This window comes from Schistocerca gregaria, chromosome 7, assembly GCF_023897955.1.
Source record: "Schistocerca gregaria isolate iqSchGreg1 chromosome 7, iqSchGreg1.2, whole genome shotgun sequence".
Taxonomy (NCBI): domain Eukaryota; kingdom Metazoa; phylum Arthropoda; class Insecta; order Orthoptera; family Acrididae; genus Schistocerca; species Schistocerca gregaria.
In genome coordinates, this window is record NC_064926.1 from 208,104,022 (window position 1) to 208,248,200 (window position 144,179).

The following is a 144,179-nucleotide window of genomic DNA, read 5'->3' on the forward strand; positions in this document are numbered from 1 at the left end:
TTGAAATATCCATCTGGCCATACAGGTTTAAGTTTTCCATGATTTCCGTAAGCCACTAATGGCAAGTGCTGGGATGGTTCCTCTGAAACATCACAGCCAATTACCTTCCTTAATCTGTCTCCAGTGACCTTGTTGATAGGATGTTAAACTCTAATTTTTGTCACTTTTACCATCCTTTAAAACCTTGTGCAGAACATATTGGTCTATAGCATATTGATAAATGATTTTGAATTTACCTTTTTATATTCCTCACTTCATCCTCAGAGCTAAATATTTTATGTACATTCCTCACATACTCTGTAATTTGTATCCTATCACTCTTTCTAAGCAAAAATATTTTCTTGCCTTTCTTATTATTCCTTGTAACATCCATAGTCATGGTCACTGATGCCCTGCTCTTTGTTAATCAGTTTGGAAAGTTCAGGCCTGTTTGTTGCTGTGAGGTATAAGAGAAAGCCCTCAAGAGTCACTTTTCCTAAGTGGTTGGGCAGAAATAAGGAAACAATGCAAGAAGTGCACGTTGGAACGTAAACAGAGATCCAGTCAATTCTGCAGGTGGAGCTGTTGTATTTGACCTGTGCAGTGTCATCAGTACATTCGAGTCATTAGTCATCATCAGAACAGTGTTCCATATAGCTGTGAGTGCATTATGTCAGAGTTAAGTGGGTTAATTGTTGACGGTTGCATGGTGGGTGCTTCTGTAACCAAGGGAGTCAAATTGTGTGGTGTTTCAAGAGGCACTGTTTTGAAGATTTGTACCTCATACAGGAAAGCAGAATAACACCATCCACTGAGTACAGCACAGATGAAGGTGTGTTTGTTGAGTGATTGTAATGAAAAGTAAGAGGGCGACAGCTGCAAAAGTCGTTTCACACAGTTTCTAACCTTGGCTGAATTTCTTCCCCATAAGCAAACCTGGCAGATGTTTGGGCAGCCATATTGTGGTATTCCATGGACCTCATGGTTACTCCACAAGGTCACATTACTACCAAGGGTTGTGATTATTTTAGCTGATCAGGTCCATCCCACAGTGGTGATGCTGTGTTCTAAGAGAGCAAGGCCCCTTTTAACACAGCTCAGATTGTCCAGGAACGGTTTTGTGAGCATGAGAATGAATTTTTTGCATCTCTCCTGGCCACTGCAGTCATCAGATTCAGTGTTATTGACCAAAAGGATGTGTGATTACTATCCACCTTCATAATTGTTACCTGCAGTTGCCACTATTTTGCTGGAAGAATAGTGTAAGATTCCATAGAAAACCATACAGGAGCTGTATTTATCCATTCTGAGATGACCTGGAAGCTGTTTTGAATGCCTGTAGGTTTCCTGCATCATATTAGGCATGATAATGTGTTGTGTAACAGTATCCTACAGTACAAATCCATACATCTTGCACCACCAGTTTCGACAACATGATTCTCCCATTCTCAGCCTAGCTACCAAATCGAAGACTCCCCTATTATGAAAGTATGATCATGAAACTTACTTGCGTGATTCTTTCTCTGCATTCTGAAGCACGCTGCCACTACAGCTCCTGATGCAGGAGGTCTATAAAGCATTCAATTACCAAATTTGATCCAACTTTGATACTTAACCTCACCACATTATTTTACATTCAGGATCACTAATAGACCCACTAGATATTATCAAATTCTTAGTGTCAACCAACTTTCTGTTACTGATGCTATCTGTGCATTATTACCTTTAATATGCAACATTAATTTTGGTACATTACCATGAAGGGTGTTCACACAATTTACTAATAATACATTAATATTTTCTCTACTCTCTCTGTGAAGGCAAATGTATTCAAAGAGTATTGTAGCTGCTCTATCTGTGGATTTGAAAAGGCAATTCGTCACTGATCACAAGGAGAGATTTCTCAAACCTTAAAATACCAATGGGATGTCACATGTACTCTACTTTTCAGGTAACTGCTTCCCTTGTGTAGTACACTCCCACCTACTGAGGGAGGCCATACAAAAATGAAATGTGTGTATGTCACTTGTAGCCAAGAGTCCCTTCCTGGGGAGTTTGGGTGCCTGGTGCAAGTCTTTTTATTTTGGTGACTTCCCTGTCAGTGATGACATGGTGAGCACCACAAACACAAATACACAAAAATCCCAAGTCTTACAGAAAATCCCTGAGCTGGGCAGAAATTGAACCCAGGACCCTGTGATTGAGAGTCAGCAGAAATAACTGTAAGACCACAAGCTGCCATAGGGGGGGGGGGGGGGGGGGCATACGATTTTCTGCCCAATAGTGGAAATCATGAACTTTGCATCAGAGGTCATTGCAGAATCTTCTACACCTCTGGCCTAGACCCTCCACTCGGCTCCAATCAACTGTGGGTATGTGAGCTGCACTTGACTCCATGTGCAATGCCAACTATCTTCACCAACCCAGCCCGCTGTCTAAAGGAGGTGGGGATGGCCTCAGAAAAGCAGTTGCCACAGTTTGCAGCTTTTGGCATACAATCGTTTCAGTAGCTACCTGCAGATCCATTCCACATCTCAAATGAGACCTCTCAGCAAGTGGACTGAGTGCAAACTGCCATTCTTTAATGACCTACATGCTATTCCTCTGAGGAGTTCCATTTTCTGCCTATGTTGGAGCTCCCAATAACCCTCTGAGAGAAAAATTGGCAACTGGTGCAAGAGATGAAGCATCCCATTCTGTCTCAGATGAGACAGATGGGGCAGCACTTTGAACCTGTTGCTAAAGCAAAGGGGGCAGATGTGTGGCCAGTTTCTACTTTTACCCTCTGCCCAGACATACACCAATCCACTGTGTCCACCAACTGCTCTAGTGTGAGGATGAACTGATCAGATAATGTGCTTTTGAGGAGAGACAGTGACAGCAGTGTTTGCAACAGGTTTCAGCAGCATCAAAGCAGCTGTGCCCCAAAATCACTGCAGCTGAGAGAAGCAGCCTGGAGTCTGTCAACCATGGCCAATGAAGCTTCTAGATGTTTCCACATTTTGACCAGTTCTTTTTGTGACCACACACAACAAATACAGTTCCTACGCATTTCATACTGTATAAAAAATTTATAAAATCATTAAAAAAGTATATTAACCAAAACAGTCAGGACTAATTGAGAAAGAACAGACGGAGCACAGAAGGAGGTAAAAGTACAGAACTGTGGCACTACTAAAGTTATGATGCACACGCAATGTGGACCAGGAAAACAGGAAATAGCACTAAAATCTGCTTGACAGAGAGCTCACTCTCCACTATAGGTGACTAAATATGCAACCTCTTAGGGCAAAATAAATAATAATACTGAAAACAGACATACAAACAGCTACAGTTCGCTAGACAGTCAGGTCATAGAAACACTAATGTTCGATAGAGAAAATTACACAAGCACTTAGAAAATCTTAAACACTACTGAACATGGATAAACATACAGATGTTAGTCACTTCTTCAAAGAAGCACATGACAAAAACACTAAACTAAATGCTGTTTGCAAACAGGAACTGGTGCTATTGATGATTGCTCTTGCCTCTTTCACTGAAGCTCTGCACATGTGCTACAAAGCATACCTGAGTTATAGTCCAGAAATTAATCCTGAATGCAAGTTTTTCATTTAGAACCCAATCTTATTCTGTCATATATAATTATTTTAACATGAAATTTTTCTTAGAAGTAATCCTGCATAATTAATAAAGAAATTATATTGTTTACAGGCATTGGAAATGTTGAGTATCGAGACAGTGGTAAGAAAGCCAGATACCCTGGTATGGGTTCCAGTCTTAGCTGCAATGTGGTGTTATGATTGGAAATGGAGCTTTTATTTCAATTTTTGAAACTTTTGTGTTCTACATTCCACCACCACTTGAGATCTATTATGTGAATATGTAGTTTTGATAATGTATTTTATTAATTTTCGAGAGTAGCATTGTTATGTATTTTATTTTGTATTCTCCGAGATCTTTTAAGAATACAAACATTCTTATTTTTGGCTAATCATCCATTTTCTTGCAATCAGCTAAGTGCACAAAACAAATCTGCAGTGGAGAACTATATTTTCTTGTACTCATGTACGTCTATGTCACTTGGTTTAGCAAGAATCAGACAACAAATCCAAAGGGTCAGCATTTGATCTCCACTTGTTACTAGGATGTTTTCCATTCTTTATTGTTGCCTTCTGTTCATGCTGTCTAATGTGTACGAGAAAAGTTCTATTTTGCAATGTTCGGATTACATATTAAACAGTAAGCCTCCCTATAGAAGGCTGAGTAAGTAAGTTAATAGATCTGAGGAAGACATGAGCACACAATTACAAGACCATGTCTAGTACAGACTTGTGGTATTCAAACCAATCTTCACACTTTATTTCTCAACATTCAGAAAAAGGGGAAAGATATATTTTAAGTTTGTCTTACAACAATCAGTATTAATTAAAAGTGTATTATTTTACGTAATTGTGGTAAAGGTATAAAAATAAAGTTTAGCTGAAATTTAGCAATGACTTTATTGTTATTAACAGAAATGAGCATCACATTTTGGCATAATCTTTCCTATAGTCACAAACATCAATAACAATATGCAAAACTTAACAGTATATTATATAAGTAACAAGCCATCAGAATATTCTGAACAAAAGGAACTCTTCATTGACAAGAAGTCCTTCACCTGCAGTGTTATAAAACAAAACCTAATTCACAGCAAGTATTAAAATTGATCTCCTGACTCGTTAGGATTTGTGTTACTGAAGCCTCATCTTGTTACAATAACAAATACAGTAGATAAATCAGAATGGATGGATGATTTCTATGTAAAATGAGAAATGTAAATGACAATCAATATTACAAGATAACAGTGTATATAACATTAAATTTAACACAGTGTAAATAACAGTGGCAACAGAACAGTTATTAATATGTCCTGATTTTTACCCAAGTACACACATTTTACAAATATTTTCCTTCATTAATAGTTAGTAGACAAAAAGTTCATGTATAAAAATATACTTTCAAAGACTTATTTATGAAGTCCATACATTTTTTCCTAATGATGTGCTTAGCCCACTTACAAATATTTTAGCAATAGAGTCATTCATAGCAGCTCTTGTGTGCAAGCTTTGTCAGTATCTATTGAACGTCAAAAGTGCTTGTTTGCATTTTAGCAAGAAACCAAAGGACTTCCCTGCAAATAATCTCATTAGTGCCATGCCTTACTACTGTTCTGTAGTGGAGTTCTACTGCAGTAAAAGACATTTAGGAATGGATTTCACCCTTCTAACTATGTATGACAAAGTATATAGAATAACAAATTGGAAAGATGAATATATTTCTTTAATATTGAATGATACTACTTATAGCAGGTTAGCTAAACTAAGCAAACTGCAATTGATATTTAATGTATACTGTTTGCTGTTATAAGCTATCTTGCTAAACATAAGCTCACTCTCAGTCACATTATAGAATGAAATTTGTCGTATTGCTGAAAATATCATTCCACATGTTAAATTAATAGTTCTCCAAAAAACAACAGCTAAAATATTTGCAGTACAGTAGCTTCCTTGAAGTGTCATACATATAAATAGATGAAAGGCCTCTTATTTTGAAATCACACATGGTTGGATTTTCTACACCATCTGCCCCTTCAGGTACCCAAGGTAAGGAGAATGCTTGATGCCAAAGCTGTAGTTTGGCAGTGTGTCCAGCTTCACCTATAAGAATAATAATTGGATATTTCACTTTAAAAACTGCAGCATATTATGGAGACAAAAATGGAAATAAATAAGCAATTTTATTTTGGTAATTGGGTAAATATGACATACTGGTAACTCACATTAGTATTCTGTTAAAAAGGAAGGAAAACTTACACAGTTAAATATATTTTTCCTTCCTTTCCTTTTTTTAAAATAAAAGCCATAGTGATGTACAACACACTTTTTAATCCTTTCAGTGCCAGACATTTTCTCAAAATAATCATGTTAAAAGTGTCATTCCTTTTTAGAGTAAAATGCAGACCTCTTCCATACTTGCAATAAAAACTAAACTGTTGCATAATGGAATGTATTTTTTTAAATTTTTAGAGAATGCTACTGGCTACAGTAATATGTGCAATACACATTGTTAAAGAACATATTTTCAGAGAAAAAAATTTTCATGATTGGGTTTACCGAAAAAGATTAAAACATTGATTTCAGTTTACTCTGAGACCCATCAAATTATGATATACTCAAAAAATTCTGGTATGTATGGAATATCTGCAGTTTCCTCAACAAAAACATCATAAAGGAATACAAAAATTTTTATTACACTAAGGAAAAAATCAAAAAGAACATAACATTACAAAAACATTGTTTTGCTCTGAATGTGTTCTCAGTCATAAATCACTGACAATTGTTGCAGTTATGACAACTACTTGCACACCTGCTGACCAACACATGAAGAATGCTGTCCTTTCTTGCAACAAACACTGCAGCAGTGTTCCTTTCTCCCTGGAAGAGACTACACCATATACTGTTGGAGTAGGTGCATCAATTGCACTTGTGGTTGCAGCCCTTGCCTGAAACCACTGTTGAGAAAGTTTGCAAATGACTATGCTGTTCAAGTTCAGCCATGTCAATGGTTTGTCACTGGAGTGTAGGCTTTCCTTACACAAATTCATATGCATTCAGGACCATCCTAGCTATCATATCTTCCACATCTTGACATCCTCTTCTTGTCTAAATAGCAGTATGCCATCATATCAAATGAGACAATGCCATCCATATACTTATTATATTAAAAAATTACATCTGGTTTCTTGACCAACTCTCTATTGCGAATTGTTTTTTTGTGATGCAGCAGAGGATGATGTACTCACAAGGAGGACTGGGTTTCTCTGTGACTTCCTGTCTGAAGCCATAGAGAAGTATAAGGGATATCCTGAAAAACTTTAGCTGACCTACAGCATAATTCTACATAAGACAACATGGCAGGAATTTTCTGTTTCTTCTAACTGTTCCTGTTACATAAGTGCCAATTGAATACAGCTTTTCTGCCAGTAGAACAGATGTAAAAACATTATCACCAAACACATGGTAAGCTTTTTTTCATGTAGAGCTAGTACTTTCATGACTACTACAATCCCCGGCCATTCTTTTATTTCATTTTTGTGATCATCACTTTTTGAACCACGGTATACATAAAACGTTAGGCAGTAATTTACTACCGAATCACATAGCATCCAAAATTTGACTCCCTACCTGTGGTGATGTTTAATGGGGAGGTACTGCATTAGCTGTGAGTGCGCCTTTGTCCCAACAAGACTTTCATTGACACTCGGTTCCTGGTGTGTAGTGGCAACAGAAAACACTGTTGGCAATATCCACCGACACTTGAAATTTGGCTGTTGGATTATATAACGGGTGAACAGGAGGTTGAAGTTTTGAATTGTCTACAAATGGTAAGAACTGCAGCAAAAACTGAAACCTGTTGTGTGAAAACATTTGCGAAAACCACAGTGTCAGCAGGTTTGCATCAGTTCACCAATAACTAAAAACCGTCATTTTTATGGGTCCCATATTCAAAATCACTGCTATAAAAGACCTAATTTCTGCTACTGTTGTTGATTGCCACTGTTTGAGTCTCAAGTTTGGCGGTAAATGCATTGACTGAATCACCTGGCGAGCGTATCTGTTCACCTGGTGAGCGTATCTGTTAGTCACGATAATCGTAAGAAGCTGCTGCGACAAGAACGAATTTAAAAAATCAATTGGTGTGACGTTTGCTGGTATATGTTTAGGGCCTGGTAGTTCTGCATAAACGAAGCTACAACCTTCAAGTTTGTGTCTAGTGAAGCAGGGGATACAACCCGTCTGCTGGGACCAATGACGTCAAATTGGCCACAGAGCCAGATGAAAGAGATGACAAGATTGTTCAGAAACAAAGGAATATGACAGATGAAAAATATAAGGAATATGACAGATGAAAAATATAGTTGACATGTATAAAGGCAAGTAGTATTTTCTCGTCAAGGAGCTGTATTGCTTAAGTGCAGTACTGGATACCAGTTTGACGTACGTCAATTTCTTGATTTTCACTAGCATTAGTGTCCTGTTCAGTGGAACTAAGTGTCCTCTGCTTCGCTAAACCCTAAATGAAGCACAGGATACAAATTTTTATGTGCTGTTTATTTCGCCTCCGCTATCACTAACAGTCTGTTCTTACGTAGATATCAATACTACCGATGCCAGAACAAGCTACGTACATAATATTTGTATAACATACTTCCGTTGAGCTCTATATATGTACACTGCAAACGAAAACGTGGAAATGGACGTACGTTACATTTGCAACCTGTACCTCAGTTGAACTACGCGAAGCGGCAATACGACACACATACAATTTGTATCCTGTACTTCACTACGGGGTACAGGTTTTTTTCGCCTTCGATTCTAATAGTATCCCTTTCGTTACTTGAGCAATATAACTATACACAACATTTGTATCCTGCACTCCAGTTGACATATATTCGCAAATCTCAACAATGTTACATATGTCGTTCTTTTCGAATATGCAGTGTGAAGCTCAACTGAAGGACGGGATAGAAATTTCAGTTGTGTCGGTCGTTTCGCCTTCAATATTGCTAGTACAGTTTCGAAAAAATCTGTACTGATACTTGTGCTGGGAAACGAAAGAACAACGACAGCTGCGAAATTTCTATTACATACTAGACTACATGAAAACTCACGTATTGGTGTAATACAATAATGAAATACGTCAAAATGGTCAAATGCAGTAAAAGAAGAAAATGGAAAAGACGGGTACTTCCTACAATAACCGAAGCTCGCCTAGAAAGGCATCAACAAAAACCACATACCAACACACACACACACACACACACACACACACACACACACACACATTCACCCCCCCCCCCCAACCCCCATCCTAATGTGAACTTCGCTACCATATTTCGGACGGTACATTTGCCCAACATGTTTAATAAAGCATTTAAACAGACAATATGTTCGGGGAATACTATGTCTCCACGAATACTCGTCTAGGTGACTTAAGTGTGGAAATCTGGCGTTTCCCTTTCCCTACAAGAGATTTCGCAAATGACCACCAACCCTCTATACTATTTGTGCAAGCCCCTGTGGATAATGATCTAAACTTAATATTGTGATTTACAACGAGATGTTCATAACCCCTTTACCCTAAATCCCTATATGAAGAAAACTCATCTGAAATTACAATGGAACCCTCTGTAACGTGATCTTCAATTAAGCTGACCAAAACTTTCTTCCCTCAAGTGGGTACTACTTTGAACACTACATCGTCACATTGCTGACCTGAAACTATTGCCCCCCAAACTCATAATCCCACTGGAGGTTTCCCCCTGTCGTACTTCCTTTTGCCAAAATGTGATTCGTCAATTTCCACCATAACACCAGGTCCCCTGTACTTCATGTACACCCCACACACTTCCCTACAAAAAGAATACCAATCCACAACAGTACGCTTACTCACACGACAATCATGCACACACAGCCACACAGGATATCTCAAACACCAACAGTTCGTGATTTTCATAATGCCCTACAAGGCGACCTTAGATTATTCGAACCACGTCCCTCTTCTAATGGATCGTCACAACCTATCTCTGCTGCAGCGCCATACGAATAAGTCGTGAGTACGGCGACGAGATTCACTTGTAAGGCGCATATGTTCCCCGCACTCGGGACATCGAACATATTCGGCAATGAGACGACACATTTGCAAAAAACAAATCGTGGCTAACATGTCTTCGCCCATAGCCTCTCGTAAACCACCAAGGTTCATTGCAACTGATAAATCCATACCTACAAACGAAAATGAGATACTAAAAATTGTTCTAAAATAAGAAACTAATAGTCCAAATTATATCAATATCACCACGAAAGAAATTAAGTACCGAATGAATTATAAACAACCAATTAATTTAATAAAACCACACGAGGAATGATTTCAGCAATATGAAAGATCTGTTTTAGATCACATTCAATTTTTTAAAAGTATACTGATATCGCTTATCGGAAACACAGAGTTGTTTCATTATCTATGGCTCGAAGTGAAGACATTACTATCTATGAGTAATATATGACATCATTGTTCAAAGTCGACAAGTTGCTGCTTCAGTAAGCCATAAAGCATGGAGGGGGCGGATTGTCTGATGACTCATCCATTATTTCAACGAAAGTATTTGCACTGGAATTCAGCTGTTTGGTCGTCGTCATTTGCTGACGCACAAGCGTCACTTGAAGAAGAAAACGACAAGTCCTCTTCTCCACCAGACATCTCATAATCCGACACACTTTCTGCAAATTAATCTTAACTTTCACTGCTTGCCATATTATTGCCTAAATCACTCGTATCGAACCTCAACTTGTTACTTGACGATGCGATGCTGCCGCGAAATTGTCTGTAAATAAACAACAACCAGAGAAGTTTACTTTAATCGACATATCGCACTGACAATCGAACAGAAGATCGATATGCAGTATCTTCGACCTTCCTTCTGCGTCTTGGCTAGGTAATACTAACAATTTTGCCTTCAAGCGCGGAAAAAATGAACTAGGAAGGCCATCACGATCAGATCGTTATTGGCATTTTTCGCCGAAAATCTGGTTCACGATGAGATCGTATTTGGCACTAAAAGGGTTAATACCTGGCCAGCTGGCCCTTAGGTGAGTTTCTCTTACTCTTATTAGACACACTAGTGGGAAACAGTTATTTTGTCCAGCTGAGTAAATCATTAGATACATTACATAAGTTTCAATGGTTGTAGTGCTTGAAAGTCCCTGATCTTCAGATAGAGATCACACCACTATAGTCACTTTTGACCATTATTATTGTGATTAGCACAACTGTTAATTACACAACTATTTCATTGGCCACAAATTACTGAAGTTTTGCAGTTGTAATTAGTTAACTGGCTTTTACTTTTGTCATTAGGTGTTTCAGATTCAATGACCAGTCACTTAACACTCTTGGTTTTATTGAAAAAACCCAACCTTTTTTTAAGTTAAAATTCTAGGATGTAAGGTAGAACTGACTTCAAGACATAATTAAATTATATTGAGTGATTTACCAGTACTTGCTGGTTCATAAACCGATAATTTTACAATTGATTGGAGCCTCATAAAGCAAACTTAGTAGTGAGAATACTGATATACACTTCTCACAGTTAATCTTTCATTTGCAGTGGAGTGCGAAATGTTTTGAAACTTCCTGGCGGATTAAAATGTGTGCTGGAATAGGACTCTAATCGGAATCCTTACCATTAATGGGGAATGTCCTTATTGACTGAACTCAACTAAGAATCTGAGACCCATCATCAAAACTTTTGTTTCTGCTAGTTCCTCTTATACTTTCCAAACTTCACAGAAGCTCTCCTGTATACATATCTGGATTAGGACAGTTTTAATCTGCAAGGAAGTTTCAGTAGACACTTTAGTTATTTGTCAATTTTTAATCCTCGATGGCAACACAGTAGATGATGCTGCTCTCCCATGTTAATGGTAACGCATCTTATTATGAATCCCATGTAATTTTGTGAAGAATACAGTGTAAGTTTTATGAAATTGGTCAATATAAGATTTGAGGGCAGACGTAGGATGCACCAGATAATTAGTTTTAGGACTGCGTATATGGCTTTGTATTATATGATTTTGTGTCAAACGTGGTAAACAGTTGAAATAGTTTTTGTGCCTTTTGCTCACGTCAAAAAATTAATCAATATACAGGGTGCTTATAATTTAAGTTTCAAAACGCTGTAGAAATAATACGGTGATTTCCAAGAATGATTGCCTATTGAAGTCGGAGGGGTCCAAACGATACATATCGAGCGTGCGATAGTAAATCGATTATCGAAGTCTCATGGCGGGCGTTATGATCAATTATTTGTGATCGTCATTTCTATCAGTTTTTCGTTGTTCCTTTAGTTCGTGTACGTTACATTCGCGCCGTAATTATTTATGATTTGATTGGAAAACCCACACAGTTTCTGTTGCTAGCGAGTATAATGTTTGCTGATTCTCACGTTTCTTCTGCGGATTGTCTGACATGGACAACACTAATTCCATGCATATCCAGCATAGACAAATGTTTGAATTTTTGCTGCAAATATGGACTTCTGCCAGACGAGGAAAGGAGGGACTGTGTTGACCGTGGTGCTGCGAAGTCTGTAAAACTTCGTAAGAGTAGTGTCGACACTGAGATACCGTTGAAATTTCATTGCAGACTTTGCGGAGAGCAAACCAGCACCAGGAAAAATATGTTGTTCCAGTCCTCCAAATTATCCATTCAAACTAGCGTAATTATGGTGTCGTGCTGGATTCGAGATTAGTTGTTGGAAGCCATAGCGTCAAAAATGGAGTTATCTGCAAATACTGTGTGTGATTGTTTCGGGTTTCGCCGAGAAGTCTGTTACGTGCTAGTGACAAATGATAGTGTGCCAATTGGTGTAGCGAATAAAACTGTAGTAGATGAATCTCATATTCCTAGACGAAGGAACAAGAGAGGACAACCTCCTAAAAGTGAAATAGATTATATCTGGGAATTGGTGGGATAGAAAGAGAGTCGCACAAGTTGTGAGGGTATTGTCCCGAGACAAGGTGACTTTAGTGGGTCACATAAAACACTTCATACTGCCTGGAACAAAAGTCATCACACACGGGTTTCAGTCGTACAATACTCTAAAAGCTGAAGGGCTCGACCACGAATTTATGAACCATTCTGTAGAGTTCGTCTCTTCGGATGATGCCAGTGTCCACACCCAGAATATTGAGCGGCTATGGAAGTCTGTCAGGACTACCATAAAAAGAGAAGGGCGTCCAGGACAAAGAGACGAACTGTACTTGTTCCAGTACCTATACTTCCGCAACTTGTGTTTGCAGGGGAAAGTCGACGCATACAACACTTTACCGATATATCTGCGCAATATTGGCAGAGTTTACCCTGGCTACAGGAAAAAAGGAACTGCCCCTGTAGCTTATACATCACACGGAATGTCACAAGAGGATAACACCAATGACGAATAAGATAAATCGTCTCCTTTGAATTTACAAGTGCTTCTCTAATGCTTTTCTTTTGTCGTTGCTGTAGTGACAAATTCAAATATACTCATAACCCCCGCAACGAGACTTCCATAATTGATTTACTATCGCACGTTCGATATGTATCATTTGGACGCCTCTGACTTCGATAGGCAATCATTCTTGGAAAATAACCATTAATACCACTGGTCATAATGATGTCAAATTGCAATGGAATATTATCGGAGAAAGGGGAAAATGTATGGCAGAAGAAGAAAAATAGTGTGAAAATTGATCAATAGGTGGCGCTATATGTGTCAGAAAAGACCTTTCATGTGCATGACCCATTAAAGTTGGTATAAATACTCCGGGTACACAGCTTTTCCTTCTTTCATGTCTGAGATATTTGCCATGACTGTCTCAATGCAGGATCATGCCCTGCTTGTAAAGCTGTGTTACAAGAATTATCACTGTGCACATGTTTCTCTGCAAAAGTTCGGGTACTGAAGAGTTTGAAAAAAGGTGTTAGCCCAATGACTGCCATGAGTCTGGAGAAAATGATTTGGAAATTCAAGAAGACTGGTTCTTTTGGTGTGCAGCTTGGTAGAGGGAGGAAACAAACTGATTTGACGTCAGTGGAAGCAGTGAGTACGGCAATGCAGGAGGAGACGAGTGGTGGTGTGCAACCTGTAGTGCGTGAACAATTGTCTGAGCATTGGACATACCCATGAGCATGGTGTGTAAAATGCTACGAAATATCCCTTTTTGCTTTCCATTCAAAATTACCCATGTGCACGAGTTGCTTCCTGTTGACCTGCCAGCAAGAGAGACCTTTGCTTTAGAATTTCTTGCTTACATGGAAGTGGACAACAATTGGCCATGAAAGATTTTGTGGACAGACGAAGCCCACTTCCATCTGATGGGATATGTCAATACACAGAATTGTCGAATAAGGGCAACGGAAAATCCACACTCAAATTAACCAGCACCACTTCATCCTGAAAAGGTCACTGTGTGGTGTGGGTTTAAGGCATCATTTATCATATGGCCATATGAGACAGGTGCTTCTGGTTCTTTATCTGTACCGTCACTGGTAAACACTATGAGTATCTTTTGCACAACCACATCATTCCAGCTCTCCAACAGTGTGGATGTGTGGACGGGATCATTTTATGCAAGATGGTGTACCTCCACACACTGCAAATCCAGTTAAGCAGCTGCTGAAGCACCATTTCGGAAGTGCTAGAATTACCAGCCGCCATCCCGATCACCTGATCTTAATCCGTGTGATTTCTGCCTTTGGTGCTATCTGAAAGATGTTGTGTTCAGTGTTCTGATTGCAAACTTAGCTGCATTGAAGGCACACATTGTGCAGCACATTCTGAATGTGACCCCGGAAATACTTCGATCAGATGTGGTACATGCTATTTCTCGATTTCAACTTGTTGCAGAAAATGGTGGACAGCATTTGAACATGTTTTGTGCCTGTCACACGGAAATTAATAATCCAATCTGATTTGGAATGATGCTTTTTATGCGGATTTTGGCCTCAGGGGAATGAAAAACCGATGTGATTTATGCTTTTTATGCAGTGTTTGGCTCAAGGACAATTAAAAACCAATGTAATTGATGCTTTTTATGCGGTTTTTGGCCTCAGGACAATTAAAAGCTTATTTTTCCCATCCAGTGTGAAATGACCTTGCAGTGGTAAATGGACTTTAACACTATCACGTCTCTACACCCATGTACACTGAGTAGTACAGTTCGTTTGGAGTCAAATGTACACCTTAAGCATTGTTGTACGATTCATTTTTCATTTGTAGTCGACCACTATTAAATTATGATGCTTACAGCGCCATCTATTGCTTCATTTTGTAACTATTTTTCTTCTGCCATACATTTTCCCCTTTCTCCAATAATATTTCATTTCAATTTTAGTCATTCTGACCAGTGGTGCTATAGGCCTATCTATAGCAGTTTGAAAGTTTAATTATAATCATTCTGTATATTTGTTGGGAAAGATTTTCTCTGTAGCTACCTTAAATTGTAATAGGTAATGGGATCTAATTTTAAATTGTGTTCTGCATTCTAGCTTTTCATAAATACACACGTATAGTTTGGACACTCCCTCCCATCTGCCTGTCCACGTCCCTCCCCCCTCTTCGCACACAGTGTGTTGATTACACAACGAAGAAGTGCTTTATAGGTTCTGGAACATTACAGATATCAGATCAGATTCATGCAATAGTGTTAGTACATGGCAAATTTCGTTGCTGAGACCTCTAAGGAACCTCATCATTATATTCTCATGTTCTCACAGCTCTTTATCTTTTCCTTTCTCTTTTGCTCTCCCTTCTATCAGTTTGTGTTTCCCTTATACTGCTTACTTTGGGCTCTTCACCCTACCTTTTCTTTTGTGACCTCCATCTTTTATTTCTCTTTTGATTTTCTGTTGGCCTCATCTCTCACTTGATGATTTTTTTATACACTGCTCATATTTATAATACAGTATGTAGGCTTCTTTTATCTCATTTTTGAAATGGCTCTCCATGTGGCTGCTTAAATTTTAAATCCTCCCTTTCTTCTCTTATATGGATTGCTCTGAGCATACTTAATTATTTTGTAGCTGCAGAGGTTTCACTCTTTATTAATGCTAGTAATCAGCCTTTTTATAGCTCACTGGCTGATTTGTTATTGCCTCCAAAGGATGTAGGATAGTCAACATCATTGTTCCAAGTATACTTTGACGGAGACAAAGTGAAACTCATTTGCTATTTTTACTTCTCATCCCATCTGGTTAGTCTCTCCTGACTTCATTTCTGGGTGACTTTTTCTAATTCTGTCCCTTTCACTAAACATCACCAGTCCTTTTCCTTCACCCCTTTTCCTTCCCCTTCAACCCTTCTGCCAGAAGGAGGAGCCACTGGCTTGCATAATTTAATACCTTTAAATGTGTTTTCTCTTGCCACTGCTGGGTGAGTAGATTTTTTATCTGTCCTTTCACATCATTTATTATTTTGTCATATGTTCAGCACATGTCACCAGAAAGCCAGTATAATGTATATCAATAATGGCTCTGAAATAGACACAGGTCATTGTCAGAGATGAAAATTGGAGTGGTGTTGTCACAGATGTATTTTCTGTACTAACACATTGGATACTGCTGCTTTTGTTGCTTTGGGTATTATGTTGGTACCACACTTATCTTTATTTCTGCTGCCATCCTTGCAGTGTCCACTATAATCATTTGCTTTATTCCCCAATGGTTCTCTCAATATACCACTTGGCATCTGATAATTTTGGCAACTGTTTCTGGAATTTGTTCTTTAATTTAAATAACTAGAAATGTAATACTTACATTATCAAATTATCCTCTGAGTCTTCATAATTCATGTAGACATGTTCCTTTCCTGATCCCACAAATATTTTGGAGTCAAATTAAAAGAAAAGCAAATAATCTACTCACCACCTTCTCTTTCATCTTTTAATTAGAGCATCACAAACACATAAGGATGAATTCATTGTATCAAACACATGGTGATAATTTTAACATATTTCATTGCCACAAACCATTGTTCCAGATTGCAGTTATCATCGAGTATGGTCTAGATTACTCTTGGTGTACTTCATTTCTAAGAAGTAAGCATTTCTTAAGGTGATTATGGATGTTTTGAAACTACATTTAAGAGTGTGCCGTAGGACAACAACCTTCCTAATAGATCTGTGGCGTCGACACACGGATCGATACGCCAAAACATGATACGTGTATAGTATCTTCGATTGATGTTCTTTGTAGGTTGACTTCCGGGAATCAGTTCCCATCTGTACCCCATGCTGTATAGTTGATTATGAATAAAGTATTGAGATAGGAAGCGAGAGACGTGGTTATTACCTTCCCACCCTTGCGCCTTCCTCAGATCATAACATTCTCTTACATTGGTGGCAATAACTGTGCATTATAAGCACACTTTTTTGTGCCAGAACTGGATTTACTCTGTCAAACATTGTCTTCATTAGGATAGCAGCTGACAGTCAAAGAGATGATGGAAATCCTAATATATAAAATAGTGATTTGGTTGTATCCATGTGACTGTAAGGATAGCCATCTTTGAACTTTGTTCAGCTCTCAAGTGTTACCTTTAATTTAAAAAAGTGCCTTAATAGACAGACTGAAGTTGGTGGTTAAGTACTACTCTCCTGAAACAATCATATTAATCCAATACGTGGTGACCACCTCTTACAAGTTATATAGCAGTAAATAATATGAAGTGACTGATAGGATGGCAGTGGCTCACCACTATCACTGGCTTTGACTACTTTTTCATAGAGAATTTTAAGACTATGCCATAAACTATTTTTCTCTGAAAGTCATAGGTTTTTACTACTCTCTCTTGGCCTCATGGCAGGATATATCATTGCAACATCATTAATCACATGGACGGCTTGAAATACCGTGGCTGCTCACATTTTACTGTCTAGCACTGGACTTAAATAGTGGCTCATTTATCCATTGTTACAACCTGCAACAGTCAGTAATAGGTACTGTCATAAAACATATTTGATGTGGCCAGTAGTGACTTCATCTGAATTTAAATACTTGTTGCACAGTCTTGCCATGGAGATCCATCAAAAACCAACTTTAGAGATATTAGAAGTAGAAGGTAACTGCTCTCTGGGTTTGGCTCCCATGATTTGGATTATACTAGATGTGCTGAAACCTCTTGGTTTTTTTCAGCTTGTATTGTAAGTGCTTGACAAACAGATAGCAAGTACAAGTCCTGAAGACATCAGTGTCACATGCCTTGGCGAACAATTCTAATCAATGGGATGACAAGATTTCTGTTTCTTTGATGTTTCAACTAACTCTTACCTCAGTTGTTTAGCAGTGTGTATTACACACTGGATTTAGGATGGGGAATAATAAGCCACTAGTCATAAAATTTTCAACAGAGATATTATACCCATTTAAGTTGTACTTTTTTATGCTTGAAGTTCTTTGCAATGATACTTTCTTGACATAAAAAACACCAATTCCCTCACCAACATACACTGATGAGCCAAAACATTAGGACTGCTGTCCATCACAAGACTCATTTTCACCTGGTGGCTTTGCGAGCATATGATGTGGTAATTAACACAAATGAATGGACCAAAGATAACTGAGGAATCATTCTAGTGGCCATAATGGCAGAAAACAGGGAAATCCACTGAATGAGTGACTTTGACAAAAGGCTGATTGCTATGGCCCTGCACTTGGGAATGAGAATTTTGGAAATGGTGAAGCTGGTTGGCTGTTTGTGAGCGTTTGTGGAAACAGATTGAGTGATGGTGAAATTGCGATTAGATGATGAGATGGTCAACATCAACACTAGTCATGGAATGTGAAGGTTTGAGACTTGCCCACTCTGTAAAGCACCTTATGCAGTGATCTGTGACAAATGTGATACCAAAGCACAATCTGATCCAGACACAGTTGTTATGTAGGTGAGCCCTATGTGTTCCCCTGTTAACCAAATGATGTCATCAGTTACGACTGCAGTGGGCACAGGATTGTTGCATTCAGATCATGGATCAATGGAAACATATCACTTGGTTAGATGAATTACATGCTCATTACACCAGGTCATTGGTCATGTCCAGGTACACCATTGTCCAAGTGAATGGCTACACAAAATATATACCACATCAGACAAGCAGGATGGTGGGAACAGTGTTATTACATAGAGGTCATTTGTCTGGGCTCCCATGTGACCTGTGGTAGTAATTGAAGGCTCCACGACAGCTAGGATAACATGAATGTTATTGCAGACTACATGCACCCCTCCATGTTTGATGTTTTCCCCATCAGCAGTGGCATATTCCAGTAAGATAATGCCCCACTTACAATTCCAGGATCATGCTACAGCAGTTTTGGGAGAATGATAGTGAACTCTTGTTGGTGTCTAGGCCACCAAATGTGCCTGATCTGAATCTGATGGAACACATCTGTAAAGCTGTTGGTCACCAGCCCTGCACCCACACCACTGACCAGTAATTTACAGGAGTTATGCAACTTGTGTGTAGACATCTGGTGTGTCATACCTTCAGAAACATGCTGAATACTTGTCAGATTCGTGCCACACAGAATTGCTGCTGCAATGTGTTCAAAAGAAGGGTCAACATGTTGTGCAGGTGATCATAATGTTTTGGCTCATCAGTGTAACATTCAATTATAAAATAAGAAAGGGTAGAAACAAATGTGTAAACATAGAAGCATTTTGCATTCAGCACTCAAGCACAGCAGCAAACCTGTCCCATTTATGTGTCAAAGCAAAGCCAGAAAATTGCACCCTAACCCACAGCAAGCACCCACTAAGAGTGCTACGTTACCTAGCAGGAGCCCCTCCTGTGGCCACAGAGTTGCAGCTTCTGCTCAGCCAGCAAATCAGCCCTCGATGTCCCCACATATGGGGAGTGCTTGATTCCAAACGAATGAGCAGGGGCCCATGGCCTGTTGAGGGTTACCTGGTGCAACCCGTTGCAGTTACATAGTTAGTCTTTAATATAACTGTCAGTGCTGATGGAACACATTTCCATACCTCATTCATCTCTGGAAATTTTCTTTTAATATTCCTTGTTCAAAAGCATTATTGCAAAAATTAGTACAAATTTATTCAAGGCAAAATTAGTGCACTAAAATTTATCAGGGTCTACTGGCTATATACTGTGCTCTTTGATATCAACATATTTTGTACTTGTGGTTAAATCAATAAATGGGTTATTCAATAATACAATTACAAAAAAAGCAATATACATTTGCACAGGGAATCAAATTAATTAGTTGCCTCTTAGATTGGTGTATTGTTATACTGTGCTGATACTTAGTACTTGGTAGTTAACTAACTGCTATAATAATAGTACAAAATTAATGTGATATGTTAACTAGTTCTGTATTTATTAAAAACAAAGATTCCAAGACTTACCAAGCGGGAAAGCGCCGGTAGACAGGCACAATAAAATAACACAAACACACACACAAAATTTCTAGCTTTCACAACCATCGGTTGCTTCTTCAGGAAAGAGGGAAGGAGAGGGAAAGACGAAAGGATGTGGGTTTTAAAGGAGAGGGGAAGGAGTCATTCTAATCTGCTCCCGGGATTGGAATGACTCCTTACCCTCTCCCTTAAAACCCACATCCTTTCCTCTTTCCCTCTCCTTCCCTCTTTCCTGAAGAAGCAATCGTTGGTTGCAAAAGCTAGAAATTTTGTGTGTGTGTTATTTTATTGTGCCTGTCTACCGGCGCTTTCCCGCTTGGTAAGTCTTGGAATCTTTGTTTTTAATATATTTTTCCCATGTGGAAGTTTCTTTCTATTTTATTTACATCACTAGTTCTGTATTTATTATACTTGAAAATCACACTTCTAAATGAATATTGAATGTTATTTTAGCAATACAGCTTCACTCATGACAAAAACTATGAAATGATGACAACAGAATTTATAACCTGAAAAGCAGGCACATGTGTGGAAGGTAGAACAATAAATTGATGATTGAGTTTTGAACAGTTCACACCTTTCACTCTGTAAAATTTATTTGTAGGAATGAGTAGCCTATCTAGAACTTAATTATTATTGTGAGTGAGATATAGTACCTCAGACACACTGTTTTTTTCTGTATGTGAAGGCGAGAGGATGTTAACACCTCACTGAAGAGAAAAGGAAGGCAGATAAGATTAATATCCTATCACCATCTAGATCATTGAGAGGTGTAGTACTAGCTAAAAGAAGATGAGGAATGAAATTAGACATGGCCTTCCTGAGGAAATGACCACAGTATTCACCTGAAGTGATTTAATAGAACCAAATAAAACTGATGATACTTAAATGATTCTGCTCTCAAATACTAGTCTATTGCCTTCATTGTAGTGTCACACCACTTGCTAATATATATTTGACAGTAATATTGTTAAAAACATACTACAAAATCAGCACTGAAAAGAATGAGTAGAAATTAAATTATGACATTCACCGCAGACCTTTACCTAAGCTTATTTGGCATGTAGCAGAACATTAAAGTAATGAAGTATCAGTAGAACAACTTTCAAATGCAAATCTGTTTCTCTAATACTGTGCCAATCATTTTGTCTCTTCACAAGGAAGTTGTGTCTTTGGGGAATCTGGTGGTTTTACTTATTTATTTTTTAAATTAAATGTTTAAAACATATGCTAAAATAGTGATACATGATGATTATATTAATTGTTCAAAGTCGTTAGCAGGGACTGGCAATTAATTGCCTTCTTTATAAATATTAATAGAGTTCTTTAATTTTCCAACCAAGTAAGGTGGAACAGTTGTTAAGAAATTGAACTTGCATTTGGGAGGACAGCAGTTCAAATCCACATCCAACCATCCAAATTTAAATCTTCTGTGGTTTCTTTAATTCACTTCAGGTTAATACCAGGCTAGTTTCTTTGAAAAGGTCCATAGTCAGTTTCCTTTCCTGCACTTCTCCAACCCCGCCTAGAGCTCCACTTCTATTGACCTAATTTCCAATGGACATTAAATTCTTATCTTCCATCTGTAATTCTACACATTGTAAAAGGAGATCTCTTTGATTTAATACATACTATATTTGTATATTGGACAATTATTCTCTGATAACATTTATTATGAACTACTGGCAGCTCCAGTTAGACAGTGATATTTACCTTCTCTGGTATACTGAAAAGTAAATGCTGAAACATAAGTTATAGGTCCCAACTAGTTTTCAGGAATGAACATTTTTCACATAATTAGATCTTTAAAACAATTACTGTACAGTGTTTTTTGAAGATTTCTATGTGTTTGTGTGTGTGTCACAAAGGTTAATTCTTTCTTCATTGTGTTAAGTAAATGTTGGTTATGAATTAAGCTGCTGATTATTATGTTTCTGTACAAAATCTGTGCTAGCTTTATGTATGCTTGAAGCACATCTCCATTTTTAGAAAATAAGCACATTTCATGAACTTTGTTACATTTGTTAGGTGACTCGAACCCCCAGTAGTGTTACTGAAATCAAAGATGACTCTTAATTACAGCATAACATACATCGAATGCTTGTGTTACTGATGGGTTTCCCTGTTTGTTAGAAGCAAGTAGTAACAGACAACAACAGCCAGTCACTTATCAAACAGTGAGTTTTTACTTACCAAAACCATGACTATTTTGAATGAACTTAATCATTTAGATAACTTGTTGTCTTTATAAAATGTTCTCAGAAAGACACCTTGTATGAAGAATGCATACTGTTATAGATGAATGACTTCAGTCAGTAGTAGTCATGGTTTTAATTAGTAAACAAAGCACTGCCCTTCAATTGTGCCGCTGATGTTGTTTATTTACAGTTAAAACATGTTTTCCCAAGGTGTTAGTGGTGTGCTGTTTACCTTCTCTGGAGAATGTGCCCCTGGCCCTGGCTTTTGTGTTGAGTCTGACGGTAGCTGGTAACGTGAGCTGATGGAGTATGCTGGAGAGCGTGCTTTGTAGTTTTCTGCCCGTGCATCGTTGTAGGTACCTGGGCCTGGCACAAGAATACGGTCATCAGTAAGTTCCTTCTGCCTCCCAGAAATGGTGAATGCTGGAGCCTGCTTTTTGTTACCCTCCTTTGTGGCACCCAACACTGTTGGAATGTTGTACACATTAGGAGCTGTAACAACAGAAAATAAAACTCCTTTATATTAATCTTCAGATAACGTTCCCATGTGCTGCATCCGTAGAAATGATAGAAATGTACTGGAGCTAAGCAGGATCCCTTTAGAAAAAAATAGACAAACAGCATGCTCTAGATTACAAACAATAATAAAAATCAGATAAATAATTTACCAACTGTTGCAGTCACTGGGAATACTACTTGGAATTTTACTTACTGTGCAGCTTAGTCATGGAGTTTACTACAGGGTATGAAAGGAAATTATTAAAAAAATGGAACTGTCAGTTGTTCTTGAACTGCCAAATGGAAGATGAGCAATAATAGAAATATAACAAGTGATAGAATTTATTTTTGGTGACAATATAAATATTACAATTAATGTAAAGAAACAGCAGCATATTTAAGCCAGATATATAAAAACTACTTGCCTGGAGTAGTGCTAGGCTTCTCAACCTGAGTTTTCAGACCAAAAGTGTACTTCGGGGAGTTGTCAAGAACTACTTTTTCTGATTTTTCTGGATTGTAATCACCAGGAGCTGGTGTGTTGTCATGGCGTGGGTCCTTGGGGCGCCCATGAAGAGTGGCAGCTGGAGGGCTGTCCTTTCCTAACAAACAAAGATACATGAAAATATTAGTATTTTTACTGAAAATCCTGACTGTTTTAAACTGCCAGACAGTTTTTGTTGGCATCTTATAAACAACAGCTATTATAGGGTGTCTTTAGGGTAATTGTTGGTGTAAGAGTTACCATTTTTTATTCCTTATCAGAAAGGTGGAAGGAGTACATAGAGGGTCTATACAAGGGCGATGTACTTAAGGGCAATGTTATAGAAATGGAAGAGGATGTAGATGGAGATGAAATGGGAGATATGATACTGCGTGAAGAGTTTGATAGAGCACCGAAAGACCTAAGTCGAAACAAGGCCCCAGGTGTAGACAACATTCCATTAGAACTACTGACAGCCTTGGGAGAGCCAGTCCTGACAAAAATCTACCATCTGGTGAGCAAAATGTATGAAACAGGTGAAATACCCTCAGACTTCAAGAAGTATATAATAATTCCCATCCCAAAGAAAGCAGGCATTGACAGATGTGAAAATTACTGAAATATCAGTTTAATAAGTCACGGCTGCAAAATACTAATGAAAATTCTTTACAGACGAATGGAAAAACTGGTAGAAGCCTACCTCGGAGAAGATCAGTTTGGATACTGCAGAAATATGGGAACATGTGAGGCAATACTGACCCTACGACTTATTTTAGAAGCGAGATTAAGAAAAGGCAAATCTACGTTTCTAGTATTTGTATACTTAGAGAAAGCTTTTGACAATGTTGACTGGAATACTCTCTTTTAAATTCTAAAGGTGGCAGGGGTAAAATACAGGGAGCGAAAGGCTATTTACAATTTGTACAGAAACCAGATGGCAGTTATAAGAGTCGAGGGGCATGAAAGGGAAGCAATGGTTGGGTAGGGAATGAGACAGGATTGTAGCCTCTCCCCGATGCTATTCAAAAAGCAGTAAAGGAAACAAAAGAAAAGTTTGGAGTAGGTATTAAAATCCATGGAGGTGTGTGGTGCATGGTACTTCCAGTATCACTTTCTCAACATCCCCCCCTCCTCTCCCCCCACCCCCCGACTCACCATGGGAAGAACGACTGCCGATAAATCTCTGTATTAGCTGTAATTTCTTGAATTCTCTTGATATGGTCACTTTGCGAGACATAAGTGGGGGAATAATTTGATTTAAATCAGGTGAGAAATGAGACAGTTAAAATAGTAAAGGTGTTTTGCTATTTGGGGAACAAAATAACTGACGATGGTCGAAGTAGAGAGCATATAAAATGTAGACTGGTAATAGCAAGGAAAGTGTTTCTGAAGAAGAGAAATTTGTTAACATCGAGTATAGATTTAAGTGTCAGGAAGTCATTTCTGAAAGTATTTGTATGGAGTGTAGCCATGTATGGAAGTGAAACATGGATGATAAATAGTTTGGACAAGAAGAGAATAGAAGCTTTAGAAATGTGGTGCTACAGAAGGATGATAAAGGTTAGATGGATAGATCACATAACAAATGAGGAGGTACTGAATAGAATTGGGGAGAAGAGAAGTTTGTGGCACAACTTGATTAGAAGAAGGCATCGATTGGTAGGACATGTTCTGAGGCTTGAAGGGATCACCAATTTCATATTGGAGGGCAGTGTGGAGGATAAAAATCGTAGAGGGAGACCAAGAGATGAATACACTAAGCGGATTCAGAAGGATGCAGGTTGCAGTAGGTACTGGGAGATGATGAAGCTTGCACAGAATACAGTAGCATGGAGAGCTGCATCAAACCAGACTCAGGACTGAAGACCACAACAACAACAACTATGATTCTTTAGAATAGAGTTACTGTAAGGTGTTTACTCTTTCCGTATCACTGATTATGTCTGCAGTATACTTCCATTGATAGTCACATGTACTCATATATATGGTAAACTACCAAATTTTCACTGGATCTCACAATGCAGTACACATGACTGGAATGTTATGTGACTACAAGAAAATTGCATAAATGGGATGTGGGATCAACAAAGCCATTCTGAATTCACATTTTGAGTGGAATAGTGTCCAAAATTAAGGTATTTTAAATAGTGGTAATCATTCAAATGATAAGGGACACAGTACTGTCTGGACCTATCAAAAATAATTGCTTATCTTTGTGGAATTTAGTAGTATCTGAGAGAAATTGGTGTATTTGATAGTAAATGTGGGAGTGATGTGATTTTGTATGTGAGTGATTGTAGTTCTGTGTGATACAATTCCAGTCACTGGTTTTAGTATTGTGTACATTTCATTTCATTCCATTCCACAACAGCAATTTGTTGAACAGAAAAGCAAACCACTACAACAAGAAGAGGTATTCTGGTAATGGCCCGTTAGCTGTTTGTCAGCATAGGGCTTGGTATATGACTAACCCCTAGGCCATCCACTTTCAAATGGAAAATGTCTGTCTCTGGAGAACAACTGAAGCAGGTTAAAACAAACAGAGCAAAGGTGCCAGTGTAAAATAGCATCTCAAAGGGAACATAATCATTCTCGGAGAAACTTTCCCATGCCAAAATGCACATGATGGCTAAACAAAAACATTCTTGTTGCCATATGTTTTTGGGAGAACTTGTTTGTTTGATGAACAAAGTGTCACCAAAAAGACCTAGTGCAAGCCTTGATACTAAGTGTGGAGAATGTACCACAGATGATTCAATGAGAGGATAGCATGAGTAAAGGAGAACACTTCATGACAGGATACACTTGTACATAGAGTTCTGTTCTGTGGCAGTCTTTGAAAGGTCAAGATGGCTCACTTCTTTGAGATGGGCACTTATGTCTGTTACTGCCACTTGCTCCACACTTTGCTGCTACAGTTTTGTGGATTTCCTGTAGATTCTCCAAAATTTGTTGTGCATAGCCAATTATGCAAGGCACATGAGAAGAAGCTATGGCTTCAGCTCTTGTTACTACCTACTTCTATGTGATGTACTATCAATATGTCCTGGAAGGAGGTAATCTATTGTCTTTCATAAGTCTTGTTCCTGGATAATGTGTGTTTCTAGAGTTGTCCAGGCAAACACCTTCACAGAATCTCACTCTCTGAGCAGCCAATAAATATTTGTTATTCTCCGTCATTCGCTTGGTGCAAAGCTTTTGTTGTACAGTTGTGGTTATTCACACTGGTTCAATACAGGTGCTTGACAACACTAATATTTTATTGCCTGGTATCCCACATGTCCATATTATGTTCCTTCATGTCTTCTTCAGGATGTCTGCACACTGTTGCAAAATTTAATTGGCATGTAGTAAGCAGCATCCTGCTCAGATCAATTTAACTAACTGAACCTCATTGCCTAATTTAACCCTATTATTTTTCCTAAAAAAAATCAAGACCCATATTGCATTTTTCCTACAGAAATTCATGTGTGTACAAGGAAGAGGCTGCAGCAGATGCGAGACTATAGTATTACAACTGCATACCTAACATTTTGTGGCAAATGTGTGGGTTGAGACTGTCTCAATCCACGGTCTGTGGTGGTATAGATGCTGTCTCAGTATGCAATGATAAGTGACATAAAATATGATTGTGATTGTTTCAGATGGCTCAGCTATCTTTGGTCTGGAAACACTGTTTGATACAGCTCTGCAGCCTTGGGCCTCTTACAATTTGTGTGGCTATACATAACAATCATGTCTTCCTGCTCATGAAACGAATATCCTGTCATGTTTGAACAGGGCACTTGCAGTTAACTTATAACCTGTAGCATATGTACATAATGGACACATTGAAGACAAGTCTCCCTGCTGATACAATACCTTCTAGAATACAATGAGTCAAATGTGTGTGTAAGCAAATGGAGTTGTTGGGTTGTACCTGAAAAGCTATTGAATGTCAAATTTCATTAATGACTCAAAAACGAAGGATTTTTTTTGACATATGTGTAAATGAACTTTCTTATCTTAGTAATAGATATTATTTTTGGCAATTGTAGTATATACTTCAGAATAGAATTCAGACATTAGTTTCAAATATATTGTTACTTTGCTGTACTGGTAATGACAAATTAATCTGTATCTTCAGAAGTGTACAATTTAAGGGATATTATACATCTTTAGGCCTTGGCTATACAGTTATGTAAAGCATAAAAAGTGTTTTACAGAAAATTAGTTAGTATTGATTTAGCAGAAGTGAGTATTTTCTTCACAGCAGCATAATGCCATGATATGTCCAGAAATGAACATTTTTTTTTAAAAAAAAGTGTGTTGTATGCAAACTTCCTTATATACCTCAATTACACATTTATCTGTTTTTATATGGATAATGATGATGAAAAGAATAATTTTATTGTCATTTAGGCATTACAGAAATTGACAATGCCACACATATAACACAATATAAAAAAACAGTGGGCTTGTTGTTAGTGTCACACTATTATATTACAGTTGAAATATTCATTTATTTCATAGAATAGGTGGGTCACTAACTAGTATTCTGTGCTGCTGGCACAACAGCTTGATACATTCATGGATTTGATTAACATGCTATAAATTATTAATCTGTGTTTACAGTAATCACATTCAATATTTACATTTTTGAACACAGCATGGCAGTATGCATCTTGATTTCAATGATTAGATAATTCTTAGTACATTGTAATCAGTGTAAAGAATTTGTTGTGATTTATTGTATCACTATAGGCATCATAAGAAGTAATTGGAATAGGGAAGCACATCAAATCGTTATTTTCCTTTTTTTATTTCATCTGAGGATGGTGTGCTAAATGAACAAAGAAAGTGTGTGATCAGAAACTTACCTTTTGCACTAAGACCAGTCACATTGTACTGGCCTGGTCCAGGACCTGCACTGTCATTCTTGCTGTTGTGCCTGAAAAAATTACCATGAAACAAATAATCTGGGTGCTAATATGCAGAAAAGTAAACAACAAATCATATCATGAGGTGTGAATTGAAACATGTCAATTCTTCTGTAACATGTCCCAGTTCTCACAACAGTAATGAGGTGGAGTAATAGTTATAAGACTCGACTAATACTGGAGAGGAGAAGCTCATGTCAGTGAATCTTTGTTTAAATTTTCAGTAGCTTCTGTAAATCACTTTTGATGTAGGCAGGGATTATTGGGACTTAAACATCTAACTGTCCTTTCTGTTTCTTGTTTTAGATTCTGAAGAAAGTTTATTATTATTTATTTAATCTCTCATTTTTACATGATGTTGATATAATGCTAATGGCATAAATAACAAGTTAACATATAGTTAACTATGTGCACTGAAAACCCAGTGACCTGTTCTGCAGGTGTTCATGACAGCTGTCATCTGCAGTTACCAGCATAGTGAAGGATGCTGTTTTAGCTCCTGTAGGACATAGACTACTAGCTCTGATCTCGTTGTTTCTATATTTTGTTGGTACTGACCGAAGCACAAAGGATACTAGTTAGATTTACCTTTTATATGTGATGTGCAGTTGATCTTAATACTCATTTTATTTCAACTGTTTCTTACTGTTAGCTACTTTATTGCTGTTGGTTTTGACATTAGGAACTCATTAATTAGAAATATGTTTTCTGTGACATGTTAAGGATGTTAATGTCAAGTTAATCATTGTCAGCTATATTTCAGTTTGAGTACCATATACTGCTAATCATTCAAGTTTCATTTTATGGACAAGTTAGTGAATTATTTGCTGATGACATAGTGCATTCCAAATTTTAGATGTATGCAAAAAAGGTATTAGTGGACATGGTGAATTCTGAAAAGAAAAAACTGGCACATATCTCAATAGCATTATTTTTAAGATAACTTCATCATAACTTCAAAATTCTTTCTACCCCATCACTGGCATATATTTTATGCGTTAATTCTTCTTCTCCAGAATCTATTTTCTCATCTCTGTAAATAAGAAAATCAAATCTACTTCTTTCATGAATGAATTTTCATTCTGGGGTGGGTTGTGAACTGATTTGGAACTTACTGGTAGATTCAAACTGTGTGGCAGACTGGGACACAAATCTGGGACCTCTGCCTTTCACAGGCAAGTGCTCAACCAACTGAACTATCCAAGCACAACTCGCCCTGAGCCAAGCACAACTCGCCCTAAGCCAAGCACAACTCACTTTTAACCATGCTTGGATATGACAGTCTGTGGAGTACTTGCGTGCTGTAGACAATTCTTCATCTTACACACAGTTTTAATCTGCTAGGAAATTTAAAGAATACTTATTGTTCTTGCAAAATCAAAGATGTCATGAAGTCAGTGTTGGTTTGGCACAGTAATGTATGAGTCATTTTCCTGTCAGAGATGGTCTGCCCATGTTTCTCCATGTAGGGAACTAGCTCACTCAGTCAGTAATTGTAAACCTATGTTTTTTACAGGAAGTGATCAATGACAAAATTTGGTGTTTCTCATATACTCAAAACATTTTAGCTATACTATGTATGATAAATCAACTTATCAGTTTTATCCACAAAAATTAGCTTTCATAAAACCAGAAAATTGCACAAAATGTGCTGTCAAAGTTATTACCTGCTGCCAAAGCTGAATGCTGGAGCACGTCCCCGTTTAGAATCAGGAACAGCAGAACCTCCTGCAGAAATAAAATAGCAATCATCAGTTTTAGGAAGGCTATCCTTCATTGCCTTGTCACCAAAATTTTGCTTCTTTAGTGCAGTACCTTTAGCTACTATGTTAATGAAGTATCTTTGCCTAATATTGTTATCAAAAACAGTTTATTCTCTGGTCACACTACAAACAATTGCAAATTTAAGATGGAAGGACTGATGTCAAGAATAACATACAATAATAACAAATATCATTAAAAAAAGACTAACAACTGCATGTGTTGCATAATTTATTCTTACTCTTTGTTCCTTATTGACTAATGATGATCTTTTTTTGTTATGTTGCCAACATCAATATTAGGATATTTTCCTAAACTCAGATTATCACCTGCAGTTGTCGATCTAAAATTTCACCATAACTTTTATATCTTCAGTTTTTGACTGATTTCTCATGTGCCTTTTCATAGTTAATCATCTTACCCAGAAATGAATATGAATGAGCTAACGTCTTGGTGAAAGTCAAGCACATCTAATGTACTTTATGTTCCCCCTTCTGTCATTTCCAACAACTTACCCAGAAATGAATGTGAATGAGCAAACGTCTTGGTGAAAGTCAAGCACATCTAATGTACTTTATTATTCCCCCTTCTGTCATTTCCAACATAAATGCTAATTTTGAGACCTGTTATAGTAAACCTATTTGGTTACTGAAGCTGCTTGTGTAAGATATTCTAGTGAAAAGATCTCCAAGTTTATTTGCTAAATTAGTGATCTAAAAATGACTAAGAAATTTATGCACTGTGTACCTCATAGCTACATTACATGAGAATAGTGTTAGTATCTACTTTGTAGCAGTTCTCTCAAAAACAGCTTTGTGTTGATATGAAAGGCAAAGCTGTTCTTGTTCAGTGTTATGGATCTTATCTGGCACTACCGTATTTTAGAGTTCACTTGTGGTTGGACTGTACAACTTAAATAATTTGTCCATTCCAGAAAGCCTGTGAGCAGTTCTCCAATGTTGTATATTTTTGTATCATGGGGCTTTAGCCTTTTAGATAAAATCTCTGATTGCAAAGAGAAAGGATTGAAGGAACAAGTAATTCTTGAAAAGCTATGCAAATGGTCAGCAGTATTCTACAAGGCACTTTGTACATCTAGCTGTTTGATTATTGTCTTGTTTGATATCAAAGTGATATTCTACAACATTAAACAGTGAATGAGTTGCAAATCATATGCATAACACAATACATGCGGGAGAGATTAAAAACAACAAAGATAAAATAGTGAAACTGTCATTTTACAACAATACAGTGCTGCACATAGCATGGGGCAATTACACTATTTTTGCAAAAAATGGAAATGATACCTGTCTTAGTTATGGAGTCCTATCTATGAGTAAAGAAGCACTCCGAATGACAAACCATAGAACTTGCCCCAATGATATATGCACTTTAGTATTAATGTTACCAGGAATTCCCATTCATTATTTAATATTTCACTGTGATTTGTCATTTTTTTCTACTTAGGCTCTTGGGGTTCTAACTGACTTTTCCCATCATTAAGCTGTCGTAATATGAGCAAGTGACATCCATTTTTTGCAATAATTTCAATATAAATATCTGATTTTTTTCAGAAAGCACCGTGTTGTGTCTCTGTATGAGACACAAGTGAAAGCCTGCACTCTGTGCGCAAATTCAGTTTTGATGAATTTGAAAAGTTTTGTTTTGGTCTTTGACTTCACACCTCTTATTTTTATGATATTGGGTTCTTTGGATCGTTTATTCACTTGCTCTGTGTTTCGTGAATGTTAAGTTTACGAAGAATCACATCTCATTGTTAACATAGATGTACATAAGGAAATTATTGTTAACTTCTGAAATAAAATTTACATGCAGTTGCAACCACAGTTCATTCTGTGGCTAGCTGAAGCACCTCAGTCAAGGTTTCATGCACATTTTTTCCCCTCCACAATGTCACGTGAAATGGTTTTAACAGTAAATTTGATTAGCTGTGCAATCTTGTGAATGCTTGTCCTTGTCACTTATGGAAGGAGGAACACAATTTTAATTACTATAAAAATATCAGAAGTCACTCTTTACAGACAGTCTACACCTATATCTAGATTTTGTAAGCTGCTGAATGGTGTGCGGTGGAGAGCACCTAATGAACTACTATTACTTCCCCCCTTTGCTGTTCCAGCAGTGACTGGTGCTTGAGAAAAAAGACTGTTTATAACCTTCTGTATGAGTTCAGATCTCTTTAATTTTGAAACTTCCTGGCAGATTAAAACTGTGTGCCTGACCGAAACTCGAACTCGGGACCTTTGCCTTTCGCGGGCAAGTGCTCTACCATCTGAGCTACCAAAGCACGACTCACGCCTGGTACTCACAGCTTTACTTCTCCCAGTACCTCGTCTCCTACCTTCCAAACTTTACAGAAGCTCTCCTGCAAACCATGCAGAACTAGCACTCCTGAAAGAAAGAATATTGCGGAGACATGGCTTAGCCACAGCCTGGGGGATGTTTCCATAATGAGATTTTCACTCTGCAGCGGAGTGTGCGCTGATATGAAACTTTAATTTTACCTTCACAATCTTTTTTATGAGATGTGTGTAGGATGAAGAAAGATGCTGATCGACTCTATTACTGAAGTAAGCTCTCAGTATTTTAATATGATGCTGATGGGAGACCTTGTTTGTATATACATAGGCAAAACTGCTTGCTTTATTGTCTATTTTTATTTGTGCTGAACTGGTATCAGGTTATAGGCCTACTTCAGCTGGTGTGTAATTTATTATTGTGCTCTCAAAGAATTCTATAATTTTTTTTAAAAAAAATTTACTTTAATTCCTAATTGGTTTCGACCAAGTCCTTCTTGTGTTACAGATGAGGAAGTGATGAGGCTCATCTGTAACACAACAAAGACATGCTAGAAACCAACTAAAAATCCATGTAGAAATTTAGGAAGAATCTACAGATATTCTATGAGGGTACGAGAATAAATTATACAATCACTGAAGATTGGCATGTAGCCCAGTACTGGCCTGCTCAAAATAAAAATGGACAATAAAACGAGCAGTCTTCTCTATATGCATACAATGTAACATCACAAAGGCTACAGTATTCTGTGAAAACAAAACACTGTGATGTAGAATACAACTATTACAGTGTCTGCCACTGGTGTTGGATGAGCGTCTCTGTGGCACCTTTGCATGCACAAATGAACCAGTGATGAAACACTCTGTTTTCTGTGTATCTTTACTTTGTCAACTGTACCTCGTGAGAGTTTTAGCCTGAGGACTAGTATTTAAGTATCAGTCAAAAGATGGTTTTGTAAGGTATATTCTTCGTGTGGCAACTACACTTTCCAAGGATTTTTCAAAAGAATGTGTCTAGGATCTGCCATCAGTCAACGTATTTTATGCAGTTTATCCTTTTGCAGTCACTCTGTACTCATTCTCCTAGACATTTAATGAATGTGTTTCTGGAGATTTTTTGGCAGTTATGGAACCAAAAATAATTGTTATTTTTGCCTATTTACACACAATGTCTTCCATTTTTTATTTTGCTGGCCAGTTGTCAATCCCTGCACCAAGCATATGTCCTTTTCAGATCTCCCTGCATTTAAGTAAGATTTTCTGGCATAGCAACTTTTGTATATTTATGAACAACATCCACAGTCAGTCTCGTGTAGTTTCTATGGGGTCAATTATGTTTATGGTGGAAAGTAATTTTCTTGACTGTAATGCTCCCTTGGGGTACACCCGATGATACTTTGTCAGAAGATTTCTCTCCATCAAGAACGACATGCTGTGTTCTGTATGCTAGGAACTCATCAGTCCAAAAGTCAAGGAATATGGCATCAAGCTAGCAGCAAGTATCTGCTGTCTTATAGGTCTCATGGATTAATAGAAACTAGTTTCCTGTAGGTCATTGTTTGCAAATTCTCCAGAGAAATATAGTGCACGAGCATCATTTGTCTGTGATAATGAATCATTGCTGTACACACACTTTGTTTCATCAAGCTGGATGGTCCAGTGGTAAGACTGGACAACCATTCGGGAGGGCAATGGTTCAAATCACCATTTGGCAATATTCAGAGGTGGCTTCTTTGAAAAGGACATGGTCGGTATCCTTTCTAAATCCACATCTAATTGTGTATAGTGGAGGGTACTTCTATTGGCCCTATCTGATCCTCTCCCTCTTTTCCTGTTCCATTCGCAAATAGCATGAGGGAGGAATGCCTGTCAGTATACCTCTGTAAGAGATCTAATTTCTCTGATTTACTGGTCATGATCATTTTATGAGGCAAGAAGTAACATGTTGCCCAACTCTAAACCCAAACATACTCTTCCAGAATTTCGGTATTATACACTGGGTGATGCACAACACCCCTCTCACAATATTCCACTGGAGTTTGTTAGCAGCTCTGTAAAGCTCTCGCACCAGCTAAATGAGCCCATGACAAAACACTTTGCTCTTTTTTGAAAACTCTGTCTCGTCTATTAATCCAATTTAATAAGTGTCCCAGACTGATGGCCAGTACTCAATCGGTCGAACAAGCATAAGCAATTTTTTTCGTGGATGAACTGTGTTTCCTAAAGGTTTTTTCCAATTATTCTCAATATCTGCTCTTTCTTCAATTTTTTTGTGTGGTCATTTGCTTTTAGATCGCTCCAAATGATAACTTGTAGCTTTTTTTTACAGTGGTTACTGTTTCAAGTGATTTATCACCAATGCGTTTCATTTACTTAGAGTACTTTCTAGATCAAATGCCGATCCTGCACCAATTATCGGAACTCTGCAGGTCTTCCCCGCAGTTCGCTAGTCTTCTGGCGTGCTTTCCTTCAGATACACATCTCCATCTTACGCGAAAGATCATTTATATATAGGGTGGTGCAGAGCAAGTTGTGCTGAGAAATAAACTGTTAAGAAAAAAAAATCGATGTGTTGTACCGCTACCATTGAAATTAGTCAATCAGGCAGTTGTGCGCAAAAATTCAAGCGACTCGGGAGACGAGCTATGATTAGTGTCAGCTGTCCCCATACCGTAGATGATAGTACTCATGACTGCTCAGCCTTTGGCTCACGTTCGATCCTTGCTACAGTCCCATGTCTAAGATTTGTATCGCTCTCTTATCGGCTTTTGTAAACCAAATGAAGAACACGTTTAGCAACACCGTCTCTGGCGGGCCACTTGAATTTGTGCACAACGACCTTCAGTGCTAATAACTCGGAAACGGAGCAACGTATCGAATGTTTTTCTCGACAGTTATTTCTCAGAATTGCCTACTCTGCAACACTGTCGGCTGACAGTGTGGTCGCAGTGCGTCCGATCTCCTTCGATAGTTTTTTGCGGTGTCAAGAAGTTTAGGTTAGGTTAGAATCTGTTATGTGTATGAAGTACGTTAGATTTTAACATCCAAGGGTGGAATGCCTACCACAACGCCTCTGTGCTACAGTGCGGCTTTTGCTATTAAAAAAATGCCTAATACATGTCAATGAGCAGTGTCTATCTCTGACACAACGTGTTCTCAGTTCTGGGAATTACCAGACGAGTTTTAGGAATGTATGAGAATCATTATGTTATATACTCGAGATGATTCTTAGTGACCTTGAAAAGCAACATTACAAATCCTCTGTTTTGCTGCATTTATATCAGGTTGTGAGAGATACTTCAGTTAGCTTTCAATGACTGTCATTCAGCATACGTGTGAAAGAAAGAGTTTAGAAGGTAAGCTGACACCTAAAGCACTGAAAAGCAGAAGCCACTTCATGTAACAGAATCACCGTCCTACTGGTAAAGTAGCGTCAGTAAACAGTAATAATAATTTTTGGACTGCTAACGTCCACCTACTACAACCGGAAAAAGACCCTCTACAGTAACTTTAAGCATAGTATACACCATTCTTCTTACTTAAAGAAATTATTTTTTGAGATTATAACTCACGCCTAAAATTTTCTATAGTGATATTGTCTACTTGTGGTTTCCAATAAACCTGTGACTTCAGTCCATAGATTCCGAACTATGTCCCAATCATGATATTTTTCGTTCTCAGGATGCCACAAACTACTCCTTTGACTAAGCTTATCAGTTTCTCACAGTCCACGTTTCGTGTTGTGTGGGCAATATGACCGAAGAAAACAAGTTGATTTGAATTTCACCGATTGTCGTCCGAAGACTATGTTCGGGCGATCAGATTGGTTACATTGCGACCACGCGCGTAGTGACGTATTGATTTGAAAAGGTCGGCCGTCGCCTGCCGATGTCGGTCGTCGTCAGAATCTACCGATATCGTTGCCACTGTTACCGCAGCCTTATATGTTTTTCAGACCATGTCTGGCTACCCTGTATGTTGTAAACAGTAACGTCCTTTCATATTTTCTTGGGTTTCTCCTGAAAATACCTCCACATCTGTCGATTTTTTTTCGTTAAGAGCGACGAGTTGACTTACATCTGCAAGGAAGTCTTGAAGCCAGTCGCAAACCTGGTCCGGTACTCAGTAAGCTCTTTTTCTTTTCCTTTTTTTTTTCTTCACTGAACGGCATTTTAGGACGGTGTCAAATGCCTTCCAGTAGTCAAGGAACACGGCACCATCCTGAGTGCCGTTTTCTACAGCTCTATAGATCTCGTGGGAGAACAGAGCGAGCTGTTTTTCCAAAGATCTCTGTCTGCGGAACCCATGTTGATTTTTATAGAGGAGATTTTCGTTCCTCAAACAGGGCCTAACGCGGGGGATTGTACTTAGTGTATGATAACTTCGTCGTAGAGGGGATGTTAAATTCTTGTCTTCTTTCGCCCCCTTTATTATTTTATCTGCTTCCTGTGCTGTTTTCTCACATTTGAAACGAACATTACTGCACGGTGTTTCAGTGAGCAGCAGTGACTGACGCGACGCGCAGCCACAAGAAACGTCCTTCGCCACTCAGAGCAGGCTCCAAACGCTGGAGAAAATAACGGTCATTTGGCAAGACTCCCGTGATGTAGCGCCTCTGAGCGTTCAGAGGTAACACTGGCGGTTCTTCACTGGAGAACTTTACATTCGGAGTGTATATGAGTAATTCTTCTCGCACTTCTCCCGTTGACGCGTTTGAAATGTCAACACATGGTGTAAAAGAAAAACAAGCTTTTGCCACGCACTTTAAACTGATATCCGAAGTACATCTACATCTACGTGATTACTCTGCTATACTTTCATGCCCCTCGACTCTTATAACTGCCATCTGGTTTCTGTACAAATTGTAAATAGCCTTTCGCTCCCGCTCGTGAGGATAAGATTAGAATAATTACTGCACGCACAAACAGTCATTCTTCCAACGTTCCATACGTGAGTGGAACAGGAAGAAACCGCAATAACTGCTAGAATGGGACGTATCCTCTGTCACGCTCCTCACGGTGGTTTGCAGAGTATAGACAGCAATGAAAAAAGACGTAGAAATCCTGCTTACTGTCGTGAACGGAGATTCTGCGCGTTGGTAACATTTCTTTTTATGTTTTAAATGTACGTTAGTTGTTGCCTGTTGACGGACGAAAAACAGAAAATCGGTTGGTGGTGAATGGATATTGTGGAACAAAATGCATTTTATTTGTTTTTCATTTTTAAATATTAAAATGTTCTACTGATGGGTGACGAAACAGTCCAGTTGCAGATGCCAAAGGTGAAAATTGCGATAGAATTCTTTTGTAGACAAAGGAAGGAAGCCTCAGACGGGCCACTCGCGACCGACCGATCGCCGTGTCACCTGCAGCCAATGGCGGCATTTGGATACGGTTCGAGTCCTGCCTCGGGCATGGATCTGCATGTTGTCCTTAGGTTAGTTAGGTTTAAATAGTTGTAAGTTCTAGGGGGCTGATGACCTCAGATGTTAAGTCCCATAGCGCTCAGAGCCATTTTTGAAAGGCTTTAAAGCTGTCGATCACTGACCTATACTTGGGCCGGACTGGGGTGACTCCACGATTTAATTCAGCTCGCCTGAAGTCATTTCTCACCTCCATAGACCACTCCTTGGAAACTTTATCTCTGCTGCCAAGTGTATTAAAAATCTTGTTTTTTTCAACCTCTTCCCGCCCATCGTAAGCGGATATTCGTAAATTTTTAGTCTTCCTTTTTTAACTGACTCGATTGATCTTTCTGACATAGTTCTCCTCTTCCTCACTATCTATACTGTCCATCCATGATCTTTAGACCCATCTTCTTGCAGAAGATCTTTGGAATTTCTGGGTTGGTTGGTTGGTTGGTTTTGCGGAAGGAGACCAGACAGCGAGGTCATCGGTCTCATCGGACTAGGGAAGGACGGGGAAGGAAGTCGAACGTGCCCTTCGAAAGGAACCATCCCGGCATTTGCCTGGAGCGATTTAGGGAAATCACGAAATACCTAAATCAGGATGGCCGGACGTGGGGTTGAACCGTCGTCCTCCCGAATGCGAGTCCAGTGTCTAACCACTGCGCCACCTCGCTCGGTGAATTTCTGGGTTCTCTTACTCCTGGTATTTTTGTCATTCGGAAGTATTCTCTTGCATAAAATCATTCTATTTTAATATCAGTGTTTTGGTGTCGTAGTTTAATTCCTCTTGAGATAGCTCCCTTTGTGAGTAAAGCGTGTGTCATGCGAAAAGCAATGACCATCTTTCTTCACCTGGTGCTGTTGGTGTTTCTTCCTCCAGTTTTCATTTGTACTATTTTCCTGTTATATGTAAAGCTGCCAACTCTGTCTTACTGTGCCGCGTCTTAGGATAACGAGAAACGGCTTTGTGTTTATCATGTTGTTGTTGTTGTCTTCAGTCCTGAGACTGGTTTGATGCAGCTCTCCATGTTACTCTATCCTGTGCAAGCTTCTCTATCTCCCAGTACCTACTGCAACCTACATCCTTCTGTATCTGCTTAGTGTATTCATCTCTTGGTCTCCCTCTACGAGTTTTACCCACCACGCTGCCCTCCAATGCTAAATTTGCGATATCTTGATGCCTCAGAACATGTCCTACCAACCGGTTCCTTCTTCTAATCAAGTTGTGCCACAAACTCCTCTTCTCCCCAATTCTATTCAATACCTCCTCATTAGTTACGTGATCTACCCATCTAATCTTCAGCATTCTTCTGTAGCACCACATTTCTAAAGCTTCTATTCTCTTCTTGTCCAAACTATTTATCGTCCATGTTTCACTTCCATACATGGCTACACTCCATACAAATACTTTGTCATACATTTTGTTTTTTCGAAGGAAATTTGTAGTCGAGTTTTTACTGCTTACATCCCAGTATCCATATTAAGTGATTTAAGTAAATCACAGAAAACGTAAATCTAGATGGAATGATGGGGATCTGAAATGCCAACTTCTCGAATACTGGTAGACTACAGTGCCTTACAACTGCAGCACCTCACTCTTTTCCCTTGAGGGATATCGTTTTGTTTCTGGACCCACGTTGCCCAAGCAAGTACGGCTCGTCAAGGCCGAACAGCTTTACGGAGTCTGCATTCGCTCATCGTTATTTGGTCACGTTGCCAGCCGTAATGCTATAGGATTCCTTCACAGTCAGTTCCTAGTCGTGACTTCGTCATACTGTAAACGTTCTTTATTCAGAACAGGCCTCTAACGCAGGTCATTCCGTAGCACTCAATACGTTCCTTGCCGTGACTGACATCAGAAACGAAGCCGCCGGGCTGCAGACTGTGAACAAGCAAAGGCTGACTTGTCCGTCTGCTGGCTGAGGTCACGGTCCTCCAGACGGCGCATCTCTGGAACCGGTTTCTCCAGCGCGTCCGAATGCGGCCCTCTGGAGCGCACCCCGCGAGCGTAATTTCTGACTTTATTCGCGGTGCACAGTCTGTAGAATAACACAGTAACTCGAATGTAGATCTGCAGAGTAGAATCACAAAGACATCCATAAACCGTTTGCACAGCTAGATGAGAAGCGCTCACTGGATTCGAGAACATGCCGTGTTGAGGATAAAAGGGAAAAAGAGGTCACTCATAAAATCAGCTACCGGACAAAATGCTCCTGCCCAGATGGTTGTTTATCGTGATCACAGCGAAACCGAGAGTGATAATATGAAAGCTGATATACTGAATTCTGTTTTTTGAAGTTTCTTCACTAAAGAAGATCATAATATTGTTCATACTTTCAGCCGTCGCGCAGTTGCAAGAATGACAGGTATTCTATAAGCGAGTGCGGAAAAGGAAAACCACTCACGTCGCCAGAGACTCGAAAGGTCACTAGATCAGATAGTGTATCGACTGAGATTTTCTGTCTAATATCAAAATAAATAGCTCATCTTCTGGGCGCAGATTATCGTAGATCACCGGAATGGCTCAGGTATTGAGGCTTGTGAACTTTGGTGTAAGACACAGAATAAGATATCTTTGGTGTGAGCATAGAGTACTGCTCATCTTGCCAACGTCGAACGGTAACCGTCACGTGACCTCGGGGGCCATATGGCATTTGACCCTCTACATAAACGAATGTAATTTATTGCGTGTACGTAGACAGAACACCCATTACTGTGTGATTACACGATTTCAGAACAGAACTGAAAGCAGCTACTTCCATAAAATATCTAGGAATATGCCTACGAAGGGATTTGTAGCGGAAAGACCACATATTTTTAATCGCGGGTGAGGTAGACGGCGGACCGGGATTCGTTGCAAGAATCCTCGCCATCAACAAAGAAAGTAACTTACAAGACACTCGTTCGACAAATACCTGAATACTGCTTGTCAGACTGGGATTCGTTCCAGATAATTTTGAAGGAGAAGATCCAAACACGAGCAGCACGTTTCCTTGCATGTTCAATCAGTAAGCGCGAAAACGTCACGGACATGCTCAGCCAACTCTAGTGCAGACGCTGCAAGAGAGACGTTCTGTATCACAGTGTCCTTTAGTGTGAAAATTTCGAGAGAGTACTTTCCTTAAGAGTCAGACAATATATTGCTTCCTCTTACGTACATATCGCGAAAAGACCATGAAGATAAGATGAGATCGATCTACACAGAGGCTTACCAACAATCGTCCTTCGGTCTATGGATGTATGTTGGTAACAAAACTAGATTATATATATATAATTACTCTACGGTTTTCGCATATGAACGCAGACTTCTTAGATATTCCTACTATGTAGTACCGACACCATGGAGGTAAAAAAAGAGGGGAGGTGGTATTGTGTCACAAATCTGAAGCCGATGTCCGCCAGCTTAACTAGCCCAAAACATTAGGTACACTGCATTCATACCCACATATTCGCCACTGTCGCACTTCCCCGTAAAGTCACTCTTGACTGTGAAGTATTGCGAGAGTAAATACGCATTCAAGAACAGAAAAACGTTCGAAATTGCCTTCCTGACACTACGTTCATGTTAGCTCTATAATTTTTAGTATTTAAAACGGCTATTGAGCGCACTCGACAGAAATAATTAACCAGAACCACTCGTAAACAGTAGTCGCAAATGTTTTGGGCTACTTAAAACGGCGTCCACTCTTGCTTCAAAACAACATAGACGGCAAGTCTGTAGTGCCACCTCCATTCACTTTTTACCTCCATGAATGACACAGTCTAACTGCAGTCGCGACACTCTAAGCTGCGAAAGTTGGTACCATCTGAGCGATTTGGACGATGTCTGAAGATTTGCCCTTCGTTACTCTTCACTCGACTTTTTAGTCCACGAATATTTGATGGAGATAATTATTTCTTCTTCGAAACACGACGTTTCCGGCTCTGATGTAACAAGACCTCCTGAGCTGGCTTCTTTTGAGTTGGGAAGCAGTTTTATTGTTTTTGTCGCTTCGTTCTCAAGCATTGTATGTGATAGTTTTCAATACAGCTACGGTTACAGTGACTTATCTGGCACGTTAAATAATTTAGATACTGCATTACGTAGGAGTTTCCTATTTTATGCATTCATAAACTGGTTCGTTTCGAAGTGCAATGAACAAAACTTCACGTTACTGTGTAAATATGTCTTTTTGCAATTCATCATGTCTCTTGCTGTTTACTATCTAATACTTGTTTCTGAAAGTAAACGATATTCTTCAGCAAGTGTCCCTAGGTTACAAAAAATTGGCAACTTAATAGTCATATAATATGATGTTTCATACCGCTTTGTGGCCGCTAGGAAACATAAAGACTGATAAATTTGATGTCTTCCTTTTGTTATCGCTACAGTTTTCTGTGCTACGTACGCTCTCTTCCGTACAAATCGAGTTACAAAAATGTGAACGATACCATCCGTATTAATCGGATACCGTATTCAACAGTGTTCATTACTTACAATGAGAGGGTGTATCGCGACTGTATGTGAAAAACTGTGGTATCAGATCATGAATGTTACGTCTTTCACTATGTGATATTTTTGGAAATACAGAACTAAGAACATGCTAGTTTTGTTATTTTGCACGATAAAAGCTACGCAAAACTAATGCTGAAACGTGTAGGACGCAGTACAAGACCGCAGACTGGTTGAACACGCTTACCGCACGCCGCATAATAATATTACGAAACCGTAACGCATGGTCGAGCGTCACTCTTTCGACAATGCCGGATGAACACTCTATCGTATCTCCACCATTGGGTTGTCAATAGGACGTTTGTGAATTAGTAAGCATGACAGAACAGACTGTGACAGAATTCTCCGAACTTAAAATATTCCTGTGGCGTACATATGCACGCTATATTCACTAACAGCACAGAGATTCATATCCCTCCCGTTTAATTCATTCGCGCTGTCAGCTGTTTTGTTCGCAGCTCGCATTATACGCAACAATCCGAATTACATGCGGAAATAAATCCTGTAATAGTATATCTAAGCAACGTCCCAGAGAGAGAGAGCCAATATTACGCGCTTCGTCAAGAAGATGCATCAGTTTGTCGATTCGACGGCGCTTGGGGATGTGAAATACTGTAAGGACAGATTTCACGAGACTGTAGATAGCTTTATAGGCCTTGACGATAAGAATCACAGCTATCAACACATAATCGATTCTCTTCAAGCGCAGCATTCCACGCAATGTCCACATTCACACATCCTGAATTTAGCTGTGTCTTTCCACCTGGAGGCCTGCGCTACAGAAATACGGTACTACTCTTTGTATAGCTGTCATCCAGGAGTCGGCAGCGGCATAATTTCCCTGATCTTCCTCCGACCTACTTCTCAGTCGATATCGTGGCACTGCAGTTAAACACACACTCCAGATTACGGTGTGGTTTGACATACTCTACATACGTGAAGCTTACTAGAGGGGAAAGCTACGCTGTGATTCGTTCTCACATCTCCAGCTACGAGGCAGCTTTCCGATCCCGATTCAAACACTGCAGAAGTCTATGTTACACCACTGGCCATTAAAATTGCTACACCAAGAAGAAATGCAGATGATAAACGGGTATTCATTGGACAAATATATTATACTAAAACTGACATGTGATTATATTTTCACGCAATTTGGGTGCATAGATCCTGAGAAATCAGTACCCAGAACAACCACCTCTGGCCGCAATAACGGCCTTGATACGCCTGGGCATTGAGTCAGAGCTTGGATGGCGTGTACAGCTACAGCTGCCCATGCAGCTTCAACACGATACCACAGTTAATCAAGAGTAGTGACTGGCGTATTGTGACGAGTCAGTTGCTCGGCCACCATTGACCAGACGTCTTCAATTGGTGAGAGATCTGGAGAATGTGCTGGCCAGGACAGTACTCGAACATTTTCTGTATCCAGAAAGGCCCGTACAGGACCTGCAACATGCGGTCGTACATTATCCTGCTGAAATGTAAGGTTTCGTAGCGATCAAATTAAGGGTAGAGCCATGGGTTGTAGCACACCTGAAATGTAACATCCTCTGTTCAAAGTGCCGTCAATGCAAACAAGAGGTGGCCAAGACGTGTAACCAATGGCACCCTATACCATCACGCCGGGTCATACGCCAGAATGGCGATGACGAATACTCGCTTCCAATGTGAGTTCACCGTGATGTCGCCAAACACGGATGCGACCATCATGATGCTGTAAACAGAACCTGAATTCATCCGAAAAAATGACGTTTTGCCATTCGTGCACCCAGGTTCGTCGTTGAGTACATCACAGGCGTTCCTGTCTGTGATGCAGCGTCAAGGGTAGCCGCAGCCACGGTCTCCGAGATGATAGTCCATGCTGCTGCAAACGCCGTCGAACTGTTCGTGCAGATGGTTGTTGGCTTGCAAACGTCCCTATCTGTTGACTCAGGGATCGAGACGTGGCTGCACGATCCGTTACAGCCATGCGGATAAGATGCCTGCCATCTCGACTGCTAGTGATACGAGGTCGTTGGGATCCAGCACGGCGTTCCGTATGACACCTCCTGAACACACCGATTCCATATTCTGCTAACAGTCATCGGATCTCGACCAACGCGAGCAGCTATGTCGCGATACGATAAACACCAATCGTGATAGGCTACAATCCGACCTTTATCAAAGTCGGAAACGTGATGGTATGCATTTCTCCTCCTTACACGAGGCATCACAACGTTTCGCCGGGCAACGCCGGTCAACTGCTGTCTGTGTATGAGAAATCGGTTGGAAACTTTCCTCATCTCAGCACGTTGTAGGTGTCGCCACCGGCGCCAACCTTGTGTGAATGCTCTGAAAAGCTAGTCATTTGCATCTCACAGCATCTTCTTCCTGTCGGTTAAATTTCGCGTCTGTAGCACGTCATCTTCATGGTGTAGGAATTTTAATGGCCAGTAGTGTACAAAGGAACTGTGCTGAGCATAGTTTTTATCGTTTTGCTATAGACTCGACCACATGTCACCAAGCAAGAAGCAAAAGACTGTTCACACTAATACATTACAGAACTAAAAAAAAAAAAAAAACCTCACCAACTGCCGTTTCGTCTTTCACTCGACGCTTACTGTCATGCTATTCTACAGGGGATTGACAAATATATGGAAAGAGCAAAAACACAACACATTACCAGACCTAATATGGCGTAGGAAAACCGTTGCCATTTGGAGCAGCTGCCAGTCTTAAAATGGATAAATACAGGTCCGGTATGGTTTTCAAAGGAAATTTATACAATTCGTCCTGGAAAATCGTGGCAGGTTCGGTAACAATGATGGAGGTGGATAGTGATTACGCAACTATCTTTCCAATGTAGACCACAGAGACTCAATAATATTGAGACATGGTGACAGTGATGACCATGGGAGATGCGACAATTCATCCCCATCTTCATAAAACAAGTTCCCTGTGTGGACAGGGGCCATGTCGTCTTCGATCGCAGCGTCACCATTCAGGAACGATCATCGTACCACGTCAGCCGAAATGGTAATGCGAGCTTGCAGAGTAACCATGGGCCTCATGGAATACCACAAATATGGCTGCCCAAATCATCACGGAACCCCTGCCAGGTTCCGCTCTTGTGACGTAAGCTCGGTCAGAAGTTGGAAACAGTGTGAAACAAAAGACATCCGACCAAACGATTTTCTTCCATTGCTCCATAGTCCACGTTTTATAGCTCCGGCACCACATCTCCCTGTTAATGGAATTTTCATTGTTGTTGCTTGATTTCAGAATTTCAGCTCACCCTGAAATTCGCAGCTTCTGGAGCTCTCTTCGTATTGGTTTTGTGCTGACAGGGTTCGTGAATGCGACATCCTGTTCGGCAATAACTTTTTTCAGCTGTCGCCCTCTGATTTTTTTTGGTCACAATCCTCTTCTGCGACTATCTGTCAAGATCTCTCGATACACACTTTCATCAGCGTTGTGACTAGCGGTTGATGTTTTTCCACTTTCCCCGTGTGAGTTAGATATCTTGGATAAGGTGCCTCTTGAAAAATCAAATACTTCGGATTCCTTGGTTACGGAGGCACCCACATAAGAAGCACCAATCATTTGGCCACCTTCGAAGTCACTTAGTTCCGACTACACACTATACTGTTCTTAGTACTACTGACATTTGCAACGCATTGAGAACATTTCGCAGGCACCGTTCGTGGTGAAATACATCAGAGCAACCTGCAGGGGTGACTAGCATGTGCATTTATGTTCAAACATGCATTTCTGGCGACGTTTCCACACTTTCGTCCTCCCTCTGTATTTGTGGGAGAGACGGCTTCACATTCGCCACAGACTGCGTGAATATCCGATTCCCTCCAAAATGAGCTTATACAGGGTGTTTCAGACTTTAATTGCTAAAATTATACAGTTTGTAGAGAACCCTAAATCAAGTACTACTCGACAAGGAACCAGTGGTCGGAAATGAATACTTAGTCTTTTCGTGAGATAAATAACTTACATCTTGTAGCAAGTACTTCAGCTCATAAACCCATTCAGTATGACGACCGTCGTTCTGACTGTGTGCACTTCGACCTCAGTCACTGACAGAACTAAACTTGTTGTCCAAAATCATAGCTTTGTGTGACTGTAACTACCCAGATTATGTAAGAAGCTGTTCACAACAATTTCTTCCAACTACACTGACGCTTATGTATTTGTCCAGCCTCGTGGGAATTACATCCTTTTGCACCGTACATTGTATTCTTGCCTTTTAGTTGCCGGCCGCGGTGGCCGTGCGGTTCTGGCGCTGCAGTCCGGAACCGTGCGACTGCTACGGTCGCAGGTTCGAATCCTGCCTCGGGCATGGGTGTGTGTGTTATCCTTAGGTTAGTTAGGTTTAAGTAGTTCTAAGTTCTAGGGGACTTATGACCTAAGATGTTGAGTCCCATAGGGCTCAGAGCCTTTTAGTTCTTCGACAAGGAACGTTCGCTACGGACGCATCACAGACAATTGCCTGTACTTTTTTTTTACGCACTTGCTTTCCCAATCGGAGCTTGTGTGACGTCTCTAATTACCCGGTCATCCACGGAGCGTTAAATCCAGATAATTGTTGTTCCAGTCAACTCTAAAGCACCTTGACAGTACTCAAGTGTAATTGGTGATAGTCTTATCTTCGAGATCTTATACATGTATTGTGAAATTGTCGTTATAGAGAGTTGTCATGAATGCAGCGAAGCTACCGAATATCACGGACACTAACAAGGGACGTCGCGCGCAGTGGCTAGGACACATTTTGTGGACTACTCCCGTCTTTCGCGACGAACTTGCCAAGAGACGGTCTGGAAGACCTGTGCTTTAAAGACAGATATGAACGCGAGTGCAACAAATGGGAGGAGCTCGCCTTAGCGTGCAGTAGATGGAGGAATCTCGTCAAGGACGACAGCAAGTTTCAAGACGGCGCCTGGCTCAACAACTTAACTGTGAAATGAGAACCACTCTATCGGGATGATATACAGTTGCCATACCTATGGGCGCTAAGTAGACTCTCGCATCGACCTCCTGAGTCACCAACGAAAATGCCTGTGTGGTGCTACTCCAATCTTACTTTAGAAAGAGAGTAATCTTTAATGGTATTGTGGAATGAGTCCGCCTTTTTGTCCTTTTTGGGTTTGGAAGTGAAATGGGAGACCGAAGTGGCAACACAAGAGCGTACCAACATTCGAGCTAGGGAAAGGGTCGTGTTGGTTTCATGAGAGATGAGGGGAGGGATGGCGTTTCTGCTCCTCGCTTGGCATGAGTGTGGCTGCTTATGTTTGAAAATACAGTGAAAGAAGGAAATAGAAGCACGTTTTGGCACACATGATACCCCTCATTCGCTGGGATGGACGGGTCACTGATAGATGTGTGTTGTCACTCTGTCGGGGAATTTTAATACAGGATACTAGAATAAAAACTGCAGGACAGAACTTACACGTCGTCATCTCTTCTGCTCTTACCATGATAGTTCTGGCTCTGAATTCAAACCGTCATCAAGAACCTTGTCTGTGCTTACCTCACGTTACTTGGCATTTACGACGTCGCTAGATGAGCCTGCCATATATAAGCGAAGACATATAGTGTGGAGATAGGTGTTCGACTAAGATGTGGGGAAAAGTGCCTTCGTAATTATCGGAAAGGCGAGCGCAGTCCACCGGCGGTAACGGCCGCAGCCTGCGACTCGAGCACGAGCAGTTCCGCCCACGTAACGTTCCGCGTGGGCGCGCCACCTTGTCTCGGAAATCGTCCGCCGGAGGTCGCGCCTTATTAGGACGGCGTCGCGGAGCAAGCCCGCTCCCTGCTCTGCACAGATCTGCCAGTCTGATTAAAACTACTCGTTACGCGACGTCCGTCGCGCGACTCTGCGGGGTTGTCACACAGGCTAGCAGCTGCGCGCCTATGAACTCTGCCACCTAAACAGCCAGGTGGTGCCGCTATGGGCGTCACAGGTGCACGGTGTGACCCATCTTACTAAACCGCTATCCCAGAATCCAGTTCCAAATGTAGGTTGCTGCCTAACGACTTTCATCGCAACAAAAAATTGTTTCTCAGTATTTCGCGACATTTAAATTAATTGAATTAATTTAAAATGCTGCCATAATCTACACATTAACACTGTGGAAATAAAGACCGAGCTCAGCTCGGGTCACACCACTGTGTTCAAAAGATTGCACTCGAATGTAGCTCGAACTGCGATTTTCTCGACGCGCGAGCCACCTCTCTCTCTCTCTCTCTCTCTCTCTCTCTCTCTCTCTCTCGAAAACTGGACTCATTTTCTATGAGAACAATAACCGGACGTCTCACTACGTGTTCCCTGACAGGTGCTGCCTTCTGTTTTAAATTTCAGATTATTTCGAAAGAAACATAAGCGAATGTAACAGCTGCCGCAGCGAATGGCTGAGTTAGGATGACATCGTACATGTCCACCCCAATAGCTGAGTGGTTAGCTGGCACGGTAGCTCAGCGTGTTCGGTCATAGGGTTAGCTACCCTCTGTAATGAAAAACTGAGTTAATGGATCAACGACGAACTGAAACGTGTGTCTTGCGACGTCCCCTCCGAGCACATACGACGAACAAAAACGAACAAAATGAGATTAATTAAAAAAAAGGTGGTCAGCGTGAGAGAATGTCAATCCTAACGGACCGGGTTCGATTGCCGGCTGCGTCGGAGATTTTCTCCGCTGAGGGACTGGGTGTTGTGTTGTCCTAATCATCATCATTTCATCCCCATCGATACGCAAGTCGCCGAAGTCGAGTCAAATCGAAAGACTTGCACCCAGCGAACGGTCTACCCGACGGGAGGCCCTAGTCACACGACATTTACATTTGCTGATATAATTTCGTGCATGTACTCGTTAGGTTTTGCAGTTAGCTGTAGTTCTGCTACAGATACGTCTCGTTTGCTAAGTAAGCAAGAAATTTTGGAAGTTCAAGAGAAAGAAATTGCTCAATAATTTACCTTGAACTTTTTTTTTAAGGATAATTATACTTACTGTCATTATTGTTCTAAAACTTGTAATCTACCATAGAACTAAGGTGAATATGAAAAATAAATCTTGAGACTTGGTCCTTTTTTAGTATTTATTACTCTTAAAGATAAAAAAGTTGTACATGTGCTAATAACTCTTTAAATAATGGCTTATATGGCTGGCCTTCTTGGCCCGCAATTCCTCTAAGTGGCCGGTCTTCAGAGTATTAAAGAGGTACATTCTTCCGTTAAAAGTGTAACTCGATAAGACAAGTTAGAAAAATTTATCACAAGAAGACGAGTTAGAAACTGTGTTTGTCTTGAAGCAGTGTAACTGACAGCGCGCAAATATCCGGACTTTATTCATCCAGTGTTTGACAATGAGAGCACTAATTTTACACGTAGTTTCAAACCTTTACGAAACTTTCTATAGCTGGCACCCCCCACAAAATGACAATTAAAAAGTTTATCACTAACTACACTTTCGCTGTTCATGCAGTTTAACTTCAGCACAGACATGATTTTTTAACACGTAGAACCTATTCGCAGCACACTTTCCAGATAGTATCTACACCGTCCAGCCACAATGTGACGGCCTGTCAACAGCCTAAAAAACTACCTTTTGGAATGTTGGAAGTGCAGGAAGAGAGTCAGTTCAGTTCTGGAAGGTTCTAATAGGGATGTGGAGCCGCACCGATTCCATTGCCGTGGCCAGCAGCGCTAGGACTCTGTTCAGTATCCACAGTGCGAAAAGTCCATCGAGGTGGGTTTACACTCGAGGAGTTTGGTAGCCAGGAGAGTACGTTCACCTATCCCAGTACTCTTCGAACCACGCACGTAGAGTGGGAGCTGTGTGACACGTTGCATTGTCCTGTTGGTAGATGCCATCCTGCTGAGGAGAAACAAACTGCACTTAAGGGTGAACATGGTCCACAAGGTAGATGCATATTTGCGTTGATCCATTGTGTTAGACCACCCAGAGAGAACCACGAATACATTCCCCAGAGTATAATGCTGCGACGATTGTGGCAGGGTGTTTGCTTTCAGAGGTTTCGCGCCAACGGCCATCACTACTGCTCGTGTCTTTAGGATCCCCTTCATGTCGGCCTACAGGAACACATCGAAGTAATTCGGATGCGTGCTGCTAGATTTGTTACCAGTACATTCGAACAGCACGGGAAGATTAATGAAATGCTCTGTGAATTTAAATGGCAGTTCCTGGAAGGAAGACGAAGTTCTTTTCGCGAAACAATGTTGAAGTTTAGAGAACTGGCATTTGAGACTGACTACAGAATGACTGCCACCAAGGTACATCTCGCGTAAGAACTACGAAGACAAGATAAAGAGGAATTGGGGCTCATGCGAAGGCACATAAACATGCATTTGCCCCTCGCTCGATTTGCGAGTGAAACGGAAAAAGAAATTATCAGCAGTGGTACAAGGTACCCTCCGCCATGCCCCTTATGATGACTTGCGCAATATGTATGTAGAGGAAGTCCCCATTGTCTCAGGGCGAGTCCCGTAAGTTTATAAACAACCTGTACACAAATAAAGACAACGAAATTAGGATTATTTATTAATACTTTCAGCTGCTGACGGTCGTTGATATACATCAACGTGGACAGGTGAAAATGTGTGTCCCGATCGGGACGCGAACCCGGGATCTCCTGCTCACAAGGCAGACGAGACGCTCTGTCCATCATTTTTTTTAAATCTCATTTTGTTCTACATGTTCGTTGAATTTGTTCGGGGCGGACGTTCGATGACAGCCGTTCAGGTAGTACGTTGATCCGTTCACTCAGTTTTTTTATTACAGAGGGTAGGAAACCCTCTGGCCGATCACGCTGAGCTACCGTGCCGGCATCTGAACCACCGAGGGCACAGAGGAAAGCGCGCCTGCAGGGACTATCTCGTGTACACCTACCGCGAGACCCACACCTTATATGTCCCCACACTACATCCCTAGTGTCCCTACTCAACACACTCGTTACTCGTGGAAGACATTCTTACCAAGTCCCGTAAGACATGTCCGAAAGAACAGACATCATATCCATATAAGAATAAAGACAACGTTCTGGGACAACTACAATAATGAGTTACCTGAGCACTGTACAAAGGCCGCAGGTAACATTTGCAAATTTCGAAACCACCGACAAAAGTAAGGAAACTTAATGGCAATGAGTAGCACAGCAGTGGTGTAAGCTAATAAGCGACTTTCACGTTATTGAAGTTCATTTCTTATTATTCCACAAGTTTTAGAGAGTGCGGGCGAATGAAATCGACATCTTGCCACGATAATTCGGCTGGACATCAGGCAGCCATCTTATTGCAAATTCTACATTGTAAAACACGTTCATCTGAATATGGCTGCCTGGTTTTCAGCCGCAATATCATGGAAAGAAAATAGTTAAACCCCATGGAATACTAAATACGCCGGGAAAACTTTAAGACCCACACATTCACTTGTTTAGACAGCATCTGTATCTGAGACAGGTTGTACGACTTCTCCTTAGCCGCTGTCCTTATAAGATGTTTACCGTATACAGTTGTATGCGAAGAAGTATCCTGCAGTAAAATGCCGAGTGGCTGTGTTTGAGTGGTAAGAAGACGCCAGTGTCTCGTTTGCATAGCGCTGCAGACTGGTATCGCCACGGAAGGCTGTTGTGCTGCCAGTTTATAAATGATTTGCCGGAATGCCGTAGTAGGCAGCAGACGTACACGCGACGGAGTTCGCCACCGTAACGAGCAGCTAGACAGACAAGGACTGACCGCAGCTATCGTGTGTGACATCACGCCATCCCGTGTATAATACACGAGCGGACTATTGCCACCCACAGCGAAGTGACAGTCTTACGATCCAGTACACACAAGTCATTTCTCGATTACACTGAAAATTAGCAGTTCCTTACTCTCTTCGAAACTATTGCGAGATTTGACAGAGGCTGTGAGAAATTGTTCCAGTTATGCTAATGTATTCGTGACTTCCTATCAGAGAGGCCACAGTACATTTTAACCGACGGGAACTCATTACTGTAGCTAACGTTATATGCGGCGTTCTCCAAGGACTTATTTCCTAAAAATATGATGTCGTTGACTACTTGTATAGTCCCCTTAGATTGTATGCAGATGATTTCCTCGTAATGAAGTCGACAGCAGATGATAAAAATAACTATTATTTAGACACGTTAACTGAACGGGTATAATAAGCGGTTTTCGACCTTGAATAACAAAGTGTGTGTAAGCGAATTCCCTTGAATTTGTTACATTATAAAATACACAAATTTAGAGTTTGTCGATTCGTTTACATATCTACGGGTTACATATAGGAGCAACGAGACGATCATATAGACTTGGTTTCCGACAGTACGAGCCGAAGGTTGCTTTTTACTGATAAACTCGGAATGAGTTTCACATCCACTGACGAACTTGCTTATACTACGCATGAAAACCCTCTAGTATGTTCTGTGCAGTATGGGATACTAACAGACAGGAATGGTAGAAGACGTCGTAAATGTTCAAAGAAGGGCATCTCGTTTTGAGTTATCAGGAAATAGGAAATAGGGAATAGATTATCACGGATGTGATAAACGAGTTGAAATGCCATGAAAATATAGGTGTTCGCGTGATTTCAATCAACAAATGTCGCCTCCAAATACCAAAATATTTTTTTGAGCTAGCAAATAAGTAAAATCAGGATTCGGACTGAAATATTTAGGTGTTCATTTGACCGATGCCGTATTAGAGAAGGGAACGATAGATATAACGTTCCGAAGTTACGTCTTGCACCGTCTGCCAAGCACTTAAGAGTGAAATGCAGAGTAATCATGTAGATGGAACTGGAAACGAGGTGATAGTTTAGCTGAGTTGGAGGTACGGCACGAACGTAAATGTCGTAGTACTTGAAACTTGTAAAGCAAGTCGCAACTAACTTTTATGTATCATAGATTTACGCAGTAAATTATAGATATTGCCTTGTGCAGGAATGTATGTTTAAAGGAACAGTGAAAACTTCGACGAGAAAATAAAAAACATATCACTGAATGAAAAGAACCTGCACTATAAAGGAACCATTAGAAACGAATGAAAGGATGACATAGGATTAATGTTGTTTTAAATACAAATTAAGGTTTCAGAGTAACACAACTTCCAAATCGCAAAAAAATCCTCCTAGTATTCCGTATCACAATTCCGGGCCGCAATAAAATTTTATACTTCCGATCAATAAGGCACTTGATTTCAGTGTTCATTTGGCACTGGTGGTGTGGAGCTACGCACTGCGACACAACTAAAAGACAGAAGCTTATGAACTTTTTTTAAAATTTCTTTATTGCCATTTCATTCCCCTATGCTGGGCCGGGCTGGCAGCAGCGTTGTAGCAGCTCTCCAGCCTACAGTTAATTTAAGAGTGGCATTAAAAACATCGAAAGGTGATAAAAATGTTACATTATTTTAAAAAAGGCGAATTGACTTTGTGTGTTGAGCTGCTCGGAGGTGATAAATTGCTGAAAATGATTCTGGTATGGGATCTTGCTTGATGACTAGCTCCAGGTAATGAATAGGTGCGAAGAGATCATGATGGAGAATGTATAGAAGATGAGGATAAGGAGCTGGCGTTGGAGGTATATGTATAAAAACAAAATTTTGTGTGTGATTTGTGAAGATTGCACTGACAGGAGAGATATGGCTATGATGTGGCATGGGGATGGATGCTGTGGGGTTGGAGTTGCTGCATGAGTTAGAGTTGTAAAGGATTAGGCGAGACCGTCTAGTCAGGAAGATCAAAAGTGGGGGTGGTTTCGGGAGCACTTGGCAGTGACATTTAAAGGAAAACTGAGCTGGCACCTAGGGTGACTTGATGGAGGACATGTGGACGCTCAAATTGGTGTATACTTTGAAAGACAGTGGTAATGAAGCCGATGATATCTTTAGCTGTGGGAACAGGACGTAGAAAAACTTCCTGGTAGATTAAAACTGTGTGCCCGACTGAGACTCGAACTCGGGACCTTTGCCTTTCGCGGGCAAGTGCTCTACCATCTGAGCTACCGAAACACGACTCACGCTTGGTCATCACAGCTTTACTTCTGCCAGTATCTCGTCTCTGTAAAGTTTGGAAGGTAGGAGACGAGATACTGGCCGAAGTAAAGCTGTGAGGACCAGGCGTGAGTCGTGCTTCGGTAGCTCAGATGGTAGAGCACTTGCCCGCGAAAGGCAAAGGTCCCGAGTTCGAGTCTCGGTCGGGCACACAGTTTTAATCTGTCAGGAAGTTTCATATCAGCGCACACTTCGCTGCACTGTGAAATTCTCATTCAGGACGTAGAGAGTTGTCCGGGTGAAGTGGTGTGTCGATAGGGCGGACTGATACGGTCAATTAAGGTTTACTTGGTGGGATGTTAGCTGTAAACTTATAGGAGTGGGTGAGATCGGATTGACTGCAACTGTTACAGTGCGGTAAGGATTGAAGGTTAGGGCAGTATTGATACAGGTAATTGACTTTGCAGTGGGGGTGTGTGAATGAGATGACGTCACGGCCGAGCTGGGTAACTGAAACAAACTTGACGTAACGAAATCCGTTTCACTTGGACTGGAGTGTTGCAACAACATTTCTCGTATATTTCTGTTTCGTTACGTTTTCACTTGCTCCCGGCAGTACTTTTCGTCAGCGCTGCACATTAAATAGCCAGTCGGACTGTCTTCCTCTTCCAGAGCTTTTTAAATTCAGGATTGTATCATAACTTGTCATTTTCTGTACAGTAATAATCTCTTTTTCGAAAGCAAGCGTTCCGTGTGGAACTGTTATGGAAGTGTAAGCCGGTGATATAAAATCTGTGCATAGAGTAAATAGTCATAGTTTAATAAATTATTTTCTGTGTAAGCATAATGCCGTGCAGGTACACTTCTTTTGTTCCAGTTTGGTGCTCGAATAAACATGTTACGGTGTTGTCTCAACAAACATTGAGGCAATCCATGGTTAAATAAAACAATTGCTTTTGACTTTCAATCAATCTAGTAAATGTCTGCTTTTCATTTGTAGTACAAGATACGCAAACGATAATATTGCTGCAGCCGTTTAGAATGAGAATGTTGTCATTCATGGGTGTTTTACTTGCTTGTGACTCACAGTTTTAGTACTTCGCTCCTCAGTTAAGTATCACATCAGGTCTGGCAGCAGACGAACTCAAGACTGTTCTTAACGTGTCGTATGAATATAATTCATTAACATGTGACTATTTACCGTGCACTGTTTGTTACTGTAAAACTACTTCAAGAAGTTATGCAGAAGAGAAACACACAGTATAGCCATTACTTCTGCTTATATTTATTTTAAAAGCAACACACTCAAGTGCAGTACTATGATGGTGTTGACTTTGCTATGAACAGGAACAGAGGAGTCGTTATACATGGTGGAAATTCAAGCATCAGAGTGCATGCATACTGAGCGTGCAGCTAAGGACTCAAGGCACTAGTGACAACGGTGCACCTACAGGTCTCAGTGATCCAATGCTCTGTCACCAGTACTTACCATAGTGGTCACAGTCATACAGGACAACGACGCAGCAGCAGAGGACAGAGAGAAATACACGGTATTAATAAACGCCTGACACACAGCACACGCTAAGGCAAACGTCTGCAAGGGTAAACATACACTCCGTCATCACATACTGACATGACAATGATAACTTGGGATAAATACATTTATCTCCTTCTGAATATCACATATTCGGAATGATCAGGGATTGCCTGACCAGTCTTGCACGCGAGGACTCTCGATTATTGCGAACTACGTCTCACAAAGCAATGTTGTAGAGATATCATTGATTGCTTACAGCGTTAGGATTTATAATTAACTGCCTAAGTGGGTCGAAGGGATCCTGCTGTATATTTCGGACATTGTATATACACTGGGCTGTCGTGACAGAGACATTGCAATGTTCAGATTTTGTATGTCCGGGCTAGCCTAAGGAACTACTTTAGAGATTTTGATACGTTGGACAATTTTTTTTTACCTTGTGTGTGCCCCGTGGCTAACATCCGAAATCAGCCATAGGTATAAATCAATATACACGCCATCACGGCTGTATTCGATTTCTCCTGAGCTGTAGCTGGTTTTTAGTTGTCCGCCAAACGTTTTGAATGAAGTTGTCTCTTGCTCGTTGGTGAAATTCTGGGTCTTATTATTTTGCTGTGACTTGGACTCAAGTTTCACTGAACAATTTATTACAGCTATATCTGTCAAAACGAAGCTGATACGTCACAAATCGTTTGGGTGAAAACGATTGCGATATCTTAAGCGGTTCAGGAAACATCTGAAATGAACAGCTTCGCTGAATGAAACTGTATATTAACACTTGCAGCACTTACAAAGTCACCATTTCCAAAATAGATGTTGCTGGATTGTATTATATTTTTCCATTATTCATCAAAGTGAAAATTTGTAGTTTCCCTGGTGTTATTACAACAAAATAAAATGAAACAGTATGCGCACTCAACAAACGGAACATATGAACATGCTACATTATTTTCGGCATGTCCGCAATGCAGTACTTCAGTATCAATGTTCAAAGTGATCACGTTTCCAGATCTTTGCCACGATCTATTTCATTCCATTATGTTTTAATCAGTGCGGTGAAAATCCACGTTTGTACTCTGATGATGGGTAAGAGATGAACGTTTAACAAAGTAACACCTATTTTCAGCGAACATGAGTCTGTATATAATGCCATCATTTCTTGAGAATGCATCCAGCATATTACTTTTCAGCTGACAACCTCTATGCGATTCTCAAGATAAGTCGCTTTCGGGATTTCTAACGCTCTTTACATTGTGGAGTAAACACGCGTGCGTCAACTACAGTACTGTTGGTAACAATTGCTTCACCCGTAGACAAAACTTTACGCCTCTAAGAGTATGGCAAACCAAGCGCAATCAGTGGATCCACAATGCTTATGGAGTATTTGGTTGATTATTATGGATGGAATAGGTTGGAATGCCAGGCAGTCAAGACCTGGAACAATATTTCCTTCGAGAGCACAGAGCGAAATGAAGACTTCCCATGATTTGTCTAGCTGGAAACACTCGTCCCGGCTTAGCAGGTTGTCTGTTAATGTTTTTCCACAACTTACTTGACCACTGAATCCCAGTAGGATGAGGCTGTGGTCAGTATCTTAACTTCCCCGTAATACATGATGTAGACAGTGGAAATAAAATGTTCGGCCACTGTAGATTTGCTAGGCTGTAGTAGGCGAGTGTACCGCGGGTGTTCAATGCAACGTTCTTTTACAGTGCGTACTGTTTGTCCTATGTACCTTTACCACTCTCACAAGGAATTTAGCATATACCTGCCGTTCGTAAAAGCAACTCATCCTTCATAGATCCCAGAAGAGTTGTCGTCTTGGTACGCGGTAGGAAGTTAACCCCTACTGTATTCTTCTTCATTATTCTTGCACTTTTTGAATAAATATTTTCCACGTAAGTCTCTTCTTGCTCATATTTTGGTTGGTTGGGCGTTTTCGTTAGCAGAGCTCCCTTAATCGGATATTTTGTTTATCGGTTCTTACGGAATATTTCTTCTAGCTGTACCAGTTTACTCTGTAGGCTATCAGTATCGGTTACTACTTGAGCCCTGTGCACTGAATTTGTAAGTACACATAGTATGTGATGGATGGTGGCCTTTGAAGACCTGCAAGCACACATCTGTGTGGGTGGGCTTATCATAAACTGAAAGTCCTAAAACCCCTTCTTACTTTTATCGAACTAATACGACCCCTGTTTTATTTTTACACGAAAGGTTGTACTTTAACCTGCTTCTCTACATGAAACTTCCTGGCAGATTAAAACTGTGTGCCCGACCGAGACTCGAACTCGGGACCTTTGCCTTTCGCGGGCAAGTGCTCTACCATCTGAGCTACCGAAGCACGACTCACGCCCGGTACTCACAGCTTTACTTCTGCCAGTATCCGTCTCCTACCTTCCAAACTTTACAGAAGCTCTCCTGCGAACCTTGCAGAACTAGCACTCCTGAAAGACAGGATATTGCGGAGACATGGCTTAGCCACAGCCTGGGGGATGTTTCCAGAATGAGATTTTCACTCTGCAGCGGAGTGTGCGCTGATATGAAACTTCCTGCCAGATTAAAACTGTGTGCCCGACCGAGACTCGAACTCGGGACCTTTGCCTTTCGCGGGCAAGTGCTCTACCATCTGACCTACCGAAGCACAACTCACGCCCGGTACTCACAGCTTTACTTCTGCCAGTATCCGTCTCCTACCTTCCAAACTTTACAGAAGCTCTCCTGCGAACCTTGCAGAACTAGCACTCCTGAAAGAAAGGATATTGCGGAGACATGGCTTAGCCACAGCCTGGGGGATGTTTCCAGAATAATTCCCACCAATATTAACGCACTCGTATTGTACAACCAGCTTTGGAATACTATTCTATCAGAAACCAGTCGCCTGATTTACACGACCATTGTAACACGATCGTTTTGACATCTTCATCGTTGTCGTGGTGTTGACCACCCAGGTGCTTCTTCAAATGCAGGAACACTTATTAGTCATATCGAAGTCGTAAAGCATCTGTTCTCTCTAACTTTTTCCATCAACTTTCTACACCAAACCGTCAGTAATTACTAAGGGTGGCTCACATTTTTTTCTCATGATGCACATTCGTACGGCCATATTTGAAAGCTCTCACCTGTTTCCGTACCATTCCATCGCCCACTAAGTTTTCTCTATACACTCACTGATCTGAAGCCTTTAGCACTAAGAAACCGGATCACAGCGTCTATTTCACAGTCGTCTGGATTCTCAATAGGAGGAGGCATTTCAAGTACTCACAAACAAACGTAAACACGCCGAATGACTTTGTAATGACGTCCGTGTCTTGCCAGCAGAGTGCACTACACAGCGTGCATACGCCAAATGCCGACTGCGGCGCTGCAACGGCAGAATTTCAAAACGGTACTTACTTTAAAAACACGCCTCGTACATCCAGAAACGGTAGACTGCCATTCTTTTCCAGTTCCATTAGCAAATTTGATAGTTTTGTGAATGGAGTTTCGATGTTCACGAAGCTGGATCAATTTGTCCACGCCGTGAGGCCAAACTATAACTGTGTCATCGACATAGCCGGCCTCTGTGGCCGAGCGGTTATAGGCGCTTTAGTCCAAAAGCGCGCTGCTGCTACGGTCCCGCCAGCCGTGGTGGCCATGCGGTTCTAGGCGCTTCAGTCCGGAACCGTGCGACTGCTACGGTCGCAGGTTCGAATCATGCCTCGGGCATGGATGTGTGTGATGTCCTTAGGTTAGTGAGGTCTAGGTCTAGGGGACTGATGACCTCAGATGTTAAGTCCCATAGTGGATGGAGCCACTTGATTTGTCATCGACATATTTGCAAAGAATTATCGGTTTTAAAACTGCAGAGTTCATTGCTCTTTCTTAAAAATCCTCCATAAATAAATTAGCTATCATGGGTGAGAGAGGACTGCCCATGGCAACAGCATTAACTTGTTCAAAATACTGGTTATGAAATAAACAGTAAATAGAGTTTAGCATATACTTAAATAATGCCATTATGTCTTCTTCAGACTTGCTTCCAATCTGTGATAGTCAACAATAGGTACTTTTGTGAACAAGGAAACAACGTCAGAGCTGTCATAGTTGTTAAGTTCCAAAATTTTTAACCCACTAATACTTTCTTCTGAATTACGGATATGATGTTCACTATTATCTAGAGTAGGCCTCAACAACGAGGCTAAATATTTGGCCAACTAACAAGTAGGTGCATTTATATTACTCACTATTGATGCAAGCGGCAATATCTGCCCGAAACGTGATTTATAACTTCCATCATCTTCTGAATCACACTTTTTTACTTCTGTTTAAGAGAGACCTTCAATAAGTAATGCAACACATCTTTTTCCTCGGCCAATTTTGGTTGAAAAAAAAATTCGGAATTTGTTGTGGGACATCGTCGAATATTCCCGCTTCAGCCCCTGTCGTTTCATTGAGTTACGATAGGTGGCGACGCTATACGTGACCTTCAGAATGGCGTCTGCGACGAATGGGCGTTCCAAGCAGAGAACTGTCAATGACTTTATTTTGCCGGAAAACCAGAGCATCACAGATATTCATAGGCGCTTTCAGAATGTCTACAGAGACCTGGCCGTGAACAAAAGCGCGGTGAGTCGTTGGCAAGGTGTCTGTCATCATGGCAACAAAGTCGTGCAAACCTGTCCGAACTCTCGCGTGCCAGTCGGCCACATACTGCCTCAGGAAACTGAAGAAACAACTTCAGCGCGTTCGTCATCACTAGAAAATGTAAACAGACTTCTCCTCCACGACAATGCAAGGCCTGACACAAGCCTGCGTGCCCGATAGGAGCTCACAAAACTTCATTGGGCTGTTCTTCCTTATCCCACCCTACAGCCCGGAACTCGCACCATTCGACTTCCATCTGTTTGGGCCAATGAAGGATGCATTCCCCGGGAAACAGTACTTGGATGGTAAAGAGGTTATAGATGAAGCGAGACGTTGGCTCCGATGTCGACCAGTAGAGTGGTACCATCGAACATACAGGCCCTTCCAGTAAGGTGTAAGACCGTCGCGTTGAACGGGTTTTCTAACCAAAAGAGTTTAAAATACGATGTATTGGAATCCTGAATAAATCCAACCAGTTTTCCGAAAAATGTCTTGCATTACTTCTTGAAAGCCCCTCTTACGCTGTGGAGCTTGGAGAGGCCACATAATCGTGGAGAAACAGAGCTGTGTTCTTCCAGCCTGTTGGTGGTTTCCTTCGGTACGAAGCAGTCTTACGGTATGTTGTATCATAAAGTAAGTTGTAAGTTTTTTCTTTGTAGACGTCTCTCGGCAGCAAAACAGTGGCACTGCCTTTGTCTGCAGGAAGAACCAACGTCTGGGAATCGTGTCATAGTTTACGACGTGCAGCTCTCACAGACGAGAATATGTTCCTTGTTGTGACGGGGTCTTGTTAGTGCTCGGCTTCACGTCGTCCACCTCCGTAGCGTAGCAGTAGCGTTACCGCCTACCACGCAGGGGGGCCCGCATTTGATTCCCGGCAGGGGGCTGGGTGTTGTGTGTCTTTCAACATCATTTTCATCATCATTGACTCGCAAGTCGCCGATGCTGCTAAAAAGGACTTGCAATACGGCGGCCGAACTCCCCCGAATGGGCCCCCCCGGCCAACAATGTCATACGATCATTTCATTTCATGCTTCACGTCCTATTTCTTCAGCAGCGTCATCTGGCACTTTCCTAATTTCTTCTTCAATTCCTCTGATGAACATGAGTCTGTAAGTTCTCTCTACCTCTCTCTGCATTGGGGTTGGGTTGTTTGGCGGAAGAGACCAAACAGCGAGGTCATCGGTCTCACCCAATTAGGGAAGGACAGGGAAGGAAATCGGCCGTGCCCTTTCAAAGGAACCACCCCGGCATTTTCCTGGAGGGATTTAGCGAAATCACGAAAAACCTGAATCAGGATAGCCGGACGCGGGACTGAACCGTCGTCCTCCCGAATGCGAGACCAGTGTGCTAACCACTGCGCCACCTCTCTCGGTTGTAAGTTCTACAAATATTAACATATTCAGTATAACCCCCAACGCCACCGACAACACTTCAAAGGCTAATCAGGTATATTTTCTGAGAATTTTGGCACAAAATATCCACGGTGTCTGAAGTATCTTTACAGAATAATATGCAACCACCAAAACGTACAACACAGAACACAGAGGAATCGACCAACCCTCTGACCGAAGCAAGTGTACTGGGATGTGATAAACATCGCTGCGGAAACATCTCAGCGCAGAGCCGTGCCGCATTGCCATTGCATTCGGTGAACCGGTACACGAGGTATGCACATCAGCCGACTCGTGGTCAGTAAACCGGTCCGTACTGCTGCGCATCACTGCTGACGTTCAAATAACATTACCGTAAAAACAAACACGAGACAGAAGCGAGCAGAACTGAATGAAAACTTGAGGGCGAAGAGTAAAGTAGGTTTTTGTCAGCAGCAAGTACCGTAAGTTTATTTCCAAATACGCAGGTCGCGGTGGCCCAGCGGTTCTAGGCGCTTCAGTCCGGAACCGCGCTACTGCTACGGTCGCAGGTTCGAATCCTGCCTCGGGCATGGATGTGTGCGATGTCCTTAGTTTAGTTAGGTTTAAGTAGTTCTAAGTTCTAGGGGACTGCTGACCTCAGATGTTAAGTCCCATAGTGCTCAGAGCCATTTATTTCCAAATACGGCTTACAGTAGGCATTTGTGCTGATTTCTCGATGCATTAGTGACCAAAAGTCAAACACAATCACGAAAACACGAAAATGAAGACAGAAAAGGTGAGCAAACACCCAACATCACTGTAAATATTTACATGAGAACCCTACTTGTTCGTTCGGTGTAGGAAAGGAGTACTTCGTGGTGTGAACAGCGGCGTAACCGAAAGGTAAACACAAACAGTGCATGAGACCTTTCATGTCTTAGTCTTGTTGCTCATAATGAGCAGAGTGTAGTCTCTTGGTGAAGTTGGCAACGTAATGCCACGAACACTCCGTATGGACCCCGTTTTGCAGGGTGCAATACTCGACCGCCTGCAAGCCGGCCAGTCACTGACCAAAGACTCAGCATCCTTGGACGTGGAAAGAAGTATCATTTCGAGGCTTGGGACACGGTTTCGAGACGCCCACAGGGCAAATATGTCGTAGGCCAGTACAAGGTCAACCAAGAATAACCACCCCACAGTTGACCGTTATCTGGCCGTAACTGCCCGACGAAGTCGGTGAAGGATGTGATTAGTGTTTAACGTCCCGTCGACAGCGTGGTCGTTAGAGACGTAGCACAAGCTCGGATTAGAGAAGAATGGAGGAGGATGGCCAGACGCGAGTCTGAACCGCCATACTCCCAAATGTGAGTTCAGTGTGCGAACTACTGCACTACCCAGCTTGGTACGAAATCGGAGTACACCTGACGACAACTATGTAACTGGCGCTCAGAACAGCAGAGCTGTTTGCTAGATTGCCGGCCGTGTGCATCCCATTCACTCTGGCATAGAAACTCGGCTGTGTATTGAAGATTCGACAACATCAAAATTGGGCCATGCGTGAATGGAGGAATGTGCTGTTCACAAATGAATCTCGCTTCAGTCTGAAAAATGATTCTCCTCGCATATTACGCTGGAGAGCACCTGGTAGCCGATACAGCCCGAGAAACATAGTGAAAAGAGGCCGGTTTTGTAGTGATCGCGTCACTTTGTGGGGAGCCATGTTGAATGACCGCACGGAGCTGCAAGTCATCGTTGATGGTCGGAGGAATAACTTGAACGTTCAGCGGTATAGAGGTGAGTTACTGCTACCACATATTCGCCTTTTCAGAGGTAGAGTTGGTCCACACTTCGTCTTTATGGACGATAACGCCCGTCCGTATCGAGCTGTTCTGATGGATGAATTTCTTGAAGTAAGTCTCTGAAAACAGCCGCAAGTCGCGCTTTGTATTTTGATATGTTTTTGTACCTATATTTTTAAATACTTTTAATAAAAAATACTAAATGCGACTTGTGGCTGTTTTCAAAAACTTAATTTTAACAATCGCTTCCCCTGCAAGCAACGCCTGCTCTAGCTAAATTTTTTGAGAGTCAAGGCATGGACTGGCCATAGGGATCACCGGGCCTGAATCCTATAGAATATGCCTGGGTTGCATCAGGGAGGTGAATTGCATCCCGGCACTTCTATAGCTCCGTACCGCTCTTGCTGAGCAATGGTACTGACTGCCATGACAGCTCCTGAACCATACTTTCTGGCAACGACCCCACACCAATCAGCAATACTGCAGGATGAACGAGGAGCGTGGTGTAGACAGTCTCTTTAGTAGTTACATCTTCTAACAGTTTTGCCAATAAAACGCAGTATGGTTCGCGTTGCCCACAACATTTTCTGTATTACGCTTCCAATTTAAGTTGCTCGTAATTGATGGCCATTAAATGTTTCTCATTATTCTTTAACCGAAATTTGACGGATTCCTTTTAGTATAAATGTGCTTGACCTCACACTTTTTATTGTTTACAATCAATCGACACTTTTCTTGTATAAATCATTTTGCAGTTGTTTTGTTCTTCTGAGCACTTTAGTAGACGGCAAACGACAGCATCATACGCAAACATCGATTGTCCACAAATGCAGAGTTCTGCTGTTAAATGGACGTGATGGGTGACAAAAAAGACACGTTTGTTTATTTTGCATAGTTTTTATTCGGCTGCAGCCGTTCGACCTCTGTTACTCCCTTAGGGACATTCGCAGTCCAAGGGATACCCATTTTATATTACCGGACTAGAAGAAAGTTCTCCAAGCGGACGACAGTAAAACTGCAAAGCAGTGTAAGCGTGATACACGAGAAGGCACGAAATGAGCTCCACTCTGAGAAAGGCTCTCTCTCCATAAGTAGCATGGACAGCTGTGGAAGGCGGCTCCCCCTGTATGGAAAGACGAGTGGAAAGCCCGAAGCAGCAGAAACGCAGCGGTCGGTGGAACAGGAAAACAGACCAGTTCCTTGGCTACCGCGTCCCCGGGCTTTTCGGAGAACTCGCGACAGGGCGGCAGACTGACGTGCGTCTCACGGGACAGCCAAGGAGTTTTACTTGCGCTCGCGCCTTACAAGGCGTGTGCAACTCTCCTAAGAAATCTCCGTGATTTCGCTCGAACGTCGACCAGGATGGCTCTGCTACTTCCCATCTCAGTGCATTCACAAATAATGGCGTGATAGCAGAATGAAATTTTCACTCTACAGCTGAGTACGCGCTGATATGAAACTTCCTGAGAGATTAAAACTGTGTGCCGGACCGAGACTCGAACTCGGGACCTTTGCCTTTCGCGGGCAAGTGCTCTACCCAATTAGCTACGCAAGCACGACCCACAACCCTTCCTCACAGCTCTACTTCCACCAGTACCTCGTCTCCTATCTTCCAAACTTCACAGAAGCTCTCCCGCTCGCAGGAAGTTTGGAAGGTAGGAGACGAGGTACTGGCGGAAGTAAAGTTGTGAGTCGTGTTTGGATAGCTCACTCGGTAGAGCACTTGCCCGCGAATTGCAAAGGTCCCGAGTTCGAATCTCTGTCCGGCACACAGTTTAAATCTTCCAGGAAGTTTCAATTCTGTGATAATTTGCCCGAAATTAGTAACAAATTAGTTCATGACGTAACAGATCCTGCCATGCCACAAATTTTTCATTTATTTAGTAGTTTGCTGTCCGTTTAGATTTGTGACTTGGCCTTTTTTAGAGTTCTTAAAGAGCAGAATGGAGCTTAAGAGTCATCTACAGACAGACATTTTGGAGATATAGGGATTTTACAGCTTAAAATTCCGTCGACGTCGAGTTTATAGAGTCTGGGCGGGAACTCAGCTGGACGCAAAATCAGCTGTGGTCCTATTGGAGTAGATATATGTCGTGTGACTAGGGCCTCCCGTCGGGTAGACCGTTCGCCGGGTGCAAGTCTTTCGATTTGACGCCACTTCGGCGACTTGCGCGCAGATGGGGATGAAATGATGATGATTAGGACAACACAACACCCAGTCCCTGAGCGGAGAAAATCTCCGACCCAGCCGGGAATCGAACCTAGGCACTTAGAATTGACATCTGTCGCGCTGACCACTCAGCTACCGGGGGCGGACATTCGAGTAGATTACAGAAGTGCATTGGCTGACAGTAAAGAAATGAAACCAATTACTGTTCTGATAACTTAGATTCGTCGTAGATGGGTAGCATTTTTACCTTCAATTCGTCGATATGTAGGGTGACCATAAAGTCGCTTTACAACTTCAAAATTTTATTACAACGGCAGTTGTTGAAATATTTTAATAAAATTTCTTTTATTGTAATCCTGTTTACGAAAGTTTTTATATACACTAAAATTTTGTGTTTCAAATGCTATGCTGATGGAAGGAACTGAGCCTCTATGAAATGGCAACTCCTCAAGAGAAGGCACAATGTGTGTCCTGGTTGATTGAGACAATATCGGATGTTCAGACTCAACGAATCTTCAGAACGAAGTATAGAAGAGATCCACCATCACGCCCTTCAATCCGTGCAAGGCACAAAAAATTTATGAACACAGGGACAGTGTCGGATAGAGGGAGAAGCGGGCGATCAAGAACATCCGAGGAAAACATCGATCGCATTTTAAACGTCTTCACTCGTTTACCTGCGAAGTCCATCAGCACTGCTGCCAGACAGTTGCAATTACCACGTTCAACTGTGCATAAGGTCCTCCACAAGAACTTGCCGTTGTACTCTTACAAAGTGCAACTGCTACAGACACTTGAGCCAAATGACAAGCCAAAACGGTCAGAGTTTGCACTTACCATGCAGGAACGCCTTTCGGAGGACGAAGCATTGCTCAAACGAGTTTGTTTCAGTGACGAGGCAACTTCTGGGACATTAAACAGACACGATGTGAGAATCGGGGGTGTGAACACCCCATGTGACTAGGGAGCTTCACCGGGTTAGTCCAAAAGTGAATGTGTGATGTGGAATCATGTGCAACCGAATAAATGGTCCATTTTTATTCAACGAGTCAACAATTACTGCAGACGTTTACCTCGATCTTCTGACCGAATATGTAGCACCACAACTGATTCCCTTACAACCAACTATCATTTTCCAGCAAGATGGTGCCCCACCATATTGGGGACTGCATGTTCGTCCGTTCCTCAATGAAATATTTCCAGGCAGATGGAATGGGAGGAATGGGCCAATTCCTTGGCCACCGCGTTCGCCAGATATCACTCCCTTGTCTTTTTTATGGGGGTATGTAAAAGATATCGTGCATCAAACACAGATATGGGACATTGCTGACTTGAAGCAAAGGAATCGTAATGCCATTGCCACCACTGATGACGCTATGCTACAGCGAACACGGCAAGAAATCTAGTACCGTCTTGATGTCCTTCGTGCAACTAAAGGCGCCCATGTAGAGGTCTATTAAACACTGACAAAACTTTTATAAACACTGATTACAGTAAAAGAAATGTTGTTAAAATATTTCGACAACTGCCATTGTAATAAAATTTGGAATTTGTAAACGGACTTTATGGACACAATGTATATTGAAACTTCCTGACAGATTAAAACTGTGTGCCCGACCGAGACTCGAACTCGGAACCTTTGCCTTTCGCGGGCAAGTGCTCTACCATCTGATCTACCGAAGCACGACTCACGCCCGGTACTCACAGCTTTACTTCTGCCAGTATCCGTCTCCTACAATGTATATTGTGCTCAAACAAATCTTCAGCTAAAGATGGTTGACTGAATTACCGTGGTGCCTTTTGTTTGTACCTGTACAAGATTCATTCCAACTGTGATTGGCTATTTAACTTATAGATTAACTTATTTACAGGTTTTTCCCTATCGCCACGCTCAGAATCCTGTCAAAATTGGGAGTACTTAATAATTTCCGTGGTTTTCCGTTACATTTATCTCCTACGAAGTAACTATATCATCAGTGAACAATTTGTTGTCAGCTGCTATCAAGACATTATTATACAGTGTTAACAGTATTGTCTTTATCACTCTGTTTTGCACACCCTATGTTACCTCTACATCTCTTCAAGGTGGTACTTGTCTGACTCCCAGTTCTTAAGCCAATCGGAAATCTTGGTAAATGTCTCTTATTAACTGTTTTTACTAAATGACCGTAACGTACGGTACCCAAAGGTCCAGGTATATCAGACCATAGGGGATAGTTTGTAGAGTTTCCGTTCGACTGTGTCCTGGGAAAAATAACGAGATTTATGCTCACTAAGTGACTAAGCGAGCTGGAGCTACGGTAGACGCTGAATTTAGTAAATTACTTCAAGAGACACTAGGACTATTTCTCATTTAACATTCACGTCGATTCATTTCCAAAACTGATCGATTATTTCGTCTCTGAAGACAATACCGTACACTCTAAAAACAGGCAATTATCGGCCAAACTACATAATCATACCAGGACTCAATAATTGGTTGTTTAATGTATGTAAGTGGCCAAAACAACTGCGGCTTTTTTTGACATTGCCCTAATATAAGGAACTTTCAGCAGTGTCTAAATTAACCGTTGCGTTCTTCTGTCCCAGTTAGCACATTTAGAGTTAAGAGTTTCCAGTTACGGTATGTGTAATTGCTAAAACGCAGACAAACATATGAAGCTAAAACTTGTGGGCATGAAGCTACAGGAGAATTTTTGAAAACTGTAGATCCAGACCAATCGCAATAAGTTTGATATTATTTATTGCGGCAGCTGTTTCGGCTTCATTGAAGTTCCCAAATAACCTGCAAATAACAATGGTGAAATTTCCTACTCATATTATGGTTGTCCATATGAATAATTATACATTGGAATAGTACATTAGCACTTACTTCTAATTTGATTTGTCGTCCATATTTCATCTATAGTAAACTGCCGTTGCCTAATTCGTGGAGATTACGCGACATGTAGTAATTATAAACGTATGGAATACATTTTGTCACTTATTTGGTTCAAATGGCTCTGAGCACTACAGTACTTAACATCTGAGGTCATCAGTCCCCTAGAACTTAGAATTACTTAAACCTAACTAATCTAAGGACATCACACACATCCATGCCCGAGGCAGGATTCGAACCTGCGACCGTAGCGGTCGCGCGGTTCCAGACTGTAGCGCCTAGAACCGCTCGGCCACTCCGGTCGGCTGTCACTTATTTGATAGCTCTTTCCTATAAAGTACGATTTAACATTTATTTGACAAATAGGTGACAAAATGTATTTATAATTACTGCATGGCACGTATCTACGAACTGGAAAACAACAGTTTGCTATAGGTACAATACGGACGTCAACTCAAATTAGACGTAAGTGCCAATGTACTATTCCAATGTATAATTATTCATATAGATAACCACCATATGTATAAATAATTTCACCAATGTTATTCACATGTTATTTGAGAATGGCACTACAGCCGAAACAGCTACCGTAATAAAGAATATTAAACTTATAGCACGTAGTCTGGACCTAACCTTTTCAAAATATCGTATTATAACGTATACTGCTCTGCGGGCCCAATCAAAATGAGAATTCTTTCAATCCTAAAAACCAGAGTACAAAATACAAAAAGTCTTTCTTCTCTTAGTCACATTGGGACACTTTGTAAGAAGATACGGTGTATGTAATGAGGAGGAAAACTGAGAGTGAGAAGCAGGTGTCGGCTAACAGCTGCCCGGCGTTTTCTCGTGATCGGGTCGCGCGGGCATCGAACCCAGGCCTCGGTGCCGGTGACCCGCCTGCTCCAGGCGGTCGGACAACAAAGCGAACCACCTTGCCCGCGAAGGTCGGCCGGGTGTTTTACCGATGAAACCGCACCTGGAAAGCGTAGTCCTCGAGACACAGCCGCAGGTTTACTCGTGTCATTACTAGCAATAGTTGGTGGCGCCAGAGTAACGATGACACAAACGAGAGCAGCGGCTGTTATTCCGCTCATCTAACATGGGTGTTAACACGACAGGAATGGTTGGCACTAGCCACAACAAAATGTCAGTAGAACATCTTGTCTCAAGAAACTGATGAGTGTGCCGGCCGCTGTGCCCAAGCGGTTCTAGGCGCTTCAGTCCGGAGCCGCGCTGCTGCTATGGTCGCAGGTTCGAATCCTGCCTCGGGCATGGATGTGTGTGATGTCCTTAGGTTAGTTAGGTTTGAGTAGTTCTAAGTCTATGGGACTTATGACCTCTGATGTTAAGTCCCATAGTGCTCAGAGCCATTTGAACCCATTAGTTTGTGTCATGTGTACTCGGACATTTCGAAGAAATGCATGAACTACACCTCAAGCCGTTTGATAGGTACGATACCTTGTACCAGTCAACCTGTTTGGTAGCATGTAAGGCCCTGTAAGTATGGATTTTTTTCAGCATACAGGACATAGGCTAAGCGGTTTCTTCCATTTGTCAGACCATAACAGATGAGTACGTCTGCCATTTCCCATGTGGAATAATAGGTTTTCATGACGCTGGTAAATACAAAGATAAAACTACAATGTAACAGTACTTCACAAACTTGTCATAACACAAGCTAGTTCCGTTAGATTAACGTATACGCTGCACTTACACAGAACTGTGAATGCCGTTTATTATTATAACAACACTAACAGATGTTAGCTGCACGCTGTATCCATGGACAATAACAGAGGAATTTGCCCTCATTTGTTTACTGCATTCTGTAGGTCGTTCGTAATAGCAAATAGCGTACAGGAGAGAAGATGTTTTCCGCACTCCACAGTAACAAAAACGAGCAAGAGCTCATAGCTCTTAAGTGGGCATTTGAATGCGCATGTCTACTGCACATTTTTTACTTGTTTTGGTCCATACTATTACCTTTCAAAATGTGGTATACCTTTTTTAGCGCCCCGTATACGCCAAGAGCAGCTCGTACATTCAGCCTTAAATAAAAAAGGAAATGCCGAGACAAGTGGAAATCATCGCTGCCCCAACTGATTTGAGATCGCACTGCAAAACATATTAAGCTACTGTGTTCACTCGTATTGCCAAGCAGAATATGCAATATAAATATTAATTCCTGTAAATGCATAGGCCTAAATGGCGCGTCGTTACGTGGGCCATCATTACATTTGGATAAACTTCGCCCTTTTATTTTTTATTTTTGACTGTATGTAAGACCTACAACTAGCGTATGTATGTATATGATCGCACTTGATAATGACGATGTAGTAGAAATTGGTCATCACATTCCAAATTTGTGCTAGGTGTCTCATAGAGTATGTGCGTGTGTGACACTGACCATGTAATTCTTCTGCCAGATGTGTCGTTAAGCTTGGTGTCACATTGGTGATATTCCAAACGAACAAGCTGTACCCTAAAATTGGGTTTCATTCTCTCCATTTCTTTCATATCCATAATGACGTCTAACAAACACACTACACCACGCCGGGCATAATCACTAGCAGTAATCCATACTATAAACTGATACTCGGTTTCCACTTCTCTAAAGTGTCGGAGGATGGCATCGGTTAACCACCGCACCTGGGCTCTTTCAAAAAAGCAGCGAGGAACTGTTGCCCTGCCTTCAAAACTTTGTTACTCCCCAGAATCCTCTGGAGGTATAGGTTTTAGTCCTCTTTAACTATTTGGCATGCAGCATGGAGTTCATCTCGTTGTTTGATTTTAAAAGTTCATTTGAGATACTTTTTCTAAGTCTGCTTCAGATAATGATACTATAGTCGCTCGGAGCTGTTCGCAACGCACATATAGTAATCAGAGCATTAGATTCTACGTCAGTACTAACATTCTGTATGTGTCTTAATCGGAAGCAAACCATTCTATACAGGACACCACTTCTATGACTTGCTTGTACCACCGGTCAGTTGTTGTTTGTACTGTGTCGGTAACTATGGTGCGTGCTTCTGTGGTGCACTGACGGTGATGGGAATGGGAGAAGAGGAAGGGTGGAATCCTGTATTTACACGTAGCCTACATCTCTCGAGAAGCTCCAAAAATACAATGTCTTATGACCTGTTATTTCCTTGCCCTGTCAGTATTCGAGTCATCTAGCTCTATGTCAATCGTTATCACGTTTCTGTTGATCGGCTAATAACTCGAGAATATTTTAACGAAGACTTCCATTCACATCCACGAATGGAGATGGTGCAGCGGTAAAACACTAGAATCTTATGCGGAAGGACAGCGTTACAAATTCCGATTTACGTTTTTCTTGACTTTCCTAATGCGCTTGAAGCAAATGCCGGTCTGCTTCCTATGAAAAGACCAAGGTCGATTTCCTTCCCCAATCAAAATGTTTGCTCCATCTCTAATGATCTCCTCGTTGACTGGACGATAAACTGATATTTCTGTCTTCCTTTCCCTCCACATCAAAGACTCATAGAAGGACGGTTTAAGACCCACGCGATGCAGTCGGCACTTGGGATGACAAGCTGAGAGGTGTGTTAGAAGCGCTTAATGCAAAATATGTTTATAGGGTGTATCATAATTACTAGCAAAACCTGCCCCCGCGAATGTCATTCGGAAAGAGTCTTCGTAGAGAAAGAGATTCCAGCATTTTGGACTAACTGTCTGTGATCATCAAGGACACTACCTTCTCCAGTCCTCCATTTGAATCAGTGCACCGTGAGTACTGGACTCCTTGTCGACGGGAGGCTGAACTCTTCAATTCTTTTCCAACGGCTTGCCGTATTCGTCAGAAGAACTGTTAAGCAAATGACAAAACAACGAATGTGATACTTGAGAGCCTTGCTGACGACTAGCTGGGGGAGTGTGGGGGGGGGGGGGGGAGGGGGGGAGCTGACATAATTCAAACGACTTTAGTCGCAGTCACAAGAGCTGCTCCTTGTATGTCGTGGCTGCTGATGGCAGAACAAGCACTGCTCTGTTCCGACATCTGCATAAAACAGACGCAGGAGACACACACACACACACACACACACACACACACACACACACACACAAGACTCCACTTGTGTTGGAGAATTCTTCCGCGAATGACGAGGCGCTCCACTTGGCGGAGAGTTCGTGCCCGATGGTCAGTCAATTGCGAAGTATACCGTTTCAAAATTTATACACCGCTCTCATAGGCGAGGTAGTTAGGGCACGCATATGTGGTGGTTGTTGACGTGGTTGGTTCCAAAGCTGGTTGAGGTAGAAACGTTCATAACTAGCTTGAAGTTGATCAATATTTCAGTAACAAACACTTGTTACATAATTTTTTTTTACTTTTGTAATAGTGGAGTATGCTGCTGAATGTTTTCTCCCAGTAGGGAAACAAGTGTCCACTGTGTAGTTATCGTACAAGCAGTGTGACACATATTCAGGCGGAGTATATCATTTATTTTCTGCAGATGAGATAATACGGGCTCCTGGGTGCTGCAGGCTAAATTTAGACTTTGCGTTCATTCTGGCGACAGTGTCAGTGGAGTAAGGAGCGATGACGGCGAGTTGATTTTCGATAGTCTGGGCAAGGTGAAACACTGAAAGGCTGACAACCCACCCTATTCGACGGGATCATTAGCAACATACGATACTGAAAGTCAAAAAGAAACCGTGGACGATGATTTCAAACAAAAACTGCAAGTTTTATCGAACTTAACGCCACAAAAAGCATTACGCTACAAACTTTGAGTGTATCTATTTCGAAGCGGAATAATTTGATCGATGAGCGCTTTCGGCGCTCTGGATTATGAACGGTGAAATGAGTTTCTAAGAATCTCGAGAAATCATTCATGAAAATGATACAAAGGCTGCTCATTGTAGACGTTTCGAAACTGAAAATGTGTTGATAAGCTCTTTTTCTACTACATCCGTTGTGCATAAACTATCCAAAATGATGAAGGTTTTAATTCGCGTTACAGGTGTTCAACACGGGCAACGTTTGTGATGTGAGAAACGTCAATACCATAGCCAATTTATTACCACATACGCTATAACACGTCTTGGTCACATTAATTATATTTCCTTCAGTTTGAGTGTCAGTGGAGGCAGGAACACACGATCTTTGACTTACCCCATAAGAAGAGATCACACAGACTTAGTCAGATGACCGTGGTGGCCACTGAAGAAGAGGTGAGTCATAATGGTAAGTAAATCCACCTTCATGGTGTTACAGTTATAGTATAAGGGGCATTCAAATGAAACCCGGTCACTAGTGTAAAGCAACCGCAACGACTTTATTAACTCAAAAATGTGGTTACACACAGTACACATACTTGCCGGCTGCTATGACCGAACGGTTCTATGCGCTTCAGCCCGAAACCGTGCTGCTCCTACGGTCGCAGGTTCGAATCCTGCCTCGGACATGTCCTTAGGTTAGTTAGGTTTAAGTAGTTCTAAGTCTAGGGGACTGATGACCTCAGATGTCAAGTGCCATAGTGCTTAGAGCCATTTGAACCATTTGAACACATACTCAAGAATAGTCGCCAAAACTGTCGGCACATTTATCCCATTGCGACACCTGGCGGTCGATTGCATCCTTGAAGAAGCTAGTAGGCTTCTGTCGGATCCAGGCCTGGTCCCAGTCACACAATGCGTCGTTCGTTGCTAATCGATGTCAGCGAATAGCTTGTTTGAGAGGTCCAAACACATGAACGTCACACGCTGAAAGGTCGGGACTACGGTGGATGTTCCAGCGTTTCCCACCGAAACTGCTGCAATTTCATGTTCGCCGCATTGGCCGTGTGTGGACGGGCATTATCATGCTGGAGGATAACGCCATTGGACAACATGTCTCGGCGTTTCGACTTAATGGCTCGTCTAACGTTCTGTAAAGCATTCATTTCCGCAACCATTTTCGGAGTGATGACAACTATGAGCCTGCCCAGGACGAGCATCGTCTTCCCGTGACTCGCGCCCCTCATCGAATTGTTTGCACCATTGCACAACACTTGAACGACAGACTGTACTCACCATACACAGCCTTCATCCGTCAGTACATTTCACGGTCTCCAAAAATCGCATCACTTGTGCTTACCCGACTGCATGTTCGATAGTGGACGATAACTTGTGTGACCATCTTCTCTTTGGCTTGAAACCACACTGGCGCTAAGCAATATCAATCAGTGAGCACGCGTCAGTATCTCTACCAATAGATGACGTCACCGTACCCGCAGTTGCGTGGTGCCACCTTACGTGCAAGGCGGAGGTTGTTGTTGTTGTTGTTGTTGTTGTGGTCTTCAGTCCTGAGACTGGTTTGATGCAGCTCTCCATGCTACTCAATCCTGTGCAAGATTCTTCATCTCCCAGTACCTACTGCAACCTACATCCTTCTGAATCTGCTTGGTGTATTCATCTCTCGGTCTCCCTCTACGATTTTTACCCTCCACGCTGCCCTCCAATACTAAATTGCTGATCCCTCGATGTCTCAGAACATGTCCTACCAACCGATCCCTTCTTCTAGTCAAGTTGTGCCACAAGCTCCTCTTCTCCCCGATTCTATTCAATACCTCCTCATTAGTTATGTGATGTACCCATCTAATCTTCAGCATTCTTCTGTAGCACCACATTTCGAAAGCTTCTATTCTCTTCTTGTCTAAACTATTTATCGTCCACGTTTCACTTCCATACATGGCTACACTCCATACAAACGACTTCCTGACATTTAAATCTATACCCGATGTTAACAAATTTTTCTTTTTCAGAAACGGTTTCCTTGTTATTGCCTGTCTACATTTTATATCCTCTCTACTTCGACCATCATCAGTTATTTTGCTCCCCAAATTGCAAAACTCCTTTACTACTTTAAGAGTCTCATTTCCTAATGTAATTCCCTCAGCATCACCCGACTTAATTCGACTACATTCCGTTATCCTCGATTTGCTTTTGTTGATGTTCATCTTATACCCTCCTTTCAAGACACTGTCCATTCCGTTCAGCTGCTCTTCCAAGTCCTTTGCTGTCTCTGACAGAATTACAACGTCATCGGCGAATCTCAAAGTTTTTATTTCTTCTCCATCGACTTAAATACCTACTCCGAATTTTTCTTTTGTTTCCTTCACTGCTTGCTCAATATACACATTGAATAACATCGGGGATAGGCTACAACCCTGTCTCACTCCCTTCCCAACCACTGCTTCCCTTTCATGCCCTTCGACTCTTATAACTGCCATCTGCTTTCTGTACAAATTGTAAATAGCCTTTCGCTCCCTGTATTTTACCCTTCCACCTTCAGAATTTGAAAGAGAGGAAAGAAAGGCGGAGGTAGACGCACTGAAAATGAAATGATCGTACGGCATTGTTGGCCGCGGAGTGTTCGGCCGCCGAAATAGTAAGTCCTTTTTAGCTTACGCCACTTCGGCGACTTGCGAGTCAATGATGATGAAAGACACATCTCGAGGCAGAGAAAATCCCTGACCCTACCGGGAATCGAACCTGGGACCCCGTGCGCGGGAAGCCAGAACGCTTACCGCAAAACCACGAGCTGCGGACAGGTAGACGCACTGACCAGGCTTCATTTGAATGAACCTCACACAATGGCCAGCACCAATGTTGATCCTCCTCATATTTTTCTCTTTTTGTTAAACGAATATGGACCTAAATTAGTGAATGCCAAACACTCCATACGTAAAAAGAATGTTATTGTTTTAGACTAACTTGAAATAAATTATCATGTTAACGCGTCTTGCACCATGGTGGATGGATGTGGTACTCACCGATGAGGTTGGGTAAGGTGACGCAGGCCGGTCCCGGACCGGAGAACTCCGCGGCGATCGGTCCTCGCCTCTTGGTGGGTGTCCATGGCCTCTGAGTGATGCCTCCCATTCTGCAACACAAGTTATCGGCGAGGAGTCAGCTACATCCCACAAGCACCACGCCAGGTGGCCTGTCCTAGAGAGAAGCGCTCATACTGCTACAAAGAGGTCAAAAGCACACAGCAATGTGTAACGCTGAAAATTACACAAAATGCACTAAGTTAGGGTGATTTCTCTAATGTTTGTATTACTAAGCCACTGTTCCGGAACCCGGGACCAGTCGCAAGTTGCATATCAAACGGCTTCCAGGAGCAACAAAAATTTGATTTTCGTTATTTCACGTAATTATAAATGCTGTCGTAATATGCTCAATAAGAGCTGTGATCTTACGTTAAAGATTTAACGCAATAAGACGAGTATTACAGTTTGGGAACTGTGTGTTTGTCTTAAGGCAGGGTAACTGACGGTGCGCAGATGCTTGGACTTAATTCATCCAGTATTTTCCAGTGAGAGGACTTAGCAACTTTCAGCTAATTTAACACGTAATTTCAAACCTTTAGCACACTCTTCCTCGCTGATATACCCCAAAAAAGTGACGAAAGGAAAGAAGTTTATCGCTTAATACGTTTTCGCTTTTCGTGCAGTAAAACGGCAGCATCAGACACGACAGTGCAATTTAGTACTGCTTTAGTACCGATTCTGTTCGCAACACAGTTTACAGACAGTATTGATATATGCCATTGAATATACCTGCAAAATTATATCATTGTACGCCACAATGTATAGGACGAGGCCCACGAGAAAGAGAGGCCGTGGCGCTATGTGAGGCAGCATGTGACGCAACAAGTCTTACGAGTGGCAGCAACCGTGCCTGGCGGGGAGCGAATAACTACAGGGAGGCGCACGAAATGTGTTACCATTTTGTTTTTGAATATAAACTTTATTGTCGATACAATCTGAAATGAACATGTACTACAATGTAGAGACGTCCATGGAGATTTGTTCTAACTCAGCACATGCTCAATATGTCCACCATTTCGTTTCCTAACTTCCTTCAAACGAACACTGAAGTTAGTGATTACCCTACGGCACATGTCTTCCGTAATTTCAGTGCAAGCTTGTAGAATAAGTCTTCTGACCTCCATTAAATCACGTGGACTTTTGGGGAAAATTTTTTACTTTATGTATCGCCAAAGAAAAAAGTCACATGGATTGAGGTCTGGACTATTGGGAGGCCAATTTTGTCCGTCATTGAAGCGACCTGTAAACCTGAGTGAAATGATACGCATGTCGAAATGCTCGTGTAAAAACTCCAACACAGTGTTTTCAGTATGTGGCCTTGTTCCATCTTGCATGAACCACTGCGTGTTGAAGGGCAAGGCAGTAGCAAGAAGCTGTGGAATGAAGCTATTGCGAAGCATGCTTAAATAACGCTCGCTGTTCACAGTTTCTTTAAGGAAAAAGGGTCCAATAAGTCCGTGACTGGAAATTGCTGCCCACGCTGTAATCGTCGGAGCATAATGTTGTCATTCATGAAGCACTTGTGGGTTTTCAGTGGCCCAAAAGCGTACATTTTGTTTGTTAACCACACCGTGTAAATGAAAATGCGCCTCGTTTGAAAACCAAATGTTGTTGAAAGTTTCTTCCCTATCCTCCACCCACTGAGCAAACAGTTGTCCCTGCTGCTTGTGTTCTTCAGTAAACTTTTGTGCACAGGTCATCTTTTATGGTTACATATGTAGGTCACTTAAGAATGCGTTGAACGGAGCGTCTGAATATTCCCAATTGCACTGCTGCCTTTCTACACGATTTCCCGGGACTTCTCTGTACAGCAACTCGTACCGCTTCAATTTTCTCCGGAGAACAAACAGGCTTAGGCCGAGGTCGCTTCGCTTCCAATACTGTTCCTTCCTGTACAAATTTATCGGACAACCTATAGATGGTCTTCTTGCAAGAGACCCACCGTGTGTTAAACTGTTGTTGAAAACACCTCTAAGTCACAACAAGGCTTTCCGTTTCATGAAAAAGTAACACAACTGCCGATCGTTGCTGTGTCGTCAGTCTTCCATTGTCAACCATTCATTGCTGCTTAATAGTCTCCTACCGGCAGTATCGTGAATTACACGTCATTACGTAACTCATTTGTTTTTCCAGGCTCTGCTGGTACTGCTGTAGAGATCCCAGCGGTATATCTAATGTGCGTCGTAAATTGTGAAAGAAACAATTGGTAACACATTTCGTGCGCCACTCTGTACTTCAGACGAGTTTAGTAATTCTTCATTGCGCGTTTAAAAACATACAATCTCTCGACAGCACACGACAAAGTTAAGATCTTCAATGGGTACCTATTCCATTACTTACTGATCTCTCGCGAGCTTTGCACAGCACCGAGAGTTCTCGAAGTGTGTCGGACAAGCCGACTAGTGTGACGTCACAAGTTCGTTGCATGGATCGCATATGTCGTTGGCCCCGGTATAGGAGGTATGACGTTAAAGACACTTAATTTTAATTTACTGCTTCTTTACAACTAGCTATATTCGGAGCACAGTACTACATATGTCACTGAATGTGCCTGCGAAATTATATAATTGTACGAAATGAGTGAAGTGCGCAGTGGTTAGCACTCTGGACTCGCACTCGGGAGGCCGACTGTTGAAACCCGCGTCCGGCCATCCAGATTTTGGTTTTCCGTGAGTCATTCCCCTAAATAACTCCAGGCAAATACCAGGATGCTTCCTTTGAAAGGGCACGGCCGATTTCCTTCCATGTTCTTGACACAATCAGAGCTTGTGCTCAGTCTCTAATGACATCGATGTCAACGGGACGTTAAACCCAGTCTTCCTTCCTTTTTTCATTGCATGACATTGCTTTTGCTTAAAACTGAGCGCAAGCACCCGGCCTTTGGCTGTTCGAATGTGAAATATTTTAGGCGCATTTCGTTTTCATCGTCCGTATTAAATGTTAGAAGCGTGTCAAGATACCAAAAAATATTTTATGATGCACTTAATGTTCAAGGACATCATTATAAAGCTACGTCCGGATATTCGCATTTCTCCAGTTCAGTTCTCGACCCGCTATGGATAAATAAGCCAGAAACTATGACAAAGTATTAAACGATGTCAAATAGTATACTAACAATAGTATCTACCTTTCATGATGGAGGCTAAGCGGGGTAGAGCCCATTTAGAAAACTAAGTTAGCAGTGTAACTGGCTGAGAGACATGCAATATTGTTAATTCGAATGTTAAATGGCGCGGAATCCTACGTTTGTGTCCGTGTGGAGTAGACTCGTCGAAAATCACACTGCCCTAGAAGAGCCCACATGAAACATTGACCTTCGAGATGCGAAACAATTACTTTATTGTTGTTCACAATTCTGTACTATTCTTACAGAAGCAACTGAGAATATTTGCTACGATCACTTGTGAATTAATTATGTCAACAGTATCTTTGCCAGGTAGAGCTTATGAACCACAACACTATTAACAATAAACACTTAACTATAATTCCCCACTCCGATTTTGCACTAGTCTTTCAGTTACGTAACCTTAAACGCAATTTCTGTGCCATAGGAGTCAGAAATGACTGTTAATGATGCAACGAACTCATTTCACGCATATTCCAACATAAACAAACTTAAAACGTAGTGTGGCCGTGAAGGTGTCACGTAATCTTACGGCGATCTCCCTCCACCTCCCCTCCGCTGTGAACAATCGGCAGCTTTTTATCAGTTTCCGCGCTGTTCGGGGAAAAAGAAAAAGGCTCAAATGGCTCTAAGCACTGTGGGATTTAACATCTCAGGTCATCAGTCCCCTAGAACTTAGAACTACTTAAACCTAACTAACCTAAGGACGTCACACACATCCATGCCCGAGGCAGGATTCGAACCTGCGACCGTAGCAGCAGCGCGGTTCCGGGCTGAAGCGCCTAGAACCAATCGGCCACAAAGGCCAGCATGTTCGTGAAAACCCTCGTTTCTTGTCATAACACATGTGCAGTGGCTGTCTTAGCAGTCTTAGTGCATTATCATTAGCTGGCGTTTACTACAATTTAGTCAGCATGTAATCCACTCTGTCAGTGTATCTTTTGTTATTTATCTACCGTTTGTCATATCCAACTTATACTCTACAAGCCTTCCTTACTTAATGATAGTTACATCCTCGTATCATTTCTAATGACCAGCCTCGGTGGCCGTGCGGTTCTAGGCTCTTCAGTCCGGAACGGCGTGACTGCTACGACCGCAGGTTCGAATCCTGCCTCGGGCATGGATGTGTGTGATGTCCTTAGGTTAGTTAGGATTAAGTAGTTCTAAGTTCTAGGGGACTGATGATCTAAGATGTTAAGTCCCATAGTGCTCAGAGCCATTTGAACCATTTGTAATGATCAAAATAACCAATAAGGCAGAAATAAATTTTGTTTCACGCGACTGGAGGTGAACCAAATCACACCCGGATAACCGAGAGCGTTAACACGTCGCCTCCACGATTGTGGGATCCAAGCTTGCTCCGGATTGAATTAGCTTCGCGGTTAACGACGAGGGCAGTTTAGCCGGCTAGCCTAGATGTGGTGTTCAGGCGGTTTCCCACATACAAAGTGCTGAGATGCTGCGGAGTGATTTTAAAAGAATCGTGTTTCTCCCACAGACACTAGATGTAGTGAGTTAGTGTGTTGAATAAGTACACCTGTGCGGCTGGTCCCGGCGGAGGTTCGACTCCTCCCTTGGGCATGGGTGTTTGTTTTGTCCTTAGGATAATTTGGGTTAAGTAATGTGTAAGCTTAGGGACTGATGACCTTCGCAGTTAAGTCCCATAAGATTTCACACACATTTGAACAATAAGTACAAAACGTTTTCCCTTTGCAACTGAAAGCAAGATACCAAATGATATGTAAATTTGATTATTTGTTGCAAATTTATTTCCATTTTAGGAAAAAATGGTAAAATGATCAATAACAAGCGAAGCGGGTCATTCTCGGCTCGTGCTTGGATAACAGACAACGGTTTCTGCTCTGCCATACCGGTTTACCAGTTAAAGAGGTCCCATGCTCAAGGAACGAATATAGGGGATCAGAGGCAAGAATCATGCATCGCCACTCGTGGAGGTTGTTTGCCATTGCCATCATCCGACCTGTTCCGAAATGTCAATCGTGTAGCTGCGCCGAATGCTTGTACAGTGTAGTGTTGGGTTTTGTGCTGTAATGGATGAAGGGACTGGAAGGGATGAAACCGGCGCTGCCACATAGCCTGTCTCTCGCGTCCAATAGAGGCCCATTCTGCTACAGAGGGTCCCCTCACCACTACGAGAGGTGCCTCAGAAATAGCACATTGGTACTTAACCTGCCCCATTGTCAAGCCGGGTTGGCTTGTCTTGGTAGTGGCCTACTCCTCGCGAATAGCACAAAGGGGCCGCCGAGCTTAAAATGCGTATTCTCACTTCATGAGAGAAGGAAGGAAGGATCTGGCGTCCCGTCGACGTCGAGGTCATTAGAGATGGAGAAGAAGCTCGGGTTGTGTCAAGGATGGGGAAGGAAATCAGCCATGCCTTTCCAAAGGAACCATCCCGGCATTTGCTTGGAGCGGTTTAAGGAAACCACGGAAAACTTAAATCTGGATGGCCGAATGCGGGTTTGAACGGTCGTCCTCTCGAATGCGAGTCCAGTGTGGTAACCACCGCGCCATCCTGCTCGGTTCAGCAGAGACTGTGTAGAATTTTGGAATTTAACTCAGGAAATTGGAGCAAATTCTGGTGATCAGGAACTTTATGGGCCATCTCTCCTCTCCTTGCGGGCCAAATATTAGGAGTGGAAAAATACCACCACGTGGATTCGAACCGACTTACATCCAAGCACACAAGCATCGGCACACAAGCGTGCGTTAGTGACCTCAGTTATGGAGAGAGGTACCAGTTCACGACGGAGGTAAAATCACGTGAAGTTATGTGAAAACGTCTTTCTTATAATAACACTTTAATGCATAAGTAAAATGACGTAAAGCTAAGCGAAAGTATTTTTGCAATGCACATAAACTCAGACCGACAATGGAGCTTAGCAACCAAACTGAAAGTTTTAGTTAGTACACTCCACTGCCAGAATGAGTTTTGTGTGCACTGGAAAAAAGTTTTCGCATAACTTTACGTGATTTTACTTACGTAGTAATGTGGTATAGCAAGATACCAGTGGTTGTCGGCTACTTCTTCCGTACATGGACGCATTTCATCAAATCGGTATAGATGCGATTGGTTTCCCACATACATCTGATGATGGAAAGTGTATGTTGATATCCATGATGTGCGTTGTAACAAAATGGTTCAAATGGCTCCGAGCACTATGGGACTGAACTGCTGTGGTCATCAGTCCACTAGAACTTAGAACTACTTAAACCTAACTAACCTAAGGACATCACACACATCCATGCCCGAGGCAGGATTCGAACCTGCGACCGTAGCAGTCGCACGGTTTTGGACTGCGCGCCTAGAACCGCGAGACCACCGCGGCCGGCTGCGTTGTAACAGAGTGCAGTCTGAGGAAGTCTGTAATCTTTCACACAATAAAACCGTGACGTTTTCGTTTAAAAGTAACCCACAGTGAATACGTGAATACACATTGGAAATTTATAAGTGGATTTAGCTAGCGTGCAGACTTCCACAGTGATCTTCCTCGTTGCGCTAGCTTGTGGGACACAAAGGTGAGCCAGGCTAGGATCAACTCCGCACCGGCCAGAGTGTGGCTTTTAGGCGGTTTCCCACACTCGTTTAGGCAAATGCTGAACTGGCCCCCAAACAAAATACAATCACACACAGCAATTTATAGACAGGTGATAAACACGACTTCCCTCCCTTAGGTAACCGGCAGCTGCGGCGATAGGAAGGGTATGCGACTGCAAAGTTAAATAAATTTGCCAAAACTTGAGAACAGCGGAGTCCGTTCTAGACGGTGTAAACGTTCACGAAAAGAAGAAGTGAAAGATGAAGCAAGATTCCCTCTCTGTTACGCAAATTTGAACTGGGAACACAGAAACCCGAGTATAGGTGATGTGCCGAACAACGATTCGGTCCGAGGAGGGACGCCGCTGTGTGACAGTCTCCGAACAAAGAGGTTACCAGACCAGTCACCTCGCTGCGCTTCGAGGAGTCTGCAAACAATTACGCGACAAGGTGAGGCAGGGCGCTAATTCGTGCAGCGGCCGTCGTTATTTATGCAATCTCAAGGCCAGCAGCCGGCCCTGTGCTCCATTTACGGCGCCCAGCGGAGCGTGGGAGTCAGGCTGCTGGCTGCGCGGATGGCCAAACACGGGTGCGCTGCGGCCGGGTCGTCGCCCACACGCTGGTGGTTCCGCAGCCGGCGGGCACGTGGGACGGGGTTGCCTGGCCGGCCACGCCTGTCGCCGCGCACACGTAACACCCAGCGCAGGGGGCCAGCGGAGCGGCACCTCCACCAGAGACTGAAACGTGGCGCCGTACGAAGCCATACTCGTGACCGCGGTCCGAATCCATTCACTCTAGCCGGCCGCTGTGGCCGAGCAGTTCTACGAGCTTCAGTCTGGAACTGCGCGACCGCTACGGTCGCAGGTTCGAATCCTGCATCGGGCATGGGTGTGTGTGATGTCCTTACTTTAGTTAGGTTTAAGTAGTTCTAAGTTCTAGGGGACTGATGACCTCAGATCTTAAGTCCCATAGTGCTCAGAGCCATTCACTCTTTATCTACATCTAAATGGATACTCCGCAAATCTCACGTAAGTACCTGGCAGAGGGTTAATTAACCACCTTAACAAAAATTCTCTATTATTCCAATCCCGTACAGCGCGCGAAAAAAAAGAACACCTATATTTTTCCTTGCGACCTCTGATTTCCCTTATTTTATTATGATAGCCGTTTCTCCCTATGTAGGTCGGCCCCAACAAGTTACAGGATGTATCAAAAAGAATCGTCCGATTAAAAAAAAAAACCATAACTATTACGTTATTTGAGATACACTACTGGCCATTAAAATTGCTACACCTCGAAGATGACGTGCTACAGACGCGAAATTTAACTGACAGGAAGAAGATGCTGTGATATGTAAATGTCTAGCTTTTCAGAGCATTCACACAAGGTTGCCGCCGGTGGCGACACCTACAACGTGCTGAAATGAGGAAAGTTTCCAACCGATTTCTCATACACAGACAGCAGTTGACCGGTGTTGCCTGGCGAAACGTTGTTGTGATGCCTCGTGTAAGGAGGAGAAATGCGTACCATCACGTTTCCGACTTAGATAAAGATCGGATTGTAGCCTATCGCGATTGGTGTTTATCGTATCGCGACATAGCTGCTCGCGCTGGTCGAGATCCAATGACTGTTAGCAGAATATGGAATCGGTGGGTTTAAGTGGGTAATACGGAACGCCGTGCTGGATCCCAACAGACTCGTATCACTAGCAGTCGAGATGACAGGCATCTTATCTTCATGGCTGTAACGGATCGTGCAGCCACGTCTCGATCCCAGAGTCACCAGATGGGGACGTTTATAAGACAATAACCATCTGCATGAACAGTTCGACGACGTTTCCAGCAGCATGGGCTATCAGCTCGGAGACCGTGGCTGCGGTTACCCTTGACGCTGCATCACAGACAGGAGCGCCTGCGATGGTGTACTCAACGACGAACCTGGGTGCACTAATGGCAAAACGTCATTTTTTCGGATGAATCCACGTTCTGTTTACAACATCATGATGGTCGCATCCGTGTTTGACGACATTGCGGTGAACGCACATTGGAAGCATTTAATCGTCATCGCCATACTGGCGTATCACCCGGCTTGATGGTATGGGGTGCCATTGGTTTTACGTCTCGGTCACATCTTGTTCGCATTGACGGCAATTTGAATAGTGGACGTTACATTTCAGATGTGTTACGACCCGTGGCTCCACCCATCATTCGATCCTTGCGAAACCCTGCATTTCAGCGGGATAATGCACGACTGCATGTTGCAGGTCCTGTACGGGCCTTTCTGGATACAGAAAATGTTCGACTGCTGCCCTGACCAACACATTCTTCAGATCTCTCACCAACTGAAAACGCCTGGTCAATGGTGGCCGAGCAACTGGCTCTTCACAATACGCCAGTCACTACTCTTGATTAACTGTGGTATCGTGTTGAAGCTGCATGGGCAGCTGTACCTGTATAAGCCATTCAAGCTCAGTTGACTCAATGCCCAGGCGTATCAAGGCCGTTATTATCGCCAGAGATGGTTGTTCTGGGCACTGATTGCTCAGTATCTATGCACCCAAATTTCGTGAAAATGTAATCACATGTCAGTTCTAGTATAGTATATTTGTCATACGCGCAAGAGCTTTACGGAGGTGTTTGTAAACTACAGTGGCAAACGGTACAAGAAAGGAATTCTGCATCACGGAGAGTTTTACTATTGAAATTCCGAAAAAAATACGTTCAGGGTAGCGTCGATCACCATATTACTTCCCCCCACATATTTTTGTTGTTGTTGTTGTTGTCTTCAGTCCTGAGACTGGTTTGATGCAGCTCTCCATGCTACTCTATCCTTTGCTGGCTTCCTCATCTCCCGGTACCCACTGCAACCTACATCCTTCTGAATCTGCGTAGTGTATTGATCTCTTGGTCTCCCTTTACGATTTTAACCCTCCACGCTGCCTTCCAATACTAAATTGGTGATCCCTTGATGCCTCAGAACATGTCCTACCAACCGATCCCTTCTTCTTGTCAAGTAGTGCCACAAACTCCTCTTCTTCGCAATTCTAGTTATGAGATCTACCCATCTAATCTTCAGCATTCTTCTGTAACACCACATTTCGAAAGCTTCTATTCTCTTCTTGTCCAAATTATTCATCGTCCATGTTTCGCTTCCATACATGGGTACACTCCATACAAATACTTTCAGAAACGACTTCCTTATACGTAAATCTATACTCGATGTTAACAAATTTCTCTTCTTCATAAACCCTTTCCTTATCATTGCCAATCTACATTTTATATCCTCTTTACTTCGATCATCATCAGTTATTTTGCTCCCCAAATAGCAAAACACCTTTACTATTTTAAGTGTCCCATTTCCTAATCTAATTCCGTCAGCATCACCCGATTTAAATCGAATTATTCCCCCACATATGTCTCGCGAAGTGACCATATCGAGAGAATTCGAGAAATTACAGCTAATACAACATAGAAGACAAGCGTGAGGGCTCCGACACAGCACTTTCACCAAGTATGAAATTTTGGAGGAAATTAGTAGCGCAGTATCTCTCTGAAACTTAAAATCTATTGTAAGTATCTTATTGCCTGTTTCAGTTGACGCAGAATCGGAAGTCACGAAGAATGTGCTTACGCTCGGGAAATCGCACCAATATCACTCTTAGAGGACTCTAAGGATTGTGCCGCGCGGGATTAGCCGAGCGGTCTAGGCGCTGCAGTCACGGACTGTGCGGCTGGTCCCGGCGGAGGTTCGAGTCCTCCCTCGGGCATGGATGTGTGTGCTTGTCCTTAGGATAATTTAGGTTAAGGAGTGTGTAAGCTTAGGGACTGATGACCTTAGCAGTTGAGTCCCATAATATTTCACACACATTTCTGAACTCCAAGGATTACTCGGTGTAATTCAAACAACTAGTTCGCGTGCCACTTCACGGCATGTTTTTAACTTTTCGCTATATGAGGAACAGCAGGAGGAGAGCATCGCACGTGCAATGGACGTGTTACCAGCTACCGGTGGTTGGTTCACGGTCCGTGGCCGCGGCGGATGTGCGCTTGTTGCCCGTCGGCAGCAGCACAAAGGCCGCTTCCTGGTGACCTAGAGCGTGCAGCGGCACACAACACTTCAGTCATGTCCCAAAGCTGTAGTAGCCTTGGCTCAGTCTGCACAATGCAGGAAATAAACCTCTCATCACACTCCGAAATGTCACTGCAGCAAGGTTTCTTTTAAATGTAACATTCCTACATTTAGAGAAAATTTATAAAATTCGTTAAGCTTACTCGGTTGACATGAAGCGTGTACACACGAAAATAAGAATTTTGTCACTTTGGTATATTTGATGTTGAACAGGAAACTGTGAAACGATTAAATGAAACAAGTGATTGCAGGGAAGAAATGAAATAAAATTCAAAGACATACACTACTGTGTAAAAGTATATGAGGAAGGGCAGACTTGAACCATACTTCCGTTTATAAAGGCCCCTATCGTTCAATGACCCTTTAAAGCATAATCAGTCCCACACTTCTCAACAGCCATTGGGGACAACTCAGAAACTCTGCATTGCCGTCCTGTTGAAAATCCTATTGGGAAATGTTTGGTATAACCTTCTCGGTCCTGTTGTATAGAGCTAAGGTCGTATATCCTGCTTAGATAATCAAAGTGTGGTGTTCCAGTCTACTTAAGATATCAATAAACCTGTTAATAAATTTTAGGAATTAAGTACTACGGATCAGAAATTATATGTAGATGGCTGATGGAAAGAGACCTAAAGGTGGGCTAAAAAACAAGAAATTACTCGTATATCGGTACCGGGTGGAAGACTATGATATATGTTTCCGCAGCCTAATATTGTGTTGCACTATTGAAGATTTATTTGGAATGTCCATGCAGGAATTTATCTGCACTCAGTAATATCTGTAATTACAGTTTTCTCGAAAGTAATTAATCGCAGATCATACGCTTGTACATTCGCGTAACTTAAATCCCATTGATTTTCGAAATTATGCCCACGTAGGCAGGTGTAACGTCCGAACGGACTTAGTCACTTACTCCTTTGTTTACCGCTTTAGACAATGTGTGCGAATCATGCCAGTTGTCCGTGGACCCTGATTCTCGCCAAAAATTTTCGATTTTTCTCTCACAAAATTCACATCAACCTTCAGAAGTGCACAATGCACTTATGGTGTCTTAAAACAAGCTTACTTGTCTTGACAACATGACATAGGCCGCCTCCTCGGAAGACCTCTAATATCAAGGTTCCTTTGATACTTCATAGGACTATTAGCTAAAATAATTTCTGCATTGATGTATTCATTAACTATTAGTTAATTCTGAATATTACTTACGAATAGTGTCACTCCAGCGAACCGAACAGTTCAGAGATTCATTGTTAGCGTGCTTCCTAGATCCTCTCTCCCTCCCTCCCTCCCTCCCTCTCTCTCTCTCTCTCTCTCTCTCTCTCTCTCTCTCTCTCTCTCTCTGTGTGTGTGTGTGTGTGTGTGTGTGTGTGTGTGTGCGTGTGTGTGTGCGCGCGCGCGCGCGCGCGCGTGTGTGTTTCTCATGAGGCAGTGATCTCAGTACATTTGGTTGTTCAAAAGATGTATTGTTTCTTTTTTGTATAGTCCCACCACGTAACGTATAGAAATTGTTCGTTTCGCAAAACAAGTTTACTAATTATGTATTCAGCAAATGTATTAACTAGAGAAGCACATTATCATAGCCCACCAAAATAATATTGCATCTTTCGCAGAAGATGTGGACACACATACACACACACACACACACACACACACACACACACACACACAGTTTCTCTCTCCTCAACTGAATTTCCATCACTTGAGTATCTCTTTAGTGACTAGCTGTGTTTATGTAACGTATGTATTCCACTGCAGACTCTCAAATCCAAGAAGCTGTATCAGTTCCCTAGTTTATAGACTACTATGTAAGTCAAAAATCTCATAACAAGAATAATGTGAGATTTTTATGCAGAGGCACCTTTGTGGCCACTTCCGTACTGCTACGTCACACTGGCCAACCGCATAAACAAAGAACAATGAGCGAATAGCTATATTTACACCTGTATAGCGTACACGAACCGTAGCCGTATCAGATCACTGTTTCAAGCTCCTGCTCTCTCTGCCCCCTTGCACAATTTCTTTTGTGTGATGTGTAACAGTGTGTGAAGCCGCGTTGACCTAAAACAAGCAGTGGAATTAGATACTTACGTCAACACTCGTGCTATATTCACTGTGCTTTACATCCGTTTCAATTAATTTTGTGGGGATAAGAATTTGCTAGTAGAAAAAGGCTCACTTCACTGCGATACCCTGCAAACAAACAGCTTTGTAAAATCCATTGTGCATACATGCTGTTTTTCAGGACAGAATGTTACTTTCTGATACAAGGAAGGAAGAACAGGACTTAAAAACATTCCATTGATGACGCGGTCATTATAGACAGAGCACAATCGTTTTCCTGCAAATTATATGTAAAAGGGGCGATCAAAAAGTATCCATTTGAGGGCGTTGCTGCAGAGCATATGAACCGCGAGTCTGGCATATAAGCATCGACATGTTGGCAAGGGATTAGTGTAGCATTCATTGTCTCTCCGACGTGCGTGTGGTAAACGCTGAAGTTTAAACTGTGGCGACGTTGTTACCAAATGCCTCCACACAGGACCAACTAGGTGTTATCCTTTTCTTTGCTGCCAAAGGACTAACGCTCGTAGATGTCTGTCGGAGAATGAAGAATGTGTAAGGGGAAGCATGTCTGTCGAAAATCACCATTATGGAATGGTGTGTCAAGGAGTGCTGCTTCATGATAACGTAGACGTTACCCCAGCTTAAGTGGGAGATGTGCAGTTTTACTATATACAGGATATCTTAGGAGGAATGGTCACTATTTAGAGGTATGACAGGAACGATCATTCGAAGCGTCAGACCCTATTAAACATGGGCTCCAAACTACATACCTTAAGAGCTAGGAGCACTTAACACTTGTTCATCTTCGCTACTGTGAAACATATCTGTTCTAATGAAGAAATGCTCCTATCTGTTAAGATATGCACTTTTGAGCACATGTATACTAGATTTTTTTGGTTCGAATGATAGTTCCTGCTATATCCTTGCATGTCGACTATTCCCCCGGGGTATCCTGCATAAAGAAAGCCTTTCTAATCTACGGAGACGCGGCGAGAAATACTGCCTCCGAACTTTTATGTGAAAACTCTTCAAATTTCTCCATGTCTACATACAGTATATGCAGCTCACTGCCGCTGGAGGACTCCGAATTGTAGAGTGAAACATGGCGGTGTGTAACATAACTGCCGGCCGTTGTGGCCGAGCGGTTCTAGGCTCTTTAGTCTGGAACCGCGCGACCGCTACGGTCGCAGGTTCGAATACTGCCTCGGGCATGGATGTGTGTGATGTCCTTAGGTTAGGTAGGTTTAAGTAGTTCTAAGTTCTAGGGGACTGATGCCCTCAGATGTTAAGTCCCATAGTGCTCAGAGCCATTTGAACCATTTTTTTGTAACATAACTATGCGTGAGAAACAGCGACCTGTAATCGGCTTTCGAATTCGAAGAGTTTGTCCATACATGGATCATCCTCCCCTTCAGCATGAAAATGCGAGACCACACACGAGAGCTGCAACATCTGCAGCGATCCCAGGCCTTGGGTTCACTGTCATCGATCACCATTCTTGCAGTTCCAACTTGGCCCCAACCGATTTTCATCTAGCTGCAAAACTAAAAGAACACTTTCGAGGACTTCGCTTTCACAGTGATGAAGCGGTTCAAGCAGATGTGAAATTGTGGTTCCGTCATCAAAGTTAACCATTCTACGGTGGCGGTATCAACAAACTGGTCTCTGGTTGGAAGAAATGTGTTGATGGCCAAAAATAATTATGTAGACATATAACATAAATATGTAGAATTTTAACAACGTTTGTTGTGTTTATAAATCTTCGGAAATTTTCGCACGAAAAATACAGAGGCATTACTTTTCAGTACCCCCTCGTACTATTCCCCCTTCTGAAGTAAGAAGCCGGCCGCGGTGGCCGAACGTTTCTAGTCCGGAACAGCACTGCTGCTTAGATCGCAGGTTCGAATCCTGCCTCGGGCAAGGGTGTGCTTAGAGCCATTTGAACCATTTTTTTGAAGTCAAGTAAGCTGCTATTCTTTCTGCTGTTATTTTTCCACATTAGTTTAAAAAAAATGGTTCAAATGGCTCTGAGCACTATGGGACTTAACAGCTATGGTCATCAGTCCCCTAGAACTTAGAACTACTTAAACATAACTAACCTAAGGACATCACACAACACCCAGCCATCACGAGGCAGAGAAAATTCCTGACCCCGCCGGGAATCGAATCCGGGAACCCGGGCGTGGGAAGCGAGAACGCTACCGCACGACCACGAGATGCGGGCCACACATCCGTTATAGCTTTGTTGCTCTTGCGTAAGACACTGTGATAAGCAAGCTGACCATTCCATTCAGCAGTTTTATGTCTGGCATACTGTAAGCTACGCCGCCTGCGAAATTCAACAAAGGTTCCTGTGTGCAGTGCACTTTTATACTTGTTCTGAAATGTCAGCCACATCACTCGTCTTTATTTTCCGTACTACGGATGTGGGAATGCGGAAAACTGTACTCTTGCCTTTTACGGATAAAATCCTTGGCCGGTGTGATTTCCCGAAAAACAAGTACTTTTACCACTTATTTTAAACGAAGATTCGTTTTAGAGCGAAGTCCACACCTTACCGAAAGGCGAATTGCTGGGGAGGTACTCCTCACTGCATAAGCTTTTCAGAATGCTGTGGTTTTAGTACAAAGCGAGAAGTTAATGTAAACCGCAAGGATAGTTGATTGTTGAGGAATGTGGCAATGTGTTACATGAGAAATGTTGCTCATTATTCATAAACACTCAGGGACCGCATCCATTTATAGTGAGAAGGCAATTCGAAATAGACTGTGAGATCATCCTTTTCCTGTGAATAATTTTCCACTGCACATAGCGGTCAAAGGCCTACGTAACGCCCGGGGGTACTAGTGGAAAAAAAAATAATGATCGGCGTGCACAGAGCAAATTGCCTGCTTTATTTCGGGTGGTGATGCTACGGCCGGCTATGACGTAATGCGGCACCTCGGCGCTGGCGCTTGTGCGGCTGTTCCGCCGTCACTAATGATTGATGACGCGGCGAGAAACGGAGATTGCAATTCCGATCGCACGGTATGCGGTATGTGGCGGGAAACATTTTCCATTTATCCTGGCAGATACACCCAGGCTCCAGAGAAAATTCAACATTTTCAGTGTCAAGCCCATAATAATACGTTGCCTTCAATGTTGGACCTCTCCTTGGACTGCCACCTTATAGTTGGGAGGAGGTCTGTGTGTTTCAGTGATTCACTGAACTATACTGGCGGCAGTCACCACTGCCAGACTGTTTAAGTGAGACTCCAGACAAAGTGTAGCCCCATAGAGACTCCTTTCTTGATAGTATGGGAGTGGTAATCACATGGGCTCTTAGCTAGGCCTGACATCACTTTACTTACTTGTGTTAGGCTGTTTCTGTTTTCTTTCCCATCGGCATCCCTTGGCTAACACTTGGTTGTTTCGGCATAATCGGTATTAGCTTTAGAGGTTCGAGGGTGTCTTTTGTTTTTGCTTTTCTATCTCGAGGAGGTAGCTGCCTACTGAGCGTGACAATAGGAATCTACTGCCTTGTAGGAGAAGGAACTCTGAAAAACTAAGGGTCCATCCGTGACAGAAAAGACAGGCTGTAATGGGGCACCCCTCCTGGCGGTAGAGTGCAGGGGCGACTTACCTGCAACACTACTGGCCATTAAAATTGCTACACCAAAAAGAAATGAAGATGATAAACGGGTTTTCATTGGACAAATGTAGTATACTAGAACTGACAATTGATTAGATTTTCACGCAATTTGGGTACGTAGATCCTGAGAAATCAGTACCCAGAACAACCACCTCTGGCCGTAATAACGGCCTTGATACGCCTGGGCATTGAGTCAAACAGAGCTTCAATGGCGTATACAGGTACAGTTACCCATGCAGCTTCAACATGATACCACAGGTTATCAACAGTAGTGACTGGCGTTTTGTCATGCGCCAGTTTCTCTGCCACCATTGACCAGACGTTTCAAATTGGTGAGAGATCTGGAGAATGTGCTGGCCAGGGCAGCGGTCGAACATTTTCTGTATCCAGAAAGGCCCGTACAGGACCTGCAACATGCAGTCGTGCATTATCCCTCTGAAATGTAGGCTTTCGCAGGGATCGAATGAAGGGTGGAGCCACGGGTAGTAACACATCTGAAATGTAACGTCCACTTTTCAAATGCTGTCAATGCGAACAAGAGGTGACCAAGACGTGTAACTAATGGCACCCTATACCATCACGTCGGGTTATATTCCAATATGGCGATAACGAATACACGCTTCCAATGTGCGTTCACCGCGATGTCGCCAAACACGGATGCGATCATCATGATGCTGTAAACAGCACCTGGATTCATCAGAAAAAATGACGTTTTGCATTCGTGCTCCCAGATGGTCGTTGAGTACGCCATGGGAGGTGCTCCTGTCTGTGATGCAGCGTCAAGGGTAATCGCAGCCATGGTCTCCGAGCTGATAGCCCATGCTGCTGCAAACGTCATCGAACTGTCCGTGCAGATGGTTGCTGTCTTGCAAACGTCCCCATCTGTTGACTCTGGGATCGAGACGGGGGCTGCACGATCCGTTACAGCCATGCGGATAAGATGCCTGTCATTTCGACTGCTAGTTATACGAGGCCATTGGGATCCAGCACGGCATCCCGTATTACCCTCCTGAACTCACCGATTCCATATTCGGCTAACAGTCACTGGATCTCGACCAACGCGAGCAGCAGTGTCGCGATACGATAAACTGCAATCGCCATAGGCTACAATCCGACCTTTATCAAAGTCGGAACCGTGATTGTACGCATTTCTCCTCCTTACACGAGGCATCACAACAACGTTTCACCAGGCAACGCCCTTCAGCTGCTGTTTGTGTATGAGAAGTCTTTTGGAAACTTTCCTCATGTCAGAACGTTGTAGGTGTCGCCACCGGCGCCAACCTTGTGTGAATGCTCTGAAAAGCTAATCATTTGCATATCACAGCATTGTCTTCCTGTCGGTTAAATCTTGCGTCTGCAGCATATCGTCTTCGTGGTGTAGCAGTTTTAAAGGTCAGTGGTGTAATTACGGCGCTAAAAGCTGCCATGCGAAAACTACCATGCTAAACAGGTGATACTATTTCCAGCAAGACCACTGAGAATATGACGTAGCCATGCTTGGGAGAAAGACAAAATATTTCCTGGAAACCTACGTAGTTTTGGAACGTGAAGTGACTGTACTTGGGTTGGTCATAAACAAAAAAAAGTATGATCAAACGAGAAACAAAACAAGATGCAGAGGCGTTAGGCAGACTGAAGGGTTTGAAAGAGTAAATCAGTTTAAGAATTTCAGAAGAATGTTACGAAGATGATATGGTACCAACAGAGGTAAGGGCAAGTATAGCTGAAGTAACAGGTGCTATTAAAGCTTCCTTAACATGTTGGATCCTCCAACATTTCAAGACAGCTGAAGACGACAATTTACAAAAAGTTACAAAACCATTTGTTATGGATAGGTCCGAAACGCGGACAGGTCAGAAACGCCATGAATTCACGAGAACGCAAAGTACTGCCCAAGATATATGGGGCAGTACATGAAAATGGTGCTTAGAGAATTAGGACTATTGTAGAACTGTGTGAACTTCTTAAGAATCCACCAATCACCGTAGAAGCAAAGGCACGTATGTTGCAGTGGTTGCAACATGCGCGGAGAATGGAAGAACAGCAAGTGCCAAAGAAGGTGCTAACTGCGAAGCCAGAGGATAGCCGCAAAATGGTGAGAGTGAGACTGCAATGGTAGTATGATGTCGAGACGGTTCTGAACAGTTAGGAGTACGGAACTGGCTAGCGAAGTCGAGAAAGGAATGTAGAAGACTGGTGATCGACAAGGACCGGGGCCGGCCGGGGTGGCCGAGCGGTTCTAGGCGCTACAGTCTGCAAGTGCGCGACCGCTACGGTCACAGGTTCGAATCCTGCCTCGGGCATGGATGTGTGTGATGTCCTTAGGTTAGTTAGGTTTAAGTAGTTCTAAGTTCTAGGGGACTGATGACCTCAGCAGCTAAGTCCCATAGTGCTCAGCCCCTAATACACTCATGGAAATTGAAATAAGAACACCGTGAATTCATTGTCCCAGGAAGGGGAAACTTTATTGACACATTCCTGGGGTCAGATACATCACATGATCACACTGACAGAACCACAGGCACATAGACACAGGCAACAGACCATGCACAATGTCGGCACTAGTACAGTGTATATCCACCTTTCGCAGCAATGCAGGCTGCTATTCTCCCATGGAGACGATCGTAGAGATGCTGGATGTAGTCCTGTAGAACGGCTTGCCATGCCATTTCCACCTGGCGCCTCAGTTGGACCAGCGTTCGTGCTGGACGTGCAGACCGCGTGAGACGACGCTTCATCCAGTCCCAAACATGCTCAATGGGGGACAGATCCGGAGATCTTTTTGGCCAGGGTAGTTGACTTACACCTTCTAGAGCACGTTGGGTGGCACGGGATACATGCGGACGTGCATTGTCCTGTTGGAACTGCAAGTTCCCTTGCCGGTCTAGGAATGGTAGAACGATGGGTTCGATGACAGTTTGGATGTACCGTGCACTATTCAGTGTCCCCTCGACGATCACCAGAGGTGTACGGCCAGTGTAGGAGATCGCTCCCCACACCATGATGCCAGGTGTTGGCCCTGTGTGCCTCGGTCGTATGCAGTCCTGATTGTGGCGCTCACCTGCACGGCGCCAAACACGCATACGACCATCATTGGCACCAAGGCAGAAGCGACTCTCATCGCTGAAGACGACACGTCTCCATTCGTCCCTCCATTCACGCCTGTCGCGACACCACTGGAGGCGGGCTGCACGATGTTGGGGCGTGAGCGGAAGACGGCCTAACGGTGTGCGGGACCGTAACCCAGCTTCATGGAGACGGTTGCGAATGGTCCTCGCCGATACCCCAGGAGCAACAGTGTCCCTAATTTGCTGGGAAGTGGCGGTGCGGTCCCCTACGGCACTGCGTAGGATCCTACGGTCTTGGCGTACATCCGTGCGTCGCTGCGGTCCGGTCCCAGGTCGACTGGCACGTGCACCTTCCGCCGACCACTGGCGACAACATCAATGTACTGTGGAGACCTCACGCCCCACGTGTTGAGCAATTCGGCGGTACGTCCACCCGGCCTCCCGCATGCCCACTATACGCCCTCGCTCAAAGTCCGTCAACTGCACATACGGTTCACGTCCACGCTGTCGCGGCGTGCTACCAGTGTTAAAGACTGCGATGGAGCTCCGTATGCCACGGCAAACTGGCTGACACTGACGGCGGCGGTGCACAAATGCTGCGCAGCTAGCGCCATTCGACGGCCAACACTGCGGTTCCTGGTGTGTCCGCTGTGCCGTGCGTGTGATCATTGCTTGTACAGCCCTCACGCAGTGTCCGGAGGAAGTATGGTGGTTCTGACACACCGGTGTCAATGTGTTCTTTTTTCCATTTCCAGGAGTGTATTTCGGGACAGAATCGTACTTGACATTACATTACGGACTAAGCGGTCCTCAGTAAGAAGCTGTGCTCGAAATATTACGAGCATGGCAGTCTTTTCAGGGTAGAAGGCAAAATATAATAAGGGAATGGCACTAAAAATGTTAATGGCATGTTTATAAATAACTTTTCTGCTACCAGTCACGATTTTCATTTACTCATAATTTACACGACGCGTTTCGGGAAATGATTTCCATTTTCAAGTGCGTATTTCTCTGTACTATGCCATTTTTACGCAATGTTTTCGATGTGTGAGATTCTGCTTTATTATGTTGACTTTACTGTGCAATATGTAAAACACGCGCAGTATTATCTAGTTGTCGATTTTTGTATGTAGTTAGTGGCGAAATTTGGAAGAACTACTTCCAAATATAGAATGGAGAAAGAGAGAAACACAGAAGCCATTAACTCAACAACAGATATACAAGATTTTCTACTGCACGTCTACATCAATACTCCGCGAGCCTCCATACGGTGCATGGCGAAGGGCGCTTTTACTACAGGTAGTCATTCCCTTTCCTGTTCCTCTCGGAAATGGAGCGAGGGAAAAATGACCATCTACATATTTCCTTACGAGCCCTTATTTCTCTTATGTTGTCTTCGGAGTCCTTAACTGAGGTAACTGTTGGCGGGAGTAGGGTCGTTCTGCAGTCTGTCGCATTTGCCTGTTCTCGAAACCTTCCCAATAGCATTTAGCGAAAATCAAATCTAGTAGCACACCCTTGAATTTCTTCAACGTCTAACTTTAATCGGGCCTGGTGGAGACTCCAAACGCTCTAGCAGTACTCAAAAATGTGTCGCTCAAGTAACCTGTACGCGCTATCTTTTATACATGAGCCACACTTTTGTAGGATTCTTCCAAAAACCCGAAGTCGCCCATTCGCTTTCCCTACAACCAACCTTATATGTTCGTTGCACTCCATGTCGCATTGCAAAGTTATGTCTAAATATTTAATCGGCGTGACACTCTCAAACAGTACACCACTAATACTGAATTAGAACATTAACGATTATTTTTCATACTCATAGGCATTAATCTATATTTTTCTTATTTGTACAGCCATCTGCCATTTATCACAATAACAATAGCATTGGTGATACAGCAACTGCGATAAAAATTAAGTGCTAATTATATTAAGCACATGGCTACAATCTCCAATAGACATTATGTCAGTGTTCGGTAACTTACGTAGTGTGCTAAGTTTTCAGATTCTTTTGTCAGTGGGCGTTTTTAAGCGTTTACGGTAGCTGAGTAATAGCTGCGTATGTACCAAGTCGTCCACTGCGAAGGCCAGGGCCGCGCCTCGATCAACTGGAAGACGACGGGCTGGTCTCTTCGGGTTTCCCGAGCACGTAGCGTTGTAACACCCGCCTGGAATGTGGATCGTCTCGCGACCCACATATGCCTTATTCGTCGGCTACTGGCAGACGCTAGCTGTTACTGCAGGCATTTCCGACCACCTGCTTCGTTCATCTTAGCAAACGTCGTATTAACATGTTCTGCTAGCTTTCAACAATAGAACTACGAATCATTTAGGAATAAAGGAGCAGTCGACTGAGCACAATGTAGGGAGACAGGCGAGTGCATGTGAGTGAGTGAGTGAGTGAGTGTGTTTACTACAGCTAGGAAAAGGAAGTGCATGCCGAAAGCTAGGCAAGCTCCGTTGCTCTTGTTTGTGTGCCTATAGATGGTTCAAATGGCTCTGAGCACTATGGGACTTAACATCTGAGGTCATCAGTCCCCTAGAACTTAGAACTACTTAAACCTAACTAACCTAAGGACATCACACACATCCATGCCCGAGGCAGGATGCGTATCTGCGACCGTAGCAGTCGCGCGGTTCCGGACTGAAGTACCTAGAACCGCTCGGCCACCGCGGCCGGCGTGCCTACAGACGTCGCAGCGCATCTGCCTTTCTGTGAGTCGTCTCCTTTCTTTCTAAATAAACTGTAATTTTCAACCGCGACTTTCCGTACATTAGTTAAACAATAAAATTCATTTCTAAGGATTTGTTTCATATGGTAGCTTAATTCAAACTTTTTACCAATACATCCCACATGTCTTTCGTCTTCGCCCGTCGACGGCATCTTGTATTGGTACCGTAAGAGTTTGCACATCAAGAACTGGTAAACTGAACACTTTAACCTTAACGTAACTCTACAGAAATTAAGTGGGTTAAGTCTTGTGAACGTGGTGGCCATGAACGTGGACCGTCTTTGCCGATCCCTCTGCACGTGAAGGTTTCATCCAAGAACTTGCGAACAAAATGACCCTAGTGTGACGGTGCACTATCGTGTTGAAACTCTACTTGTGTTTGAAATTCCTGTAAATGTCGTGCCACGTAAAGAATAGAAGTTTATCCACAAAAACTTCACGAGTTAAGCTTACATTTGCAACAATCTACATAGCTCTATCTAGCGCATGTCCTTAAAAAAAATTTTGTAATCAGGGAAAGACTTTATGTTCACCCTGTATAATTGAAAACACTTATGTTGTTGAAAGCTAGTACATTAAGAATAGCCCAAAAAAGTGTATCAAGAAAGTGTTGTTTAGCTGCCAGAAGAACATTAACGAGCATAACTGCCTTTCTTGTAACTTTGTCCTAAGGGATATGAACAACAGTATGTCTCTTTTAAACAGCACCATACATTTTTTTAATTCTATAATCCACTTCCTCTCATAATCTGTTCAGAAATTTATCACAGTTTACCATTCAATAAACACGACGTTATTAAAAACGTTACACAAAATTGACTATCACCCTCCTGTACTAGCAAACAGAGAAAGCATCTGGGCTCACGTAACTACATCTACATCTGCATCTACATTGCTACTCTACATTTCACACTTAAGAGCCTGATAGGAGGTTCTTCGAACCACCTTCAGACTGTTTCTCTGCCATTCCACTCTAACAGCCTATGAGAAAAATGAACACTTAAATCTTTCTGTACGAGCTCTGATGTCTTATTATTTTATTGTGATGACCATTTCTCCCTAAGCAATTTGAGACGATAAAATTAAGAGGAGAAAGTTGATGACTGAAGTTTCATTAAAAAATCTCGCCACAACGAAAAACTCCTTTGTTTTAATTGTTGCCATCCAAACTTGCTTATCATATCGGGACACTGTCTCTCCTATTTCGCGATAATACAGACTCGTCCACTTGCTTGAGTTGACACAAAACAAATAAAACACCAAGAGAAAATGCACATTGGTCATACAGTCAATAGCCTTCAATGGAAGCTTTCTCTAAGCGCAATGAAGACCAACAAAGAGACGGTAGAAATGCTAAACGTCGTTTAAAAGTACTACAGTGCCGCACAATTTGTAGCCGTACTGTAAACAAGATGACAACATTACACTTACTGTCCTGCTAACTTACAATCGCCGTAGATGATAAGCATTTATCCTTTCTCGTCTTTGGTGTTAACTGCACTCACACAAATCTTCAACAGAAAACATGCGTTTCGTAAGAAAGGCGTGGGGCTTCTTGTGGAAGACCTTCTCAAGTTTCCAGAGGAGGTTACATATAGCGTTGTCATTGTTTGTACATGATTTTGGAACGAGAGTTACAGTGGACTTTCGCGACCGCAAATGAGTGCTAGCATCAATTTCGTGGAGGATGATGTCAGATCGAACTTTTAGGAGAGCTCCGCACGGTTGTTCCAACTAGAGATGCATTTATTATAACAGCCTGGTAATGGAGAATTTAGGACTCAACAACTACCTGTATGACAATTTACGCTTTCTGCTCACGTTCAAATTTTTTTCAGCGATTGTCCCGCGGCGTTGCATGTTATACTGCATCTATTTGTCGTCTTCATTTTGCAAGATCTTGGGCTTGTCGGACTGAAGTTTGTCAGTGTTTCTGTCCCCATCCTGAAGCAACGACATGTACGGCCCTTTCCATTATGGTGCACACTCTGTTTGTCTGTTACCCACCAACAAGGATAATACACTGAACCGCCAAAGAAACTCCTCAAATGGAAAAGAGAATACTTAGTAAAAGAAAAGAAAAATTAATTATAAAAGAGAGGCAAAGATAGAGCTACATATAGCCATGACTGATTAATTGATAAAAAGTGGTTGATGCAGTCGCTATTACATATAACAATCTACCTCTGTCCCCCCCCCCCCCCCCCCCCCTCTCCCCCGCAGTCGCGCAAGTGGCTTATGTAGAAGATCTTATTCAATATGCAGATTTAGAACTTTCGCATCAGTCATGTTGTCAGATCAGACTGATGACAGATCCTCAAGAACACTGAAGGCTGCCCTTAGCAAATAAATCACATGATTTTCAAATGTGGTGTACTGATAGAGTTTCCTTTCAAACTGTTGTGTCCTCTCTTTCCTAAGGATGCATCTTTGGATCACAAGGAAATGTCCTATTATGAACCCAGTGTCTATCATATCGTTTCATAACTACGTTCACCATGGTCTATTATTGAGCTGTATACACTTGAGGTGACAAAAGTCATGGGATAACGATGTGCACGTATACAGATGGCGGTAGCATCGCGTACACAAGGAATAAAAGGGCAGTGCATTAGTAGAGCTATCATTTGTACTCAGGTGATTCATGTGAAAAGGTGTTCGACGTGATTATGGCTGCACGAGGGGAATTAACAGACTTTGGACGCGGAACGGTAGTTCGAGCTAGGTGCAAGGGACATTTCATTTCGGAAATCGTTAGGGAATTCAATGTTCCGAGGTTCAGAGTGTGCTGAGAATACCACATTTCACGCATTACCTCCCACCACGGACATCGCAATAGCTGACGGCATTCACTCAACGACCAGTGGCCTTTGCGTAGAGTTGTCAACGCTAACAGACAAGCAATACTGAGTGAAATAACAGCAGAAATCAACATGGGACATACGATGAACATGTCCGTTAGGACAGTTCAGCGAAATTTGGCGTTAATGAGCTATGGCAGCAGACGACGGATGCGAGTGCCTTTGCTAACAGCACTACATAGCCTGCAGCGCCCATCCTGGTGTCGTGACCATGTCGGTCATATACCCTGGTGGAACGAGTCCACATTTCAGCTGGTAACAGGCTGGACTCTGTGGCCGAGCGGTTCTAAGCGCTTCTGTCCGGAACTACGCGGCTGCTACGGTCGCAGGTTCGAATCCTGCTTAGGGCATGGATGTGTGTGATGTCCTTAGCTTAGTTAGGTTTAAGTATTTCTAAGTCTAGGGGACTGATGACCTCAGATGTTAACTCCCATAGTGCTTAGAGCCATTTGAATGTTTTGAACCATCAGCTGGTAACATCTGATGGTAGGGCTCGAGTGTGGTGCAGCTTCCACGAATCTATGGACCCAAATTGTCAACAAGGCAGTCTGCACGACGGTGGTGGCTTCATAATGGTGTGGGCTGTGTTTACATGCAATGGACTGAGTCCTCTGGTCCAAATGAAGCGATCATTGACCACTGGTAGCCATTCATGGACATCATGTTTCCAAACAACGATGGGTTTTTATGGATGACAATGCGCCATGTCTCCGGGCCACAATTGTTCACTAGTGGTTTGAGGAACATCCTGGACAATTGGAATGCTCGCCATAAATCCCTTGGACATTTGTAGGACATAATCGAGAGGTCAGTTTGTTCTCAAAATCCTGCACTGACGACATTTTCGCAATTATGGATGGCTATAGAGGCGCATGGCTCAATATTTCCACAGGGGGCTACCATCTACGTCTACATTTATACTCCGCAAGCCGGAGGGCGGAGGGCACTTTACGTGCCACTGTCATTACCTCCCTTTCCTGTTTGAGTCGCGTATGGTTCGCGGGAAGAACGACTGCCGGAAAGCCTCCGTGCTCGCATGAATCTCTCTAATTTTACGTTTGTGATCTCCTCGGTAGGTATAAGTAGGGGAAGCAATATATTCGATACCTCATCCAGAAACGCACCCTCTCGAAACCTGGACAGAAAGCTACACCGCGATGCAGAGCGCGTCTCTTGCAGAGTCTGCCACTTGAGTTTGCTAAACATCTCTGTAAAGGTATCACGCTTAACAGATAACCCTGTGACGAAACGCGCCGCTCTTCTTTGGATCTTCTCTATCTCCTCTGTCAAGCCGACCTGGTACGGATCCCACACTGATGAGCAATACTCAAGTATAGGTCGAACGAGTGTTTTGTAAGCCACCTCCTTTGTTGATGGACTACATTTTCTAAGGACTCTCCCGATGAATCTCAACCTGGCACGCCGGCCGCGGTGGTCTCGCGGTTCTAGGCGCGCAGTCCGGAACCGTGCGACTGCTACGGTCGCAAGTTCGAATCCTGCCTCGAGCATGGTTGTGTGTGATGTCCTTAGGTTAGTTAGGTTTAAGTAGTTCTAAGTTCTAGGGGACTGATTACCGCAGCAGTTGAGTCCCATAGTGCTCAGAACCATTTGAACAATTTTTTTTTTTTCAACCTGGCACCCGCCTCACCAACAGTTAATTTTATATTATCATCCGGTCGAGTCGTTAAGTCCACGCCACGGCCAATTGCTACACTACGCCGGACAAAAGGATGTCCAACGCGATATTAAGAGGTATCTCATGACACTTGTCACCGTATTTACTGCCGACTTTTTTTCTTCCAAATCATTCATGAATTTCAACTCCATCAGTGAGATGAGAGCACAACACCGAAGTAGGATAGTTCTGCAAACAGGTATTCTTAGAGGCTGTATCCGCGTTATAATCGCCTCCAAATCCCACATCTCGTTGTGCCCAACAACAACAATCCCTTCCATAGGTTTGGAGGCCTCAAGAGACAGTCACGGTTATTTCTGGATTATATACCCTGTTCGCCTATTTACTGAGGTGACCGATACTTGGGCTCGGGGAAGACTGCGGCCCGTGCCTGAATTAGCCGCGCCACGATGGAGAAAGAACGTTTCCAGCGCAACCCTTTCCCTGTGTTGGGCTGTGGGCTGCGCTTTCGTGACTGCCTGCGCTCAGTCAATAGCGGGCCTGCCGCGCCGTCGCGTAATTCTCCACCGCTTCCGTGTAAGCGAGCGAGCGCCGTACTGCTAGAAAACTCCTTGTGCAGTTAGCTCTTAACACAGAAAGGCCCAGAATTTACTCTTAAAGGAAGTTAGCTGCCAGCACATCATGTTACGGACTTTATTGAATATCTTTCAAAAACGAGCCTAAAAAGAATACACGATTTCGTGACGTTTTATTTTTTATTTCATATGCGTGATAGTCCTATACTTGGAGAACAAGATAGAATGGAGTTTAACGTTTCGTCGAGTTCTTTCAAGATGGAATACAAGCTCAGTCGAGTGAGGAGGGGGCAAGAAATAGGACAGTGCCTTTGGAGAAGGACCTATTTATTTTATTATATCTAGCGTATGGCGCACACGGTATTACAATATATAAAAACATCTTTTATAATGAGCATTTTGTATGCTAAAATTACTTTCAGCTATTCTGTCAAGACCCTTGGGTGTTGGAACGAAGAACTTTATTGTATCACCAGGGTATGTTCTCAGTTCATGTCAGTAAGATCCGTCCCCGGTAGCTGAGTGGTCAGCGTGACATACTGTCAATCGATTCTCGGCTGGGTCGGAGATTTTCTCCGCTTAGGGACTAGGTGTTGTGTTGTCCTAATCGTCATCATCTCATCCTCATCGACACCCAAGTCGCCGAAGTGGCGTCAAATCGAAAGACTTGCACCAGGCGAACGGTCTACTCGGAGGGAGGCCCTTTTTTTAGGTCAGTAAGCCCCTGTTTCTTAGAAGAATCGAATTCCCATGTATAAAACAGCTTCAAACGTTTAATTATTTTATTATTAAGCATGTAACCGAGAAAAAGTTTAGGAAAGATTTGAAACTGTGTTTAAAATTTGTTCCCAAGTCGCTAAGTGCTCTTATTGTGGATCGCTGGATGAATATAGTTTGAATAATTTATGCTCCATTTTAAACAAAGAGAAGTTTTTCACGCGTCAGAATGTTTATAACGTCAAATCTCCTGAACTGTGTGTCGTACAATCATATAATTTTGCAGGTACATTCACTGGTATCCGGCGATATTGTCAGGGTATTTGGGCGCACGCAGTTACGCTTAGACAAACCTCAGTTTCTAACTGTAATACTTCTCTTATAGTTTTAAACTTTTAACAGAATATTATACCTCTTAATAAGTAGACGACGACAGAAATTAAAATTTTTAAAGTCGGTCAATAATCAACGATATATTGAGAATCGTATTTATGTTGCCACTGGAAGCAAGTGGTACAGCGTTGCGGGATAGCCATTTAGTAACGCTGAAAGGTGGGTTGGTTCTAGCTTCACAGTCGCAGTATGATGTTTGAAATTTTCCCCACTTGTTTAAGTTTTCTACACAAATACCGTTTTATGTGTGAGTCTGTTTTAAGATTCTCCATACATGGCGAGGGAGTTCAAAACGACTGGCCATTTCTAATGGATCTATTAAGTTACGTAAATTGGAGGAGGCGTTTTCATTGCAAAGTTTCGACGCTGTGCCATTGAGATTGAAGTTGTCGCCCATGAGTAGTTGAGCTAGACGCCAGCGTGTGTTTTTGAAATGTAGGCGATTTCTCTCCAATCGGCTCGATGGAAGTTCAGGATCGCTCATGATATTCTTGTATGGGAGAAGCTAAACTGCTGCAGTACAGTGGAGCAGACCTGAAGCGATCAGTAACCATCAATTTATGTATGTATCTTCTCCATTTTGGGTTTATTCACCTATCTACTACTTTGCAACTCTTTAGTAATAAATTTTAGCCGGCCGGTATGACCGAGCGGTTGTAGGCGCTTCAGTCTGGAACCGCGCGACCGCAACGGTCGCAGGTTAGAATCCTGCCTCGGGCATGGATGTGTGTGATGTCCTTAGGTTAGTTAGGTTTAAGTAGTTCTAAGTCTAGGGGACTGATGACCTCAGATGTTAATTCCCATAGTGCTTAGAGCATTTGAACCATTTATTTCGTAAATTTTGTGCTAAACAGGCTGACTGTTCTATTTGGCATTTCTTCCCCCATCGCTCTTATCTTCAGCTGTTAACGTTATCATTGATACCTATTCGCCTTAAACTTTCACTCCCATTCTGAAATTCTTTTTCGGTTCTCTCTTCACTTCTTATACAAACGAGCTTCACAAACATTCGGTAAGCTGTTTGCCTGCATTACACGTTTCTTAACTTGATCTGAAGGTTGTATATATTTTTCGCAACATGCTAATAAATCTTGCTGTACTGTTATCATATATGTTTATTATTGACGAGATTCGAGCCACTGCTGCGTATCTTTAGTCATAAAACTTAGCCGGCTGCAATGGCCGAGCGGTTCCAGGCGCTTCAGTCCGGAACCGCGCTGCTGCTACGGTCGCAGGTTCGAATCCCGCCACGGGCAAGGATGTGTGTGTTGTCCTTAGGTTAGTGAGGTTTAAGTAGTTCTCAGTCTAGGGAACTGATGACGTCAGATGTTAAGACCCATAGTGCTTAGAGCCATTTTTTGGATTTATACAGGCAAAAAGAGTATAAAATATTTTTTGGGATGCATAGCAACTATGGATTCAGATTACCTTTTCGATACATGTAGATTAACGCCAGAGTCGAAAGACGTAGCTAGGAAACAAATATGAATAATAATATAATGGCATTCATTGCTTTTGAAATATGTCTGTAACCAACATTGTAACGGACTCTAATGGGATCTTTATTGTCAATACGACAGATGATTACACGAACTTGTCTTTACTCCTTTGATCCGAAGTCTTTCAGGATTTCACGGGTCCTAATTAATAAAGGAAGAACTTATCGTGCCAGATGGTGATGGTTCAAAGGCTAGCCAGCCGCTGTGGCCGAGCGGTTCTAGGCGCTTCAGCCCGGAACCACGCGCCTGCTACGGTCGCAGGTTCGAATTGTGCCTCGGGCATGGATGTGTGTGATGTCCTTAGGTTGGTTAGGTTTAGGTAGTTCCAAGTCTAGGGGACTGCTGACCTCAGCACCCATAGTGCTTAAAGCATTTGAACCATTTTTCAAAGGCTAAAGCAAACAAAGCGGTCGGTGACTATTTCCGTGTGCCTCTGACGAAAGAATTGTTGCTGCAAGGCATCCTCGCGTTCCCGATGGTTGTCTGCCGCCAGCATCCGTGGCGGACGGCGGTGACGTCATTTGGAGGTCAGGCACCCGCCGCTGCTAACCAGCTCTCGCCAGCGGTCTCTTGGCGGACCCGTTACCCGGTCGGAACGGCGACGCGACTGGATCTTCGCACTTGCCCATCTTCAGCGCGGGGACTGTGAACGGAGCTGCAGCCACCTCCATAGCCGTGCTCACGATCCAACTTTACTGCAGCGGCGCTCGATCTGGAGTCATCCGCTTCGAATACCAGTGGTGGAAGTAATTATCATCGTAGTATAGCCGATAATGGAACGAGAGACAGTGGCAAATAGTCATTGACCACTAGATTTTACATAATTGTTCTGGGTTAAGTTCCAAAACTCTCAGCTGTGTATTACGAAGTGACAGCATGCGGTACCGCAGAGTGTGCCGTTGCGAACGTATAAATTGACAGGACCCTGGTTCTGATTCGAGAGCCAGCACCCGATTTAATCCATTCTCTTCTCTCTCGTTATCGACAGCTCAAATATGACACCTCTTAAAAGAGGAGGGGGGGGGGGGGAGAGCAGCAAAGTTTAGCATCCAGACGATGACAAGGTCAATAGAGACAGACCACAAGCTCAGACTGGACAAGGACGAAGAGAAAAATTAGCTGTGTTGTTTTCATAAATAGCCTCTCAGCATTCGCTCACAATTGAGGGAAACCACGTAAAATCTAAATCTGAATTCCCGGGACAAGATTTGAGCCCTGCTCATCCTGAACGCGAGACCAGGCCGTTAACTACCACGTCACCTCGTTCGGTGGTAAAGTCTTCAATTCTTCATCATTCTTTCAACCTAATGCCCCCGACACAGAATCTGCTGAGACGTCTTCATCTAGAGCCGCATTCGGGCAAGACGGAAGCTGTATAAAATTATTATTGCAGTGATTGTATACAACGAGCATATCACGAAATCATTTATTTCGTTATCTGCACGATATGTGTGATTTCAGTCAATGAAGGAAGTATGCTTTACAAACATGATGTATATGGGATGTCTAAAATTTGAATTCCATAACAACTATAAAACAAACAAGGGAGTACAGAAAAGTAATGCCTAGGAACTTTTTATGTCAAAACTCTTACAGCTCTCTAAATAAAAAAACATTATTAATATTCTACATCGTTATTCTTCCTGTCTACATATTAATTTCTCATATAGTTACCCTCCGAACGAACCTACTTCTCCCAACGAGAAACCGGTTTGTTGATACAATCACTAGAATGTTTGACTGTGTTGAAGGATCCACAACCTCATATCTGCCTTCACCGCCTATCACTATCAAAGTGACGTCGTCGAAGATGTTCTTTAAGTTTTGGGAGCAGATGAAAATTGGGTCGAGCCATGTCTGGATTGCTTGGAGGATGATCGGTGACAGTGAACCCAAGGTGTCGAATTATTGAAGATGTTGCAGCGGTCGCATACGATCTGGCATTGTAACGTTATCATGCTGAAGGAGAGAGTGGTCAATGTGTGGACTAACTGTTCGAATTCGAAACTCGATTACAACTCGCTTTTTCTCATGCACAGACATTGTTACACGACATCGCGTCACGTTTCACGCTAAAATTCGGAGCCCTATAACGCCAGAGGGCTGCAAATAAGAAGGATGTCAACAATTTTTTATTAAAATATCTTTAAGAGCTGTCACATAAAAAATTCGGAGGCATTTCATTAGAGCACGCCCTCGTAAAATTAAAACTGGAGAAGATGACATTACCTGAATATTCCGTCAGTCCTTGAAAAATCATGGCAACAATGTTAAATAGGAAACACTACCCTCATACCCTCATAATTCTGCAAAATTTTACTTATTCAGTCACGTACCAGCCCCCCCCCCCCCCCCCCCCCGCGAGCTGAAGAATAATAATATTTTGCAGAATATCACGAAACTGCTAACCATTTAATACTGGAGAATATGACCTTGATGATTACTTTATTTATAATTAAGACCCTTGGAATAAAAATAAACTATATCGTTTACTGACGATCTTCCCAGTTGAAGAAATACAATTACAATCTTAATTCACAGTGTGGTTACATTTGAAATTCGATGTCGATACGATAAGCTGACTGTTTCCCGAGAAATGCACCATAGGAGGTGAAAACAAATATTCAAGTATCTCGGTTAATCTAAGGGTACTCCCCGTATAGACGACGTGGATTCTGCTTTAGTGTCACCATTCTAGAATATAGTACACCTTCTATATAGATGACGGTTTTGCTCTACGCAAACAACCGCATCTACTAATTAAAGACGGTATTCAAGATACATTTGGATGTAAAGCCATTTCCTGACTCTCATATTTCCTTTCAAAAATAACGTAAACCGAGACTTCTTTAATAAAATATACTAACCTGAGATTGTAAATGGACTACTGGTATGAATTTTGCAGGTATTAGTTGCCAGGCAGCTACAATGACAAAATTCAGCCATGTTATACACTTCATTTAACTGCGGAAAATGTAAATATTCACATGCATTCGTAATCTACTTACTGTCATTGGTGAGGAGTTTACTGCTAATGACTGATTACTTTTTTAACGAATACCCGCTTTCAGTAACACCCATGTTTTCATTTTACACTACGCAATGATACCAACTGTAGGCGCTGCCTTTTGGGATTACAGTGTGAGGTTGCCAAATTTATCCTGTGAATAACACGCCTGTAGCTCATATATTGCACTAAAAATAAGGTTGTAAAGATGTATATGGTAATTACATAGTCTGTATGTGGTTGCATGAGATCAGAAATTCGGACCACCTTGTATTATTAATGTCTAATAGTCCAATGGATACTCAATGTACGGTAAATCACAATAATATCAAAGACGGTTAAAGGAGTACGTTTAACCTATCAGAGTCATTTGGCCAGAGATCCATAGTTTAAAAACTGAAAACTTCCAAGTAATGTCTGAGGACCTGATCACTGAAGGTAACCGATAACGTCACATTTCATTAGGGAAATATTTTCCATCTTGAAGCAACATATTACCGAAACTGGAAGAACAGTTGTGACTGTCGAACTATATTTGTTCACTGAGTACACGTATCGTCGGTGAATTTCATTTTGTGTCTGTACATCAGACGGGATAGTCTGGGTTTATTATTACGGCTAGATACGAATGTGTTTAGAAGCAAACATCAGAGCAGTCAATCAGCGAACACATACGCAAAAATCCACTTACATAAAATATCTGAAGAAACCGATAACATTCGCTGAAAAATATTTCCTGCATATCTCTTTGAGAACAAATGGACTCCTTCAACAACTTTTAATTTTTCAGTTTACTGTGACACTTTTTTCGAAGTGCGTAACATTTTCAACGTGAAATACAAAGTAAATAGTTCAATTTCGACTGGCTGTTTCCCTTAAATTATAAAGAAACACTCAGCGCTTAAGCATCAGTCCCTGGCTTGTACTCTGTTCAATGTTAGTGCCATATTTTAAATGTTCATTCAAATGTCGTTGCTTTATTTCCAGCTTTTCGTCACCAAATGTGTTCCATATGTCTCCAAGTGGATGCAGCCTCACGAGATTTCGAATATATCGTTCAACGAACTTGAAGGCAGAATCTGAAACTGAATTAAAATGCAATAAGGGCAGAAAGTCAATTTTCATTAAGATCTTATGAATGTGTTACATTCACGATATCGGAAAATTGAAATTAGTAATAATAACCTGCAGAAGCAAAAAGTCACAGTGAAATTGATCTGAAATACTCTGAACTAAATTTATCTTGCACCGGTAGCTCTTAAATCCAGGCCAACATTCAGCCTTCAAAACTTGCAATATGTATCAAGAGAATCACATATATCATGAAAACTTTAATCGTTTTGTCAATTATTTAGGGTGCTTGTAAAATCCATTTATCATGATTCCAAAAAGTTTTTATTTTCGGTATAATGATAGTGTACGAGACACTAAAAAGACTGTGAGAAGAGTGATGGGAAAGGTGAAAAGATTTTTGAAACCCAACGGAAAAACTAATAGTGAAATAGTTGAAAAGCAGTGACAAGAGAATTTAGATTGTAACTGGTGCAAATGTATCACTTGTTTTCTCGGGTTCTATGCGGATTTTACTTTGCTCGTTTTCACATAAGATTCAGATTCCGACATTGAGTGGTTTTCACAATGCACCGACATATTCCCTTCGGATTCTCAGTGCAAAAAATTATTGTTGGGAGATAAAGTGTTTGAGTGAAAACTGGACTGCAAACTTCGATGGTCTATTGCTGACTACGTACTAGTATTTGCCTGATTGCTACGAATAACGATTACTAGCGAACCAGTTCCATTATATCAATAACTTTCAATACTATGTTTATAGTAGTATTGCGCTATTTTTAAGAGTAAATCTCTTCAGTTGGGATGCCTATGCATCAATGTGATCATGCAAGAGTATGTTAAAATGGAACGTGGAATGTGGAACATCACTCTGGAGGTTGTCGAAACACAATAGTTTACTTGTGTAAAGCTATTTTAATGGTGTTGTAAGGAAACATATGAGTGTTTATCATACATACTGTCTTCAACATTCCTCAGAGTTTAATAAATAATCAATGTGAACTCAGAGAAACTTCCAGAAAGTCATTCACCAGAAGCATGGCCTTGGTGTATATGATTAAGCAGCTTTGAAGATCTCCGGTCCGTTCTGAGCTACTTCCCAGACATTATTATTACTCGCACGGTACTTTTACATATTCTCTGAACTGCACAATTTTGGATTTCCTCCTTGTAAAAGTTATAGAGCGCGCATGTTGGCTGTCTTGTACTGCCGGGTAGGGACCACGAAGATAAGGTGCCAGAAGTTAGGGCTGGTACGGAGGCTTCCAGACAGCCGGTTTTCCCTCTTCCGTTCTCAAGTGGGACAAGAAAGGAAATGACTACTGGTGGTACATGGTACTCTCTGCCATTCAGCGTACAATGGCTTGAGGTGTATAAATTTAGATGTATATTATGAATGTAGATGTAGATCTATTCTGATTGGCGTCGAAATAGACCTCTCGGTGCTGTCGTAGTTATTTTTTGATTTTTTTTTCAGCTTGAAGTACGAAGACTGAATCTAACCCAGAGGGTACTGATCTGACTCTCCAGTACAGAAAACAATTACTTTAGCCTGCCTGTGGCGGTCAAAGGGGGAAAAGTAATTATTCCATTCCAATACATATACAGTAGCTTTGTAAACGCTGCTCAGGAAATCAGTGGAGAGCATTCACTACAAAAGGGCAGAATTGTTGATTCTCGAAATATTATGTTCGATTAGTTTTCGAGCGAAAAACTTGATAATTGTTAATGATAAATATGAAAACGTCCTTAATCACAATCCGCGTGGTCTAGGGCGCCTTGCCACGGTTCGCGCGGCTCCCCCTATCGGAGGTTCGAGTCCTCCCTCGGGCATGGGTGCGTATGTTTTCCTTAGCGTAAGTTAGATTAAGAAGTGTGTAAGCCTAGGAACTAATGACCTCAGCAGTTTTCTCCCATAGGCATTTAACACAAATTTCTAAAATTTCCTTAATCACACATCCAGCTTAGAGGATCCATCTTCCAGTGAAGGAAATTTTAATTTATACCTTACTTTTGTATAAATACCCAGCTCGATAGTTCATCGGTTAAGGTAATGGACTCTCATTTGGCAGAAGCGAAATGTTCGTCCAACATCCAGATCTAAGTTTTCCAGGATTTTCTTGAATCGATTAAGGCGTATCGTGAAAGGACGCGCTCGGTTTCCTCCCCCATCCTTTCAACTTTGAACTTCGTCTTAAACGAACTTCTCCTCAATGGGACACACAATACTAATCGTCCTTCCTTATTTACAACTTCGCTACACGCTGCATCGGTTTCATCTCATTGTTCACACCTTGCTCACTACACACAATGGACAGGTAACAGACGATATGCATAACAGATACATTGTCATAGACAACAATATGGGAATTGTGGGTCTGCCCTGGTGAAAAACACTTCTGTTATTTTTTTGTTTATTTATTTCCCAAACTAGTTTCAGCGACAAATGTAGCCTTTATCAGTCGGTTCTGTAATTCTTATTTAGTATACGTCACAGCATTGTTTTAAGATTGTTGTCGCTGTTTGAGGCATATTTTCTGTGTTTTCCTGTTCCCGTATTTCTCTGCATACATCATGTCATCTGCAACTGTGGGAGGGGGTTCAAATGGCTCTGAGCACTATGGGACTTAACTTCTGAGGTTATCAGTCCCCTAGAACTTAGAACTACTTAAACCTAACTAACCTAAGGACATCACACACATCCATGCCCGAAGCAGGATTCGAACCTGCGACAGTAGCGGTCGCGCGGTTCCAGACTATAGCGCCTAGAACTGCTCGGCCACACCGGCCGGCTGAGGGAGTTCGTTGGACGGCTTGCAGCTACTTTTATACAAAGAGAAACATAACTTTTGCACTTCGTTCGTAATCCAAAACGTTACGCCACATTGTCATAGAGTAGCAATGACCTTGATGAGTTTGATTTGTAGGAGGGGAGGTCATAATAGTGATCTTGAGGTTAGATTTGATGTGCCTTGTCAGGCTGATGGGCATGTGGCAGTTTCCTTTTATTCTTCAACCTGTGCACATTTCGTAAAGATGACTACTTCATACGCAATCCAGGTTCGTCCTTTACAACCCGGACTACGGAATAGCTCACAATTTTTGAAACGGTTGCATATACTGTTCTCTCTACAATACCAGCTATACTACTGCAGAAATGTGCTTGTGATGCAACTTTATGCCACTGGTAGTTTTCCTTTATTAGCGTCATCCTGCGAGATTACGGTCTAAAATCTGGCTTGCTCACGATGATGTTTATAAACTACGTACTATAATTGCCTTGAAATTTACAAATGTATGTCATTGCGTGGCTACAGCTAATGATGTTCTTCAATGTATATTCACCGCTTTGTTACGTCCTGAACGATCTGAAGATGGTTGTAGATAGCAACTGAAACTAGTTATCATATTGTAATTGTAATGGGAAACTTGCAGTCTAGGTATTAAAAGTTTATTTACTTTGAAAATTTTTTACTAAATAAGTTTTTGTTAGCATGAAGTTATGTATATAATTTTTTGTTGGTTTGCAGGTATCTGTCTGCATTCCTTGTACACAATGAAATCCACCCCACATTACCGCAACACGCCGATAGCGTAGCCAATACAAGACGTTGCAGCCCATTGGTACAAGGAAGTATTTTGCGGTAATTCGTTTTTTGCTTTTGATGGGAAATCAACGCTGCAACAATCCATGACCGGCTAGGTCGGAGATTTTCTTTACTCCGGGAAGGAGTGTTCCTGTTGTCCTAATCATTTTATCTCATATTCATCACAAAGATGCATAAGTAGCCATAATGATGTCAAACAGAGATTCTTGCACCTGGCAGCCAATAATGCCATACAATCATATCCTTTTACGGCAACACTGTACCGTGGTATGACACAGTGTTCGTGTCGCAGACTCCTGCACTGTGGTCAGAGAAGTATTACTGACGGAGAACGAAACGGCGAACCATCTCTCTGTTAAGCACCAGGAAGTGCAAGGGAAATGGGGACCTTAGTGTTCGAAAACCGGCGTATAAAAATCGAGACGACAGTGGAGTAAGTGCAAGTCACTCGTGAATAAGTTTACAACATCTTGCAGGACATTTTGAACAATGAAAATGTTCGCCTCCCGCTGGATTTCGGGGCCTTTGTTTCAGCTCTGTATTCTCCTGAAATTGAATTCAATGACTTATCTTCTTCCGTTGGCTGAAGTAGTTATTGGCTGACGCTCCACCCCGTGGCTGATCACTATCAACAGTGATACTTGTCTTCACGCCGTCGCACAATGCGTAAGGTTTTTGATATGCCGCGCGGGATTAGCCGAGCGGTCTAAGGCGCTGTAGTCATGGACTGTGAGGCTGATCCCGGCGGAGGTTCGAGTCCTCCCTCGGGCATGGGTGTGTGTGTTTGTCCTCAGGATAATTTAGGTTAAGTAGTGTGAAAGCTTAGGGACTGATGACCTTAGCAGTTAAGTCCCATAAGACTTCACACAAATTTGAACATTTTTGTTGTTGATATACGAAACTGTGCGCCACTGACTCTCGTTTCATGACAAACATCACAAAACAGATTACTTCATTTCGTAATTTTTATGTCTAGTTGACGGTAATTTCTTGAACAATCTGCGCTGGTAGATCATCAGATTTCAAACTGTATTTAACACTGTTTCTTGCCCTTCTTGAATATGCAATATCAAACTTTATGTATCGCAGGAATGACGATGAAGTGCTTTGAAAATTGCTGTCTGTCAATTTATGTACTGGATTTTTCACTTCTTGCGGAGCACATAGATAATGTGTCATGTTAAGTGTTTTTACATCCTTCTATGACATGTAACAGTTCAGAGGCCTATCGCGACCTGGACCACAGTGGTATCACAATTTACACGCCATCGTTAGAAATAATAAATCTTTCGTAGAGAGGAGTTGGCATGTTGCACTGATTATCGAACCGATTGAAGAGAAATTAAAATCAACCGAATACAGTAGATCTGATGGAAACTGGGCAGTTAACGAGCGGCCGTAGATGAGAGGAGAGGCTACTGACCTGGTGCGCTGGGTTGCTGCTGCGCTGGTTCTCCCGCGGTGGCTGAACGTCGACTGACGGCTCTCTGCGCGCCCGCCGCCACAAATACCGGCCGTCGTGTGACGTCACCCGGTGCGGCGCTGCGCCGGCTTTATACAGTATGCAGCGCCGCGCCGGCCAAAGGAACAGCTTGCGAGTACATACCTTCTGGGTGGGAAACCGCGTGGCGCTCGGTTTCGTTGTTTCCAATGTGGCGCAAGTCGCAAACTTCTCTAAATTATTTGCTATTCTTCGAGAGGAAGTTTAAAGGCCCATCGGCAGCTGTGTCATTAAATATAGAATCCAGCTTTCTTCCAATACGCGTTCAATACCACACACGAGGCGTTTTCAAAAACTAACGGGATTTTTTTAAAGGAAACCATTTATTTCTCGACATCAACATCATATTCTTCAAAACAGTTCTTAATATATATTGCGCACTTATCAGCTGACAAACCCGGCATTGCCTGGGTATTCATTCTGCCAATTTTCTGTTAGAAACGAAACCTTATGTGTACTCCTGCAGTAGACCCAGTGTGAGATGGTCACGGGCAGTTTCTGTGCGTATGGCGTTGCTGCTTCGCTTACCTACAACACGATTTTGTTAACGGCTATGTGGCTTCGCCTCGTCATAGCTCTATTGACGGCTATTGTTTTCGGCTTAACAGCCGTTTACCCTTCACAGCTGAAAGCTCTCAAAGACGCCGCCAGATGTCACGGATATCCTTGAGTTGACTCGAGTGTAGGTGTGTCTTAGTGGTAAGGAATAAATGTATTAAAACTTAATACATGCGCGGCATTTTTTCACATACCTCACTGTTTATAACGTCATATCTCTTGCATTATGTCTCTTATAATGATACAGGGTGACAATTGTCGTACTAGATGAAAGAAAACGTAAATTAATTACAAACTACAGCGTCCACATACTACATTCAACATGTAAACTACACTACAGACATTCGATATGCCTGCCATCATTAGCGATGATATGGCGCAGATGAATATCGAAGTTCTGCATGACCCGCTGAAGTGTCGGAACTTCGATGCTGTCGATGACCTCCTAAATGGGTGTTAACAGCTTAGCAGTGGTGTTGGGGTTATTTCTGTACACCTTACCGTTAATATAGCCCCACAAAAAGGAGACGCAAGTGCACACATCAGCAGAATATGGTGGCCAGTCGGGAAACAACCAGTGACCTCTGTGTACCCCAGTGCCACAATGCCGTCTCCAGAGCGCTCCTCCAGAACATCAAACACTCTCTTGGTTCGATGGGGTCGAGCTCCGTCTTTCATGAACCATATATTGTCGAAATCAGCGTCACTTTGGATAATGGGGATCAAATCATCTACCAAAACCTTCACGTACCGTTCGATAGTCACCGTGCCGCAAGGAATATCACACCGATTATTCCATGACTGGACATTGCACACAACACATTTGAGCCGTGCATAGCTCGTGTTCCTGCCATACTTCCACCTCATTACGTTAATTGAAATTACTACTGTCACTGAGTTGCTATTTTGCCTGACCGCGAGCGGCGTTAGCAGCGCGTATCGATAAATCTTTGAATGACTGCTATTACTTCCCGGTTGTTATCTGGCGCAGGAGAGTTCTTCGGCAGTTTGTCTCGGGGGTTCGGGTTGCGAGTTCGGGACTTCCAGTCAGTTGGAACGCGTCTGGAGGGCAGTCCGGACCTGCCAGTCGGGGAGTTGCAATGTGGCACTAGGGCAGTCGGGTTGGAGCAGCAGTGAAGTCTGCATCGACATGTCTCGTCCGTCCATTGCCGCCATGCATTACTTGAGCCGGGTCACGATCTTGGTGGATCGTCGTCGGTCGCCCTACCGGACGACGCGTTTGGGATCACCGATCGTTCATGAGTCGGCGGTGTGTGTGTGTATCGACTCCCGATTTCTTTTCGTGTGTGTTCAGTTATTGTTTGGTATCGTTCAGGTCTTCGTGCAATTGTTTGTCAGGTTGTGTGTGCAGTTGTCCTTATTTCTACTGACGACTATTTTAGATGTTGTCGGCATGCTGCGGCTAAGCGGTCGGTTGCTGCGGAGTTTACCTGTGAGCAACGAGTGTTTGGAGTGGTCGAAATAGCCGCCGTCATGTGGAATTAATCAAATTAGTTTAATATTGTCCATAGCATCAGCGGAATTTTCTGCGTTGTGGCCGTTAGTTTTCTGGTTACCTGCCCTGGCCACTAACGTAATTTTAGGCAGTGTCCTTCCCTCACCTGCTGCTGCTGTCCAACATGGTGTGTAGTTTTGCCAGCTTAGTACACACATGTATTTGGTTGTGGACAGTGACGCTCGTAACTTTTGGTGTGAATTCTGATGTGCTCTTTCGTGGCGAGCAAGTCGTTGTGTCAGTCGGTCCGTGGATGTCCCCTCGTTGGGTCCCGACGGATCAAGTATGGTTGGGCTCACCACGTGTCTCACCTAAGTGAACGAGGGCAGGTCGACCTCCCTGAAGGCTTTCTGAGTGCCAACATCTAAACATTCATGGTGGTGTCTGTTTGTTCTATGTCGTGTCTCCCTACCACTTTCGCGCAACGACGCTCTGAGCGTGTTTTTTAGGGAATTGACTAGTTTGAACCTGGGACCTGTTGCTGGTAAGGAGACGCCAGACCACACATGACATGTAGAATTCAGAAGAGTTCAGTGAGACTAGCGATGATATAACCAAATACTTAATGATTTCAGCGTCGGCTCCACTGCACTCCCTGTAAAAGAATCTTAATACTAACTAAATTTAGTGGAAAGGGCTCAAGGCTTTCCTATTTTTAGTTTGCTGGTAAAATAACGTCGAAAAAGCAGTAACGTTTACCATTGGAAATTTTATTCTACTCACAAAACATTGTTTATAAATTGCACTATTGATGAAAGGAAATGTTTTAATACAGGATGGTAAAAACCAACTGCGTTCAACAAAAATGTGAACGAATATTCCCTGAATGGGTTTCCAAGTTCTACAATGGATCGAAGGATGACCTATGCCATATCACATCTATAATCTAGGTTTAATTTAAGTTTCACAAAAGAGAAAAACTATCAAAAATGGTCTACAGTGACCCTCAATTATCTTTATAACTTATCTAACTTGTCGTAAATTACAGTAGCTGATGTGGCTTCTCAATAACTATATAACAGAAAAATCATCGCGTTTGAGATTTTTACTTCAAGTGGCAAATGTGAACACCATGAGCTTTAATTGACGATCGACACTAGTATTACAGAAAAAGGGGGTGTAACAGATGAGACTTCTGCAGTTCTGAGTGAAGCCTTATGCGCTCAAAAATGCGGCATCGCGTGCGTTCATTACCTTGTCGGTGTTTAGGCAGCTTCAGGGGGGGCAGCGGCCGGCGCAGCTCTGCTTACCTCGCCATCTCGGAAGCAACTCTCCCCTAACTTCTCCTTACTACAATTTACCGAAGTTGGTTTAAAAAAAACTATCTGGCTATGTTTTCATCTGACCAATCAGGGTCTCAATGTTAACCTTAAGCTCCGCCTACAAAAATTCTGTCTATCCAATGAGAAAAGTTATACTTTTCGTGGTGGGGCAATGTTTTTAAAGTTTGCAACGTAACAGAGACGCGAAAAAGTCTCATGCTAAAACCTGCAGCTGGTGTGGTCCTTTTAGCGTTATCGTAAGATCTATACTGTTCTTCTGGAGGGCTCTATCTTTTACCATGGGCTGGGGAGTGTTCCTAATGTAACAGACACGCGAAAAGGCTCACGCTAAAACTTGCGGGTGGTAGTGACCCTTTTTGTGTTATCGTAAGATCTATACTGTTTTTCTGGAGGGCTCTAGCTTTTTACATGGGCTGGGGGCTGGTCCTAATGTAACAGACACGCGAAAAGGCTCACGCTAAAACTTGTGGGTGGCAGTGGCCCTTTTTGTGTTATCGTAGGATATATACTGTTTTTCTGGAGCGCTCTAGCTTTTAACATGGGCTGGGGGGTGGTCCTTGACGTAACAGAGACGCATAAAAGTCTCACGCTAAAACGTGCGGGTTGTGTGGCTCTAGTGGTTAGCTGGCGACGTGGGTGTCCAGTCCTGTCTCTTATCGTGGAGCCTTCTAGCTTAACACGGTTCTGCTCTCGGCTTCTGTTCTCGTTTCTCCCCTCGGAACTGCGTCGGTCTCTCGGTGGGAAGGTACGACATGCATTTAGGCATTCTTGTGTTAGTTTGTGGTATTCCATTTGCTCACTCGTTACTCGTATTACTTTGGTTAATTTAATGTCACGATTTATTCGGAGCTATGTGACATACTACTGGATTTGCCTATCATGTCAGGGTTTTCATGGAAGGTGTTGGATTTGCCTGACATCTTACAAACGGTGTTTAATTATCTGTTGTCCGCTATTTTAAATTTTAGACTTATGGTTGTTTATTTGTTTCTTCAAATTTTGCAAATTAATTTTTAAATTTATCTTCCAAGCTTAAACACTGTGGCCTTCTGCCTTTAAAGATTATGGTAATATATTTCGAAATTTTGAAACAACATATGCACCTTGCATGTGTTGTTTCTTTAAATTATTTTATTGCTATCTTAATTGGATTTTTATCTTGTTGATTTTTAAGTTTTCTTGTTGTTAAACATGCTGGCCTTCTGCTTTTAAAGGTCCATGGTAATATATTCTGAAGTTTTGAAATTTCATTGTGGCCCTCAGCCACTTGTGTTGCACCTTGCATATGTTGCTTTTTGTGTTTTTAATTATTTTATTGCCATCTTAACTGAATTTTTGGTTTTTAAAATTTTCTTGTTGGTCTACTGCCTTTAAAGGTCTGATACATTCTAAAATTTTGGAATTTAATTGTGGCCGTCAGCCATTTGCATTGCACCTTGCGTATGTTGTTTTTGAATTGTTTTATTGCTGTCTTAACTGGATTTTTACTTGTTAAGATTTCTTGTTGGAGGCCTTCCGCCATGAAAGAGTTGCTAAATTACAATAAATGACAATTAATAGCAGAAACTGACCTCAGCTCTTGGCCCTTTCGACAACTCTATTACATGTTCTGCCTAGCGGATATAGCGGGCGTCTCAACATTCACCCGTTGAGGTTGAAGAGACTTCGATATAATTTTGTAGATGCGTTTAGTGGCGTATATGGTCACTGTCTACGAAATATCTTTGGAATAGAGTTAGTAGCACACAAGTAATGACTTTAAACGTCATGCACAATGCAGCAGTTTTTCACGCATTTGAGTCTTTGTCATGTCTCCTGAGCTATGACAGCTAGGTGGTTTTTATCCCCTCTGCGATTGTTGCTTCAGAGAGTCATGTGTGTACCAAGTTTGGTTGAAATGGGTCTGCTGGTTTCGTAGCAGATGTGGAACATACACACATACATACATTTTTATAATATGTATGCATTTCTAGGGAGGAAGTTTAATGATCGATGAACAGCTGTATCATCAGAGATAGAACCCAGCCCTCCTCAAAGACGCGCTCAGTATTACATACGACGTGTGTTAAAAAATTAACGGGAATTCTGGTTTTTAAATAATTTTATTAATTTCTCTACATCAACGTTACATTCTCCAAAATAGTCCCTATTCGGTATTACAGCGGTGCCAGCGCGAACCAGTCGCCGAAACACTACTGCAACTCGATCTTTGGGACGGCTTCTGGCTCTCCCAGCATTGCGTTTTTAATGTCATGTGTGCTCGTAAAACGGCGGTCCTTTAAAGTTTTCTTTATTTTTGGAAACAGAAGAAACTCATTTGGTGAATACGTAGACTGATCAAAAATTCTCGGACATGCAAGAAAATGTGAATAGGTAAATTATCAAGGCGCAAAAGTTATGATTTGTAAAGCCGGGAGTTTTTTTCTCGGATTCGAACACGAAAACGAAATAGCGGTGCCGCCTTAACCTCTTCGGTTATCCATGCACGAAACTTGGCGAGACCCAGACTTTCTTACGTCTTCCAAGTGTCTCAACCTGCAATGGTACGTTATGCATATTCCCGTCCAGGAAGGAAATATTTATTGATAGTCGAGGACCTGATATTGAATAAATACGAAATAGCAGTGCCTGTGTTATTATGAAGTGGGATGCAATGCAGGTCTTCGATTCTCCAAAAATATTTCCTTCCTGGAGGGGAATATAAATAAAGTACGAGTGCAGGGTGTGATACAGGGACGGCGACGTGTGGAAGTTTAGGTCTGGCCATGGCTCGTGCGTGGACAGGGGGAAGCGCTGTACATTTTGTCTATGCTGGTGAAGGTGACGATGACTAGTTTTTGTCTGCGCCTTATCGGTCCTGCGTGCAACTGCCCAGATTTCGAGAACTCTTTCCCAACATGCTGACTCTTAACTTTCAAAGGCAGTCTCTTGGATAGTTCCAGGAGCAGCAGCTGCTGCTCTCATTGTTATTTTGTTTTCTCGTCTCTGTTTTTCCTCTGTATTCCTTTCTTTCGCGCTGTTAGTATTATTTCTGGAAACATACACAACATCAAATAAACAAAAAAAAGAAGATATGAAACTATGTGAGGGAACAGCTCAGTGACAGGCATTCTGGCTAGACCTCGAGATTCGACCCCTACCCACTTTGTCTTCACCAGCCTGAAGCTGGCTGTGACGTAGCGTTTTGTAAAATGTATTTCCTGTTTGTATGAATATTCAGATATTTCTCTTCTGTTGAGCATTTTCTAATTCATTCTAATTTCCTAATTTTAGACTGTGTCGTGCTCATATTTATGACCATTATTTCAATCTAAGTTAACTGTACATGTCACCTATTCAACAAATTCATGTTATTGACAAAAAAGTGATCATAGCATGTGCCTAGAACACAGGAGACCCATGTCTGAATCTGCGTCCTGCACAAATTTACAACTCTCCCCATCGATTTTCATCAGTGACCCCTCGCAACCGATGTCTGTAATTAATTTGTGTCTTAATATATAGAATGTTCATTTGAAAAAAAAAGTGGTTTAAGGTGACTGCTCTCGTGGAACCGGAGATCCATGTTCTAATCCCGGTGTAACACCCACGAGATAAATTTAAGTACAGTGCGACAAGAGGAAATTGTGCCTCTAATAGTTATAAACATTATCTATCCAAAATATGAAAAAACAGTGAAATAAATATTAATTGTTTATATATTATTTTATGATGTAATTGGACATATCGATGTGTATCGTACAAAGACAATGATAATTGTAAATTCCTTTTGTGATCTGCGTTTGTCTTCCTTTGTTTTAACCTTTTCTTGGTTGGCTTTTGTAGGTTGCGGACGCAAGGCGTATATAAAACTGAGGTCTGTTGAGAAATTGTAATTATTTGTTAATTATTAATTGAGAATAGAGTTCATTATTATTATAAATATAAGTGAATAATTATTTGTAAAATTAATTCCTTTCTCAATAAGCATTATCTGTGTTAATTATTTCTTTCCCCTGCAAGGAGCGCAGCCATTGATGATAGCGATTTATATCGCGTTTTTATCTGTTTTCCTTAGGAAAAAATCAAAGGTTTACTTGATGAAAATTAGTCTAAATAGTGCACAATATGAAAGTAAAGTTTAATAAGCATTTCAAGTACTTATCCTATTAAAAAGAAAATTTACTCTAACAATAGTAAGTCTCTATCAATTGTTTGCCGCCATCTTAACAATTATCTCAGGTGCGAATTCAAATTACGCAACTCTGGAGACATAAATGCCGAAGGTAATAAAATTGTGTAAAATAAATGTGCACCGGTGGTCCCGAACTCATTTTAATGAAAATAATTCGAATCAGAATGGTTCATTAAGAACAGTGCTCATAGCACGATCCATACTATTCTTGCTGATATATGGAGACGAAATTAATTACGCAGGAGTTGCGAAAAATATTGTTTCAGGTAACGTACTTCAGTGTTGTGCGCGGCTGATATTCGATGGTTTTAATGATCATCTTGCTGAAGATAACTGTTTCCATCATAATCAATAGTTGTATAGAATCTGTTGTATAAACTGTGATTTAGTGACACTTACACAACTTACAGACAACACTTTAACACAACGTTAACTTGGAGTTCTTTAGCACTTTCACCAAATCTTTATCCGAGGGAAAAATTATTTAGTAATTACTCAATGCAATAAAATAAGATTATCATTTACAAATGAGTACTGCTGATTGTTTTCGATCCACACTAGGTCAGACTGAAGGAAGACATCGAAGCAATTCAGAAGCAAGCTGATATATTTGTGACCAGTAGGTTCGAACAACACGCAAGTTAAATACCAAACCACTGAATAACACAGCGAACGCCACACCGGTCAGGCATAAATTTTCACTGTCGTCATTCTAACGTAACAACCGAAACTTGTTCATATTCGCAACTGCAAACACAGTTCCTATATTTTTTCGAGAATACAGTTCCTGTATTTTTTCGAATTGTTTCACGCAAACGACATTGAACTTTTATTTGTACTCCTTATTCACACTTCTTCCTTGTGGTAAAATCTCATGGTGCATTTCGCTATTAAAACCGAAGTGAGTAGAACCTTCACAGGTTAGTTTCAGCGTCATATCCGCAACTTTATATTACATCACCTGCTGTGACGGCTTCAGTTGTTCTGAATCGTTGCTGATTTCACCTAGCGACTCTTGAGCAGCTTGCGTTAGCCCCTGTTTTCCTTGGCAATTCTATAATTTTGTAGCAAGTTTAGCTGTCACACCCATTATACTCAAAATACTCCAAAATTTAATGTCATGAGCCAACTGATATACCAGCATCATCAGTGATTTCTCTCATTCTGATGCGGCGGTCATTCATAATAATTTCTTTCACTTTTTACACGATTTCGTCGGTTGATGTGTTGGGGCGTCGGGGCACTCATCATCTCTAACGTCTTCATGTTCTTCTTCAAAATGCTTATACCACTCTTAAACCTTGATATCCTCACATGAGTTTCACTAAAAGCAATATTTAACATTTCTAAAATTTTTCTGCACTTCATTCCATTCTTATGGCAAAATCGATTACAAGTTCTCTGATAGAGTTTTTCAAGAAATAAATTGTCATCGATACCATGAATACAAGTGTAACCACTGCCATATGAAACAGAACGAGCATGTAACGATTGTAATAATGTAGGCGAATTTTCGACTTCTGTTTACTGGGAGAATTTTAGGAAAGTGTGACCGCATATAGGACACTAGTGCAACCGACTGTTGAGTACTGCTGGAGTGTTTGCGATTCACACTAGGTAAGACTGAAGGAAGACATCGAAGCAATTTAGAAGCAGGCTGATAGATTTGTGACCGGTAGGTTCGAACAACACGCAAGTTTTATAGAAATTCTTCGGGAATTTAGATGGAAATCTCTAGAGCGAAGGCAACGTTCTTTTCGAGGAACACTGCTGAGAAAATTTAGAGAACCGGCAACTGAAGCGGACTGCAGAACGATTCTACTGCCGCCAACTTACATTGCACGGAAAGACCACGAAGATAAGAGAAATTAGGGCTAGTACGGAGGCATATAGAACGTTGTTTTCCACTCGCCCTACTTGCGACTGAAACAGAAAAAGAAGTGGCTAGTAATGGTATGGATTATCCTCCGCTACGCGGCGTTGGCTTGCGAGGTATCTCTTTCAACACACTTAGATCAGTCCAGTTTTTCACTTCGCTGTCGGAAAGGGGATACGTCGTAAGCTAAAGCTGGTTAGTTTGAGAGCACAGCAATCTACTAGACATGGTTCTGTTGGAGATTTTATGTTCCTGCCTTCTTCCGTGCTTGAGCTGTCTTATCCCAGCTAGTTGTCTGTGGAAACAAGGAACAACTCGGCGTTTTCAAATTAACAAACATGGCCAGAAGTGAAAGAAGTGGTAAGAACCGGAAACAGAACTCCAGCCGTTTGAATGCTTAGTCTTACACTTAACATGGAGCAACTGAACAAAGCCCGATATTTTCCATCACCTGTAAAATTTCAGTCAAAGTATACGCGACCAAAATAAACAGGATCTGGGATGAGGTAAAAGAGGAATGTCCAAGAAAGAAGTTGGAAAGTGACTGAATCTAAACTGAAGTGACGCTGCGTTCTGGTAGACTGAACGCGGAATCAAAGTGAGACGAGACCATTTTAATGTCCATAATGCCTTGCACATGAGAGTAGTTGTGCTGTGGCTCCTCATTGTACTTAAGCTCTCCTGGAACTGTTGATTGTGTGCTTACTGAAACTGAATGCTCTTGTTGCCAGCTATGTTGCAATTTTGCTTTGTAGTTTTGATCTCACAGCCGGTTTAGACTTAATTATGAGTCATTTGAAAGTGTAATTTTGTCAAATAAACACATTGGTGGAGACTGTGGCTCTTATAGAAAACAAATAATTAATGATGTACAGCAAACAGCAACAGGTTGGTTTTAGCTTACTTTTTTCAAAAAGTACCGTTGCCAGTTTCGAATTTTTCACGATACGTCAAATGGATTTTATAGTTTCATCAAAACAAAGTGCACATCGGGTTCCTCTGAGTTGCCCAATGTAACTTACGTAAACTCTCCATCTGACGCATTTGTTTTTGCAGTTTTCTTCCAAACTAAATACATTCTCAAAGGTTTTTCACATTTTCACAATCACATAGTTTGGTTTGCATTGTAACACACTTTCGTTTGGTCACAAAACGAATTTCCAGTGTGCACTACATGTTCTCGTTCACAAAATACGAAAACAAATAGAGTGTTCTCAAAGTATGTGACTGTCAAAGATGCTACGATACAATGATACAAAGATATGGCAGTTTTGGAAAGAAAGCATAAATTACTTTTGTGTTAAGCCGAAAAAAGGATTTTACATTAAATGTAGGGGTTTGTATTCAGAGAGATAACTATAAAATATGTTACTTTGTGAATTACAGAGTTACAGACTTGTTTTATACAACGATAGAGAAAGAAATGTGGACAAGGAAATGTGTGGTGTCCCTATGTGCTGTATGGACATTGATGAAGATAATACATTAAAATTCGTTAGTATTTGGTGCCATAAATAATACAGACTATATATGTACATATAAGATTAGTTACTTGATCTGCAGATAATAGTACAGTACATCATTTATACTCTAGTATGGAAAGTATTTTCCGGAAGTTTTTCAGGACACGAGTGTAAGCCAACTAATCCTGCTTGTTAAGGATATTATCAGGGGTAGTGCTTGTGTGCGTGTGTATATATCTATTTCTGCTAACAGATTCATAGGGGCTCCTGTTCCTGGCAAATGTATTATTTTCATGTTGTTCTCAGTGTTTCTCACTGAATGATTTTCTTCTGCAATGTGGGCTGCAAATGTAAATTTATTCAAGTTTACAATTCTCAAGGCATCAAACTGTGCTTTGAACCTAATCTCGGAACTTCTGCCTGTTTGACCATCTTAAGGTGTTCTTTAAATCTAATCTTGGAACTTTGGCCTGTCTCGCCAACTTGATGCCTTATGACTTGGAAACTTGAATAAATCAACATTTGCAGCGCACAATGCAGACGAAAATATTCAATGAGAAACATTGAGAGCAACATAAAAGTATTACATTTTCCAGAAAAAGGAGCCGCTATGAATCTGTAAGCAGAAATAGAAATACACACACACAAATACATTACCCCTGATTATATCTTTAATGAGCAGAATGAGTTGGCTAACACTCGTTTCCTGAAAAAATTTCCAGAAAGTACTTTCCATACTCCAATATAAATAATGTTTGTGTACTTACCTGCAGATTAGGCAGATAATATTATAATACCATGTCTACCTTCAATAGTCAGTATTTTTCATGGCACTAAATACTAATAAATTTGAACATATTATGATCATCAATGTTCAAATAACACATAAGGACATTACACATTTCCTTCTCCACATTTGTTTCTCTGTCGTTCTATAAAATAAGTTTGTAACGCTGTACTTCACAAAATCCCACATATTTATAGCTACATTTCCGTATTTAATGTAAAATACTGTTTTCAGATTAACACAACAGTAATTTACGCTTCTCTTCCCAAAAATGCCATGTCTTTGTATCATTGTATTGCCGCATCTTTGACACGTACTTTGTGAACACACTATTTGTTTCGTATGTCGCGTATCAAAACATGTGGTAAACATTGGAAATTCTTTTTGTGGCCAATCGAAAGTATGTTATAATGCAAGCCAGCCTATGTGATTGTGAAAATGTGAAAAATCTTTGAGAATGTATTTCGTTGGAAGAAAACTGCAAAAACAAATGAGCCAAATGGACATTTTACGTAAATTGCATTCCAACCTAAATCTGGAGCGCAATAATTTTTGTTGCAAGTCTTTTTATCTTAGGACAACTCACAGGAAACCGATGTATCATTTGTTTTGGTGGAAGTATGGAAGTCGTTTGATGATGAATTGTGAAAAATTCGAAATTAACAGTACTTTTTGAGTAAAGTAACCTAAAACCTATTTGTGGCTAGTTGCTGTACATCACCAACAATTTGTTTCAAAGTGTGTTAGGTGTTTATACAGATGATGTCGACTTATTATAAATTGTATAAGTTCGGACGACGTAAGTGGGCATTGGGTGGAATTCTTGCGATGCAAAAAGCGTCATTACGGCAACATAATGTCTGCACAAGTGGACTGAACTGACCAACAAAATGCGAGAAGGGGAGAAAGAGATTGTAAGTAGGCTGTTTAGGTTTTTTTATTGGTAACGCCACATAGCGCATTGTATGAAAAATCACTGGCTGTGCTGTGTGCAGTCAGTGGCTGGTTGGCATTGTTGTAAAACTCGCCATTGTAGTGTTGGGCAGCGGCAGCTGGATGCTAACAGCGCGTAGCGTTGCGCAGTTGGATGTGAGCCGCCAGCAATGGTGGACGTGGGGAGAGAGATGGCGGAGTTTTGAAATTTGTAAGAATTGGTGTCATGAACTGATATATATATATATATATATATATATATATATATATATATATATATATATATATATATATATATATTTTATGACTATTAAGGTAAATACATTGTTTGTTCTCTATTAAAATCTTTCATTTGCTAGCTATACCTATCAGTAGTTAGTGCCTTCCGTAGTTTGAATCTTTTATTTAGCTGGCAGTAGTGGCGCTCGCTGTATTGCAGTAGCTTGAGTAACGCAGATTTTTGTGAGGTAAGTGATTTGTGAAACGTATAGGTTAATGTTAGTCAGGGCCATTCTTTCGTAGGGATTTTTGGAAGTCAGATTGCGTTGCGCTAAAAACTATTGTGTGTCAGTTTAAGCACAGTCATGTATAATTTTTCTAAGGGGACGTTTCATATGGCGACCCTGCCAGGATACGAACCTGGAATCTTCTGATTTTTTCTTGTAGTTTGTGTAGTTAGTGTAGCCTTTGTTTATTGCTAGCGCGTAATCATAGAGAGAATTTCCTTTGTAGTTGCAGTCTTTCATTGTTGTACAGTAAAACAGTTGTGGCATGCATGTAGATTTGCACCAAGTATTTCGCAGCTTCGCTTGCAATTAACTAGATATTATTTTCAGTGCTATGTTAATGTGTTCTCTTATTTTTGCTCTTCAAATTGTGCTTTTATGTGTTATCGTGTGAAATATTGTGACAATAATGGCGGGTGAAAAACGTAACACTAGGCTCCAAAGTAAACTGAGAAATAATAGTGACGACGAGCGTCGCTTATCAGCACCACTGTGTAGTGAATTAACAGACATTCGAAGTAGTAATTTGGTAATTGTGCATAGGGAAATGGAGCGGGCGGCAAATAATGGTGTAGACAATGAAACAAGTAATGAACAGGGAACAATTATCGATCGATCAGTCGGCAACAGCTCGCCTCAGGAATCCGAAATGACAGAACACAATTTTGCAAATACTGTAGACTTAGGTTATGGGTCCTCACCGTTTTCTCAAATGAGTCAAGACACATTTTCTGCCTGTCAAAATGTAAGTGTTGCCGGTGAAAATGCACTGCCAAAAAGCATAGAAAACAGATTCCAGACACTAATACACTATTATTGCAATTAATGCAACAAATGGAACAAAATCAGAGACAAACACAGCAAAAGCCTCAAAAGTTAGACACAATGGAACAAAATCAGAGACAAACACAGCAAAAGCTTCAAAAGTTAGACACAATGGAACAAAATCAGAGACAAACACAGCAAAAGTTAGACGCAATGGAGCAAAAGCTTCAAAAGTTAGACTCAGTGGAACATACACTTGAACAAACACGTGAAGATTTAACTACTGAATTACATAAAATCGAATCGAAATGTCAAAAAGTCTGCAATGACGTAAAAACACAAATTTGTGAGCATTTCCAACCTATTTTTTCGCGGCATGAAAATGCATTACAGAATCACGAAGCAGCCATAAAAGAACTGCAAACAATTGTTCATGAAAATCATGAGACCGTGCAAGCTAAAATTGACTGAGTTGCATCTACCGATTCGGTTACACAACTTGCAAAAACTCAAGAAAACTTAAAGGACACAGTAGATACCCTGAAAATTGGTTCAGAAAGACACATGGAGGACATTAGTTCATTATCAGAGAAAGTAGTTGAACTTTCGGATCAGATAAATAATTTATCTACGAAGGTAGATGATAATCTGAATGACACAAAACCGGTAGTCTTTAATGACACAGAAGAGTTCGAACAAATTAGTAAATTCAAACAAAATCAAAATCAAATTAATACGCAACACCAAAGAGAATTCCGGGAAGTACAAGATCAGCTGACACAGGTAATTCAAGAATTACGTATTTCAGAGGACTCTCGCACACCAATACGGGAAGAGGGACATAAAAATACGGAACTGACACAAAATAATAACACAGGGCACTTTGGAGATTATGAAAGAAATTGGCAAAGTACACCGAATTTTGAGATGGAACCGCCGAAACGACGTAACAATGACCGACATGCGACCCGCCGACACGATGATTTTGACTATAAGCTGTTCATTACTACACGCAAATTCAAAACATTTAAGAATTCTGGCAACGACATTCATCCACAAGCGTGGCTTCATCAATTCTCTAATTGTTTCCCTCCCAACTGGTCATTAGAGCACAGATTAGAATTTATGTGTGGCTATTTAGAGAATGAACCAGCTGTAAGAATGCGATCAGTCATTCACGATTGCCACAGTGAAGGAGAATTTTACCATGCCTTCCTCTCAGCGTATTGGTCTCAAGCCACACAAGAACGAGTAAAACATAGCATCATAATGATGAAACGTTTCGAACAATCTGAATTTTCCAGTCTTGTCAAATATTTCGAAGACATGTTACGTAAGAATCAGTATCTTTCAAACCCATACAGCCCCTCAGAACTCATCCGCATTTGCTTAATCAAATTACCTGAACATTTACGACAGATTATTTTAGCAGTACGATGCAAAGACGACATTGAAGCTTTTCAGGGACTCTTAAACAAGAACTAAAAATTGACACTGACAATCGCGGAACGCGAAAACAGGAGCACAACAATTACAGGTCACATCCGTCGCAATTCCGCGATGAAAGAAATAATAACTGGACACGACAAGGCTATTCTCACAACACAAATCTTGACCAAAACAGACACCACCCGTATGACAACCGTTGGCAGAGTAGTAATAATTACAGGGAAAGATCACCTCTCCGCAGTAGTGACTACCACAGAGACAATCAGAGAAACAGACAATATGGGTACCAAAATAATTATTATCAAGGGAGACAGAATAACTTAAGACGCAACGGTCTAGCGCGCAGTTACGATTCAGAGAGAAATTCTCCACCACGTGACCGACAAGAAAGAAACTATGGAATCTACCGACATGACGACAGACGATATAATCGTAACGACAGACCTGAATTGCAGCAGAACTGGCGGGATTCAAACAGAGCAGGGCCCTCTCGGCAAGGTGAATTTGTAGAAGTTAGGTCTCCTAATCCCAATAACGACGCACGCCAACAAAGAGGCAGACAATGACTCGCACCGCAGGCAGCCGCGTGCGCCGGCTGGCTCAGAGAAAAATAACATAGACGCTAACCTTGAGAAAAATTTTAGCATTCTTTACCGACGTATACGACATGATAATTCCGTTGAAGCTCGAGCTTTGCATAGTAGGAAGAGTAAAGGTTTACACCACATTTCACATGAAAAATCGTTTCTTGAATGTTAATCTGTTCATTAACTTAGTCTTTGCTATACAATTTTTTACTTCACGTTACTGGTACTCTTTGTCACACTTAGAAATTGTTAACATGCAACTATGATTTAAAATTAACTGTCAAGTCTAGCACCAAGTAACATATTTAGACAGTAATTACGATTGTTATTGTGAACAAACGACACAGTGTTATTGTGTGTGTACATTCTTGCTTGTTAGTTGCACGATTAGGTAACAACTATAAGGCTGACATACTTAAAACAGTTACCAGTACTGCTAATGAGATTTTAGTGCAACATTTTGGTTTACTTGAAAATAAATTCTGGATTTAAAGTACTTTCTGTGAGATACCAGATGACTCAGTGGTTAGTTTATGTGACAGCTACACGATCTTATCACGACACTACTAATGAGTGACAATTTACAATGTTGCTTTTGCACTGTATCTGTTTTATATCTGCACAGTTTTTCTGTATTATTCTGGAAAGTAAAACATGTTTTAGTAGTAACTTTGTGGTATAGCTACAATGAGACAGCCTTTTCTGGAGCACCACAATACGTTACAGTACAGTACTTACTTCATCATGGCAATAAGCGTAGTAACTACGATATCTATACGTAAAGCATTTCACTTTTGTTTATCATGATGTAAGTAAATTTACTGCTGCAGAACTTAATTTTCGGAGGACGATAACTACGACACTTCCACAGAGATTATCTTACAACACGACGCACAGTTTAGCGCTACAGTACACGTAGTTGAGTGATTAATTTTGTACTTAAAACATTTATTTTTAAAGATATTTGAAGTACAATGATACAATGGTTTTCCGTGATACATTTCATTCCATTGCTGTAATCTTCAACACCTGAGGATATAATTACATTAATCCTCAGGGGGGTACACGCTTACTTTGTGTACCATGTGTTTGGCAAGCACAAGGAGCCCTAGCTAATATGGTATTTGCTTATACAACTTTACACATCGGTTCCATATTTCTCCAACACATAAATTACACAGCTATCTGATCATTTAACCGAGAGACAAACATTTTTTTTACTACATCAGTGACACAAGTTTACGTAATTACACTGTTGGATAACTTCACACTTACGAAATTGTATTTTGTCTGTACTTTGTGAACTGTTCATACATTTTCGGAACCATTGTGATACTATGAGAGCTTTGAATGAAATAATTGCGTATGAGATCATGATTTTTGAAGTACGGTTGAGGTATATGACACTTTTGACATGAGCAGAGAATTTTTTTTAGGTTTTGGAATTATTGGAAGAAGCTACGACAATTTTGAGATTTGGCTGAGGTTTTATGATGTTATGATGACGATGTGTATTACGTTGTTGCGGTATGTTTATGATCAATAAGCTGATGCTATATGAGTTATTTGATTATGCTACTTACCTGTTATGATGGAATATTGAAGAAGTGTCGACGAATAATGTAAGAAATAATGAGTAGAGGTTAGGGACTCTGGTTTGTAAGAAAGGTTGTTGGAAACCAAGAATCGTACTTTAAGAGTTATGATATGTATGTAAATGCGTGAATGTATTACAATGCCTACGCAAATTTTTGGACACTGTTATATCAATAGGATTTTGTTTCTACTGATGTGTAACGCAAATTCTTGAACTGTGAATTTTTTTATATGAGACTGCCACTGTAGCGGAAACTGGTGTCGTAAATTTTTTCGATAAGACAGTTAAGTGACCACCTGCACATAATGCGTCGTGGGCACCCAGCTGCGCGACAACCACCTGACAAAAAGAAAGCCATTAGTGTGTGCCTTTCAGAGACACAGGTAAAAAAAAAGGGGGCCATTATCCTCACTATTGACATTCATTCCTTTGTAGAAAGCATCGCAAATACGACACGCTCAAACTTGAAAACATATGATTATACTGTGGAGCTCTTAATTTATGGTATTTACTAAATTGCCTAATGAAACGATGAGAAACATTACACGGCTATTGTCTTGCTAGTTGAGAGCAATGCCATCTGGATTGCTTTATATATTTATTTACTCATTTTGTTTAATATCTAGTTTCTATCTGCACTTCAGCATTGGTTAAAAAACAATTTAACAGATGTACTGATATAGTTATTTTATGCCTACAGATGCAGTAAATAATAACTTTACGATGTACTTAAAAAAACGAAGGTGCACCAAGAAGACTTCCCTTCACAGCAACTGCATACACAATTTTCTTTTCAAGTACTTGGTAATTTTTATGGTAGGATAACTTCTTGTGGTGCACCACTTTAATGACATAGATATTAATATGTGAATAGACATTTCCCTTTTCTGCATTGTTGTCTTTACTGTAATATTTTTTCTGCTTGAGCTTTGTCATGTTTAGTTATAAGCCATTGCATTTGCTGCTGCTGTGTGCCAGGCGTAATGTTACTGAATTTGACTTTGTATTACTCTGTTAAGCCAGTTTTACTAGGGATTTGTTTTTCTTGTTTGCTGCACAGCGCCTTATATTAGTTGTAATATTGCAATTGCTTTACCAATTTCCTTTTTTTGGGACATTGCTGTTTGTATTAATTTGTTTTGTGCTGCTGCTTTGCCTCGTCCCTTAGTTTAGCATCTGAGCTCAGTTGATTTAAGTTAGCTTAAGAGGGGGTAGACTATATAAGAATCTAACTATGATGAATTGGAAGAAAAGCATTGAGAAGCTATAAGGAAATGGTTTGGCCAAAAAAGTAGTGTACAGTGGAGAAAAACTATTTTTGAAAGAGGATGTGAACAGAATACAGAAAGCATGCTTGGATAGGATTTTTCTGGAGGAAACAAATGTTGAGATACGACAAAAGATCTACCGAATGAAGTTTTGGGTTGAACTGCAGTACCAAATGTTACCCTGAAAACAAACCCTGTCCTTTCCTTTTGTGTTATCCCACTATGTGTTTGTGTACCCTTGTGTATTTATTTTCTTCCTGTCTCTGTGTACTGTTTCATAGAATTTTTTCTGTTCTAATACTAAGCTACATTCACTATGATGAGAAATACTGTTATCCTCAAATATAATTTGCATCAATAATATGTTATTTACTTTGTAAAGATGTTTAGACATTATTTATTCTATTTTGTTTTAATGCTCATGTGTGAAGTTGATGTTTCGAAATTTATTCTGATTTTTTATGTATGTGCTCCTGTCATAATTCCTGTAACACTGATGTATATGTTATTTCGATTCTTTTGTAAGGCCTGTATTACTGCAAATGTTATCTGTACTATTATGTTCTTTAATGATATATCTTGTACCTTTGTTATTGTATTCTCATGTTATAAAATTGTAATTGACACCTGTTCATCAAATTAAGTAACTTGTAAGTTACATTTCACTGCACACATTTCTGTTGGTCATAGTATATGGACAATATGTGAGAAGTAGGGACTGATAGTGTTTGCACGTGTGTTAATAATTTAGTAAGGGACTGGATAACAGCATTGCTGGTTCTAAGGACATTTCAAACACATTCTTTGTAAGTGGACAAGTGGTGGTTTATGGACTTGCTATATTATCCGCAAGACTCTTCAATGGTGATTGTGCACCTGCACATTCAAACAGATGGCTGCTGGCCATCTCTACAAGGACTACAGTGTGTCTACACCTTTGATGACCCACCAATACCATTATTTCTACAAGGACTGCAGTGGGTCTGCACCTCTGGTGGCCCACCAATACCGTAATCTCTACCAGGACTACAATGGGTCTACTCTGTGATGACCTACCTACCAATATTCTTTAAAACTTTGACTGACTCTGCTGTGGGTTTGCTCTGTTGTGGCCCATTACCTACATGTCAAGAGTCAGCACTGTCTTTCCGTTGGAAGGACGACACTACTTCTTCAAGACTGCGTGGAAATCCCCTACTTCCGTGTGCATTTTCTTTTACTACTCAGACTTTGAGAAAAACACTGCAATTTTACTTTGATGAATGATCAGGACTGTCTTTATGGACTGTGAGAAAATTTTAGCTTTTGACCAACATTGTATCGATAAGTGTGTGTATTTCATTTCTTTGTCATTGTAATTACGAAAAAATTTTTCAAATCTGTATTGGCCACTGCCCAAAACAATTTGTAAATTTTTTTGTGGGGAGCATGGGGGCTATGTAAGTAGGCTGTTTAGGTTTTTTTATTGGTAACGCCACATAGCGCATTGTATGAAAAATCACTGGCTGTGCTGTGTGCAGTCAGTGGCTGGTTGGCATTGTTGTAAAACTCGCCATTGTAGTGTTGGGCAGCGGCAGCTGGATGCTAACAGCGCGTAGCGTTGCGCAGTTGGATGTGAGCCGCCAGCAATGGTGGACGTGGGGAGAGAGATGGCGGAGTTTTGAAATTTGTAAGAATTGGTGTCATGAACTGATATATATATTATGACTATTAAGGTAAATACATTGTTTGTTCTCTATTAAAATCTTTCATTTGCTAACTATACCTATCAGTAGTTAGTGCCTTCCGTAGTTTGAATCTTTTATTTAGCTGGCAGTAGTGGCGCTCGCTGTATTGCAGTAGCTTGAGTAACGAAGATTTTTGTGAGGTAAGTGATTTGTGAAACGTATAGGTTAATGTTAGTCAGGGCCATTCTTTCGTAGGGATTTTTGGAAGTCAGATTGCGTTGCGCTAAAAACTATTGTGTGTCAGTTTAAGCACAGTCATGTATAATTTTTCTAAGGGGACGTTTCAAGATTTATATGAAAAAATGTTAGGAGATCGAGGGCTACCTGCCAAATTGCACTCGGTCTTCTAACGCTGAATTAAGACAAAGCTTATGGTGATTCTAATAACACTGACACATCTAGTAAGTAATGTGTTCAATATAGAGACCAAAATCAATGAAATGGGAGGCTTATCATCTGATTCCTTCGCCCCCTCCTTTTCCAAAACATATGTATAGTTCACTTAATTTAAATTCATCTGAATCTTCGTGTCAGTGACATGATATGATACGATACATAATAATACACGAAATGTCTTAAAAGAAAACAAAGGAAGTAAACGAACTGTGAAACTACAGAATAGAAAAATAGTGTAAAGAATAGTAATAATAATGATAAAAATAGTAATAAACTGTTGATCTTGCGCTGGAAATTTTAATTAGTTATCCGTAATGCAAACACCTCCCTACAGTTGCGAGTAATTATAAGGGAGCTGACGAAGCTCATCCAGTCAGCCCACATCTTTCAGAGATGTCATATCTGTTTCTGCATTCAAAGGTCTGGCGTTCGCGAAGCGTCTGAAAAGGGAGTTACTGCGAAGCTCTAAACAATAATGTAAGAGTTTCATGGAATGCACTGTCACAGTATTTGTGAATAACAATGTACGTAGATGTTAGAAAGATCGTGGCATCCACATTCACTAAGACAGTGAAGGAGCTCTGAAATATCTATCCATCCCTGCAACGAGATCATAGATCGTACCAAATGTTACGAAACCCTTGTGGGACTAGATGAAAGCAACAGGATAAACCTGGTGTGGATCCCTGGTCGTTCAGGAATTGGTGGTAATGAACAAGCTGGTAGGCTGGCCAAGTCGGGCAACGACTCCATTTGTTGGACCGAAATCTGTTGTGACTACCACTAAGCCGGTGGTAAAATTAAAACTGCGTAGCTGAACCAGGCGGCAGCATGTAAAACATGGACTAATCCCCCAAAACAAAAACATGGCAAGCTAATGATGCTGAAACCATGTATAAAGCAAAGCTCAGTAAGCTCTGGGAAGGTCTAATGACCGCCCACGGTGGCTTCAAGAAACACCTACACGCCATAGAAATGGATAAACAAGCGTATAAATCCAGAATCCGTGGATGAAACGACACACATTTAATCTTCTAGTGAGAAGTACTGGACGCAAAAGGATAAAAATACACTGGCGGAAAAGAAATTAGCATACCCTTTTAGAGGCTTCCAACCCACTCAAGATTTATTGTTGCAACAGTGCATATGGAGTACACATCAGTAGCACAAGCGGTTCTCAGGTACTAGTATCGAACCATGCTGAAACACCCATATTAGTATGTGGTGTAGCCTCCAAAGGCGACAACGCAGGTGCGAACTCTGACATACAGTAGATAGTACAGATGGAGAATACTGTCCTGGGATATGTCATGTCACGCCTGTTGAAACTCTTCATATAATTCCTTTAGAGTTGTTGGTCGACGAGCCGCACGAGTCACTTCTCATCCCATCATATCCCACACGTGCTCGATTGGAGACAAGTCCGGAGATCTTGCTGGCCAGCGAAGTTGTTGCACGTCTTGCAGAGCACGTTAAGTTTCATGGGCGGCATGTGGGCAAACATTATCCTGTTGGAGCGACACATCACCTTCCTGTTGCAAGAACGGCCAAAAAACGGATCCGACGACATTCTGCACGTAACGAGCTCTGGTTAGCGTCCATTCCAGAAACAGCAAAGGTGAACAACAGCTGTAGCTTATCACACCATAGACCATAATGCATGGGGTGGAGCGAGTGTGTCTTGGACGAATGATTTCTGTGAGAGGGCGCTCACCAGGTCTACATCGTAAGCGCAAACGACCACTACTTGCGTGAACGCAGGATCTGCTTTCATCGCTGAAGACCAGGGCGCGCCATTCCAGCTTCCAAGTGATCCTGTAACAGCACCGGTCAAGCCGTGCACATCTATGCCGTAGTGTGAGTGTGAGACGGGCTAGTGCTGTGCGTGCCCTTAATCCCACTGCTAATAACCAGTTCGCAGCAGTTCATGTTGACAAGTCAGGGTTCGCAAGTCCTCTTACTTATGCTGTAGTAAATGTATAACATGCTACTTTTGCCCTTACAATATGACGATCCTGGCGGCTGTTTGTTCTGTGTGGACGTCCAGAACCTCGTCTATGGGTATGAGAATCCTTACATGACCACTGATACCGATATCGTCGCAAAGCTGATGAATCACGTCCAACTTCAGTGGCAATTCTCCGAAAGGACCATTCTGCCACTCGGAAGGACACAATTTGACCCCTTTCAAACTCACTCAGGTGACTGTAGGAAGCACGAGTGGGTCTCTGTGGGTGGCTGCCTGCTTGCATTACACGATTGCACCACACAGAGCCTTCTGTATGTGAGAATTCCCTGTTAAAGGGTAGAGACAGATGGCGTTCTGGTAGCTACGCCATTACGCTATCTCTTGATGGATGACGTTGAAACCATTATCAGTACATCTACTATGCCCCAGGTGGCATATGCGCTCATCAGATCAAAATCGACGTCATCTTTCCAGCTGTACTTTTTTTCGGCAGTCTATTTGTGTCATTAACTTCCGAAGAAACTGTAGCTAATGGACACGTAGTAAAGGGACTGCTACTACTCTTTAAGGGCATTGCTTGGCCTTTTGTAGTATAACAGGGAGAGTTACTGCACAATATACTTAGTTTCGATGTGAGCAACAGGGGGCTAGGACCACAGATGTTTTACCCCCTTGGTTAAATCAAATCATTCCTTGAAATAATACAGTCACTGGTATATCTTGTGTTCTTATTCTATTAAGAAGAAAAAAAACAGTTGCTAGTAACAGCTTACTGTTCAGAATAACAGGAGCCAAAAGGAAATGAGCCTGGATTTTCATTTGTTCGACTTTGAGAACTGTTCTCCCTACGGTCTGCCAAGTGACGACAGGGGGCCATAATCGTGTTCGTCAGTTATGGGGCCTTAGAGACCCACTAAAAGTACATTTTCTCCTAGTGACACCATGTTATCTAAACTGGGCACAGCAACACACAAATAGTGACGCACAATGTCACACCAGCACGAGGCCTCCTAGTGTGGTTGCAATGGCCCGTGCAGGTAAAAATCTGTTGTATTGTCGTTCTGAGGACATTTCGTATGCATTTGGGACACATTATTCGAACGGAACTAGATCAGCAGTGCATGAAAGGGAGGAGAGGGAGGGGGGAGGGGGGCGCTTGGCGGTCGTGAACTCCCTTACCCTCCGAGAATAGTTTCGTAAAAGCGTTGGTATTTCGATACATATCAGTTTCCCAATATCTGAGCCAACTGGTAGCTGACTACAATCGAATCCACTTCCAGACTATAAGATTGCTGTCGTGCTGAGGTTGTAGCCACGATTTTGTATGTCAAGCCTTTCTCTGAGTACATTGGCATTGTAGCTCCTGTTCACTATAGTGCTGAGTGCTTTCTGTTGAGAAATTGTAGATTTATCCGTGTCCCAGACCGAGGTACTGTTTAGGTTCATTGATCATGGTTATTGTCGGATTTTCCTTTCATTCTACAGTGTACTGTGTTGAATATACGGGAACAGAGGAAGTTTATTTCTGTTCGAGTTCTAACAGAAAAGGTTCACTCAGAATAAAATGAATGAATGGCACAGAAGTAACTCATACTAAAGCGAGTTGTGATCATGGGTTGAACGGGTTACAGCTTACGCTGCTGTGACGGTTTTACACCTCACGGACGTCAGTCTGAGAGATGGCTGTGAGCAAATATGCGCAGCTTCCAACTGAGGCCTGTACCATACTGAAGGGCAGTCTCTAGCGGAAAAACCAACATAAAGAGTTTATAGAGACTCGTACCTCCATGGGATTATTTCAGTTCTCACGTCATTTGTGCAGTTATTTAGGAGAACTTTATTTGGTTATTTTAGGTAGTAGATTAATGCGAAAGGGGGTGGGAGTGGGGCGGAGACTGATGAGGTGACGATGAGAATAAAAAAAACTTAACTGTTTACTGGCTTGTGGACTACACTGCGTATCGAATAAGATGCTGACAACCGAAAGCTGTCAGTGTGACCATAGTACCTGGTCCAGAGTAAATGCTGTACCACACCTCACTGAAAACGCAGATACAATTCTAACCTAAGATGGTGGCCCCATGAACAGCCTGACATACGACTTATTAAGCAATTCATGGATCAAAGAGCTCATTGCAATACTCCGGAATATTACCTAGCTCCGGAGAAAATGCACGAACAGCCAAGAATGCCATGAAGAAAGGCAAGCGTAAATTAATTTTTAAAATCCTTACGATAATATGTAAAGTGTCAAAGTTTCATCAGACGAAGAAGAAGAATTGTCATAAATGTAGACGAACGTTAATATTGACACAGTTGCCAAAACAGAAATCAACAACAACGCAGAAGCACAAGTCATGACTAATAATGGATGTAATTCTCATGGAACAGTAAGTAAATGGATAGGAATTTACACAAACAAGAACAGGAAAATAAAAACACCAACTCAAAGCCAAAATCTTAATTCTGACTTCCAAAGAGGATGGTAAAAGTGTCACCTTTATTGTGGTCTGTGCAGTGGAAGAGGGGAAAACAGACAACACACAGATTTCTGTAGCACATTTTCAGAAATGTTTATGTTCACCAAAATACCCATGAGTTAATTTCACTTGGAAATTTTAGTGCAAGAATTAGAAAATTACTCTTACAAAATGTAATACGAAGAACAGTACATGTTACTATCAATAAAAATGGAAACATATTTAAAATATTTTTCTTTGGGGAATCTCAAATTAACTAATTGTTCTGAAACAAATTTTTTTCTAAAATATGCATGTGATACTTGGTGTTAGTAGTCTGTCATACCATCAACGGAAACACTGTGTGAAAAGTAAGTTAGCAGAGTACTTCGTAGATATGATGTATAGCAACATATAATTACTTGTTAATATTACATACAGAAATATATACAAAATAGGAAAACAGCAATTTTCTGATAAGAGAAAAACCGAAGAAGAGGTTTATAAATTGTATCTACTCAGTTAAGTCGGTGTTAGCGATAGGTACGAAAAGAGAATGTACAACACTGCAAAATATGAAAAATAGGCGATATTAATGACAAACAGAAAAATTAATAGTAGTTCTACATTGATAATTTTCCTGTTCACGTCAGTACATAAATAAAAAATGCGTGCCTACAATCGACAACACCATTTTAAATGCCAATACTGCGGGTGAATAACTGTGAGTTAATCCTGCGCACCAGACCTCTCCAACAGAAGGCCAGGTTCTTTACCTGAAAGCAGACTAGATGAGAATCACATCTGGTTCACAAGGAACGCTATTCGAGGAGTAAATTTTGCACTATGTGTAATAATAAGAGCAGATTTTGGCAAAACATAGGAACATACGATGCATTTTTATATTTGGAGGAGGTTTCGACAATTTTGATTGGAACAAAATGTTTTCCATTCTTATGTAATGTGGTACCAAAGATATGTACAGAAGCATAACCCATTTTCTTTATATAAAGTAGAGATGAGCAGTTAGCAGTGATGGAATAGTGTAAGAGGTCAAAATAAAAATAAAAAATGTGTGACTCATTATCACCACTGAGTGAAGTAAACAACTATCTCCGCATGGTATCCATTTGTCATGAACAGAAAATCAGCTAGGTATACTTGCCTTATGACATAGCAATAGCCGTTGAAAGTAAACAGGAATTTATTTGGTTGTGCAATGAAATGAAAAATATTGTATGTGAAGTCTATAATACACAAAAAGAAAAAAAGATTAAGGAATGTTATGTGCGGCAGGTTATATCCATGTTGGCTAAACAATAAACTTGGACAAGAGAATCTTGATGAGCTAGAAGACGTTTGTAGACTAATTTTGCTGTCTCGAAGTAGAAAGACAAAGATGGCAGTGCAAGAAAAACATACCAAGAATAACAAGACAAAAAGACTTTATGTAAAGGAAGCAGCTGCAAACATCCGAAATACGAAACAATGAGACATGAAAAACATATTTGAAATGATATGTTCGGAGCACAGCTCCATACGGTTATGAAAAATGGACTACTGGGAAGATGGAAATGAAATGATTAATGTGGTATCACGTAACGATACCACCCTACGGGCGTGAGAGAATTGGAATTGCAAGTTACCATCAGACAATGATAGCGGTCGTGTGGGCTCTTGTGGACCCAATGGCGCGCACCCACTGAGTCACACCTCCAGCAGCTCAGTACCATGAGTGCCATCTGTTGCCGCAATATGGTACAGCCAGTGGCAGACACACACCCCACATGCGCTTGGAGCCTCTTTGCTATGACACCATCGTTCATGCTTAGTTCAGAGAAACTCTTCGTTGTTGACATTGATTGCTGGAATCACTTCCTTCTGCGTTATTTGTGATGACTCCTTGTCCACTTGGAGAAATACAAGTTAAGTAAATCTTCTGTTCGCTGTGATAGCTTCAAAATGGTTCAAATTGTTCTGAGCACTGTGGAACTTAACATCTGAGGTCATCAGTCTGCTCGAACTTAGAACTACTTAAACCTAACTAACCTAAAGTCATCACACACATCCATGCCCAAGGCAGGATTCGAACCTGCGACCGTAGCTGTCGCGCGGTTCCAGACTGAAGCGCCTAGAACCGGTCGGCCACACCGGCCAGCTGTGATAACTTTCTCACTAATCATTTCAGCTCCTATTCAACTTTCCTTCAACGACGGTGCTGCACCACTCTATAGCCCACCTATAGGTAGGTATCACATAGCACGTGTAAACAACGTTAGACGCGAAGTCGTTGGTTGAAAATGCCATAGTGTGTGACACACACCCGCCAGTGTCTGGCTGACTTGTCCATATGATACCAGTCTCTGCCCCTCAGATGAAAAGAATGGATATGGAAATCAAGAAGTAACGGAAATAATTGCATAAGATTAGCAGCTAGTACCTCCGTCACCCAGTCTTCTTATTGTAATTTAGATACACCTTGAGCCGTATGGCTTGGTTTTATCAATTTTTTGTGATGGTTATGCTGCGTCTTCAAACTTCTTGGATAATTCTATTGTTCTCTTGAAATACATCCTTCAGAGGACTTGTTGTACAGCGAGCGGTTGGCTGTTTGGGCTCAGGCGCGTTGTGGTTTTCTCTTCGAGAGTAGCGCCGTCGGTCGTGTGGTGGCTTCCAAAGTGACGCGTACTGCGACGTAAGTGCCGGGGCAGTCGGTTGCAGTGTGTCTAAGGTCGCTGTTACTAGTGTAGTCCGTTTGCCATTGCTAGTGTCACGTGTGTCTCGAACGGCTCTATTAGCATCCTGATGAGCAGATGAGAAGACTGTGTGCTGTTTTGGGATTCCGTGGAGCGGACTCTTGTGGAGCCTGCTATGAGTTGGTAACATTGTGGCAAGCTATTGTGGGAGTCTTGTCAGTTATTCTTACTCTAGTATCCTCTCAGCGAAATGTTAATTCTAGCTCTGGTCTAGAGAACTAAGGTAAGTGCCGGTGGTTTTCTTCTACCGAGTTCTCCAGAAACAGGTGAGAATTTTTGTACTAGTTATGCTGGTTACATCTTAAAGCCATGTTATATTCTCTTGTCAACGTTTGAGGAGTGCTGTGACCTCAAATTGGCCGTGTTTGGGTAACATTTAGTTCAATAACCACTGCACGTAACAAGCGTATAAGCGCCATCCCTTACTTTTTAATTTTGTTGGTTGCTTGTGATAACAAATCTATGTTTCAGGTATTTCTATCCAAATGATCTTGTTAACACATTGTAAAAGCAACCTTGATGACTGATTCCAGAATGAGATTTTCTCTCTGCAGCTGAGTGTGCACTGATATGAAACTTCCTGGCAGATTAAAACTGTGTGCCGGACCGAGACTCGAACTCGGAAACTTTGCCTTTCGTGGGCAAGTGCTCTACCAGC

At 41.8% G+C, this 144,179-nt stretch overlaps 1 protein-coding gene across 4 annotated transcripts; it reads right to left on the bottom strand.

Moving 5' to 3' along the window:
* Positions 1–4,462: 4,462 nt before the first annotated feature.
* On the bottom strand, positions 4,463–115,459 carry LOC126281335 (outer dense fiber protein 3). Of its 4 annotated transcripts, none has more exons than XM_049980214.1 (8): positions 115,375–115,459; positions 76,219–76,328; positions 29,763–29,823; positions 28,036–28,106; positions 23,118–23,294; positions 22,427–22,560; positions 19,392–19,526; positions 5,607–5,681 (listed from the first exon to the last, which is right to left on the bottom strand). In XM_049980214.1, exons 2-7 carry the CDS (start codon positions 76,325–76,327, stop codon positions 19,392–19,394), a joined length of 687 nt encoding a protein of 228 aa, XP_049836171.1. In that variant the 5' UTR covers position 76,328; positions 115,375–115,459; the 3' UTR covers positions 5,607–5,681. The 4 variants fall into 4 exon arrangements, with proteins under 4 accessions (XP_049836172.1, XP_049836170.1, XP_049836171.1 ...); XM_049980212.1 differs by having other exon boundaries at positions 22,427–22,686; XM_049980215.1 differs by lacking the exon at positions 19,392–19,526 and having other exon boundaries at positions 4,463–5,681.
* Between the last annotated feature and the right edge of the window lie 28,720 nt (positions 115,460–144,179).

Bases quoted from the DNA above. Each gene is read 5' to 3' on its own strand.
- LOC126281335 (XM_049980212.1), bottom strand. From the start codon at position 76,327: ATGGGAGGCATCACTCAGAGGCCATGGACACCCACCAAGAGGCGAGGA. The intron at 22,687-23,117 runs GCAAGTAGTTTT...CTGTTGTTACAG, and splicing joins GAAGCCTAGCACTACTCCAG to CTCCTAATGTGTACAACATT. The intron at 19,527-22,426 runs GTAAACAGCACA...GGGTTGCACCAG, and splicing joins GGGCACATTCTCCAGAGAAG to GTAACCCTCAACAGGCCATG.